General features: G+C 47.9%; 3 protein-coding genes across 5 annotated transcripts in view; all 3 read left to right on the top strand.

The window, feature by feature from the left end:
* Positions 1-38468: 38468 nt before the first annotated feature.
* On the top strand, positions 38469-73732 carry CSK (C-terminal Src kinase). Of its 3 annotated transcripts, none has more exons than XM_036734486.1 (13): positions 38469-39040; positions 59253-59329; positions 60209-60322; positions 60652-60764; positions 63152-63371; positions 69387-69480; positions 69706-69771; positions 70034-70133; positions 70248-70338; positions 70789-70862; positions 71930-72125; positions 72523-72609; positions 72706-73732. In XM_036734486.1, exons 2-13 carry the CDS (start codon positions 59315-59317, stop codon positions 72886-72888), a joined length of 1353 nt encoding a protein of 450 aa, XP_036590381.1. In that variant the 5' UTR covers positions 38469-39040; positions 59253-59314; the 3' UTR covers positions 72889-73732. The 3 variants fall into 3 exon arrangements, with proteins under 3 accessions (XP_036590381.1, XP_036590382.1, XP_036590383.1); XM_036734487.1 differs by lacking the exon at positions 38469-39040 and adding an exon at positions 49059-49078; XM_036734488.1 differs by lacking the exon at positions 38469-39040 and adding an exon at positions 55308-55326.
* Positions 73733-78337: 4605 nt separating this feature from the next.
* On the top strand, positions 78338-119831 carry LMAN1L (lectin, mannose binding 1 like). Its single transcript, XM_036736502.1, has 12 exons — positions 78338-78576; positions 88186-88340; positions 88666-88773; positions 88871-88929; positions 90307-90406; positions 91686-91809; positions 105526-105624; positions 106036-106233; positions 106836-107014; positions 110037-110104; positions 114818-114950; positions 119820-119831. The coding sequence occupies exons 1-12, from the start codon at positions 78408-78410 to the stop codon at positions 119829-119831; spliced, it is 1404 nt and encodes a 467-aa protein (XP_036592397.1). The 5' UTR covers positions 78338-78407.
* Positions 119832-124492: 4661 nt separating this feature from the next.
* The window catches only part of CPLX3 (complexin 3), a 6990-nt gene continuing 6866 nt past the window's right edge, over positions 124493-124616 (top strand). Inside the window, exon 1 of the mRNA XM_036734499.1 lies at positions 124493-124616. This exon is cut by the window's right edge and continues 40 nt beyond it. Within this exon, the coding sequence (XP_036590394.1) occupies positions 124493-124616 (124 nt within the window).

The following is a 124616-nucleotide window of genomic DNA, read 5'->3' on the forward strand; positions in this document are numbered from 1 at the left end:
ATTCATTCATTTATTCTTTCATCTACCCATCCATCCATTCATTGGTTGAACAGACTGAGGGTAATAAAAATCCAATGAACTGTTCTAGCCTCAGCTCTGTTGTGAATTCACTGCATGACCTTATGCAAGCCACTCTGGGCCTCAGTTTCTGCTTTTGTAAAAGTGAATAGGTCAGACTAAATGATCTGTAAGGTCCTCCCAACACTAACATTCTACATTCTATAGTTTTTCAATTAATAAGCATTTATTTTCTCTTCCTCCCATTTGCACCCTCTATTAAAAAGAAAAACAAAGGAGAGGATGAGAGAGGACAAGAGGGGACAGAAGAGGATGGAAGGGGAGGGGAGGGGAGGGAAGGGGAAAGGAGGGGAGGGAAGGGAAGGGAGGGGAGGGAAGGGTAGAGGAGAGAGAACTGAGGGAAGGGGAGAGGAGGAGAGGAGAGGGGAGGGAAGGAGAGGGGAGGGGAGGGGAGGGGAAGGGAGGGGAGAGAGAATTGAGGGAAGGGGAGAGGAGGGGAGGGAGGGGAGGGAAGGGAGGGAAGGGAGGGAAGGGACCAGGAAAAGAGGGAAGGGAACAAGCATTTATTATGCACCTACTATATACCAGGCACTTCATTAAGTACTTTACAAACATTATCTTATTTGATCTTCATGACAAGACTGGGAAGTGATATAATTATCCCCATTTTATAATCAAGGAAACTGAGGCAGGCAGCAACTAAGTCACTTGTTCAGGGTTATACAGCTAGTAAGTGTCTGAGGCTAGATTTGAATGCAGGTCTTCCTAACTCCAGGCACAGTGTTCTATCCATTTTATCACCAGCTGCCTCTAATGAAAAATGACTGAGGTGAGCTGGATGGAATAATCTAATTCACAGGCCCTGGGAAGTGCTCAGGTCTATGGGTACTTCCAGGATAAATGGAGAGCTGGGAGCTCGTTGAGGCCTGGGAAAGGGTCCATCGAATGAGTAATCAAGCTGAATAAGCGGAAAATGGGGGAATCCAGAAAAGGCAGGATCTGTTTGTGAATCCTGTAGGTGAAGCGCCCTATGTGTGCATGGGAAGGAGAGCTCAGCCCCAGGAGCATCCATGCTGATGGAGGAGACAAGGCAGGCTGCCTTCTCAAGGGGCTTCTGCTCTGCCCTGAGGGAGAAACACAGCTGGGGGAGCAGGGAGGGAAAGGCATGGCTCTCCTAGAAAGTTTTACCTGGAGAGACACAAATAGATACACCCTTAGGGAATCCTGGGTGTTTTGGGCTAGGGGGAGAAGGAAGACACAGGCTCCCACCCACAGGTAACTGCACTCTGATGCTGGAAGAGACATAGCCCTGTTCTAGAGAAATCAGGATCAGAAGAAACCCGAACAAAGCACGTTCCACGGGCAGAAGTGAAACACAGGGCTGGCTATTGCCAGGGCACTGTGCCCTCAGGAGCTCCCTGACTCCTCCTTGGCGAAAGCAGCCCAGGGATCACTCAGCCGCTCCAAGGGCACCTCCCTCCCCAGCTATCTCCTGGCCTGTTGTGTGTATTTTGTCTCGTCATATCTATTTGTACAGAAGACACCAGGTTTCTAGCCAGCCAGCTTCTCACGAATACCTGGCCAATCTTTAACCCAGACTAACAAGGCTCCTCCTCCTGAGGCCAAGAGCCAGAGGAGGGGTAGGGGTGGCTGTGGCGCTGTCCTTGGGACTTTGGTCTCCTCCCTGGCTCCTAAGAAGTGGTGGGACAGAAGGAAGCCTTGGAGGTGGGAAGTCAGGGGGCACGAGGGAAACCGTGCAATATAACTCAGCTGGTCTCTTTCTCAGTGCATCTTCTCCTCCCTAGCCCATTTCAGTCCCCTGGGCTGTGGATTCTCCACAACCAAATTTCTCGACAAACACATATACAAAGCTAAGCTTTCCCAGTGGTGTAGTGGTTAGAGCTCTTGGTCTGCAGTCAGGAAGACCTAAGTTCAAACCTGGCCTCAGATACTTGGTAGCTGCATGACCTTGGGCAAGTCACTTAACCTCTGTTTGCCTCAGCTTCCTCAACTGTAAAATGAGGATAACAGCACCTACCTCCCAGGGTTATTGTGAGGGTCAAATAACACATAATTTTGCTGTTGTTCAGTCATTTCAGTCATTAATGACTCTGGGGTGGTTTGCCATTTCCTTCTCCAGCTCATTTTACAGATGAGGAAACTGAGACAAACAGGGTGAAGTGACTGGGCCAGGGTCATATAGCTATTAAGTGTCTGAGGCCAGATTCAAATTCAGGTCTTCCTGACTCCAGGCCTGGCATTCTATCCACTGCACCAACTAGCTGCCCTAATCTTTCCCCGGGTACTCAGTACTTAACTTCTTTGTGGCCTCCCTGTGTGGACCCATTCAGAGTGTTACTCCCTGGGCAATATGCTGTGTCCCAGATACCCTCCTACCCCAATTACAGTAAACCCATCTCCCCCCGCCCCATCCTGTGCTCTCTAGATTAAAGGGCCATAGACACCTGCATTTTAAAAAGGGATCTTCGCTGATCAGTGTCCTTAGTAATCAGTGCCATAACCCAAGGGGCTGGAGCTTCATGGGAGAATTAGGGGCACCATGACAGACCACAGAATGGGAAATATGGTTGTGGGCATCAGGGTCTCCCTACTCCTCCCTCCTACACACATCACACTAAGCAGATGGTCACTTTTCTTCCAACAGCCCATCTCTGGGGCCCTCTCTGTCCAAGACAAGTTTTTCTGGTTTCTCAGGGATAATGTCATTCAATCTGTTCCTTAACCCCTTTCCCTTGCTCAGTTCCTTGACCCTCCCCTCCCACTCTATCCCCCAGGGATTATTTAGTGACAGTTAATACTAATTCCCTGATTAAAGATTGTGGAGGTGAAAGGTCAGGCAGGGTAGGATGTATCTGAGGATGGCTGGGGGTGGAGTGGGAACACATGAACAGGAAGGTAATGGTTTCTGAGGCCTAGTGTAGAAGAGAAGAAGGGAGTGCACATTTATTAAGTGCCTGCCATAATGCTTTACAAATATTATCTCATTTGACCCTCACAATGACCCTTCAAGGTAGGTGTTACTATCATCCCCTTTTTATTACCGAGGAAACTGAGGCAAGCAGAGGTTAAGTGATTTGCTCAGGGTCACACAGCTACGAAGTGTCTGAGGCTGGACTTGAACTCAGGTTTTCTTGACTCCAGGACCAGTGCTCTATGCACAGAGCCACCGAGCTGCTGCATATTGCCCAGGGAGTGACACTCTGAATGGGTCAACACAGGGAGGCCACCTAGCCACTCTTTCCTCGAATCCCTAATAGGAAAACCCTTCCAGGGTGGAGAGGTTATTCACTGAATAGTGGTGATAGTCATAAATGAGGATCCTTCTTTTTCCCATGGTCACAACAGAGCTCTGTGACTGTCCCTAATCGGTTTCTCCCTCTTTGAGACATATTTTTCTCATAAAGGACTTTTCTCTTTCTACTCACCTGCTCAAGAGCTTTCTTCAGTGGCTCCCCATTACTTACAGGATAAAGGCCAAATTCCTGAGCATGGCATTCAAGGCCCTCCACAATTGGCCCTAACCTATACCTCCAGCTGCATTTCTCATTCCTTCCCCATACCTCTACCTGACTGATGTCCTCATTGTGCCCTGCATGCAAAAGGCTCGTTTTATTTTTTAAATAAATGAAAATCTACCCCCTCTCTCTCCCACCCCTCCCCACTCAAGGTGTGTGTGTGTGTGTGTGTTGGGGGGGGGACCGTCTCACAAACATAATTAGTCAAACAAAGCAAATTCTTGCATTGGCCACATCACTTAAAAAAGTTTTAATCTGTTTAGTAGACTTTCACTCTTGTCTTCTCTCTGGAATGTATTGCATGGAACTCTCCCTGAGAACTTCGATGAGAAGGGGAGGAGTGTCTCCCCACCTACCCTGGACCTCTGCTGGCTCCTTGACTATGGTGGTTAGAGCAGATGCCAGGCTAGGTGGGTCTTAGTTGGTATGGTGGGTAGAGCAGATGCCAGGCTAGGTGGGTCTTAGTTGGTATGGTGGGTAGAGCAGATGCCAGGCTAGGGGGTCTTAGTTGGCTGCCCCTTCAGCTTCATGTCTGTTTCCCTAAGCATGGGAGACTAATACCGAGATTGACATTTCCCAGCTGAGAGGTAACCTTATGAGTTCCCCAAGTTAGGGAATTGGACTCCATGACCTCTTAAGTCCCTTCTATCTCCAAATCTACAATCATCCAAACTTCTGCTCAGTGCTCCTGGCTCTGCCCTCTGGGGCTGAACAAACCAAGTTCAAATCATCTTCTGAGTGCCAGCCCTTCTAACATTTGAAGTCAGCTATGGGCTCGGCTCTTGAAGCTTCTCTTTGCCTGGCTAAACATCCGTAGTTCCTTCAGCTGATCCATGGATGGCTCAGTTTTCCATCCCTCCCCATCCCAGCATGTACTTCCAACATGCTACAGCTTGTCCCTGTTCTTCCCAAAAGATGGCCCTCAGAACTGAGCACAGAGCTCATGATGAGGCCTGAGCACAAATGGGTGCCCTGTGTTTACACAGGTGATTTTTTTCATTTGATTTCAGCATCTGGCTTTCCATTCATCCCTATTCAATTAAATTTCATTTCATTAGGCACATTGTTCTGACCTGTTAAGATCTTGGATCCTGACTCTAAGTCACTCAGTTAACAAGGATTTATTAATCACTTCCTGTGTGTCAGGCACTGCGCTAAGAGTTGGGAGTACAAATAGAAGCAGAAAGAAAGATTGTACCTGCCTTCAAGGTGATTACATTCTAATGGGAAAAGACAGTACATCATAAAAATAATGAGTGGGGGGAAGGTAGCCCTCAAAGCAGGGGATGGTGGAGGAGTCTGATGAGAAATGAAGAGATGGCTGGCCAGGGTACCATCCTTCTTTGATGGTTCTGGGGGAGCCATCCAGTGAGAGGGAAGGGCCCAGGGGCAGAGGGGGCTTGGAAGAGGGCACTTCTGAAGTGTGAATTCCCAGCTAGCATGATCTTCTAGGACAAAGTTTTCTGGGGCATGATGGAGGAATCAGGACTTGAGGTTGGTGAGAAAATGAATTCTTTTCAATGTCTTTTAAACGTCTCCAGGTCTTACTGCACATAAATCACAGAAGCAGAGATGGAAGAGATCTCAAAGTCCAACTTTGAAGACTTAGTCCAACTCCTTTACTTTTACAGATGGGGGAACTGAGGCATAGATCATAGTGGTGGAGCTGCAAAAAACCTCAAAGGACTTTTAGTCTAACGCCATTACTTTTATAGATGGGGAACTGCAGGCCCAGAGAAGTTTAGTGACATAGACTATAGGTCAAGAGCTGCCCTCAGTTCCCTCATTTCAGAGGAAGACCCTGAGGGCCAGGGAGGTCCACTGTGAGGCAGATGGTAGAAGCTGTTATCTCCATTTATTTATTATCTCCATTTTGAAGGTAAGAAAACTGAGGCCCAGAGAGGGAAAATGACTTGGCCAAGGTCACCAGCATCCACATCAGAAGCCAAAATAGTCAGCGCTCTTTCTGCCATCAATTGCACTGTCTGCACCCCCTGTTTCATGAAGCAAGTTTGAGGAAAAGTGGTTTGTAAACTTGGAAGTTGCCCTAGAAATGTAAGCTATTATTAATTGTAAAATGAGGGAGCTGAACTGGATAATTCCTAAAATACCCTTCAGTGCTATGGTCCTGTAAGGGAAAGAAAAATTTGGTGGGGGCCACCTCAGAGGCTAGTGAGGAGGGAAGGAGGGACCTCAAGCCCAGAATTCCCAGGGATATCTGGGCTGTCAGACAGCCAGGAAAGTGACTTCAGACTCTCAGCCTGCCAAGGGCTATGAGCACAGGAACACAGGCACAAAAACCATGGTCCTAACCTGAGTAATGCATGAGTCTGACTGCATCTGTGTGAGAGGCAGTGTAGCAGAGAAAAAGCTGGGGGAAGATCTGGGTTCAAATTCTGCCTCTGACATACTATGTGACCCTGGGCAAGTCACCTGACCTTTCATGATCAGGGTAACTCTGTGATTTCTAAGTAAAAGAAAAGGATTATGGATTCCATTGATCTACAATGGAACAGAAAGATCCTCACCAGGAACCCCCTAGCCCAATGAAGGGACAGAGAGGTGGCACAACAGATAGTCAAGAAGATCTGAACTCAAATCTCTGACCTTAGATACTTACTATGTAACCCTGGCCAAGTCACTTAACCCTGTTTGCCTCAGTTTCCTCATCTGTAAAATAAGCTGGAGAAGGAAATGGCAAACCACTCCAGTATCTTTGCCAAGAAAACTCCAAATGGGGTCAAGAAGAGTTGGACACAACTGAAATGACCCAACAACAACAATTCAATGAATCCCAGGTCCCGACTGCCCTCTCCTCTAAAAAGTCTTGGGGGAAGAGGCTGGGCAAAAGATGAAAGTCTGTAGCAAGGTGCGAATATGTGTTGCCATGTGGATACGTGTGTGCAGATTGGGCGTATTCATCCATGTGGGGATGCCCATGTTTCCGTTATAATGGAAGACTCCCTAGACCTGGAATCTGGCTGAGCCTGGGTCTGATTCCTTCCTCTGCCTCTTGCTGATTGTGTAACCCTGGAACAATTCACTTAACCTTTCTGATCCACCTTAGTTTCTTCATCTGTAAAATGGGGGGGAAATTAAAGTCACCTTCCCTAAGTTGCTGGGTTGTAGTGGGGAAAACAGTCTGTAAACCTTCAAGCATTATATGAGTGTGAGATTATTAGGATAGAGGCTTGCCCTGTGATTTCATGGATATAGGGAACACCCAGGTGAGGAAGCTCCCTCCATCAATGCAGGCTGCCACCCTCTCTTACCTGTCTTAGAGCTGTCTGGACTCTAGAGCACTGGGAGGTTAAGTGATTAACTTCCCTGGGTCACACAGCCAATAGAAATGGGAGGCAAAACTTGAACCCAGGGCTCTTCTTGGCTCTCTATCTACTAGGCCAGGTACCTCTTTCAGCATCTTCACCATCATTATCATCATTGCATATCGACAAGTGACCTATAGTATGGACGTCAAGGTGGCACTTCCCGTGGCCTAAGCCTTGGTTTCCTTATCTGGAAAACAGGGACAATATTTAAACGGCTTCCTCATGGGGCTGGCACTAATCAGGCTGAAATGTTATTTTGCTAACCTTAAAGTGCTGTATAAATATTAGTTATGTTTATTGCTACTGTTACTGTTACTAGTCCAAGGGTATACATACTCTCAGAGTTCTCCCGGAGCAGCCTTCCAGGTTCCCCTCCCATACACACCCCGTGCCCTAGCAGCCCCCTTGGGAAGGCTTGGCCAGGCCAATGCCCTCATCTCGTGGTCCCCTCCCCTCATCCGCCTGGACCTCAAGCCTAGGAGCCCTGACCCCCTGCCCAGGCCATCTTTCCAGGCTCCAGACTGCATTCCATCGCCCACCCTCCACTAGCCCGGAAGGACTGCAAGGACGCCAGGGAGTTGGAGTGGGGGGAGGGGACAGTTGGGTGGGGGTTGGCGTGCCAGTGAACAATGAGGAGCTCCCCCCAACCCCTCCCCCGGTCCCCATCGCGTGAGAGCTGCCGGAAACCCATCCCTGGGCCAGAGCTGGGTGGCGCCCCAGCCGGCACCTCCACCTCCCCCACCCCCTCTGGGCCAAGGGTCAGGGGCGGCGGGCCTGAGGAGCCCCAGTCCCAGCTCCGATCTGCAGCAAGCCCCAGGGAGCCTGGACTGGTCAGCTCCGGTGCTTGAGGGGTGCGGAGAACAGGGTGTGAGGTGCGGGGTGCATGTGCTCCCCGCGGGGCTCGTGCTAGGCCAGGGACGTGAACTAGGGGCCGTGATGGGACAGGCCACCCTAGGTCAAAGGGCTGGAGAGGGTGTGGCAGCCCCAGGGGTCGCCACCCTTGCTCCCTGAGCTCCTCTAATCCCCTAGCCTTCCGCTCCTGCATGGGCAGCGATATCCTGACTTCAGCGGCCTTGGGCTCTGCCTTCCTATTTCCCAGTACGATGGGAGCCTCGGTTTCCTCATTCATTAAACCAGAAATAATACTACCACCTACTTCTCAGGTCATTATATTCCTCATTCCTCTGAATTCCCTCACAGCACCCAGGACTGGGCACACATGGCACTCCACCTCAAGTTGTGGTGTGTCAGAAGAAAGTCAGGACAGACAGATCCCACTACTCTGCTGAGGGGAGTGGGATCTGTCTGTCTTCCGACTTTTAAAGATCCAATGAGACAAGGCATGGAAAATGAGATCTAGCCATCCAGCCAGGACTCCTCACCTGAGTGCATGAATGCACTCATGCACACACACATACATGCACACACAGGGTGTCCCAAAAGACTTAGGGCAATTTTAAGCTTTAATAGATTATATTGGCATCATATAACCTTTCTCATCTTCCTGTGGACATCTTTCCCTCCCAAACTCTTGAATTTAAGTACTTTGTATTTATTCTTTTTGATATTTCCTCTGCAAAGCCTTATACTTATTTGTTTCCCTGGGTAGAATGTGGAAACTCCTTGAGAGTAGGGATTGTTTCATTCTTTGAATTTGTATTCCCAGCTTCTAGCCTGGTACCCGCACACAGCTGGTGCTTAATAAAGACTTGTTTGTTTACACACACGCACAGAAACTGTGTCCCAAAAGTCTTTGAGGATACCCTGAATTTAATATATGTGTGTATACATATGCACATTCGTGTATATATATGCATATTCATGTATATGTTTCATATATATATATATATATATATATAAAATCACATAAATACATAATAAAACTATTTTCCAGAGGTAACTTGGAATAGAAAGTATAGAGAGTCAGCTTGGAATCAGGTTCCAGTGCCCTATCTCTGACACATGCTAGTTGCGTGACCCTGGATGAATCCCTTAACTTAATGCCCCACAGCCTCTAGGACTTAGCAGCGGTTGAACTGAGTCTCCCTTCCTGGGGTGATGCTGTCATGACAGAAGAACCCATTAAGGTTACAGCTAAACCCAAAGGATTAAAGTCTGATAGGGGAATAACGCCAGGCTCCCCAGCAGGTCATGGAGAGATCTCTGGGCAGAAGAGCCTTCCTCCAGCCTCTCACATCACACTCCTTAGGGGGCATGGGGTAGGCATCTGGTCTGTCTTGCCTTCGAGACTTTGAGGCTCAGGACAAGAGGAAGCTGTCCCGGGGGGGGGGGTCTTGGAAACCTTAGCTCCCCTCCTGGTACACTCCCCTAGACTCTGTGTCCAGGCACTGGGGTACATGGCAGCATAGAGAGCCCATCAGAAGAGAAGATGACATAAGGGTCCCAGCTCTGGCTCCCTCACCCAGCAGATATAGGAAAAGAAGACAAATGGGCAATGGACATCTTCCTGGGTCTGGAGGCTGCTGGATGGGAGTGATGGAGACACAGGCAGCTTACCTGGGTGGTGGGGGGGAGGAACTCGGGACTCATCACCTGTTTCTGTCACTTCACGTAAAGAAGCTTTTATTAAGAGACTACTGTGTGTCAGACACTGTGCCAGGTGCTAGGAATTCACAGGCAAAAGTGAAAAACTCCCTGCCTTCTAGAAGCCTATATTCTCATCAGATTCCAGATTTGTACTACATCATAAGGGCTTTAAGCTGGATTTGTAGCTGTTTCCATAGAATAGTGTAAGTCACTAGGGTGGTCCAGGGAGGCTGTAGAAAAATCTTTCACAGGAGCAGAGATTCTCATCCCTCTGGGATAATGTTCAAACCTGCCTCACTTCTTCTCACTCTTCCACCTGGCTCAGATTGGGGGTGGGGGTCCTTGAGAGCAGAACCATGTCTTCTGCTTCCTCTGAGTCCCCTCACAGTGCCCAACACACGGCTGGGCACACAGGGTGTGGAACAACTGTCTCAGGGTGTGGATGTGCCAGAGGAAAGTTTTGGGACAGAAAGATCCCACCAAACTCAGCCCTGCCCATGCCTTCCCAAGAACCAAAGGCACACCCAAAGATGTTTCTTCCCTAGTCTGCCCTCAAACACCACACTCTAAAAAGAGGGTGAGGGGTCACTGACCGCCCTGAAGAGAAAGGTGAACCAACCAGCCTAAAGTCCCACAAAGCCTCCTAACTTGCCTGGGCTGGCCCGCCAAGACCCGGAGGGATCTGTCCAGGAGAGGGGAGGCCGGCTGGCAAAGGCAAGTGGGCGGAGTCCCTGCGTGGGAGCTGTCCCTCTCTGGATGCCTCTGAGCTGTGACTGATTCCTTGGCTTTATCACAGAGCCTCGCACGCACATACGCACCCAAACACCAGCAGAGACTAGGGTTCAGGGTGGAGCAGGTACAGGAGGGCTCCCCCACCCACTCTCCCACCCCCAACCTGGAAGGAAATTCTAATCTCTTCAGGGAGGGGGGACTTGGCCCTTCTCATGGCAACACTAACTCCAAGGCACGCAAGCTGGCTCCCAGCCCCAAGGGCAGACATGGGAGAAAACTTCCATAGAACCCAAGTCTTACAGTGGAAACATCTCAGTGTTAGAAGGTAGCATACACACACACACACACACACACACACACACACACAGCCATACACACCTGGTCGATTTCAAATCCATGCAAGTCAACAAGCTTTTAAGACAGCCAAGGCATGACCACAGATGTCTACGCAGCCCACACATCTGGCCAGGCCACATAACACACACGATAACATGTGCATATGTGCAAATCCACACCTGGCTGGTCTGCAAGCATATACTCTAATTAGCTAGCATATCCCTCCTAATGAGGACCTTCTCTTTGCCCCAGCATCGGCACTAGGAACTAAAGGAGGACATTTAGAATCTCCCCAGGATATGTGGGTGTCTCCCCCAACACCACCTCCAACATGTGACCTTTCCTGATCTCCCCTGGTACTCATGCCTCATCCCCCAAAATTATCACGAATTTCTATTTGTATATTTTGTTTCCTTCGATAGAATATAAACCTTGTAAGAGCATGGACTACTTTCTTTTTGTCCTTCTATCCACATCACTTAACACAGTACCTGGCAAATAGTAGGTGTTTAATATATGCTTGTTGATTACCATCATCATCATCATCGTCATTACTCAAATGGCAGGATAGCCTTTGAACCAATTCAAGTGTGACACACACTCACTGTACGACCCTGGGTAAGTCAAGTCATATCTCAGTTAACCCCATTAATTTTCCAAGATGATACATTGTATTAAAAGTGCAAAGCAGGCTCAGATTCACTGTAGCTCAGACTCATTCTGGGTCAGATTGTTCTGGCCCACTTGTCAAGACAAGCATCACAAATGCTCAGATTCCTTAAGGGTCTACCTAATATTGCGAATCTTTAATAAACTTTGTTTTTCCTTGGCTGAAAAAAAAGTACAAAGCAGGAGGAATTTCCTCTCCTGGAAGGGAGAAGAAATTCATGAGGAAATTCACCAGTTCCACCCATGAAATGACAAGTCCAGTCCCTACCCCTATGACTCATATACACATATTGATTTGTATAAGATTCCCTCAGATCATCCAAGTGGTCATTCCCTCCAGTGATGCAGATTGCAACCATCCGTGCAACCATCCGTGTGACATATCCATGATCTCCCATAGGAAGCTCACTGTCTGTGAGGGATCTGTCTTGATTTCACCAACATTCTAAGGATACCAGTGAAGTTCAACCATGGACTATCATTACTATTAAACTCATTGGTGAGTCCATCCCTCCATCTAGAACGATGGTTCTCATAATCTTTCAGTCTAGGGCTCCCTAGTCTTAAGAACTTATCCCCTAAAAAGCCCAGTTTCCCAGTAGGACAAGGCAGTCTGGAGCTGCAGTGGACCAGATACCAACTAGGGTTCTGTTCCCCATTGCCTGGTGTGTGTGTGATCTTGGATAAGTCCCCTCACTTCTCAGATGTCCTCATCTGTAAAATGAGGCTGGTAATACCTGCCCCCACATATCTCACAGGGTAGCTGTGAAGATCTTGCTTCAATACTGGATGGAAGAAGTTCTTAAGAAAGGAGAAAACACCACAAGTTCATGAGATATTATCATTGTTCTCTGGATAGACAGGTGTGTGGAGGGGGAAAGGAAGAGAGGGAGAGGCAGCTTGGAAATGAGCTGAGGGAGGAGGGTGCCTGCAGTGGAGGGGGAAGATGAAGGGAAAGAAACCAGGGCAACCTATAGAGTGGAAACAGTCAGTGGCCAAAGAAATCAGTGTGGCAGAGACCATGAAGACAGTCCTGGACTTTGGACAAGTCACTTTCTCTGACGTGTCTCATCGTCAGTTCCCTCCTTTTACAACATGTAATTTCATCAAATGGCTTGGAAGATTCACTTGATCCAATATTTCAATCAACCTCATCCTCCCCACTGACAGATTAAATCAATAAGCCTCTGTTAAGTCCCTAATATGTGTCAGGCACTGTGCTATGTGCTAGGGGGTCCTGCCTTTGAGGAGCTTACGTTCTTAAAGAAGAGACGACATGAACATGTATAAAAATATACAGAAAATATATACAATAAATACAAGGTGGGCTTGGTCACGAGAAGCTTCATGCTGAAGGTGGTGTTTGAGCTGAGTCTGGAAGGAAGTAGGGGATTCTGTGAGGCTGAGGGGAAGGCAGGGAAAGCATTCCAGGCATGGGAGAGAGCCTGTGTACAGAAGCAAAGAGATAGCAGATGGCGTGCCCCCAACGAAGGTCAAGAGAACAGATAATGAAACATACCTCCTTGAGCTCCACACAGAAGCTAGAGGAGGGAGGGGGATGGTGCTTAGAACAGGATGTGGTATATACATTGTCACAGTCACAATGGAATATTTTTGCTTGATTGTTTTTGTTTCTCATGAGAGAGGTTCAGTCTAAGGGGTTGGAGTAGTTGAAAATGACTATAACATAAAAGACAGAATAAATTTTTATAGACAGTTTTTCAGATAAAAGTCTCATATCTTAAATATATAGAGATTTTTGTCAAATTTATAAGAATATGAGTCATTCCCCAAGTTGATAAATGGTCAAAGGACATGAACAGGCAGTTTTTGGATGAAAAAAATCAAAGCTATATATAGTCACATGAAAATGCTCTAAATCATTATTTATTAGAGAAATGCAAATTAAAACAACTTTGATGTATCATCTCTCACCTATCAGATTGACAGAAGAGGAAAATGACAAATGTTGGAGGGGATGTAGAAAAATTGAGACACTAATACACAGTTGGTGGTACTGTGAACTGATCCAACCATTTTGAAGAGCAATCTGGAATTATGCCCAAAGAGTTATAAAACTGTGTATACCTTTTGACCCATCAATACCACTCTTTCCCAAGGTGATCAGGGAAAAAGGAAAAGAATTTATATGTTCTAAAATATTTGTAGTAACTCTCTTTGTGGTGGCAAAGAGTTGGAAATTGAGAGGATGCCCCTCAAATGGGGAATGGCTGAACAAGTTGTGGTATATGGTTGTGACTGAATGCTACTGTGCCATGAAAAATGATGAGTGAGTTGGTCTTAGAAAAACGTGGAAAGACTTGAACGAAATAAAGAGCGACACAAGCATAATCAAGAGAATGTTATACAGTAACAGCGATACTGTTCACAGAATAACTGACTGACTAAGCTATTCTGGGTAGTATAAATATTCAAATCAACTACTAAGGAACTGATAAACAGAAGGATGAGTGGTACAGCTGTACGTATATCTACATATCTGTGTCAAATGGTAGCCTTCTCTAGGGTGGGGTGAGGGAGGAGGGAGTTTAGAACTTAAAATGTAACAAAAATTCAATTTAAAAAATAAAAGACCGAATAATAATAGCCAATATTTATATAACACTTGAAGACTTGCAAAGCGTTTAACATATATAACCTCAGGTGAGCCTCACAAGCCTGTGAGTAGATGTTAGTACCTCCATTTTACTGATGAGAAAACTGAGGCTGAGATAGATTAAGTGACTTGTCGAGGATCACCCAGCTAGTAAGTTATTGAGGCAGGATTTGAACTCAGGTCTTCTTGACTCTAGGTCCTCTACTCAATCCACTATGCCACTGGCTATATCAACAAAATATACTTGAAGATGAAGTTATTTTAAAATGTGAATAAAGAAGAATCTCCTGTCCTTAAGGAGCTTGCATTCTAGTAGGGGAGGGAATATCAACCAAGCAATAAACATTTATTAAGCACCTACTATGCACCAGGCATTTTGCCCTAGCAATCTCCCAAGCATCCTTCAAGCCCCAAGTGAAATCATCTCCTCTGGGAAGCCTTCCCTGGCCGCATCCACCCACCCTGCTGCTCTTCTTCAGCAGAATTAGTGTTCTGGTACAGGATATCATGCTGTGTATTGTGTTCTAATTCTCCCCAGTGCCGTGGTCCTAGAGTCAGGAGACCTGGGCTCAGATCCAGTCTTTCCCCCTGCCAGCTGTATGTCTTTGGGGAGTTCACTTCTGTTTCTCATCTGGATGATGACGAGGTGCTCATACCCTTCTCACATCATACAGTTGTGAGGAAAACACTTTGTGAACCTCAGAATACTCTGAGGTAAATGTAACTTGTCATTATTAGTGTCTGCCCAACCAGACCATTAGCTCAGAGAGCAGACACTTCTCACTCTCCTGCTTAGATTCATTGATGAGCCTGGCACATAGAAAACCCCAGGAAAGGCTTCTTGGATAAATTAATGAGGACAGGTAGAAAGAGAGGGAAGAAAAAGGAAAGGAAGGAGGGGAGAGAGAAAGGCAGAGAGGAGCAGAGAGGGAGGAATGAAGGAAGGGAAGGAAGGAGGGAGGAGAGGGGGAAGAAGGGAGGGAAGAAAAGAGAGGGAAGGATAGAGGGAGGGAGGAGAGAAGAAGGAAAGGAGGTAGAGAGGAGAGAGGGAGGGAGGGAAAAAGGAAGGAAGGAAGGAAGGAAGGAAGGAAGGAAGGAAGGAAGGAAGGAAGGAAGGAAGGAAGGAAGAAAGGAAGGAAAGAAGGAAGGAAGGAAGGAAGGAAGGAAGGAAGGAAGGTTCATTTGCTGTCTTTGTTTTCAAATAATCAGAAATTTGGGCAACCCAAAAGGCAAAGGAGAGATGCATGGTGGGTTTAAAGTAGAATACAGCATATTGCCAATGATGACTTTCAAAGAAAAACCTTTGAAAATATTATCCAGGAAATATAGGACCAAAAGCATTTTGCAAACTTAACATGCATAGGAATGTTGATTATCATTATCAAGTGGTAAGAAGCATTGAGAGACAACGTGATACAATGGATAAAGAGCTGGACTTAGAAGTACAAGGACCTGGGTACAAATCCCACCTCTGACACAAACTGACTGTATGGTCCTAGGCAAGTCACTCTCAGTGTCTCCAACAACTCTCCAAGACTTTGAATCCCACAGCAGTCAGTCAATAAACATGTATTAAGCACCTACTATGTGCCAGGCACTGTGCTAAGTGCTGGAAAAGGGATGGTCTTCATTTGGTAGGTATTTCCCCATTGGGAGCTCCCTTCAACATGAAACAACAGGTCCCAACCAAATAAAAGCGGCATCAACACCACCCACTTGAGCCTCCTCGGAGTTCTGCATCCGTCAAGCTTCCTGCTAGAAAGAAGGTGCATCTTGCCTTCCCCTTGAAGGTGCCCCAGCCAGCCCAGAACACCCTGGGGAGAGGTGGGGATGGGGTGGGGCTCTGTGCTGGGGGCCTCACAAGAGAATGTTTTCCCCTCTCCTGATCTCAGAGGAGGCCTCTGCCTACCCCCTCCCCCTGCAGCCCCTGGAGGGTCACACCTGCTGAGATTGGTTAAGGAGCTGACTCCTTGGCACGAAGTTGAGACAGCTGAAAGCAGGTGTTCTCAGGATGCTAGGACCCTGACTATTAGAAGAAACTCAGGAGCCCTGAATATCTGGAGGTAGGACAGGTGGGGCCACCTGTGTGCTTTTCTGGGGCCCTCCAGGAAACCACCTTGAACCTAAGCTCCCATGCCTCAGCTTCCTGGGAAAGCACAGGTGAGATAAGAAGTGCTGGGTTTAAAGGCATAGCCAAGTAAGCAGACATCAACTCCTGGTGTGAGTGTAAGGGTGTCATGAAGAGCATCAGGCTGTCACAGAGCGGAAAAAGTCTCCACAAAAGCCTCTTCCCTTTGGCTTCTTCTCTTCCTGGAGCCTAACGGTCCCAGAGAAAGGGAGTATCCTTAGTCCCTGCTGGACCAGGGGAAGAGAGCTGATTACAGACTCAGAGAGTGTTAGAACCAGCAGGGACCATCCAGACCATCTGGTCCAGCCCCTCCTACCCATTTGACAGATAGGGAAACAAAGGCTTAGTGAAGGAAAGATACTTGGTGAGTTAATCACAGAGCTATCATTTGAATCAGCCATTTTCCCCATTCAGGAGTAAGGAGGGGAATTCTGGGAAAGCAGGCAGGTGAGGAGTAACTGGGTGTGGGAAGGGAGAGGATGACAGCAATCTCCACTGAAGGCTGGATAATGGCTTGTTGGGGATGTCCTGCTCAAATAGAGGGGCCAGTGGTGAGTTCTGGAAAGAGCCCAAGCTCTGAGTTGGGAGGCCTTGGAATGGATCCTGGCTCTGCCACTTAGATCCAAGGGCTTTGGCCAAGTCAATCCCTGGGCCTCTGCTTCCTTGTCTGTCAAATGAGGGGTTTGGACTCCCAGAAATCCAAGACACCTTCAGGATCTATGACCCTAGATTCAACACTGAAATTCTGTAAGAGAAGGGGTGGGAGGCATGGAACAGGGAGGAAGAGGCCACAGAGACAGACTTTACCCAGGGTGGTCCAACACTGTGCCCCTGGCCAGAGCACATCCCTGTGCTCGGGCAGCAGGACCTAGAACGTGTGGAGCATGTGTCTTGGAGAAGTAAAAAGGAAGGGTAAGAGGGGCTAGTACCAGAGGTCTGATCCCTGGTGCTCCATCCTTGCCTAGTGTAGTGGGATACAGCTGCTTCAGGGATATTCCTAAAGCACCCTTCTGATCGAGTCACTCCCCTGCTCAAAAACCTTCAGTGGGTCCCTAGTGCCTCCAAGACAAAAATACAAATTGCACTGTTTGATATTTAAGGCCTTTAACAATCTGGTTCCAACCTACTTCTTTCAGGCTTGTTACACATGAATCCCTTTTTATACACACTCCATGGTCCAGTCAAATGGGCTCACTTGTTGTTTTTCAGACATCACATTTCATCTCTATCATCCTTGACTTTTCCTGGTGCCCCCAGGCCCAGAATTCCCTCCCTCCCCAACTCTACCTCTTAAAATCAGAGTTTTCCTCAAGTGCTCAACTCCACCACGAGGCCTTTCCCAATTCCCCATACCCCCACCAGCCTTCCCTTGCAAGAAAGTAATAATATAGCAATAACCAGCATTTTAATATTGCCTTAAGTTTTGTAAAATATTTTACATATGTTATCTCATCTGAACCTCAAGGGGCTATTAGTAACTCTATTTTATAAATGAGGAATCTGAGAGAGACAGAGGGTAAATGCCTTGCCCAGAACAACACAGCTAGTAAGTATCTGAGGCAGGATTTGAACTTGGATCTTTCCTGACTCCACGTCTCATGTTCTATCCACATAGCTACTTGTCTCCTTAGGTTTGTAAATATAATCTATAATTATATAAAAGCATGTATAAATATAACAGATAAGTATATAGCAATATTTATAAATACGATTATATGTATATATGCCTATGTATGTGTACATGAATGCGTAAACATATATGTATTACACATGAGTGTACATGTTTACACACTGTACATGTTGCTTCCCTGGACACGCCTGGGAGCCCCATAGCTAGTGCTGAAGTAGGAGTTTAATCAATGCATGTTAATTGATTGACTGGTGGGGGGACAATGTCCAGTCTCCTACCTACCCTCCAAGTCACCCCTGAGGTTGTGACCTCCCCACACCTCAGTTGATGTTTCCACGAGATCCAGGCTGACAGATGTCATCACCCAGTGCCCAACCTTGCAGTAAAGCACTTCTCTGAGGAAACGGAATGGTCCTCAATGACACATTTGTAATTCATCCCTGCCCATTCTGCCAGCCTGGGGAAGAATGAGGAAGACCTCAAGTTATGGGATCATGTGGAGATAAACTCGGCATGTGCTGCCCTCTTGTGACCAACAACAAACTCACAGCTACTTTCAGCCACTTGGAGAGGTCAGAGCCTCACAGGGTTTAGAGATGAAAGGGAGCTTAGAGATAAGCTAGTCCAACCCTCTTATTTTAGCAATGTAAACTGAGGCCCAAGAAGATGAAGTAGTTGACCTAGAGACGATTCAATGAGTAGAATTCGGGAGTCAGGAAGACCGGAGTTCAAATTCTGCTTCAGATACTTACTATCTGTGTGATCCTGGGCAAGTCACGTAAGCGCCTACTAGGTGCCAGACATTGTACCAAACAATTAGCATACAAAGAAAGGCAAAAGCCAGCCCCGGCTCTCTAGGAACTTACAGTCTAATGGGGGAGACAGCATGCAAATAACTATGTACAGACAAAATATGAACAAGAGAAAGGAAAAACTGAAAAGACAGGAGACATTAGCATTAGGGGGCGCTGAAAAGGCTTCTTGTGCTTTGGGGGAATTTTAGGTGCGGCTTAAAGGAAGCCCAGAGGCTGTTTGAGGGATGGCGGACAGGGAAAACGTCCTTGGAGACCACAGGTGGAATGTCTTGCCCAGGGAACAGCTAGAGGCCATGGTTACTGGATCTAAGAGTAATGGAGGTGGTGGGAAAGACTGGAGAGGTAGGAGGGGGCTAGGTTATGGAAGGCTTTGAATGTCAAACAGAAGATTTCCTATTTGATCCCAGAAGTAACAGGTGTCACTGAAGTTTTTGAATGGGGCGGGTGACATAAAAAGATCTGCACTTGAGGAAGATTAATTTTGCAAGTGGACAACGGACTGAAGTGAGGAGAGATGTGAGGCAGGGTGACCAACAGCAATTGGCTCAGCCTCAGTTTCTTCATGTAGAAAGTGGGGATAACAACAGCACCTACTTTACAGAGTCGTCGTGAGGATCAAATAAGTTAACACACATAATTGTTGTTCAGTTGTTTTCGGTCATGTCTGACTCTTCTTGACCCCACCTGGTGTCTTGTTGGCGAAGATACTGGAGTGGATTGCCATTTTCTAATCCTGCTCATTTTACAGATAAGGAAACTGAGGCAAATAGGGTGAAGTGACTTTTCCAGGGTCACACAGCTAGGAAGGGTGTGAGGCCAGATTTGAACCTCAGGTCCTCCTGACCCTATGGCTGGTGCTCTATCCAGGACACCTAGCTGCCCAAACACATGTAAAGCACTACACAAACGTTTAAATGCTAGTTATCTCATCATCAACATTGTTGCCTTGAGCCACATGACTGAGCTCCTCTGACTCTATGTCCAGACTCTGTCTTGCTCTGAAGCAATGTCAATGAGATGAGGCCACCTCCTGTCCCTGTGGTCCTATAGATGAGCTCTCAGAGAAGTCCAGGTGATGGGGAAGAGGGAATGATGGAGATGAGAGGGACCCAGAGAGGTAGCTCTGGGCTGGGGTGAGAATAGTAACCCTAAAGAAAGAACTGGATTGTGTCAAATAACCTTCACAGCTCCTCTAGGGACCTTCTCTATAATTTTACTTTTTCTGTGACTCCGTTTCCCTATATGTCAGGGCCTGCCCTCTTCCAGCATAGCGTTCCAGGACCTTGGGTTCTCTGTGCTACAATGAAGCACCAGAAGAGGACCTTGATGGAGAAACTAGCTAGTTTGTATTAATAATCTAATGAGAAAACAGTGTATTAAAGCTATGACATTGTAATAATAACTTTAATAATACCTGATACAATAGCAACGCAGTCATAAAGCAGTATGGTATAGAGCCACCACGACCCAGCACATAGGCCTGTGAGGCCCAGAGACCTCTGCCCTTAGGGGGTGGGGCACTTTTGGGGGATAGGAGGGATAGGAAGAAAATAGGGCAACTTTGAGTTTTTTAGACCCTGACTTATTTCTTTTTGCCTCTTGACCATATGAGATCACCCTCAAACTCCAGACTTCTTTTCTAAAGAAAAAAAAACAAACCAAAACTAAGCTTTCTGCTGAGAGACCCAAGAGAACACATTCCCAGGATGGCTGCTGAAACATAGGCTCAGCCTTAAGCCTGGGTGTTCTCCATTGTTCTGAGATTGCCTCTCCAGGACCAAAAAAGTGACTAGACTAGATTAAACTGGACTAGAAAGTGATTGTCGCTTTTGTGAGTTGGTGTTTGCTTGTCCTTCTAATTACAGAGCAAAACCTCTGGGTGTAAGTGAGCAGCAAACTTCACAGAAGCGCTGCTGCACCGCCCCCAACCCTACCCCGCCCCCCTCCAAAGACACTCCAATTCTAGGCAAGCTGATAGTGCTCAAAACAGAGGAAGCATGATGTAATGGAAAGGGTTCTGGATTGGAAGTCAGAGGAACTGGGTGTGCCTTTGGCCAAGTCACTTCCCCTCCATGGTGTAAGGTTAATGGGGAATAAGATCTTCCACACCCATCTACAGGCCTCATGTGCAGCCCATTAAGGGAAGCTTGCTTGCTTGCTTATAGGAAGGCTTACACATCTTTTGCTAATTTCTAATTAGGCACTGAGTCAGGAGGGTTGTGATACCTTCTGGCTCTGAGCCTATTAGCTGAAAGAGTATATATCCTGAGAGGTGAGTTTTGCTTTGGGGACTCATTTACAAGAAAGATCTTGTGATTCCCTGGCATGTTCAGAGCTCCCCGACTGCTCAGAGGTAAAGGCTCTCCTGATCCATTGTTGAATGTAAAGTATATATAGCAGCATTGCTTTGATTCAGGAAGTAGAGCCCTGTCTGTTAGTCTTTATTTCTCTGCTCTATATTTTCTCTGTTGGTGTTTTATTTAATTAAAAAAGATTCTTGACCCCTGAAACAACTGTCTTTCCTAGTAAAGGAGATAAAAGAACCTGCACTAGGAGACATCCTGGGTATGCCAGTGTGGTTGCCGTTACACCTGGGCATGAGTTCCCTCATCTGTAAAAATGGAGGGATTGGGCTTGATCAGGGCTTCCTAACCTTTACTTGTGCCATGACCCCTTGGGCAGTTGGACAAAGTATATGGAACCTTTTTCAGAATTGTTTTTAAATAGATAAAAGAAAACGTATATGACTACAAAGTAAAACAATTATATTGAATGCAGCTATCAAAATATATACACAAAACAAAGCAAAAGCTCATGTTCACAGGCCCCAGGTTTAAAAACCCCTGGAGACGATTTCTATGGTCCCTTCCAGCTCTAGGTCTATGACTCTGTGGTTCTGGAGAGCACAACAGCTTTGTGGTTCTATAGGAGAAGAACTTGAAAACCCATTATTGAGCAACTAGGAGCTTTCTGATTGGCTGAAAGGAAACCAGAGATTATAGAACTGGACAATGAGTTCCTCCAGTTGCTTAAAATCTTGAAAACAACTCCAGGAAATGTTCTGAGAGCATTTTTTTCCTAGGGCAAATGAGTATGGGCCAGGCTGGACCTACAGAACTATAGCTACAGAGAGTATTTTGGGAATTACAGTCTAGGATAGGGATTAGGAAATTTTCTTTTCTATGCACTCCTAATTTAATTACTTTCTTGTATTTTCTCTGGATTTGTATAGGAAGGTCTCCAGCATGTTGGGTGGACCCTCAGTGGCAGATTTGTGGGATGAGAATCATATCTGATGGGAAGACAGAGGGGTTACAATTTGCATCATCAGAAGAATACCTACAGTGATGGAACCATAGTTCTGCTGCTGCAGTGGAGGTTAGCACAAAATAGTAAGCTTCATGAGGGCAGGGACAGACAAACAGACAGAAAGAGTATTTATTAAGGCTTACTATGTGCCAGACACTATGCTAAGTGCTGGAGATACAAATTCAAAGCAAGCAAGGCAATATCTATTCTCAAGATGCTTATATTCTAATGAGAGAACACAACCCACAAAGGGGGGCTAAAAGGGGGGGGGTGGGAGGATCACAGTGTAGAGATGCCTGGAAAAGAGAGGTGGACCCATGTACATCAACCTATTTTATAACAGCACTTTTTGTAAAAGCTAAGAACTGGAAACAGAGCAGAGCCCATTGATTGGGGAATGGCTAAACAAATTGTGGTACATGAATGTAATGGAATATTCCTGTGCTATAAGAAATGATGCATGTGATGAATACAGAGAAGCTTGGGAAGATCTCTATGAACTGATGCAGAATAAAGTAAGCACCGCCAAGAAATATACAGGATAACTGCAACAATGTAAATGGAAGGAACAACTCCTCGCCAAAAAGTCAAAAGTAAATGTACCAAAGTTACAAAGATCAAACAGGACTCAAATGAATAGATATGAAAGGACACCCCAACACACCCATCATGGAGGTGGAAGGTCCACAGGTATTACATGCTAAACAGGTTCTCAGACTTTTTCAATGTACTGACCAGCTATGCAATTTTTTTCCTCTTAAAAATAGTATTTGTTATATAGGATCTTTGTGACTAACAGGTAGTATCTTAGCAACTCTTTTTATTTCCTCTGTAATATCATGACCTGCCTGCTTGTAGGTGGGGAGCTGGTCTCAGTACACTATGAGGCACCAGACATTCATATGGGGACCACAACAGAGGAGAGGGAAAAAATCCTCCGAGGTGGTTCTAGTCTCTTTGTGTCATGAATGCTTTTTGGACACAGGTGTTACATTTTATAGGCAGGAAGTGAGAATGTCTGGTTGAAGTGTGGCCCCAACAAATTCAATGGTCATGTCCCCCAGACCTATGCTTCTTTCCTGGGGGCAAGCTAAAAGACAATCCCGTTGTCCTCGGAGAGCTTATACTCTGTCTAGGGAGACATTTCATTTAAGGTCCTGCTCAAGTCATGGAATAAAAAGGTTAGGTGGTCAGAATGGACCCTAACTAAAGGCAGTAAGGGTGGGGGTGGAACAGTACTGTCAGGGAGGCACAGGGATAGGGTATGGAGGTGTGGAGGGCTGTGTTCAAGCAGAATAATAAAATCCTGCTCTCCACTGAATAGAACAATTGCAGGGACTTTGGGGCAGCCCATTCAATAGTTTAAGATGCTGTGGGGGATGGAGGTGGAGAGTGGAGGAAGATAGTTTTGGATGAGCTATGAAGGCTGCTAGAGGAGAAAGATCAGAGACAGTCAGGAAGACAGGCAGTCTCCCTGGTCACTTCACTCTCATCACTCTAGGATCCCAAATGCTCATGTGTGTAAATGCATCCACGTGTGAAAGCATATCTCAGGAGAGGGGTTGTGTGTGTCAGCAAAGGAGTTCTGAATAGAGACTGGGAGCAGGGAGGTGTGAATCAGGGGCATTGGTGAACAAAGGGATGTGTGATCAACCAAGTGGGAGGGGGCCGGAGGATGAGAGCAGATACTGGGCACATGAGTGAGGTCACTTAAGCTAGAATTGCTTCTGTTTTGTCTGTATTTACCAAACCTGGCACATAGTAGGTGCTTCAGAAATGTTTAATTGAGCTTAATTGAAAGGTGTGAGTAAAAGGTGGGATTAGCAAAGGAATCAGTGTGTGGAGGGGTAGAAACCATGGTGGTGGGAAGCTGAGCTGGGAGGAAGTGGGAAGGCTTTACAAGGGGGCGGGGGAGGATATCGGGTGTCCTATCGACTCAAGCTTCTGATCTTGCGGCAGTTCACATCCTCCAGGGTGGTTTATGCACAGCATGTCCCCAAAGTCTTAGTGCAGTTTTAAGCTAGACTTCTGGGACACGTTGTATTAGACCTCCTGGACTCCACTCCTCCCAATTCTCCTCCCCTCCCACCCTTTCACTAAATCAGACCAGAGACAAGAAGGAAAACGTTGTATTTGCCTAGGGACAATGCTGAGAGGAGCGCCAGGGCCACATCTAAGCTTCTCCCTCACCAGGGGCATCTTTCCCCACCTTATCTCCCTATGGGGCCCACATAAAAAAAAAAAAAAACCAACCTGGTGATTGAGTGATGATGGCGCTCAGGGTTGACGTCAGGAGCATTGGGTCCAACTCTAGCCACAGGACAACTAAATAATGAATAGATTGCTGAGTGTGGAAGTCATAAAGACCTGGATTCACATCCTGTTTCAGATACTTATTACCTGTGAGACCCTAGCCAAGTCATTTCTCCTCTTTCTACCTCAGTTTCTCCATCTGTAAAGTGGGGATACTAACATCCACTGCCTCAGTTTCCCCCTCTGTAAAGTGGGGATACTAACGTCCACTGCCTCAGTTTCCCCTTCTGTAAAGTGGGGATACTAACGTCCACTGCCTCAGTTTCCCCCTCTGTAAAGTGGGGATACTAATGTCCACACACAAGTTTGCTATGAGGATCAAATGAGATAACATATAGTACTCTGCAAACTGTAAAGTGCCATATCAATGCTGGTTATTGTTATTTAAAAGGATATTGACAAACTGCAGAATCTAGGGAAGAGCAGTCGGCGCCGGGAAAGGGAAGTCATATGGGGAAACAACCGTGGCATTCCAGAAATGATTAAAGGAACCAAAAAGAGAACAAAGGATCAGGGCTGATGTGTGGAAGGATTGGATGGCATGGGGGTTGGGGGGGTGGGCCTGGCCCCAGAAGGCAGAGTAATGGGTGGTTTTACAGAGAAGGAAGTTTCTAGTTACCAGGAGAAAAAAACTTCTTAACAACTGAAACATTTGAAAAATAGGCTGGGCAGCTTTGGGTGGAGACTAGATGACCACGCAGTCAGGTATTATTTTTAAAAATATTTTACCGATATCTTGTTTTTCCATCATTTCCTGATCTATCTCTCCCTTCTCCTATCCAGTGAGCCACTCCTTATAATGAAGGGTGTGGGGGGGAGGGGGGAGGGAGGGGGGGGAGAGAGAAAGAGAGAGAGAGAGAGAGAGAGAGAGAGAGAGAGAGAGCAAGCAGCTTAGTAAAGTTAACCAATACTGATTCAATCAACAAATAGCCTCTACTCCGTGTCATGCCCTGTCCTAAGGGCTGGGGATACAAAGACAAAACTGCAACAGTGCCTGCCCTCAAGGAGCTCATATTCGATCACATCCACTGAGTTTGGTGGTATATGCTTACTCAACATTCTACTTGGGGAAGATAATACTTACAGACATTATTGTGTAATGTTATGTGACAAGTACATCAGAAAGTTGTAAAATAAAGCACAGTATAAGATCAGAAGAGTCAGTACTGACTAGGAGAATTAGAGGAGATGGCATTTGTATTTGTGTAGGACTTTAAAAGATAAGTAGTAATTCAACACTTCAATTCAGGCAAAGAGGGGGAAGAAGGTCACGGGGTACAGCCTGAGCAAAGGCACGGAGGTGGGAAAGCAGAATGTGAGGTAAAAACTAGTCCAGTTTGGCTAGTTTGTGGAGAGCATGGAGGTAGTAGGAGGTATGAGATAAAAGTGAAAACATAGGATGATATCATCTTATGGTGGGTTTTGAATTCTGGGAAAAAAAAAAACAATTCAAGCTGGCACTGATGATTTTTGAGAAGAGGATTCTGGGAGCTCTATGAGGGGTAGTTTGGAGGGAGCAGAGAATGAAGACAGAAACCCTGTTAGGAAGGAGGCTACACTAATAATCAGGGCAGGTGGTGAACTCTAGAATTAGGAGGCTGGCAGTGGGAATAGATAGATGGAATCCACTTTTAACTGACAGTCTAGGAGAAGTGAGGGAGAGGTAGAGATTCCAAAAGAACCTAAAGGTTTTGAATAAGAGACGGAACGAATGGTGGGGGCCCAGAGACAGTCCAGTGTCTGGAAGAGGAGGCTGGGGTGGGGGAGAAGTTTGAGACATAATTGGCCTCCAGTTGGAGAGGTGGGTCTGGAGCCAGGGGAACAGAGATTAGAGATGGGGATCAGGGACAGATGGCAGCCAAAGCCAGTGAAGATCCTGCATGGGGTGATGATGGGGGCAGCAGAAGCAAAAGGGAGAAGTATCTGTGTGAGATCAGAACCACAAAGGCTACACGGAGGTTATGGGTGTGAATGGAAAAAAGGCCACTGAATCTGTCATTTAGAAAGTCCTTGCTGATCTTGGAGAGGGCAGATTCAGTAGGTGGGAGCAGAAGCCACATTGCAAGGCTTCGAAGAGAGAGGGGGTGATGGGGAAGTGGAGACATTTGGTGGAGAAAGTTTTTCACAAAGTGAAGAGAGAGGAGAAAGTAACTGGGTGTGAGAGAGAAGACTTTTTTCAGGATTGGTAACATCTGAGGGTGTTTGTAGGCAGAGAGATGCATAAGCAGGGATGATGCACAGGGCAAGAGCCTAGAGGAGGCTCATGATGGCGGGGGGGGGGGGGGGGGGGGGGGGGGGTGGGGGGGGTGGGAGGGTGTTCTGTGGGGAATTACTGCTCAAGTTTGGGTTGGACTGGATTTAGAATCAGAGGGCCTGGGTTCAAAACCAGGTTCTGCCATCTATGTGGCCTGTGACCATAGACAGGATGTTTTAACTTTTCTGGGCCTCAGTTTCCTCATCTGTCAAACAAGGGAGTTGGACTTGATGAGCTCTGAGACCTCTCCGGGCTCTGAAACTAGGATTCAGTGACTTGGGATACTCCCTGATAGTCTGAGATTTAGTGGCTCATGACCCTCTAACAGTGGGGATTGGGGGAAGTGGGAGGTTAGCCAAGGGGCTCAGTCCTTTGCATTGAGTGAAGGACCTGCTCCTTTATGGCCCCTTATATCCAGCCCTTACATTTCTGGGTCAGAATATAGCGCTTCCTGTCTTCTCTATTCCCATCAGTCAGGGGTCCAGGCCCCGCCTATAGGTAAGCTGAGCTGTTCCTGTCCATGCACCTGTCCTAGGGTGGGGATGACCAGAAGGTATGCCACTGTTTGGGGTGCAGAGAGGTGCCAGCTTAGGGCACTGGTCTTGGCAGCAAGGACATCCCTTTCTTCACCCAGTCCATGGCTCACAAAGAGAAGGGATCATTGGCTGAGGATATAACCACGAAGGGCAAGTCAGCAGAGAACATGCATGTGGGCATTGGCTTTGGGAACCACATTTTCTCCAATCCTCCCAAGCCCTGCACGTTCCTTTCCACCGCCCCAGCTTCCTATCTCCACCCACACCCCACATAGTGTGCTAGCTCCACTTGGGGGAAAAACCAACCCACCACAACTGATTTCCTTCTGGGTGTTCTGTCTCACAAACAAGACAAAACCAAAGCAACGACCAATAAACAGACCCCCAAACCAACCTGTCTCCATCCCCAAACTCCAGCTGGGCCAATAGGAAGGTGGGAGGGCAGTACTAAAAGGGCCCCTAGGAGCGCAGAGGGGCCCTGACCGAAAGGAGAGGCTAGCCTGGAATCAGAACATCTGGGCCTTTCCAATCAATCAGCACCAGCTGGCATGATGGAAAGGATACTGGGCTTGGAGTGAGAAGACCTTAGCTAACTAAGTCCCTGCTCTGACATATACTAGCTATGGGACCCTGAGTAAAGCTCTTAACACAGGGGTGGGGAACCTGTGGCCTCGAGGCCACATGTGGTCCTCAAGTGCGGCCCTTTGATTGAATCCAAACTTCACAGAACAAATCCCCTTAATAAAAGTCTTTTTTCTGTAAAACTTGCACTCCTTCAAAAGGCCACACCTAAGGACCCAGAAGGCCACATGTGGCCTAGAGACTACAGGTTTCCAACCCCTGTCTTAACCTCTCTAGGGCTCAGTTTCTTCATCTGTAAAGTGGCACTAACAACTGACAATGCACTAAAGATTAACAAAGTGCTTTCTCCTTACGATTCTATGTGGTTGGCAGTGCCAAGCATCATTATGACCTCCATTTTTACACATGAGGCAACTGAGAGTGTTTTTATTTCCTGTCTCCCAAGATTTCTGGTTCCTTCTGTGTGCGTGCGTGTGTGTGTGTGTGTGTGTGTGTGTGTGTGTGTGTGTGTGTAGAAAGGCAGGTGGGTATTTTCTCATAAGTTTATCTCTTATAGTTCAAACCCTCACCAGAATGTGAAACCAAGGACTTCTAAAGTCATTTTGGAGCCATATTCTCAACCTTAAAAAGGCCATAAATGTGTGAATCCAGTTCTTTTCTGAAATCCTATATTGAGGGCTCACATTCTGGCTTGGGAGTAAACACATACGTGTGCGCACACACACACATACATGCAAATGTATGAAACAGGAAAGAATCAGATCTCATTTGTGTGGTTCAGATCGGTAACTGTCGTATCTCACAGAGGGGAGAGCTCAGCACAGTGGAAAGAGAACTGGCTAACGGTCAAGGAGATCTGGGAGGACTAGAATTTCCTAAGCCCTTAGTAGTGCTTGGTGCTACCTCATTTCATAGAAGAAACTGGGACTCACCCAAGGTCACACTGCCAGCTTGTAATGCCCAATTCTATGCTGTTGCTACTCCAGTCAATAAATATTAAGCACCAGACACTGACCTAAACACCCCTTAATGCCTCTTCTTCAAATCTCCTGAGAAAAAAAGCTCAGCATGCTCCCTCTCCCCAGGGACTTTGTGTTGCAAGAGGGGAACCTGGAGTAGACAATGACTCAAAAGAGAAATGTCAGGTCCCAAGGATGAGGAATAGGGAAGGTATCTGGGGACAAGCAAACTCTATTTCTTGATCTCAGGGGAAAACTTACCAAGAGTTGTGCCTACCAAGGATTTCAATATATCCAGCTTCCTGGACAGTCAAACTCTACGTCCACAAGGGAACAAGATGGAGGCTGCAGAGAGGAGAACTTGGGGGGAGGGGAAGAAACCGGTGCTCTCAGCATGGGCAGTAAAATATCTAGTTGCTCACTTTTCATCTCAATAATTTTATTTTATGCACTCACAAAAGTATCACAGAAGATATTTTCTATTAACTTTACTAAATTCATTCAAACCCATATATTATAGATATATTGCATCCCATAAATAAAATAAAATCGAAACAAAAAGAAAGGGTGACACAGGTTTACGTATGGCTTGCGATGTATTAATTATTCATCTATTTATCTTACATGGGTGTGGTTGTGTGGTTGTGTGTGTGTGTGTGTGTGTGTGTGTGCGTATTATATATTTATTAACTAAAAAAAAATTATCCAGTTGCTCACCTCTACTTAGGACACCAGGTGGTGCTGCATCCCCATCCCATATCTGTGAAGGTCAAACCTGGAGAGGCTTCAATCCAGGTAACTTATCAGCCCCAGCTCTGGCACTGGACCTTTTGATTCTGATTTGGGCAGTTCAGCAGACACTCTGCATTGGTACGGCCTTGTAGGATTCATTTGAATAATAATTTATTGAACACCTTCCAAGTCCTTCTTGCCTCACCCCACTTAAGCATTCATCTCATGGGTAAAGAACTACGGGAGCACCCATTATGTCCCTGAGGGTCAGCCCCACAACCCTTACCTTAGAGACCCTGGAAGCAGCCGCATTCATCCTGACTGTCCTCATGACCCTCCAAACAACTGTCCTCAAAAGGCATCTGTCCCTCAGGGATTTTTCCAAATGCCTCTTCTAGAGCCTGGTTCTGTTCTCAGCTTGGGCTTGAGAAGCATGTCACAGAATGACCACCTGCTGAGGAAATCAGGATGGCCTGGGACTGGTCCCCAAATGTCCTCTTTACCTCCAAGAAAGCCTCTAATTTTAATATCAGCCTTGAGCCATCCAGAATTTAGGTCCTTCACGTCTGCACTGGGGACATTCTGGTAAGTTTCTCTCCTGGTTTTCAAGGTCTCTTTTGTTTCTCTGGGCCTCAGTTTCCTCCTCTGTCAAATGAGGGGACTGGACTTGATGGCTTCTGAAACCTCTCCTGGCTCTAAATCTATGATCCAATGACTTGGGATACTCCCTGATCTTCTGAGATTTAGTAGCTTATGACCCTGTGACAGTGAGGATTAGGGCCTATCTGGAGGAGGTGGGACTTGGCCAATGGGTTTAGCTTTTTGAACTGAATAATCCAGGGAAATAGAAGACCTCTGAACTACAGCCTCGAACCTCAGTTATTACTACAAGAACAGAACTCTAGACGAACAACAGTATAGAATCAACAAAGCATTTGGTTGGAACAGAAAATGAAACAAAAAAAAGAGAAATGTTCTCAGCAATTATCCAAATTAATATAGACTTCCCTCTTCCCCAATATATTCTAGAGAGCCCCTCTCCTAGCCATAAAAAAAATAATTAAAATAATTTAAAAGTAATATGTATTATATATTATTAATAATTTAAAGTAATAAGGATGGTTTGAATTTGTAGACCACTGCAAGGTTCTCAGACTTTTTCCTGATGTGATGATCACCACCTAGCAGCCGTGACCCCAATACTTGCTGGCCTCTCCACACCAACAGGAGATCTCCACTGTTTCCGCCATACTTTGGCTGCCAGTGATATGTGCAGAATGTGCTTTTGCTTCAGCTGGATCCATCTAGAGCTGCTCAGAACCTGGGCTTAGGCCTCTTCCCCCAGCTCCTTCTTGCTCTCTGGTTTTTCTCTTCCTATGTGTCACCTGTGCCCATCCGTCACCCTCCTAGGAAATGAAGTCCTGATCAGACAAGCTGCAACAAGGATTTCTCCAGCGGGCATTATGGAGAGCCTATGATGAGCCAGGCCCTTGTGATGGGTACAAGGATACAGAGAGAAGCCCTCAAGGAGCTGACATTCTAGAAGGGGAAGAGGAATAATATGTTACAAGGATACACTGTCGAATAAATAGAAAATGATAGGGCTGGGGGAGGGTGCTAACAACTGGGAATATTAGGAAAGGTCTGGTAGGAGGAGGCACCTGACATGCTTTCTGGGAAGCTAGGGAGTCTATGAGGCAGAGCTGAGGAGGAACAGCATTCCAGGTGTAGGACATAGCATGTGCAAAGGCACATAGGTGGGAGCTGGAATATGGTTTGGGGAAAGAGCAAACAGGCCAGTCTGGCCAGAGCATAGAGTGTGTGAGGAGGAGCATTGTATAATCAGCCTAGAAAAAAGATAATTTGGTTCTCTGCCACCGAGCACAACAGGAAGTGTAGTCCTGTCATTGCCTTAACTCCCTTCCCCCATCACAACCCTGAAGGTCTGATGGTAAAGACAGATAACAGTAGTTAGGACTGGGCAGGTGATGATGGCAGAATGATCGAAATGCAGTGATGACAAATGAATAATGCTGGTGGTGGTGTTGGCAGAATAGGACAGGTGACTGTGACTGGTGAACAGTCCTAAATGAGACCACCTAGGCTTGGCCCTCCCTGGCCTCCACCTGTCCATCCACCTGTTGGGGGAATCTCCTGGGAATGGCCTAGATGGGCTCAAGGGGAATGAGGAGGAGGGGAGCTGAGGGAGGGAGGGGGGCAGATGAAGGAGGGAAGGGGGAGCTGGAGGGGACCTGAGGGGGGAGCTGAGGAGGGGAGGGCGAGGGGGGAGCCAGGGGAAAGCAGATGGGAGGAGACTAGAGAGGGAGGGGGAGATAAGGGAGGGAGGGGGGCAGATGAAGGAGGGAGGGGGAAGCTGAGGGAGGGAGGGGGAGACTAGAGAGGGAGGGAAGGAGCCTCAACCAGGGAACAATGCTATATAAGGGGAGAGCTGGGCCCAGTGTATTTCCTCCCATGTCTAGCTCAGCCTTGAGCACCTGCTCTGCAGGAAGTAGATGGGGACTCGGCTGCAAATCAATCTTTTATCTCAGCTTCCTGTTTTCTGTCCCTGGGGGCCCGACTTACAGTCAGAGTTCCAAACCACTTCACACCAACTTCTTTAAACTGTCATCTCTGGCCCCCTTGGCTGGGGGAGGAGGCCCTCCTGGTGGGGCACAGAGGGCTTGGGCCCGCCACAGCCAAGGTGGCGCCGGCTCCGGACCACAGCTCAATCCATCTGATCTTGCCTCCATTCTGCATTTAACTGGTATAACTAAATGCAGAAGTCCCCTGAGTCTCTCTTCCTTTTCCTCTCCTCCCACGGTTTTCCCATTCTTCCTCTTTTCTCAAGCCCTCTGGTCCCTCACCAACCATAATGTAAGAGCTGAAGGGACCTGGGGATCCTCCACCAATTCACACCCCTCACTGACCAGAGGAGCAAGTGGAAGCCCAGAGAGGGGGAAATAACTCGGCCAAGGTCAGGAGGCCAAGAAGGGCTCTTGACTCTTCCATTGGATGAGCTGGGCCTAGCCCAGTCAAGGGGAGGAAACCCAAAACAACAATAATCAGTCATGGGCCTCCACCTAGATCAGTTTAACCTGGGAGCTGGAATCCTGGGTAGGGAAGAAAAAAGTTACATCTTAATTTTCTAACTAAAAACAAATATTTCCTTCCAGGATGAATTTTTAAAATATACGTTACTCAGGGGAAGGGGATGAGAAGGAGGTGTGTGATAGAAGGGAGGGCAAATTGGAGGAAGGGGTAATCAGAATGCATGCCATCTTGGGGTGGTGGGAGGGGAGAGATGGGGAGAAAACTTGGAACTCAAAATCTTGTGGAAGTGAATGCTGAAAACTAAAAATAAATTAATAGGAAAAAATAATTTATATATTATTCAGAGAAGGGATCCATGGGCTTGAGACTGCCAAAAGTATCCATGAAGTTAAAAGGTTTAAGAGCTCCTGACCAAACTGCCTATTAAACCCGGATTCTAGGCCTGGTCTTCTACATATCTTTCCTGAAAACTGGCTGGAAATACTTTTCTCCCAGTAGCCCTCTCAGTGGGCACTGCTATTTACCGTGCACACGGAATCATCTCTCAAAGGCACAGGTCTGCCTGCTCAAAAGCCTTCCAAGGTCCCCATTGTTTCTAGGTAACCCTCTTGGCTCTCAGTAAACGTTCCTGTACCCCTCATCCAGACACAGGTTATCCAAATACATTCTAGAGTTTACCGAGCCTCTATGCATATCAAAACCAAGTAAAAAGGTTCATAAAGAAAAATTCTCCTGGCTTCTCACACTCCAGGCTAGAACTCCTGATGCTGGCATTGAAAGTTCTCCACAATCCTGCTGCCACCCGCCGGCCTACCCAGGTTTGTTCACAAAGCTCCTCTTCTGGAACTCTCCAGGCCAGTCCAACTGGCCTAACAGCTGTTCCCCAACTCTCTTCTCTGGGCCTTCAGCCAAGCTGTCTCACCAAGCCTCCCGGCTGGCCCAGTTCTCAGAAGCCAGAGCTTCCCTCAAGGCCCAGCTCAGGGGCACCTGTTCCCCAAAACTTTCCCAAACCACCCCTACCTCTGCCCCACCCTCTCACCCACTTCAGTTCTTTCCTTATCTGTGTACCAGTTGTATATCCCCTTTCCAAACCTAAGTCTGCTGAGAGCACCTAGGCATCCCAGGTCAGATGCCAAGCCTGGCACACAGCAGGCCCCTAATACAGAAATGGTGGTTGAATGTAAAGACCCTTTACCACATCAATAAGGAGTCTTCTTTGCCAAGATTCCATTAGCTTAGGACCATCACCACCCCCCCACCCACCACAGTACCTCCCAGTAGATGACCCAAGACTAGGCATTAAACGACCTGGGTAGCCCTGGATGTATTATGAATTTTCTGTGCAACCTCAGACAAATCTGGACCTCTCTGGACCTCAGATTCCTCAACTGTCAGGTGGGTTCTGTGAGGATCCAGTGGGAGCAATAAAAGCACCTGGTCTCTCCCTGCTCCAGTCCATCCTCTACTCAGCTGTCAGTGAGCAAGTCACCACCACCACCCCTCACTCAAGAAACTCCACTGGTTCCCTATCACCTCCAGGATTAAATATAAAATTCACCAGCTCCCTCTCCCCAACCCCTGCAATACCTTTTTAGTCTCTCTCTCTCTCTCTCTCTCTCTCTCTCTCTCTCTCTCTCTCTCTCTCACTCTCATATCCAGAGACACTGGCTTTTGTTAGTTTGGAACAAGACATTTCATCTCCGAACAATCTATGTCTCCTCACTTCATTCAGGTACCAGATAAAAATCCCACTTTCTACAGGACTTTCCCAACCCCTCCCCCTTTAATTCAGGGCCTTCCCTCTGTCCATAATCTCCAATTTGTCCTTGAGAGCAGGGACTGTCTTTTGCCTTTCTTTGTATCTTCAATTCTTAACACCGTGCCTGGTGATTAGTAGGGACTTAATAAATGTTTATTGACTGACTCTGGAAAGTACAAAAAAGACTTGTGTGAACTGAGGCAGAGTTAGGGTGAGCAACAACCATGAATGCCCTAAGAACTCTGAACGACAATGATGGACCAACCAAGCCTGCTACCCGCCTCTTGACCGGGGGGGGGGGGGGGGGGGGGGGGGGGGGGATGGATTCAGGCTGCAAATGGAGACATCTACTTTTTGGGCAAAGTGGGAATTTGTTTGGCTTGATTGTGCATATTTGTGACAAAAGTTTTGTCTTCGTTTTTCTGGGGGGGAGGAGTAAATTTTTGTTCATTAAAAAATTTTAATAAAAAAATAGAAAAATTATGAAGCACCACATACATGTAAAATCAGTCAACAAGCCTTCATTAAGGACCTCCCATGTGCTAGGCCCTGGGGATACAAATGTAAAGAATGAAATACCCCCTGCCCTCAAGACACTTCCATTATAATACATGGGGATAAAAATAGTTCACATTCATATAGAGAGCCAACATTTATAAGGTACTTCCCTTACAGTAACACTATGAGGAGGCAAGCAGCAGCATTACTTCCATTTTCCAGAAAGGGAAACTGAGGCACAGGAATGTAAAGTGACTCACCCAGGGTCACACAGTAGTCTAACTCTGCTCTGACTCCTCATTATTATTTTCTGGTAAATTAGTGCCAGTTCAGGTACCCAGTGGCCACTTTGTGGAAGAGGGACAGGAATAATGAGGCAGTAACCAGTATTTATTAGTTGCCTACTATGAGCCAGCACACTGCTGGGCCCTCCCTGGATTGGCCAAGACTAGTTTTATTTGGAGCCCAAGGGAGGGAAGAATTTAGCACTCTTGAAGGATATCTATCTATCACCTTCCATACCTATTCCTTCCACCCAGAACTCAAAGTTCTCTCTTCTCTCAATCTCTCTCTCTCTCTCTCTCTCTCTCTCTCTCTCTCTCTCTCTCTCTCTCTCTCTGTCCTTCCCTGCTCCCCCATTGTGTGTCTCTCTGTTTCTGTCTGTCCATCTGTCTGTCTGTCTCTCTCTGTTCCTTCCCCCTTCTCTGTCTCTCTCTGTCCCTCACTCCCTCTCTGTCTCTCTCTCCCACTCCCTCCATTCCTCTCCCCCTCCCCCTCCTCTCTCTCCACTCCATTTCTCTCCCCCTCCCCCTTCTCCACCCCATTTCTCTCCCCCTCCCTCTCTTCCTCCCTCCATTCCTCTCCCCCTCCCCCTCCTCTCTCTCCACCCTTTTCTCTCCCCTTTCCCCTTCCCCAATATCAACTGGTAGTCTAGCTCAGACTAGGTCTTCCCCCATCAACCTCAGTGCTAACTCAACAGTAAGGAATCCAAGAGACAGGTGGCTTTGGAGAACATTCTTTCCTCTTGTTACTCAGAATCCTTTCCCTAGGAAATGCAAGGGTTGCCTGGGGTCCAGTTTCCTGCCTCACCTCTAACTTAAAGAGCAAAATTTCGGTTCAACTGCCAGTGACCAGGCTACGTGACTCCGGGCAATTCATCTGGGAATTGCTCATCTCTAAAATGCAGGATTAAAAGATCTCTTAGACTTGTGGGCTGAATTTGGGAGGCTCAGATCCTGGCTCTGTTACTTACTACCTGAATAATTTGGGGAGTCACTTAATCTCTCTGAGCCTCAGTTTACCCAGCTGTAAATAAAGGAGGTGAGCATCTAAGGGCCCTTCCAGCTCTAGCTTTATGATCCTATTCTGGCTCTAACATTCTGGGATGTTGCTGGGTAAATCAAGAAGTGTCAGAAGACTCACTACCTGCCCTTGGGATTGTTGTTGGGGTTTTTTTAAGGCCTTTAAGGTTATTTAACTTCGTTTTTATTTATCATCTTCATATTTATTCTATATATACAGGTATAAACACACACTTGTTTTCCCCCCAATTAGGTACTTGAGAGAAGCGATGGTTTCATCCTTTGTCTTTCTATCCCCAGCACCTAACACAGTGCCAGACACATAGCGGGCTCTTAACAAAGACTTGTTCATTGACTGGTATAAAGCACTGCCCTCAGTGCCGGCAAAATAGAGATGAAAAATGATCCCAACAAATTTCAGGAGTTTGTAATCTATGAGGGGAAATGTGCCAGGTAAGCAGAGGAGAATAATACAAAGGCAGAATGTGAATGGGATAGGGCAGCTAGGTGGCCCAGTGGGTAGAGCACTGGCGTTGGGGTCAGGTGGACCCAAATTCAAATCCAGCCTCAGACACTTGACATTTATTAGCTGTGTGACCCTGGGCAAGTCACTTAACTCCAACTGCCTTCCCAGCTCGCCAAAAATGTGAATGGGACAAAGGCAAAATTCAGACCAAGTGCTTCAGAAAATCTGAAGCTTGAGATCACTTTTAGTTGAGGGGAAATACAGAAGGGCCTCCTGGCAGAGGTGGCCCCTGAGCTGGGCCTTGAAAAAAGAGACAGTGAGGTTCCAATCAGGAGGAACAGGCCAATCAGCCTGTACTAAATTTGGAAACAGCAGGCCCAAAATCAGAGCTAATCGTCAGGACAATAATGAGAAAATCAGTCTAGAAAGGTAGGTTGGAGGCAGATTGTGCAGGCTAAGGAGACTGTGGTGACAAGGAGCCAAAGACGGTTTTAGAGAAAGGGAGTAACTCCTCAGATCTATGCAAAAGGATGGTTGCTATGGCAATTATGTGAAAGGCAGGGTTGATTTCCATCTTGACTCTGGGAGCCTCTAAGTTGTCATTTAAAAAAAATTTTTTTTAGCCAATTGGGGTTAAGTGACTTGCCCCAGGTCACACAGCTAGTCCTCCTGACTCCAGGGCCAATACTCTATCCACTGGGCTACCTAGCTGCCCCAAGATGTCTTCTTAAGAGGAGGCAGGGAAGAGTCATCTAGGTCAGGGCTTCTTAAACTTTTTCCCCTCTCATTCCCTTCAGCGCTTCTTAAATTATGGGTGGAGACAATGATAGGGCTACTCTCCCCCAGCCCATGGGAGAGGAATGAGGACACCCCTGTCTCTCCATCAAATGTGGAGACCCTACAGCTTATTAAGGGCCAGGGAACCCAACCTTCCAAGAACCCTGAAGTTTATTTATACTATTTAAACTCCCCTAAATATACTGTACCATTCTGCCAACCTGACCAATGAAGGCTGTTCCTTAATTTCACTCTGTCCTTTCTAGGGATCCAAGGTATCTATTTTTTTGTCCTACCCCTGGCTTCCTTCAAGTCTCTACCCTCTGCAAGAAGCCTTTCCTAGGGCTCCTCGATCTCAGCACCTTCCCTGCCATGATTATGGCCAATTCACCCTGTCTATGCTGTTACACATGTATGAATCTCATCTCCCCCAAGTGAACCGCAGAATCTTAGGGTTTGGAGGTTTGGGAATCTTCTAGAGAAATTCACCCCTGAAACAGAATCCTTTCTAAGACCTACTGGATAGATGGTCAGCCAGTCTCTGCTTGAAGTCACCCCCCCAGTGAGGGGAAATCAACTGCCCTCTCCCCAAGTCTGCCCATTCTGCTTCTGGATTGCTCTAATTATTGGGGAGAAGTTTCTCTTCTAACAACTCCCCATTGCTCTTAGTTTGAATACAAAGTTAATCCGCCTTCCACCAGACCACCCACCACAGATGGTTTAGTTAGGCAGTTAAACCATTAGACTCAAGGAACTCACAGTTCCTTGAGAAAAGGAGCTGTCTTTTGCTTGTCTTTCCGCTGCCTGACTTAGCACCGTGCCTGGCACATAGCAGACACTTAATGAACGGTTATTGACTGACACACACACAAGGTTGCACAAGCAAGGACCCTAGCTATATATATATAATTTGAACTTTGGACCTTTATCCTTCGGCTTTTACAGTCCTGTCCTGGGATGGTCTCAAGCCATTCACTCTTAATAAACACAAAGCAAAGCTGGGGTCCCCCTACACCAATGAAAGCCCCTCTTTCCCCAGGGCCTTAGCTGACCCCTGGCCTGGAGTTCTCTTAGGGAGCCACCTGGATGGATGCCCACTCACCACTTTGCAGACGAAGGGCAGAGAGTGGGCCATTGTCCCGGGACTCTGACTCCGCTCCCACCTCGCCGGGGGCCGCCGGACCAGCGGTTCCAGTCTTCAGAGTCGCCATGCCTCCGGCCGCCCAGTGTCAGGCGTCCAACAGCCAATGGGTCCGCAGCCAGGCGGTGATGCCGGGCAGAGAGGGCCGCGTCAAGGGCCCGGGACGCCGGGACCTAGACACACCCCCACGTAATGCCCGTGGCGTCCGGTAGGTGGCACAGCCTCCCCGCTCGCGCCCGGTCGGCGAGCGGGTCAAGCCCATTTGGCGCAGGCGCGCTGTTGCAGGCGGATGGATCCGGGCTGCGCTTCCTCCAGCCAGGCCTGCGAGCTTCCTTCCAGCTGAGCCGGAGTGGGACTGGGGAGGGGGCGGCCACCGCAGCAGAGGACGCGCGCGCGCGCCGCCACCCTTCCCCCCCTCCCCCCGCCCCGCCCCGCCCCACCCCTCCCGCCGCGCTCCCGGGGTGGGGGCAGCAGCCGCCGCCGCCGCCGCCGCCGGCCCTCTAGTCCGGCCGGGCAGCCGTCGATTCCGTCCCTCCCTCCTGCACTCCCCCCTCCCTCCAGCCCGGGCCGCCGGTGCCCCGAGGGCTGGGATCGTGGGAGCCGCCGCGTTCCAAAATCTAACGTCGTGTGTCGGGGCTGCCCGGGCGGCGAGCGCTGCATTCCAAAATCGAACCTTGGCGGCGGCGGCGTTCGGAAGCGGAACTCTCCTGGGGCCGCGGCGGCTACATTGTTTCCTCCTCCTCCCTCCGGCTCTGTTCTTCCCTCCCTGACCCGGGCCGCGCGGTGGTCTCTGCTCCTCGGTCCAGCCGCTCGTCCACTCTCCTGCCCTCTTCCTGCTCCTTCCTTCCTTCTCCCCCCCCACCCCCCAGCGCTCCTTTGTACCCCTCCCACTGGGGACGCCCCCCCACCCCCCGCTTCCACCCAACCCCCGGCCGCATGGACTGTCCCGCAGCCCACTGATGTCGCCGGCGGCGAGGTGGATCGGACCGCAGCGCTCAGAGAGAGGTGAGTGCCTGGCCTTCGGGGGCTCTGGCCCCAGCGGCCGAGTCTGGGTGGAGATCGCCAGCCCCGGAACCGACTGGTCCTTGTCCCGCTCCCGCCCTCCCCGCGTCCGTTCCCCTCCCCCACCCGAGGACCGAAAGGTTTTGAATTCTCCCGGGAGTTGCTGTCACCGTCGTAGACCCGGGGAATAAGCCATCTTCTGAGTTGGGCCCCGGGCCCTTGGGGCAGGCGAGAGGAGCGCCAAGTTTGTGGGTCCTCACTGCCCCGGGGCCTACCGGAGGATTCGACTGGGGTTTCTGTGGGGACTGGCAAAAACCCCACTCCTGAGGAGACTCGGACAAACTCCTCCTTTCCAACCCTTTATCTCCTTCCACCCAAGAGCTTGGAGCCTCAGTCCCGGAATTGGAGGGGCAGGGATGGGGCGGGGACCCGGGGAAATGCCAGCTTTCCCTCATAGTGGGACTGTGCAGGATGGGCATGTGGCTGATGGAGGGAGGGAGGAGGAATTAAGCTGCCAGCATGGGGTGGGGTCAGACTGGACCAAAGGGGGGGTGGTGTGGAGAGAGAAGCCATTTCATCGTCTCTGGGGGTTTGCCAGCACTGCCCAAAGCTCTGTCTTCCCTTCCCCCTTCCATTCCCCCCATCCCCACCGTATACCCTGTAACCGTGTAACCTGCTGACTGAGCCTGAAGCCTGACAACAGGGGTGCTCACGCCGGCCTGGGGACAATGCTCCTTGTTCCACAGCCTGTAGCCCCTATCCCCGGCCCATGCCTTAGGACTCAGGCTCAGACACCCGAGTTTGGGCCGCCTGTACCCGGGACAGTACTTCAGAGGATCGGTTTCCTTGATTTGGCCCCCCACTGAAGATACTCTCTTTGACTGGGGCTGCTCCTTTTAACCTACCGTCCCCACTGTCTGCATCCTTGGGTAGCCAGGGAGAGCAGCCTTGGAAACAAAGCCCCCTGTACCACCTAGAGGGAGCTGGTCTTGCACATGTGAATTGTATCTCTCCCCTTCCCCGCCCCACTTCTGTCTGGACTCCTTCCATCAGCCTAGGCCTGTGTTAGACATCCAGGACTGCGGTCATCGAAAGGGACCTTAGAGAATATTTAGGCCAACCTCTTTATATTACTTTGGGGCAAACTGAGGCATGGAAAAGAAAAGGGGCTTGCCCAAAGTTAGGGTCATAGGATTTTGACCTGGAAAAGAGTTTAGAGGTAATCTAGTCCATCTTTCTCGTTATGCAGATGAGGAAACTGAGGCCCAGAAGTGACACAGTCACGCATTGAATTACTTCCTGATGCTGGGAGAGATGTAGCAACTAATAGAAACCAAAACTATTACTTGAGCAGGCAGTGGCCAAGACAGACTGAGCCGGGCCCAGAGAGGCTTAACATGTGCTCAGCTGGGCTGCAGATCTAGGCATAGGGAAAAAAGAGGTTTGGAGGAGGTACCCAGCTGTTAGGTTTATGGTTCAGAGTGGGGTACTGGCCCCAAGGCATTCCTGTGTCCCACACTTGCCTTCTCTTACTGGGGTCCTGAGCTCTGATGTCTCAGCTGCTTTGGGATCCCAGGCCTTGTCTTTCTTTTTATTTTTCAAAGTAACCGTCCTGTCAGGCAGGCTAAGATGTCCGTGTGGTGGGTGGGGAGTTATTAGAGCTTTTTTTGGCGGGGAGGTGGCGGGTGGTAACTGTTGAGGTAACCTTTGGGTCCTTGGCTTTCCTTAGAGCTTGCTCATAGGCCTGGTCGTGCTGAGTGAGTATTCTTCATGTTTAGGGATACCCAAGGTAACTAGAAGAACAGGAAGGGTGGTATGGCTCAGTAGGGGCTCTGATGTTCAGAAGCCCCACATTTCATCTTTCTTCTTCCACTTTGATTTGGGATGGGAAGGGGAGCCAGGAAACTTGGGGGGGAAATAGAGAGATCCTAACTTTCTAGTTGAATGTCATCTTCATGCCTGACTGATCACTAGGGTAGCTTCTATTCCCGGGGCACACTGCCAGCAAGGGAGACACACAACGGTTCCTTGTTCCCTCGCCATGACCACCTCGGAGTACCTGAATTCCAGGCTCTTAGAGCAGTAGCTGATAGGAGAGTCAGAGAAAAACTTGGAAATTTCCTTGGCAAAGAAACCCATCTCTAAGGAGAGTTGGGGTAGTGGGGGAGAAAGGGATATGGGGCACTTATCTCTTAAGAGCCTTTTGTCCCCATCCCTGGTACATGTCACAGGAGGAAGAAAAATTATTGGTTCTTCTTGAGGCATGGTTTAGAAGTGTCCGGACTCATATCCTTTGGCACAGAGCTGGGGCCAGCCTTTGCCTTTCTTGGAGGCTGGTGCCTTTGCTACCCACTAGCTGGTTCCAGCCACACTTTCTCCCTCAAAGAAGAGTTGGGGAGAGTCCTGTAGCCAAGCTCAAAGTTCCTTACTCCCAGTTTTGTGAGTCTATTCCATATGACTCCCCTCTCCCTCCTCATCTTTCAAGATAATGGCTGGAAGCCTCTCTAAAACTGTGGTCCTTCCCCTCCGTTCCTCAGTGGCCACCATCAGCTTTGTCACGACTTGGGGATGAGGTTCCCAAACTGAAGGGCCTGAAGTGGGAACATTTCCAGTTCCCTCATGGACCACTTCCTCATCTCCATCCCATTCCCATCCTCTGGGACCTATGCTTGAGCCCCTGAGATCAGTCTAGGACATACAACTTCCACTGCGGCTGCATTCTATAAATTTGCCCCATACCTCGTGCATCCCAGGCTATCTTCCTCTTTGTAGCTGAAGTTCCTAGTGAAACTCAGCCCTTCTGATCCTGCCAGTCTCTCTGTCCCCTAAAGTGGCCACACTGAAAGCTCGTGGAAAACTGGCTTAAAATATGGGTCCCGGCCTTGGGAGAGGGACAGAGAAGGCTCTATCCTTCTCCTTCCCCATACCAGCCCACCAAATAAGATGAGATATCTGAAATAAAAAGGAGGAGTTGATACCAGGGTGGAGCTCTGGTGGGCTGGAAGCAGCTAGAGCCTTTTACATCCGGTCAGCACCATCCCCAGGGGCTCCCGAGGGGATGCTTGCTTGGCTGGCCCCTTGGGAAATCCCCATCAGCTTCGTCAAGGCTCAGGAGGTCTCCATCTGGGTGTGAGTGCTGGGGATGAGGAGTGGGAGGGAGTACCCACCTCTCATTAGCCACCAAAAGGAGGCACAGGAAGATTCCCTCTAGCCAGAGGGACAAGATCAGGGGCCTTGAGGCTGAAACGGATCCCCAAGAGTGTTGTTAAGATGATAACCCAGGGGGACACGAACTGGACTCTTCACTGGACATTATTAGGATATTTCTTCAGAGTTGCTGGAGGGTAAAGACCTAAATCCTGCCCTCCATGGGCTGGTGAGAGGACACTCCTCTTCTACAACCACAGACTGAGCTCTTAACTCCAACTGGTTGCTTTGCCAGTTCGATGGGTCACAAGGGAAAGTGGTTTAGACACTGGATGGTTCTGGGCAGTCTCTCCTAACTATTGGAGACACATCCCCTGCTGATGGTAGGTCATTTCGTTTAGCTAGGACATAATGTGACTCCTCCAGAGATGGAGAGATCTTCATAGGTTACTCACCCTCATCGCAACCTGGTGAAGCAAGGAAGGATTAGAGGTGATTACCTCTCCCCCTTCCCATCTTTTATAGCTTGGTCCCAGAAAGATGAAGTCACTTGCTAGATGAAACAGCAAGCATCAGAGCTGGAGTGCCTTCTAACCCTCTTGACTTCTGACATGTGCCTTGTCTTCATGTTGGCTGGGAAATGGGAGGGGGTGGTCCTGGTCCTGACTTAACCCATCTGTCTTCCTGTCCTCCTTGGAGCAGGAGGGAGATTTTTCTCTCTGAGAAATGTTCAGGCTCTTTGTTCCCAGCTATCTCCTTCCTACCATCATGGAGCTTCTTGGGCTGAGCCCAGTCTTTTCCTAACTAGCAGAGATCCTGGGGGCTACATGGAACAAGATGAGAGTCAGAGGATGGGACTCAGACATCCTGACTGGAGCTTTGGTTCCCACCCTCCCTTGCTGTTTCTCTGTCTTTTTATGGGTAGGGGGTTGTGGTGGGAACTGTGGTTTTGAGATTTTCTGGGCTAAACCACACAGATCCCCAAGTCAGAGCAAAGAGTTGGAAGGAAGAACAAAAACCCATTTATTCTGGCCTCCAGGCAGGGCCTCTCTGCTTCAACCATCCCTAGTAGGTGACTGTCCCCCTGCTCCTTAAAAGTTACGCCACAGAGGGAGAGTGCATAACCACCCTTGGCCTGTGCTCCGTTATTTGTTGTGAGAGCCAGCCATAGAGATGGGCAAGGTAGACAGCCACTGGGGCAGAAAACATGGGCAGGGACTCAACGAAAGGAACTTTTAAATCTGATTTTATTACAAGCATGTTTTTCATGTCCGTGGTGTATAGAGTTGGTTGTTATCAGTTAAGCTACATGTGACAGCCTGGGGCCCTCTAGTAGACGGTAACCATGGAGATGAAATTGTCCAGCCTTGCCTAGAGCTTGGCTCTGCTCTTCGGCCCATCAGTCAGGTCTTCTTCAGGTCTACCCTGAACATGCCTTGCTGCATCGAGAGTCACTTTCTGTTCTGCCCCCTTTGGAGCTGGAGAGCAACAGCTAGCATCTCCTCCTTGCCAGGCCCCCAGGGAGTAGGGGCCAGTCCCCGAGGCACTGGGCTAAGGTGGCTACTGGGTGCTAGTCCCCAAAGAAATCTCAGGAGCTCTGAGAGCACTTGGGGTGCCCAAGGACTTGCTTTAGATGGAGGCAGCATGACCCAATGCAGAAGAGTTCTGGGCTTGGAGTCAGAAAGACCTGAGTTCAAATCTTACCTCTGGTATTTATTTGCTATGTGACCAGAGGCCTGGTGACTTCTATGGTGTCTTCTGGTTCTGTCTAAATCCAGGATGTTCTTTCTTCTTGATCCTCTAGAGAGAGGCAACTGATGGACTGGGTCAGTTTGGGGAGCTATGACTCTGGGGCTGTAGCCTTAAATCCTGGTTTCTAGAACTTTGACCAAAGCACATTCCCTCGGGATATTCTCTTGGGTCCCATCTTCTAGAATGCTCTAGACAAAGCTGGGGTGAGCTGCCCTACCTAGGTCAGGGTAAGGGGCATGTCCGAAGCTCTGACTAATTCAGCTTTTTTTTTTTTTTTGGACAGGGATAAGGGGTGAGTCGGTGGTTGGATAAGGTCAAAATCCAGTGTATCCCAGAACTATACGGGTCAAAGGGCATTGTGCCTTAACTAACTGTGTGACTCTGAACAAGTCAGTTTCCTGTCCCTGGGCCCCCGTTTCCCCATTTGTGAAGTGAGTGGGGGTGATTTCTGAGTTCCCTTTCAGCTCTACAGTCCTATGATTGTAATACCCCTCTTCCCAAGGGGGATCCTCCAGTTTCTTCCACCTCAACCTTCTTTCTGTGGGAATTTCCTAGCCCCCTTTGGGGTAGTATGTGAGCTAGCTGGCTCCCCCCACCCCATCCTCCACCCCACAGATCACTGCCTGCCTGCCTTGGGCTGCCCTCCGTGGGCTGGAAATAGAATCCGCTAAGTAACGATTAAAGTCAAATTCGAGCCTAAAAATAAAGTACTGGGGAAGGAAGAGTGAGAGCACATGTGAATGTGCCTGGGCCCAAGGGGAGAAGTGGAGCCTCCCGCTGAGGCCCCTCATCTCTGTGGGTAGGAGGAGGGAGGGAACCTCCAAGGGCTACCCAGACCACAGGCATCAGCAATTTGGAACAACCATCTTGCCAGTCTCGGTGCCTTCAGACTTCTTTCCCATTCATTGACCCATTGGCTTTTCCCAAGCAGCCCAATGTGGTAGACGAGGCAGGTGCTCTCCCCATTTCACAGGTGAGCAGATTGAGGCCTAGAGAAAGGAAGTAATAGCTTAATGGCGGAGCCAGAGTTTAAATCTAGTATGTTTTTTTTTTAAGTTCGCAAGCCCTAACTTAAGAACCCCAGCACTAGATTGAGAGCGTTCCTCAATGACAAGATCACCGATTCTAAAATCAAACGATTTGGTTTTGAGTCCCATATCTGATGCTCACTACCTGTCAGACCTGAGACGAGTCATTTAGCTGATTTCGGCTTCAGGTCCCTCCGCTGGAAGATTGCAAAGTTAGACTGTGTGGTCTCTGAGGTCCCTTTGGCTTCTAGAGCTGTGCTCTTATGGCTGAGGTGCTCTATGGGAGGTCTTGAGCCTGGAGTAGATGCCCCCTGCTAACTTACCTGTGCCACTTTGAACAAATCATTCCCCTCTTTCTGGGATTCCATTTTCCCATGTGTCAAATGAAGACATTGGACTTAGATAACATCCATCCGTCCTCCCCCCCCCCCTCCCCCGGCTCTCTAGGCATAACCCTGCTGGGCAGGATCAAAGGTAGAGGAGCCAATAGCCCTGCCCTGGAACCAGAGCAATCCCTTCCTGTAGGAAAGCAGGCTCTCTCCCCATGTCTGCCCAACTGTGGTAATGACCTCCCCTGGCTGAGTGTAGGGTCCCCGAGGATAAGCCCTGGCTGTCAGTGTTGGGGGTGGGGTGGGTAGGAAGCTGCTGCCAGGCTGCCCCAGCTCCCCTCATTGGGCGCTCTCTCCCCTGACCTCTTTCTCCCTCCCCTTCTGCAGTTTCCCTTCCTGGTTTTAAGGCACAAAGTCCTGGGGGTGGGGACAGAAGCTGATTTTTAGGCTCTTAGATACCCTGCTCCTGTTGGGGTGAGTGAACAAAGCTCCCTCCTCTTACCTCCCCACCAGTTCCAGCCCAGAAAACTGGGGGAAGGAAAGTGGCCCACAGCTTGCTCTTGCCAGCCCTCACCTAAGCCAAGGCCTCTGCTCAGATTCTGACCTTTTAGACCTCTCAGCCTCTGGGTGGGAGTAGAGGGAATCCTGCCTGCGTCCTCGCCCGTTCCACCCCTTGCCCTCCCCGTTTTAGAGGCAGTTCAGTGAATCCCCCGGGTTTCCCCTAGGTCCTGCTGACCAGCTGTGGTGCTGAGCTCTTCCATTGTTGTGTTCACTCCACATGTGGCCCAGTTAGGCCCTGGAGGGGGTGGAGATAGGTTTGGAGAGAAAAATAGAAGAAAAGACTAGATTTGGCTCTGGGGAATTCAGCCATAGTTGGGGATTCACACAGAAAATAATTAGAGAGCTTTCTGTGGAAATGCCTTCCTCTCCAAGAAGGGAGAGGGGCCTGTGAACTTCTAAGGATTCCTGAAGAGGTGGCCCTTGAGGTCTGCTTTTGAAGACTGAATAGACTTTATATAAATCAGAGAATCTCAGAGTTAGAAGAGACATCATCTAGTCTTACCACCTTCTTTACAGATTGTGAAACTGAGGCCAGGTAAAGTGACTTGCTCCCAGTCACAGTTATGCAGTGGTGAGTATAGGATTACAAGGACAGACTTTGTCAAGTATTTCTTAAGGCACACAGTGCTAAACACTGGGAAAGCAAAAACCAATCCCCACTCTCAAGGAATTCACAGTCTAATGGAGGAGACAACATACAAACAACTATACAAACAAGATCTAGGTGGGATAAATTGGGGATAATCTCAGAGGGTTAATTTAGGTTAACCTTAACTGAGAGTTAGGAGAACTGGGAAAGGCTTCTGGAGTGGGACTGGAAGGAAGGCAGGAGGTACAGATGAAGAAGGAGAGCATTCTGGGTATGGGGGACAGCCAAGGTGATGTTCCCAAGGGAAGTTAGAGTGTCCCTGGATCACACAGGGAAGAAAGGTGTAAGAAGACTGGAAAGGAGGGAGCCAGGTTGTGAAAGGCTTCAGAAGTCACCCAGGATTTTATATTTGATCCCAGAGATAACAAGGAACCACTGGAGTTTATTGAATGAGGAGGTCGCTTGATCAGAGTTGCACTATAAAAAGATCACTTTGATAGCTGAGTGGAGGATGGAATGGAGTAGGGAGAGACTTGAGGCCGCAGGCCCCCACCAGTAGGCTATTGCCACATTCCAGGCAGGAGGTAAGATAAGGGCTGCACCAGGGCAGTGGCAGTGTCAGAGGAGAGAGGCTGGTGTATAGGAGAGATACTATGGATGGATAGATATGGGGGGGGTTGAGAGTGAGGGGTCAAGGATGACACCTAGCCTGTGGGCCTTGGTGACTGGGACAGTGGTGGTAACCTCAACAGTAATTAGGCAGGTTAGGAAGAGGGGAAGATTTGGGGAGGAAATTTAATGAGTTTAGGATGTGTTGGATTTAAGATGTCTGTGGAACAGATATCCCGTTCCAAATGTCCAAATCCTGTGCTCTGCTCACTAGGCTAGCCATTCAGTCCAACCCAACAGCATCTAAGTACCTACTGTGTGCACAGCACTGTGTCAAAGACTAAACAAAAATCCCACTCCCAAGGAATTTTTTATTCTACTAGGGATCTCTACTGGGTTCTGCCCAGGAGCCTGAGCTAGCAAGAGGTGGATAAGCTTAAAATGTGTTGCACAGTATTTTTAACTTTGGAGGTCTTGGCTCAGGTTTATAATAACTTGCCTTCCCTGAGCTTAGGGGGAATGTAGGGAAAGAAAGTCAACAGTCTGTCCAATAAGCAAACCTTTATTAAGCGCTCATGTGTGTCAGGCACCGTACTGAGCTGGAAATTCAGAGAAGGGGAGAAAAACAAGTCTCTTCCTTTAAGAATCATACATTCCCAGTAGGGGAGACAACTAGTACTTATCTAGGCACGTCCAAGATGTGTGGAGAGTAGATGGAAGGCCTCTGGCAGAATGTAAGCTTTTAGCTGAGTCTTGAAGGAAGCCAGGGAAACTAGAGATGGGGGTGAGGAGGCAGAGCAAGCCACCTTAGTTAGAGCATGCTGGAGCCAGGGGCTTAACGTGAGCAAGAATAAATCAACTCTTGGTTCTCTCTCATGGGAGGCAATGTCCGGTCATGCCAAGAAGGTTTAACAGGCAGATCCAGGTTCACCTGGGCTCTGGCCTCTGTTCCCTTTGCACCCTGAATGCTAGGACTGGATGACATAATTCAGATAGCTCACAACTTGGCCAAGTGGTTTCCTCCGTGGGTCAGCAAGCAATTATGTGGTAGGTGCTGGAGATAACGACAAAAAAATCCTATCCTCGTGGAGTTTACATGATTTGTTAGGGGAGACGTGTATATGCGTTAATATGTACAAGATATAGAAAAGTGGTGGTGGGGGGCGGGTTGGAGCTGAGTTTTGAAGGAATCTAGGAATTATAGAAGAGAAAGTGCATTCTTGGCATGGGGTGGGGGGAGGGTTGGCATTCAAAGTCCTATAGGGTTGGAGCACAATGACCCAGTAGGTCCCTTTCGCAGGACAGGGGACTTCATACAACCCAGGCTTTCTGACTCCCAGGCCAGTACCCTTTCCACTAATCCCAAACCTGGGCTCCTGTAGAATGGAGGCCCATTCTGCTCCACGAGGTGGGGGGAGGGGGAGGACAGGAGAGCCGGTTAGAGTAGTAGACCTCTAAGGGGTGCCATACCGGTTCAGCCATTCCTAGATTCTAGGATTATTTTCCTGGGTTAGTCCGCAGGCTTGGGAAGGTTTATGGAAATGTAGGCAAATGGAAATGCAAACAAATTTAGGCCCAAACCTGGTCTCTAGGGGACTTGGAGCCTGGGATCACTGCTTCAGGTAAAGGTGGTGAGTGAGGAAGGGGGAGAGCAGTACCCGGGCTCCAACACCCCTATTTTCACCTTCCCCCGGGGTTCCAAAGCATAGCGCAGGGTACCCCACCTTGCACTGCGCTCCCTGGCCTGGGTCATGCCTCGCACCACGCTGCGTGTCAGCCTGGGCCATGCTGCCCTGCGCCAAGCGGCTCCACTACTCTCCCAGGCCCGGGCGGGGCACTTCTCCCCAAGGGCCTGGCTGGCTCGGTAATTAGGCGCTGAAGCAGTAGTTAAATACCTTTCTGGGCCGGGAGGGCCGAGCTGTGCGCGCTGCAGCAGAGCCCCGATGGGGGAAGGAGGAAGGAAGGAAGGGAGAGATGGAGGAAAGGCCTCAAACCCCATGTTCTGGGCGGGGAGAGACCGAAGCAAGTGAGTGCATACTATTAATTCCTAGGTACTGTTTTATTTTTAATGAATGCAAAGAAACACCCTTGTGTCTGGTTGAAAACGGTTTTTTCCCAGCTGCCAGGTTTTAAGGAAAAGCCTAGGGCGGCAGCTGGCTGGCCTGAGAAGCTAGCCAGGGATTTCCCACCAGGAGAAGATTTATATGGCCTCAGTTTGCCTAGCTGTAAAATAGAGGGGTGGGAGTGGCTAGCCCCAATCCTCTCATTAGTATAATTAGGGGATAGAGCCTGGCCTGAGGGTGAGGAGCCCCCTGACTTTTAGCCCCTATTCAGGAATTTATGAACTTGACCAAGTGACTTCAACTCCCAGGCTGGCCTCCTTGGCTTCTACTTCTAGCAAAGGGTTGGATCATAAAATTAGCCCTACCCCACCTCCCAGGTGCTGCTGTGAGGACTCAGTTAAAATATACCTGCTGTGTGATCCTGGCAAATCTCTGAACTCAGCTCCTCTTCTGTAAAATGGGAATGATTTTATTTGTAGCATTTGCCTCCTGGTGTGATGTCTATTAAGAACTTTGAACACTTAATCCTGTATTTATAAAAGGCAGGTGTTATTATTTATGGTGAAGTCACCTTCTGCTTTGTATCTTAGTTCCTCTTGGCCTCATCCCTCCCAATCAGCCCTTCACCCCAATTCAGCTACTCTGGGACCTTTCCCTTTGTATCCTCAGGGCCCAAGTGTCCAGACCTTAGTAGGTGCTTAATGTTTGCTGACCTTTTAAGGGCGTGCTTGTGGAGAACTCTGAGAACCGAATAAACAGACCCCCTGTAGACGGCAAATTGGTAGTACCACTGTAGGGGACAGATGTTGACCATTCCCTACCCCCTCACTCCCCAAGATCCCAATCCTACCTTAAGGTTATTAAGACTGGAATAAAGTTTCTAATTGGTGTCCCTTTTCAGCATATCCATCTATGTGATTTCTTTTTAAAAAGATCTCAATCGGAGAGGTCCTATTTCCCACTTGGTACCTGTAGGACCTCACTTGGGCAGGTCACTCTTTGGGGTGCTTTCCTCATCTAAGTCAGGTCCACCAGCATTAATAAGTCCCTGGGGGTCAGGCATGGGCAGGCCAAACAGCATCTTCCTAGAGAAGCCTCCAATTTCTCTACTAAACAGTGTTTACTGAATAATCTGGAGATCATCTCAGGGGGCTGTAAAATGAAGGGCTAGATGGAATGGCTTCCATCTCTCTTCTGGTGCCAAATCTCTGACCCCAGCTTTTATTTGCCTGGTCTCCAGTGGCCCTCGGCGGGAGAGCAGAGGGCAGAACAATTACCTTTTCTTTTTGGGTGAGAGTGAGAAAGGCACCCTGATCTGGGAGGCTCCTTTAACTACCTCGGAAAAAGTGGCTTGTATAAATAAATGCCTGGCCAGTCATCCCTGATTATTGTGATTATTTGATTGCCGTTGAACTAGCTGAACCGAACGGAGTGGTTGGCACGCCCTGCCCTGCGGCCTCCCTGCTACTGTTTCCAAGATGCAGCTCAGCTTTTCAGCACCTCCTGTGTGCTCACCTGGCCTGGCTAGCCCAGCCCAGCCCAGCCCAGGCCTGGGCCAGGTGTGCTGCCTTATTATCCTGGCTGCTTAAAGCCTTCCCTTCTCACTGTCTACGGCAGGGGTAGGGAAGCTTCAGCCTTCAGGCCACATGTGGCCCCCTGGGTCCTCAAGTGCAGCAAGGCTGCAATCAAAGGGCCACACTTGAGGACCTAGAGGGCCACATGTGGCCTTGAGCCTAAAGGTTCCTTCCCCACCCTTGGTCTACTGGATCAACTCCAGACTCTTGTTTCGTTTGTGGCACTTTCCACAGTCTGGGCTGACCCAGTGGCTCAAGCTATCTCTGTTCACTTCGGAGATCAAGCCAGCCATTGGCTCCTCCAAAGGCCCTTTTGTTGCTGGTTTTCCCTCTTCCAAGGATGCCCTCCCTCCCCCCATTTCTGCCTATCCTTCCCATCCTAGCTCCCACAAGGACCCTTCTCTGACCTCCCCAGCTCCACACTGATCTTTTTGGGGGTGCAGGGCAGTGCTGTGCCTCTTAGAACCCATCCTAGCATTGGGTCCTTGGTATACATAGTGCTCTGGGTGACACATCACAGCAGCATGATTTCAGGGCTCAGAGGGGCCTCAGACAAGGAGCTCTTCCCACTCTGGAGTCCTAGACCTCCTCGACGATGTCTGCTGAAGTCCATGGGCCTCTTCTCAGAATCACGGTTTTGAATGCATAAAACAAAATACATTGGATTACAAAGGAAACCAAATACTTCATTACAGTTACATTTTTATAATCATTATACTATATTGTTAGACAGTTTATATATTACTATAAAATATGATTTAAGAAAAGAAGTTCATACACTCCAGACTAAGAGCTCCTCCCTGAGAATGTAGAACTTTAGGACTGGCTTTTCAACGAAGAAAATATCTTAGAATGTAAAATATTAGATCTGGAGGAGATCATCAATGTCAGCAAGTTTAACCTCATTTTTCAGAAGAGGAAACTGAGGTTCAGGGGGCAGGGGGAGTGACTTAGACCTACCAGTCTTCTCTCTGACGTAGGATTGTCTTTTCTATATCTAAGCTCTGATACTTAAAAATTAGAAAATAATAATAACAGTGGCTTGTATTTACATGGCAATATAAGGTTTTCACAGTACTTTACAGATATTATCTCCTGTGATCTCACAACCCTGGGAGCTAGGTGCTGTTATTATCCTCATTTTACAGATAAGGAAACTGAGGTAGGGGTAAGTGACTTGGCTAGGGTCACGTTGATTTGAACTTCAGATTCAGTGCTGTATCCACTACACTTCTAGCTGTCCAGGCAAAGATGGTGTGTTCTTTCTTCTAGTCCAGCCGTACGTGTGGCTAGGCTTACCGTAAGTGTTCAGTGAGTACTTGGCAATGAGTTAATGAGCAGAAGACCATCCCTGCCCTCAGGAAGCTGACATTTTCATTGGGGAGTCACGTTGACGGGTAGAAAATCAGCCAGAGCTGCTTTCGTGCCCAGTGGAATGGTGGCGATGCCCACTGTAAAGGGGCGGGGCAGGATTCACGGTGAAAGAACACAGTTTAAACCTCCCCTCCTGTTGCCAAACTGGCTGTAAGAGGCAGCCTTTCAATGGGCCCATTGAGGACAGGGCTATACCCACATACAGGCGTTGGCCCATATGAGGACTCCCAGGTGAAGCTGGATTACCCCCCCACTCCCTCTGCCTCCCCTAGCTTCATGCTGAGGTGCTCCATAACTATTTCTGGGACCCCATTGGGATCTAATTCCTACCAGTTCCTGCTTTGAGGTGCCTCTGCATGAATTTACGAAGTGCCCACCCCACCCCCTTCTGTTCGCTTCCCTTTTCAGCTGGTATTTTTAGACTCGTGTAAACAGCCGCCCAGTGGCTCCCACGCCCCACCAGACAGGGCTGAGCTTGGGGGGTGAGGGAGTAGGGGGTAGGGAGCTGTGCTAGAGACCTCATGTCCCCCCTTCCCTTCAACGTCTGCCTGGGTTTCTGGGGCCTCTGGCTGGCCCCTCTTCCTTGGGTGCTCTGGGTATCTGGGACCACACCCCTCCAATCCCCTGTACCCACTCCTTGCTTTCAGCCATCCCATCTTCTTCTCCTAGGAGCCCAGACCTTCTAAGAAAGGGCTGCTTGATGCCGTAGCCACTGACCTCAGAGCAGACAGCACAATGCCCGGCTTGTTCCCCTGGACCTCAACACACATAGAGGCCCCTTCTCTGAGTCAGGGGCTGCCCCAATCCCCAACCCCAACCCCCACCTTCCCTTCAGGGAGCAGCCCCCAGGGCCTGCTGGGAATTGTAGTTTGGGGGCCCACCCCATCCCACATCCCCTCCCATTGGTCCCTAGGGGGTGTGACAGCTGCTTCCAGGAGTTAAATATAGCAGTTCAACCACAGAAGGGTACATTCAGAATGGAGGCTCTGGAGGAGGAGGAGGAGAAAAAGGTATTGCTGGGAGCTCTGCCCATATGGCTTCTCTTCCAGTCCTGGTCTGGTGGAGCTCACTGTTACTTCTCCCTCTCTGACTCTGGATCTAAGACTGCAGGCCTGCTCAAGCAGGAGGAGGGGCAGCCTGGGGACACTTCGATCGAATGAGTGGGGCCCCATCCCTGGAGGCCAGGCCACGAGACTGAGACTGTCGTGAGAGATAGTGGTAGTGTGATCATCGCTTCCTTTCCTGTAGCCCTTGACAATTCTCAGTCATCTCTGTAGGACATGCTCTATGTGCCAGGCTTTATACTAAGCCATGAGGCCACAAAGAGAAGCAGAAACAGTGCCTGCCCTCCAGGGACTCCCATTCTAATGGGGTGGGGGGGAACAACATGAAAAGAACTAGCAACACACAGGCTGTCCACACTGTGGGAGGAAGGGGAGCTCTGAGGAGAAGGTATAGCAGTTGCTATTCAATCCTGTCCTACTCTTTGTGACCCATTTGGGGTTTTCTTGGCAGAGATACTAGAGGGGTTGGCCGTTTCCTTCTCCAGCTCATTTTACAAATGGAGAAACTGCGGCAAAGAGGGTTAAGTGACTTGCCCAGGGTCACACAGCTAATAAATGTCTGAGGCCATATTTGAACTCAGGAAGATGGGCCACCTAGCTGCCAACTAAACTCCCATCTTCTACAGAAGCTCTCCCTACCCTCTCTTAATTGTTGTGCCTGCCCTCTGTTAATTGTTTCCTATTTATCCTGTATCTCACTTGCTTTTTTTTTGTTGTTTATATGTTGTCTCTCCCATTAGATTGTAAGCTTCTTGAGGGCAAGAATTGTCTTTTGCTTTTCTTTGTGCCCCCTGCACTTAGCACTGGTGCCTGGTTTAATAAATGCTGATTGATTGATAGCAGCTGGGGGTTGGGAGGGAGCAGGGCGGGGTGCAGGTCTGGACTTGGAAAGGCCTCCTGAAGGTAGGATTTTAGCTGAGCATTGAAGAAAGCCTGGAGAGCCAGAGATGAGGAGGAAGAGCGTACCAGGGGTAGGCGACAATCATCGGAAGGCTGGCGAGGGGAAATGGAAGAATGGCCAGTGTAGCTGATGTAGAGGGTGTGGAAGGGGTCAGGCTTTGAAGCACTTTACTTCCACACAGAGATCATTTTATGTTTGATCCTAGAGTAGTGGGGGACCACGAGGGCAGGGGATGACATGACCAGAGCTCCTGATTTGGCAGCTAAGCAGTGGAGGGTAGATTGATGGTGGGTTGCCATTTAGATAGTTGAGATGGGGAGGCCACAGTCCAGGAGAGGAGAGGTGATTAACCCCATAGGGTAGGGAGTGCAAATGTCCTTTCCATTTTACAGATGAAACAGTATCCCGGAGAGGCCCAAAGACACACCTCCCAAGGCCCTTAGCTGATGTAGGGCAGAGCCAGAGACTTGAACCCTAGGCTGTCCCCAGCAGCAGATCCGGTGTTCTTTTCACTACTGTTCTCCGTCTTTCCAGCCAGCCTGGGAGCCCCCTGAGGGCAGGGAGATGTCCTGGAATTCTTTGTTTCTTTCCAGGATTTTCCTTCCTTTGGTTTGCTGGTGATTGAGACTTGATTATTGAGGGGACTCACCTTCACAGAGCCAGACTCATTCCTGGAGCCGGATCCCTAGGGGCCGGAGGCAGGGGGAGAGGGAGGAAGCTACAGCTGCTGCAGTCAAGAGGGCGTGTTTGCCAACAGACGGCTCTGCAGGCTGGGACTTTGGAGCAGTTCTGGCACCTCTGGAGGCAGGCAGGCAGCTCTTTTCCTTTGCCTGGGAGTGGAGGGGATTCTGGGCCCCCTCCCCTTCTGTACACTGAGTACTCACTGCAGACCTGAGTAGTAGGTGACTGGTCCATCCCCATTTTGCAGGTGGGAAAGTTTAGTAGAGAGACCTGCTGTGGGGGTGGGGGGTCACAGAGCTGAGATTTGAACACGGGGACTCCTGCTTTTTTCCACAGTGCCCTCCCTCCCTCTCCTGATGGTGTGGAGTCAACAGAGGACTGATGTGAGGCCCATTCCTCCCAGAAGCCACTGACAGACTCCGTGACCTTGAATGAACCATTTAAAGTCTTTGGGCCTCAGTTTGCCCATCTGTTGAGTCCTTTCTTTGAACTGGTCATGATCCTTTTTTGGAGTTTTCTTGGTAAAAATACTGGAGTGGTTCATCATTTCCTTCTCCAGCTCATTTTACAGATAAGGAAACTGAGGATTGAGTGACTTGACCAGCATCACACACCTAGTAAGTGTCAGGAGTCATATTTGAACTTGGGTCTTCTCGACTCCAGGCTTGGCACTCTATCCGCTGCACCACTTAGCTACCCTCACCAGGTGGGTTGTCAACCCCATTGATTTGGTGAAAATTGTATCGGGCGCCTTCGGCATGCAGGGCGCAGCTAGGCACACAGATGTGAGATACCATCTCTGCCCTGGAAGAGCCTGCCGCCCACTGTCTAGTTGAGAGAGCAGACGTATGTCAACTGCACATGTTAAGGATGGGGTGAGGTGCGATTAGATAACAGGTCATGTGGAAAAAGATCTGGGGTTTTTAGTGGGCCGCAAGTTGGATATGACTCAACACTGTGACTGTACGATCCAGTGTGAAGAGGCTGATTAAAATCCCCGCTGCCTGTGTAGAGGCCTAGTGTCTGCAGAATGAAGGAGCTTGGTTTCCTGTACCGAACCCCAAGCAGACCCTGAACAGCCCATGTTGTCAGTTGATGGCACCATATTTTAGGGACCCCTAGAGGAGAGGTTGGGGAGGGGGCTGGAGACTTCGCCATGAGAGGATCAGCTGAAGGAATGAATAGTGCTACCCTTGGAGGAGAGAAGACTGGGGGTAGAGGGGCGGTATAGAAATAGCTAAATAGTGGAAGGTCTGTTACTGGGGGAAGGATTAGATCCAGGAGAGGGGACGATGGTCCCAGGGTAGAGCCAGGGGCTAGGGGAGAGGGGGCAAAGAGTCCAGACTCCTGACGATTAGAGTCATCCCGGAACACAATGGGCTGCCTCCTGAGGTACTGAGTTTGAGTCCTTTGGCTAGAGAAGGACCTTAATATGATGGAGAGGATCCGGAGAATGGAGACCAGTTTGGTTAACAGGTCTAATACAGCGCAATTGAAGGAACTGGGGATATTTTGGCCGAAGAGCCCAGTGTGTACAGAATGAGGGTTCGAGTATTTTAAAGGCCTGTCCTTTGGAAGAGGGATTAGACTTGTTCTTGTGAATAGCAAAGAGGCAGATACAGGCCTTGGGTTGCTGTTCAGTGTTTCGTTCATGACCCCATCTGGAGTTTCTTGGCAAAGATACTGGAGTGGTTCCCATTTCCTTCTCCAGATCATTTTACATATGAGGAAACTGAGATAACAAGGTTAAGTGCCTCACCCAGGGTCACACAGCTGGTAAGTGTGTGAGGCCAGATTTGAACTCAGGAAGATGAATGTTCATGACTTCAGGCCCAGCACTCTGTGCACTGTGGCACCACCTAGCTGCCTCAGAGGGCCCAGGAAATAATTCCTAACAATTTGAGCAGTCCAGAAGTAGTCATGGAGTGGTAGTGAGCTCCCTGACATGGAGGTCTTCGAGAAGAGTCTGGCTGGCTGTTTATCAGGAATATCATATGGGGGATTCTTGTTTGGGTTTGACTAGTGGGGGCCCGGTGACATACGTGTGTGTGTGTGTGTGTGTGTGTGTGTGTGTGTATCTCAATGGTCATGCAGTCAAGAGACCAGCTCCCCTTGAGACCCAAAGCTAACCAGTCTCTTCACTCTCTGGATGGCCTTGGACATAGGAGATGTACCAGAATACATCTAGTGCAACTTGGAGAAACTGAGGCACAGCAAAGTAATTTTGCCTAAGGTTATCCGAACAGTGAGAACAGACTTCACACCTGGTTCTGTGCTCTCCACTACGTCAGTAGACAAGCATTCCACCAGTGAGGTAGAGGTTAATAAGAGTAATGGTGTTCTTGAGGGAGGCTGGGAGGAGTAACTGAGTCAGCTTAGAGCCAGGAAGACCTGGGTTCAAGCCCTACCTCTGACCTGCACAGTTTGGGGGCAGGTCTGTGAAGCCTTTAGTGTTCTAGGTGGCTAAGACTATTAAATGGCAGAGAGGGTGGTGAGCATCGTTGGGAGGAGTGTCCTCACCTAGGAACCCCAGTGCCTGGGAGATCACAAGCCCATCCTTACTAGTATTCTTGGCCTGATCCTGTGGAAGCCCAGCTTGGACAGATGAGCGGTACCTTGGTCTTCCTGAGTACACAGGGCTGCAGGCTTTCCTCCTCCCCATCTGCTTGGGGCAGCCCATGGGATTCTTTCACCTGCCAGCACAGGGAGGCTTCAGGGACTTTCCCTGGCCAGCCCTGAGTGAGACTGAGCCACACAAGGGTTTGACCAAGGACTTCCCCCTTTCCATTGCTGGGTAGCAGGCATCCATCCTGGGAGTCCCTCTCAGCTGCAGGATCCTAACCTTGGCGGTTCCTTCCCCTCCTCCCTCTCCTCTTTGGTGGAGTGGTGGGCTTTCCTTCCTAGAACCTTCTTTTGGAATAAAGTACCACCTTTAAGCAAAACAAATGGACACATTCGCTTGACTGGTATCAGTCTGTCTCATTCTGAACCCATAGTCCACCTCTTCAAGAGGAGATGGGAAGTACATTCCTCCTACAGCCCACAGCATTTGTTAAGTCCCTACTGTGTGCCAGGTGTTGTACTAGTCACAGCTGGTATTGGTCAGTTTTTCGAAGTCTTTCTGAATTGTTTTAACCACTGTTTCTTTTGAAGATAGTGGATTTCCCCAGAGAGTCTAGTCAGCTCAGGGAGTGGGGGGCAGTCTGGCAGAGCTGCTCTGCCACCACCTCTTTCTCTTTGCCCGACTCTTGTTAGCTCACCCTTACCCAGAATGGAAGCTTGTTTTCCCTCAGCCCCCAGAGCCAGTCACTTGCTGAGTCCTAATGATTCTTCCTTTGTCCCTTCAAGGTCATCAGACCATAGATTTAAAACTAGAAGATACCTTCGAGGCCACCTAGCCTAACCCCCTCATTTATAGATGAGGAAACAGCCCCAGAGAATTCAAGTGACCTGCCCATTTTGCAGAAGAGACAAACTGAGGCTTGTGTGTCAGCCATATCTGACTCTTCATGACCCCTTTTGGGGTTTTCTTGGCAGAGATACTAGAGTGGTTTGCCATTTCCTTCTCTGGTTCATTTTATAGATGAGGAACTGAGGCAGACATGGTTAAGTGATCTGCTCAGAGTCGCACAGCTAGTAAATGTCTGAGGCCAGATTTGGACTTGGGTCTTTCTGACTCCAGGCCTGGTGCTCCATCCCCTGCACCACTTTTCTGCTGAAATGAGTTGTTAGTATGTGTTCATGCTCAAAGCCAAATCAGCAAGCATCAGATGCCACCCTCATCTAGGGCAGTAAGGGTCAAGGAGTGGTAGGAATTCAGAAAACATGAAGGACAAGGTCCCTTTTGGTAGAGGTGAAGGGTGTCCATTGGGCAATGTCTGGTGAAATGGGGGAGGGGGGAGGGCACTACTCTTGGCAGCCACAGCCCACCTGGGCACAGGATGCTAGAATGGATAAGCATGGCCTTTGGGGGGGGGGTGGTCCTTGGGCTGAGAATGCCCAGGTTAGGCAGACTTTGCCCTAGCTGGATATGTTTTAATGGGGCCTAGAAGCAAACCTCCTTGGGCTGGGGAGACAGGTTGATGTACCCATCAGTGTTACTGTCCCAGTGGCTGCCCCAGTGTCTCTGCTATCTCCAGGGTCTTGTTCTCTCCTTTCCCACACCCTTTAACCTCTCAGGCCTCTGGAGCTTAAGCTGGTTTCCCTCGCCCCTCATCAGACTTGCTCTCAGGAGAGACTCTGAGATCAACCAAGGAGCCTTCACTGAAACTCACTGTCCCAGGGCCATGTGCATTCTAAGCCTAAACTCCCCTTCCCCTCACCCCAAGTAATGAAGGACCCGCCCTCTGGACAAAAGTTCTCAATCATCCTATTAGAGGAGAAATTTGGAGGACCCTGGATCCCAGCATCCCTCCTGACAGACAGGTGGCTACCTGCTTTGTTTCTGGGTAAAGCCTCCTCTCCTTGGGAGGAGAGGAGGAGGAGGGTGATGCCTCGGGCCCAGCTCCTCACACCGCCCCCTCTTCCTTGGCCTCCTTTCTAGCTCTAATGGTACCAAGTGACGGATCCTTCTTGTGAGAGTCGGACGTCAGAACTCCAGAGAAGATGTCAGCAATCCAGGTATGGATGAGATAGGGACCGGGGAAGGGAAAGCACGGAGGGCGTGGAGGAGTCAGTGAGTGCTCTCCTGGTGGTGGGTACTCGGTGCCTTAGGGAGGCAGCATTTAGTGGTATTGGCAGCCCTGAATCTAGAGTCAGGAGCCCAACTTTGTATACAGGCTCTGCTTCTCTTCACTGTGGGATCTGGAGCAAGTTCCCACCTGTCTCCCTGGGCCTGAGTCTCTACTCATCTGTACAATGGGTCACTTGGGCTAGGTTATCCCTGGGGTCCCTATAGCTAATGCTCCTTGATATCTGGAGATCTTCCAGGCTGAATGAACACTGCACTCTGCCTGTAGGCCGGGGTTGCAGTAGAAGGTGGGCCATCAGATACCATTTGGTCCGGGCCTTCAGCGCTGAGATTCTGGGGTTCTTCTTTCCTTTTGGAACCTTCCCAAAAAGGAGACAGCAGGGACGGGATAGATCTCTCCAATCCTGGCCCCCTTCTTGCCTGTCCCTTAACTCTGGCTTCTTAATTTCATTGGGAGAAATTCCAGTTAGAGCCGGGAAGCCCTCTGGACGTGGGAACTGGCACTTGAGGGTGGGATTTCAGGACCAAAAGGGACCCCAGAAGTCATCTGGTCCTCTTCCTGCTTAATTTCCAGAGAAGTAAATTGAAGCCCAACAAGGTTAAGCCATATACCCAAGGTCACACCGCATGTTAGGGACAGAGCCAGGACTAGAATCCAGGTTTAATGACTGGGTCTCGGGCTCTTCCTCCTCTAGCCTGAAGAAGTGATAGCATGTGATACTTGGGGCTGGGCTGGGGGGTGGGGCTGGGACCGCTCTAGGTCCCTTCTGGGGATGGGTGCCTGACCCCGTTGTCCTTCTGTCTGACAGGCCGTCTGGCCATCCGGTACAGAATGTATTGCCAAGTACAACTTCCACGGCACAGCCGAGCAAGACCTGCCCTTCAGCAAAGGGGATGTGCTCACCATAGTTGCCGTCACCAAGGTAACAGTTGCCCAGCAACAGTGGACTCTGTCTTTCCCTCCTTTCTCCCTCCCTCTTTTCTCCTGGTCCTTTCTCTTTCCCAATGCTTGATCCCCAGCATGACAGGGGTCCTTCCCTAGGGGAGAGCTGGGGCTTCTGGGTCCTACCCAGTGCTCTATACCTCAGTCCATCCCCATAGGGGCTCTTGGGGTCACGTCTTGTCACATAGGCCCCCTCCCATCCCCACCTTGTAACCTCTTGTGAGGGGCCGGCCTCTCAGTCACCATCAGGATGGGGGAGCACTGGCAGCTGGTTCCCCACTCACACATGCACATCCTTTCCCTCCCCAGGACCCCAACTGGTACAAAGCCAAAAACAAGGTTGGCCGGGAAGGCATCATCCCAGCCAACTACGTGCAGAAACGGGAAGGGGTGAAAGCAGGCACCAAGCTGAGCCTCATGCCGTGAGTATCCAGGCCGGGCATGGTCAGGAAGGGAGGAGTCAGTGCTCTGCCCTGGTCCTCCTCACACTCCCCTTTCTCATCAGCCCCCCATTGTCCATTCCCAGTCTGGCCTCTATGTCCAGATACCTCCTAGGGTATCCCGTGCCCCAGGCAAGGCATCAGACGGTGATTAAGCACCTGCTGGGTACAGGGCACTGTGCTGGGTGCCGGGGATGGTTTGAAGCTTAGTGCCACCATGGTCTGTTCATGCCTTAGTAGAGGGAAAGAGCATGGGCAGATGACTGTGATGCACAATATTGTAAAACAAAGGCCCCAAGGGGGCAAGTCGTTATTTATGTGTGTGTTTGGGGAGGGGCAGAGGGTTCGAGGAAGCCTCCAGGAGAGGGGGGCCTTTTAGAAATGGACAAGCTACGTGGACATTCCAGCAATTGAAGAGAGGGTGTAGAACATGGTAAGCAAAGGGGTGGAAGGAAGTGGGACAGCAGAGGAGGTTCAGGAGGCAGAGGGCTTGGGGGCCAACAAAGCACATATTGGGGAGAGTGGAGGGCATGGCACTATGTCTAATGCAGCACCTTCTTGGGTGGGTCTGGCTCTGGGGTTGGGCACTTACCAGGGAAGCAGGAGAAGGAAGAGACAGGGCCCCTGCCATAGGAAGCTCCAAATGATTGTTACCATGAGCAATATTAATGATTCTTAGTGACAATAACAGAGGGACAGCTCAGCTTCTATGATAGTGCATAGAGAGCTGGCCTCAGGAACCACCCATGCCAACTAGTGGCCCTGGGCAAGTCACTTAAACCCTTAGTGCCTCAGGCAACAAATGGCGAAGAAGGTGGTGGTGACCTGCTTTGTAAAGGGCCCTTCCTCACTTGGGAGTTCCCTTCTATAATGAAACCACAGGTCCTGTCCCTCAGTAACAACAACGGTAGTAATAACGTATTCCCAGAATGCTTTGCAGTTTACACAGACTTTTCCTCATGATTCACTAGTGAGCTTGTCGGTGCAGGTTTGTCTTGATTTTACAGCTGAGGATGCAGGTTCAGAGAGGGCATGTCATTTGTCCAAGGTCACGCAGCTAGAGTATGGAGACTGGTTGGGAATGCAGAGGCCCAGACCCTGGGTGCATTTTGACAAATGATAGTGGCAGGTGTAGATGTTGCCTGCTCATAGACTGTATGTGGACCCTTCAGCCTCCTAGTGTCCCTCGTTCCCGGCCAGGCTCTCCTCTTCCTCCAACAGGCCCTTCCCAATTCCCACAGTTATCAGTTCTCCTCCATTCCATCCCCAGACTACTTGTATGAACTTTGTATTTGTTTAACTCATGAACAATGGTGGCTTCCCTCAATAGAATGGAATCTCTTTGAGGGCAGGGACTCCTGTCTTTGTGACACCAGTGCCTAGCATAGAACTTCCTTAATAAGTGATTCTTAGTATTAAGTCATGTAGAATCCCATGACTGGACCTGGTGCTTAGTGTCTAGGGAGTCTAGAAGTCAGGAAAGGGGGGATCAGTGTGGGCTGTAGAGGTTGGGGGATAGCCCCCCAGCCCTGATACAGAAGGTGAGACATGAAGGTTGTGCAGGATTTGGAGAGGCAGAGAGGAAGGGGAGTGTGCTGTTGGAGGAGTGATGTGACCACAGATCTGGAGATAGGAACAAGCCTAGTGTGTGCTCGGGGAGGGAGAAGGATCCCTGGCCCGGCCAGTGCCAGAACAAACTTGTAGGTGAGGAAATGCCACCAACTAGCACAAATTACCACCTTCTCTACAATGAATAATCTTCAAGAGATGCCTAGTATATGAAGAGGTTAATTTGCACAGTGTCAGAGCTGTGTAGGACTTGAACCCAGATCTTCCCGCCTGCGGGGCTTGCTCTCTGTCCATGGTAACCCCCGGCCTCTCCTTAGATCACACTTTGGCATCAGACTGGGAGTGGTGTCAAATCAAACTCAGGATTTTGAACTCTGTCCTTTAGATAATAGGGAGCTATTGGTTATTAAGCAGGGGAATGATACACATGAGAAAAATCAAAGCAGCTCACAAATTTTAGGCAGCTCTCCAAAGCCCCGCTCCTCACATCAATGCTGTAAGATTAGGTATCCTAGCAGAGGTCAGGAGATCTGCTGCCCCTCACAAAAGCTGTGTCTTAGGGAAGACAGTTTTCTCTTTTCCATGTTGGATTTTGGCATGGGGGGCTGGCTAAGATCGGGCCCTCTTCCCTGCCTTGCCTTCACTGGGGCCCAAACATGGTAGAAGGGAGATGGGCCAAGTGAGGTCTGACACCCCACCCCTGCCTGCCCAGGCACTCTTCCAGGGGCCCTGCCTCAGAGTTAACCCAAGCCAAGGTTAGACCTCCAGCCCTGACACCCTGGGTGTTCCCCCTCCCCCAGGTGGTTTCATGGGAAGATCACTCGGGAGCAGGCAGAGAGGCTGCTCTACCCCCCAGAGACAGGCCTGTTCCTGGTCCGAGAGAGCACCAACTACCCGGGGGACTACACGCTATGCGTGAGCTGCGAGGGCAAGGTGGAACACTACCGGATTATCTATTCTGCCAGCAAGCTCAGCATCGATGAGGAGGTCTACTTTGAGAATCTCATGCAGCTGGTGGAGGTGAGTACTGGCGTGGAGTGAGGGCTGTGTCCATGGCCATGCTTGGCTTCGGGATGGCATCTGGCACGGCCACATGAGTGATGGGGAGTTAATGCTTTTCCAGCCTGGTTCTCTTTGGAAGGCCAGAAGTGGCACTTAGATCTAGGCCAGGGATTCTTGCCCTTCTTGATGACATGGCCCTCTGGGGCAACCTGGCAAGGACCCCTTCTCACATTTGTGGTGTAAAATGCATAAAATAAAATAAAATACAAAAGAAACCAATTACATGAAAATAGAGTTATCAGGGGTTTTTAAGTCCATAGAGCCTTGAAATCTCTTGGTGGAGCTCTTGGTTAACATCCCAGATTTAGGGCTGGGCCCCCCACCCTTGTTGACTGTGAGTACGACCACCCGAATAGCTCCTGAATGCCTCAGCCTTAGCTGCCAGAGCATAGGAGCTGTGCTTTTAACAGCCGTCGATACAGGAAGATGCAGGATCATTTAATATGGAAAATGCATAATTCAGGAACACTCAGATTTGTATTTCATGAAGCACAACAGCATCTGTGCACATTTGAAAGTAATAGGTCTGTGTATGACACATTGAGTCCGCAGAAAGTGTTTGCTCCTTTAAGGAGGCCCACAGGGAATCTCGGACCCCAGACCCCTTGTGATAACTCCATCACAAAAGACCCCTCCTCCAAAAGACTGTGGTCCGAAGGTTGGGAACCTGCTGCCCTTCTGGGGATCAAAAAAGGCAATGGATTTGGAATCAGAGGACCCAGGTTCAAATCCTCCCTCAGGCACTTCTGGCTGTATGACCCTGGGCAAGTCACTTCACCTGTGCTTGCTTCAGTTTCCTCATTTGTAAAATGAGGAATTTGGTGATCTCTAAGCTTCATCCCAGCTCCAGCAATGTCACAGTCTGCCTCTCCTTTATCAGCCCTCAGATAAAACAGTTCTGATTAGAAGCAGCTGGTCATGTGGTGGATAGAGCAGCAAGCTTAGAGTCAGGAAAATCTGAGTTCAAATTCTGCCCCAGACACTTCATGGCTTATGTGACTCCACCTCTGCCTCAGTTTCCTGATCTTTAGGATAGGGATAATAACCCCACTTGTTCCCCAGGATTGTTGTGAGGATCAAGTGAGAGAATGTGCTTTTTGTTGATCGTATTATTACCACTCATAGTAATCCTCCTGCTGCAGGCCAGCCCTTCAGAATTCTTTGCAAAGCAGTGGTCATTGAATTTCCTCTGAGGCTAAAATGTCCCAGATTCTTCCTGTTCCTTCGTGTTCGTTCCCCCTCGCTGTCCTGGCTTCCCTCTGGGTGCTGTTTCTCAGTGGACTCTACAAATTTAACACCTATACAGGAGGCAGTCCTGGAGATGTGCTCTGCCTGGGGCAGGGGACAGGGGGATGGTCACCCCTTCCCCCCTTGTGTGAACTGTTTTTCTTAATTCATCTTATGATCAAATTCAGGTTTGGGGCCATCTGGTTGTCCTGTTTGACACATGCAGGTAGAAAGAGAGCCATTGGAACACCTTTTTAAATGCACAAGAGAGCAGAAGGAAGCACAAACAGGACAGTTTTGAAAGTAATAGGTGAAATTTATTACAGACTTTTTTTTAAAGCACAGTTTCATATCCAATCCTCATTTTCTGTTTTGCTGTGTATATGGAAACTCTTTTGGGGTGTTTATGTTCAGAATAAAAAATAAAATTTTAACAAAGGCAGATCCTAAGGCCTGACCCACCTGCTTTCCTCTCCCCAAAACTCCCCCCTCCGCCACAAGCCTGCACATACACATGGCTCAGCTGCTAATTGACCAACCCAGATTGTTCTGGGTTGGGTCTGTGGGTGAACCAAGCCTGCCCCTCCCCCTGGCCACAAGCCTCTCCACCCAGGACACACCTTTTATGTGGGAAACCCTATGAGTGTGCAGACTGCCGGAGGACAGAGAAGGCTGTGGCTCTTTGGCAGCTGAACTGTCAGCTGCCACCTTTTACATGGGGAGAGAGGTTCAAGAGAGGAAACTGCTCACCCCAAGGTCCCACCATGGTCACATGGTTCAGTGGCTGACTTCCAGGCTGGGCCAGTGTCTTCCTCTTCAGCGTACAGTTACACATGTGACATCATCAGACAGTTGTGCATGCACACAGATACATGTGAAAACATGATCCCTTCCCAAAAAATCAAATGACGTGTACCTTGCCCCAGACACTTGGGTGTAGTATGGCGCATCCCCTCCACTACAAATCCCCCTGTGAACACTAAATTTGGAATCAGAGGACTTGGTTTCAAATCAGTGACTCAGGCACTTCCCATTAGATTGTGTGCTCCTGAGGACAGGAACTGTCCTTTGCCTCTTTTTGTAGTGCCAGCACTTAACACAGTGCCTGGCACACAGTATGTGTTAATAAATGTTAATTGATTGATTTACTCTCTCTGGACCTCAGTTTCCCCATCTGTAAATTGGGAATAACTGTACTTCCTACTTCACAGAGTTGTTGTGGGGTTCAGCAAGGACGTTTAAGCCAAAATAAAGCCCCGTGTATATTAATAACCTTGTAACAACTATGCAAAAGGTCCAGAATGGACCCTGGAGTGGGAAGCACCTTCCTCAGCATCCCTTGTCCATAGAAAACCTCTTTTCCCCATTTGTCCATCCCTGCCCTGAAGCCGTCCTGGGCTGCTATAAACCAATCAGTTTGGGATCTTCACTGCCTCTTCTCCCTTCCCCTCCCCCCCATACCTCATCCCCCACCCCCAAGCCTGTGGCTGCCTCTGCCTGATAGGGACTGGAGTGTTTCCGGCAGAGGCAGGAAGCCCTACTCCCCAGCTCGCCCCCACAGAATAACTTATTCCATTACCCGCAGTGGGGGAGGGAACCCATGGGGATGAGCTGAGGTAGCTTAGCTCCAGCTACCCAGCTCAACCCCTCCGTGGCTGCTGTGCCCCCCGCCAGGGGCACCATCCCCTGGCAAGAAGGAGGGGGTCCCCTAGACATTCCAGGACCTTCAGCCCCTCTTTGACAGTGAGGGAAATGATGATACAGGGTAAGGAACCCTGAGAACCAAGACCAGCCTTCCTCCAGTATTTATCTCCTAAATTTCCTCCCCCTTTACTTCTTTATCCTATCCCTCTCGACCCCCTAGAAAGTTCAGACCAGCTTGAGTTTAAGTGTTCACAAAGGGTGTGAGGCCTAAACCAGCCTGGTCCCAGCCTGCCCTCTAGTGGCCAACAGTAGAAGTGCACCTCAAGCCAGCTGGATGGGGGGCAGGGAGCTTTCACCTCCAACTCCCAATTTACACAAGGATTATTAAGCTCCTGCTGTATGTAAAGCACTGTGCTAAGCCTTGGGAGAAAGACGATGATCGAATTAGGCACAGTCCCTTCCTTCCTGCTGCTCACAGACTACTCTCTATCTTTCCCCACCGCCTTTCTCTGTCTCCTCTCTCTCTATCTCGGTCTGTTACACACACACACACACACACACACACACACACACACACACACACACTCTCTCTCTCTCTCTCTCTCTCTCTCTCTCTCTCTCTCTCTCTTTCTCTCTCTTTCTCTCTCCCTCCCTGTAGTGTGCGACAGTACCTCAGAAGTACAAACCAGTTGTTTTTGTGGTCTGACCTGGGACAAAGTTATTACCGGGGCGGGGAGGGAGGGCAATGGGGAAGATCTTAACTGATAGTAACTGATATATAGGGTTTGCAAGGTCCTTTCCATATATCATCTCCACCCTTTGAGATAAACGCTTACAGGAATCATCCCCGTTTGACAGATGAGGAAGCTGAGACTTCACAGAGTTAAGTGACTCACTTAACTGTGGTCACCACTAGTCCGTTTCAGGGATAGGATTTGAACCCAGATCCAGCGTTCTCAACTGTACCAAGCTGCTGGAAGGAGGCCAGTCTAGACACAGAGAACAGTGACCAACACTAGCAATGATTACCATCATCGACTCTTCTTTGATGGGGTTCCTATAGAGGTGGTCCTGGGACAGTCGCTGGCCTGATGGGCCAGTGAATACAATAGCTGCTTTTTGTAGTTGGATAAAAATACTAGGAAGAAGGTGCCTCCTCTAGGCTTCCTGGGAGTGTGTTTGATGCGGCTCAACTGGCAGATGAGACATCCACCCTGGATTTGGATCTCCTCAACGTGCTCCCTGTATTTTTAAAAGCTTTTCATGACTTGTAGCTTAGAGATTCTGGGCGTTTGGTAGGGCAATGTCTATTAAACCCTAATTTGTCGGTTTCTTCCCAGTTAGGGTTATGTTAATTGTGCACCACAGTTTGGTCTGTGACAGTGCCAGGTCCAACCCGGTTTATTGGTCAGATTCCCCGGGATATAGCAAGGGCTGTATTTGTAGGACAGGGACTTTTGGTGGTCTAATTGTACCGTCCAGTCATGTCTCGCTGGAGTCAGAGCTGTATTTTTTAGGGTTGTTGTGAGGATGGAATGGGTTAATGTACATAAAGCTCTTTCTAAATACTAACTAGTGTTATTTTCATCATCACTATCATTGTTAGACAGTTTCTTCCATTTCTATGCATCATCACCAGCCTCTATAGCCGGCAGAGTGCTTTCAGACTCCCTACAGAGTATATTGATTTAGAAAACTATAAGTCAAGATTATCTCTGTTTTATCGTATTTTTATTTATTTTCCCAAGGACATTTTGAGTTTGGCTCTGAGTCTGAGTTTGACACTGCTGGCCTGGGGCTCAGACCTTCCTGACTCCAGGCTCCAGATCCTTACAGACGACCACAACCTGCTCCCACATTGCTTTCATAAATCCACCGACAAATTCGCAGGACGCTTAACGGCCGTTTGCTTGCTGCTTATGAGTTGATAATGTTGTTGCTTCTGTAGTTGTTTAAGCTTGGCAGTGCCATGGTGACAGAATGCTGGGCTTGGTGTTGGGAAGATCTGAGTTCAAATTTCGCTGTGTGATCGTACCTCATATTCCTCACCTGTAAAATAGGGATGATAATTGCACCTACCTCCCAGGGTTGTTGTGAGGATAAGATCATTTTTCATATGACTAGAGATAACTTTGCTTCCTTTGTCTAAAAACTGTCTTTTCATACCCTTTGACCATTTATCAATTGGGGAATGACTTGTATTCTTATAAACTTCACTCAGTTCTCTATGTATTTAAGAAATGAGGCCTTTATTAAAGACATTTGCCATAAAAATGTTTTTTCTAGCTTTCTACTTCCCTTTTCATGTTGGCTGCATTGATTTTGTCTATGCAGAAACTTTTTAATTTAATCAAAATTCTCCATTCTACATCAGACAAGATCATTTTTGTAAAGCACTGTATAAATGCTAGCTGTAATTAGATTGTTCATGGTATAGTGGAAGGAACACTGGCTCTGGGCTTCAAGGACCTGGGTTTAAATCCCACCTCAGATACTCCTTAGCCTAGGCAAGTCATCGCTTTACTTATATGTAAAACAAGGGACTGGACAAGAAGGCTTCTGGGTGTCCTTCCAGCTCTGAATCAGTGATTTGTGTTGAACAAAGAACTTTTTCTTATTCCCTCTGAGCCCTGCAATATAAGGGCCGTTATCTTCCTCATTTTACAGATGGAAACACTGAGACTCCAAAACAGTGTAGCGACTTGCTAGCTAGTATAGCATTGGGACTTGGGTTTGAATCCTGGCCCGGATGCTTTGTAAATGTTCGATCCTTGGAGAGTCACTTAACTTGTGTGAGCCTCAGTTCCTTATCAGTAAAAGTGAAGGCACTTAGACTAGATGGTCCTATGGTCTATTCCAGCTTTAATGGTATAATCCTGCGGGTAACATGAAGGAAGGTCAGAAGCCAGACGGTATCAGCCTATGGAGAGCCTTGAGTGCCAAGCTAAAGCATTAGAGCTTTATTTGATAGTTGGTGGGGAGTTTGAAGAGGTCAGGTGGGAGCTGGGCAGGGAGAGTGTGGGCCTGGGATGCCAAGGGGTCCCTGCTGGGCTCAGAACTCAGAGCCCCTGTACCATGTTCCCCCACCCCTTCTCTCCTCAGCACTACACCACCGACGCCGATGGGCTCTGCACCCGCCTCATCAAACCAAAGGTCATGGAAGGGACCGTCGCAGCCCAAGACGAGTTCTCCCGAAGTGAGTGCCCACTCCCCCAAGCCCCGTCCTTTCTTCTCCATCCCCTGGCTTCTCACACTCGGCTCCCTCCCCCATTCCCCGGGCCCCCCACGGCTCCCGCCTCTGTGCCCTAGGGTAGCACTTTCTCATTGCTCCTAGCTCTTGCCAGGTTTACTGGGTCCTTCCCCCTGCCCCTCCAGTCCACTGTTCTGCTGTCCCTAACATTCAGCTTCCTCCCTCGGACAGGTGGCTGGGCCCTCAACATGAAAGACCTCAAGCTGCTTCAAACCATTGGGAAGGGCGAGTTTGGGGGTGAGTGGTGGTGCCAAGCTGGAGTCCAGAGGGGTTAGGGCAGCCCAGGGCAAGTTTGGGGGTGAGGGGTAGTATCAGGCTGGGATCCAGAGAGGTTAGGGAAGGAGAGCAGCCCAGGACAGGTGTGGGGATAAGTGATGGGGATCCAGGCTTGGGGATCCAGAGAGGGTAGACAGGGAGACCAGGCAGGGGGACCCCAGGGGTCTCAACCCTCGAGGGGGTTATTTGTGCACATGTTGAAATCCTACCTGTCATCCCCCAGATGTGATGCTTGGGGACTACCGGGGGAACAAAGTTGCCGTTAAGTGCATTAAGAATGACGCCACCGCTCAGGCCTTCCTGGCAGAAGCCTCGGTCATGACGTGAGTGGAGAAGGGGGGCCGAGGCTGGAGAGGGCGCTCAGGAGGATGGGGCGGGCAGGGTGGAAGACCCAGGAGCCAGTGTCTGAGCAGCCCTGATGGTTTCCTTCATCCCAGGCAACTCCGGCATAGCAACTTGGTGCAGCTCCTTGGGGTGATTGTGGAGGAGAAGGGAGGCCTTTACATTGTCACAGAATACATGGCCAAGGTAAGCAGCCCTGTCCTCTGCCTCCCCTCCTCCACACTGTACCCTCTTTACTTGCCTCATCTCAATACTCTGTTTCCATCATTCCTCCTTCCCAACAGTCTTTTTTGGGGGGGGAGGCGGGGGGGACACTTTCCAGCCCTTACCCCCTTCCCAAAGAACTTGAGAATTCTCCAGACACCATTGATTGGAATCAGTGACCCAGGGAGATGTTGGAGAGAAAGAGGAGGCTGACAGTCTCTTAGAAAGAGGCATCATGGTACGATGTCCTGAGTCATAGGATCTGGGTTCAGATCCTGCTCTTTGACTTTGTGATCTTGGGCAAGACACCCCTTCTGGGCCTCAGGAGGAGGCTGAGGACTCTATAAAATGAGTGGGTCAGCCTCCAAGAGCTCTGAGGGCCATTCTGGCTCTTCATTGATGATCCTTCGTGGATTTTTCTCCCTGTCCCAGGGCAGCCTGGTGGATTATCTTCGATCAAGGGGAAGGTCGGTGCTGGGTGGAGATTGCCTCCTCAAATTCTCCCTGTGAGTACCACCAGCACTAAGGAGGAGAGGGGCTGGGAAAGGGTGGGACTTTCATCTCCAGGGATTGGCATTTCTTGAGGAAAGTGGAGGGAGGCCATAAATCTCCCTGTTGGTGGAACCCAGTGCTGGGCACCATAGAGGGAGGCTCAGGAAAGGAGTCATAGCCTCTCCTCTACAGGAGGAACGCAGTCCTCCCCGGAAGGGAGCTTCCTGTCTGAGTGAGATACAGGGTCTGTTGCAAAGGGGATGGATTTTGAGTCAAAAAGACTCAAGATTGTTGGGGGGAGGAGGAAAACAATCCAAGTTAAGTGACTTGCCCAGGGTTACACAGCTAGTAAGTATCTAAAGCTGGATTTAGATTCGGCTCCTTCCTGACCCCAGGGCCAGCGCTCTATCCACTGCATGACCTAGCTGCCCCTTAAAAAGACCCAAGTTTGACTCCTACCTCAGACATTTCCTAGCTGTGTGATGACCCTAGGCAATCCAGTTAGCCTCACTCTGACTCATTTTCCTCATTTGAAAAAGGGAGACAATGATAGGCCCCACCTTGGATAGTGTGGATAGGATCCATCTCCCAGGGCTGTGGTGAAGACCTGATGTGATAAGAAAACCTTTTCCATAAAGCCCTGTATAATGTTAACTGTTATTATTATTAATTATTAAGTGCCTCCTTATCCTGCATGCTAGGTGTGTGGGATAGAAAGGCAGAAATGAAATAGTCCCTGCCCTCGAGGGGCTTCTGTTCCATTGGGGTGGGGTGGGGTTTACAGCATGTCCACAAATAACTAAATACATTTTGATGAGTAGGGCTGAGCTCAGGTAGCAGATAGCTTCTGGGCCAAGCCTGAGATTCCAAGACATGTTGAGAAAGATTTAGGGAGCTTCCCAGGCATGGGAGACAGTCTGTTCAAAGGTGAGGAGGTGGGAAATGAGATTCAGAAGACTTGTCTGTCACGCAACCTTTGATGGGAGTGAGATTGGTCAGGAGGTTAGATGCTGAGACAGGAAGCTGGCCTGAGCAGTGCAGGCCCAATTCAGCCCTTGACCTCCTGACCCTTCCCTTCCAGAGATGTCTGTGAGGCCATGGAATACCTGGAGGCCAACAACTTTGTACACCGGGACTTGGCTGCCCGAAACGTGTTGGTGTCTGAAGACAACATCGCCAAGGTCAGCGATTTTGGCCTGACCAAAGAGGCCTCCTGCACCCAGGACACTGGGAAACTGCCCGTCAAGTGGACCGCCCCCGAGGCCCTGAGAGAAAAGGTAGGAGGCCGTCCCCACCTGTCTCAGCCTGCTGCCCCTTTGGAATGGAGTGGAGTGAGAGGAGGACCCCATTTGGAAGCCAGAGACCTAAACTGAAATCCTGAAGGCTGCTTGCTAACTATGGCCTTCAGCAAAGCAGTTCTCTCCCAGACCTCTAGTCTGGAGTTGGACTCAGGTTGTGAACCCCTGCACTGAATGGTCTCTAAGACCTCTTACAACTCCAAACACTCTATCCTTTGACCCTCCAAGGCCACATTGGGCTGAGTGCCTGGACCCCAAGGTCCTTGTGACTTCCTCTCTTTTTTCCTCCCCAAGGTCCCCATATGGGTGGGTCACGGTAGTTAGGTGGGCCCTGAGCCTTACTTTCAGATTCTGCTCCTTCCTCCCCCTCGAGCAGAAATTCTCCACCAAGTCTGACGTGTGGAGTTTCGGGATACTCCTCTGGGAAATCTACTCCTTCGGCCGAGTGCCTTATCCGAGAATCGTAAGTTGTCAGACGGGGCTGAGGGTTGTTGGGGGCTCGGGAGGAGGGAGGTCAGGATCTCCCAAAGACTCCAGCATCGGATGGTCTCCCCCCCAGCCTCTGAAGGACGTGGTCCCGAGAGTAGAGAAGGGCTACAAAATGGACGCACCAGATGGCTGCCCAGCCGCCGTCTACGAAGTCATGAAGAATTGCTGGCACCTGGACGCCACCAACCGGCCCACCTTCCTGCAGCTTAGGGAACAGCTAGAGCATATCAAAGCCCACGAGCTGCACCTGTGAATGCCAGGGTGGGTGGGGCACCCCATGGGCGCCCTCGCCACCCTCTTAAAATCACCTCCCTTACCCTCAACACAAAGACTGAGGTGCTGTTGAGAACTGGACCAGCTCGGACTGAAGCCCCCTCCTGGGAAAGACTGTGCACATCTTTCTGGCCGATGCCAGGATGGTCCGGGATGGGGGGGCGTGACTCAATCCCAGGGGGTCCTGTCCTGGCTCCCTTCCCTTCCCATTTCCTGCTCTGCCCTCCCAGTCTCCCCCACTAGCCTCTCGCCGCCTCTTCTCCATCGCAGGAGGCCCATCTTGGCCTGTCCCTCTCTCACAGGTCAGCCAAGCAGGGACCAAAGGGGTCGGGGGGACTGCACTGAAATGGGACTGCACTGAAGGGGCAGACTCCATCCCTCGTCTCCCCCTGTCCTCCTGACTCCTGCCTGCTTCTCTTTCTCATTTTCTTCTTTCTTCTTTTTTTATGATTTTTTTTCTGGTTTTCTTTTTTTTTATTATTATTTTCAAGTTGAGGAGAAAAAAAAAATACCCAACACTGGGCATTTTACAAGAAGTACGAATCTCATTCTTAATGTATTAAGAGCAGTGGGGGAAGGGAATGGAAAGAAAAGAAACGCCCCCTCCCCCCAAGTTCTCTCTCCCGTGGCCCCAGTCAGAAGCAGCCCATGCCCCTCCCCCGCCCATCTCCCAGCCTCGGGCCTGGTGTTTGCGCTTGACCCTGTCTCAGTGTTGCATGCCGATCCCAGAGGCCTTTGCGTTTCTGTCCGGTGCTTTAATCTCATGTATTGCTGCCCACCCTGTGAGATGAAACTGTAATAAACCATTCCATGAGGACACCCAACACCCCCAGCCTCAGTGAGTCCTCTCTCGGGGGCCTGCCTGCCCACCTCCCTCCACACCCCCAACCCGAGGGGGGCCCCTCCCGAACCTGACTGAGGCTTGAGAGGATCCCCCCCACACACCACTCCCCCTGCCATCTTGTCCATCCCCCTGTCTCTACGAGCAGGACTGTGCTTGTCCCGTTGTATTGGGGGAGGGTGGGGGGGGGGGCCTCTTGGGGAGATGTCAGCTGCCTTTTGTTACCTGCATGAGTGTCTTGTGTCCGTCACCATCAGCGAGCTCTAACCTCCCTCCCGCTTCAGTGGGAAGCCTGCCTCTCACCCTATGGGAGCTGGGCCCGTGATGATGGAGAAGTCGCAGATGGGTGCCCAAATTCTCGTGCTATTGGCTCTATAGCTTGGGGAGTGGTGGGTGTCTTCTGCTGTCTACTTCCCTTGGGCCTGTCCCCAACCCTCACCCCTACTCTGACCCTTCCAGCTCCCGAGGTCAGAATTGAGAGCTGAGCCAGATGTGGGGGATAATTATTACAGATGGGAAGAGGTGTCAGCAGTCTGACTTGGGCATTAAGGAAGGAGGTCCTGGGGTATGCAAACTCCCTTTTATTTTGAGGCTGGAAAGTATAGAAAGGGGACAAAGGAGAGAAGGACTGCTGTCTTGTGGGCTGTGTTGGGGAGTGGGATTGTGTTCCCTGGTAGGTGGCTGGAGGCAGGGGGCAGGAAGCCTGAGCCCTAAAAGAGACACACGGCCCACAGGCTGGAGGGTGGGGCAGGGAGGCTTCTGGACAAGGCCCCCTGAGAATGACATCTGTATGTGTCCAGCCCCAGGCAGGAGGAGACCTGGGCCCAGGCCTTGGGGAATTCATAGTCTGGGGGCTCATGGAACATGGTGGTGATGGTTTAAATGTGGACATGAGTGATAGGAACACTTGAGTGTGTCCCACAGTGGGGAGACATTGCTATTGGAGTAACTAGCCGGGGAAGGCTTCCTGGAGGAGGTGACCTGAACTGGGTCCTAAAGACTGATGAGATTTGCAAAAGTGGAGGACAGTGGTGCTATGGATAGGGAGGGGCCTAGGTGTTACTAATCCTTCCATGTTCTTCACATCACTCTGAAGGATCCAGGCTGCAAAGGCAAGCATAGACCCCCCGACCAGTGTAGTTTCCTAAGACCAGCTCCCCTTGGGAGCCAGCCCAGGACACCCCCACTCCCTTGGCCCCACAGCTTTTCTGTACCCTTACTGGAGGCCCAGAGGCCCTCCACACATACCTTGGATTTGGGGATCAGCCACACCTAATCCCCAGTTATCTCCCTTTTCCTTTTTAGGGCCAAATCCTAGCACCGCCTCCCTTTTCCCAGCCACCACATAGGCTTTCTAGGGTTCATTCCCAAGGGGGAGAAGGTCTGCTCAATTCTGTGATGCCCAGAGAATGGTGATGTTTGTGTTTGTCCAAGAGCATTATTTGGGACATGACCCACATGGGCACTCTGGGCCCTGGCTCACTTGTCCAATTCCCCCACCAATTCAGTGGCCTCCTCGGGGTGCTGAGTTCAATAAGTAACCTTTCTCCTCCAGAGGGGAATGTCTTAATAAGAGACTTGATTATAATTGTACCAAACACACATTCAACCTGTCCCACTTTTACCCCCAGAGTTCATAAAAGAAACTTCAATTGGGAGTTGCCCAATTGGACATCTGAGTCAGCTTAGCATTTAAATAGGAATCCCCAGCCCAGCCCTCAAGATGTTTCCAGCAAATGGTCATCCAGCTTCTGGGTGGGAAGGAGAGCTCACTGCTTCCAGAGACAGCTCACATCCTTTCCCTTCTCCCTATTGCGTGGCATTCCCTCCCACAGCCTATTATAGGAGCCTCCCACCTGATCAGCCTGCCTTTATTTTTTCCCCTTTGTAACCATGGTAAGGATGTAAGGATTAGGAATTCCCAGGTGAGCACATTCCCTCCACCAATGCAGATCAGCACTTTCTCTGCAATAATTGCCTACAGTACCCAGAGGTTAAGTGGCTTGCCCAGGTTCACATGTCATGAATACGTATCAAAGGTAAGACTTTGAATCCAAGTCTTCCCTGTTATGCATGGTAGCCAGAACAATTTTTCTAACACCTACCTCTAACCAAGCCAGTTTTATACTCCCAAACCTTCCGTGGCTCACTTTGGCCGGTTAAATAAAATCCAAGCTCAGCCTGGTATCCAAGGCCTCTCATGGTCTGGGTGCCCACCTGTCTTAGCACCTATTATACCTCTGTAACAAGAATTGTTAACTTGGAGTTTGTGGATTTCAGGGGGTCTGTAAACTTGGGAAAAAATAACATCTTTATTTTCACCAATCTTCGGTTTCCTCTGTGATCCTACGTATTTTATTTTATGCCTTTAAAAACATTCTGAAGAGATCTGTAGGCTTCCCGAGCCTGCTGCTACCCAAGGACCATGACATAAAATAGGTCATTGTGAAGAGTAGTGACTTAGCAACCCGTCACTACTCGCTCAACACCCACTGCCCTGCCGATCCTGGTCATAACAGCTGGCATTTGTATGGCACTTGGAAGAAGCCGCCAAAGGTAGCGTTTCTTTAGCTCCTGCCATGTGCCAAGGGGGCCTTCTCCAGTTGTCCTGCTTCCTATCTGGCCACTGCACCCAGATGGCTCTGGAGGGGAAAGTGAGGCAGTGACTTTGCTCAGGCCTCCCTCACTTCAATCCAATTCACTCGAATGTCAGGGCATCACTTCCCTGATGTCACAGTGCTCTTCCAAAACGAAGGAAGAATCCCAACCACAGCTGTGTGCCAAGCAAGCACTGTGCTGATTGCTTTACGAGTATCTCATTTGATCCTTAGGACAACGCTGGGAGGTGGATGCTATTATCATCCCTGTTTACAGTTGAGGAAACTGAGTCAGACAAGTTAAGTGACTTGTCCCAGGTTGTTGACACTGCTAGTTAAGTGACTGGGGCTGGATTTGAACCGAGGTCTTCCTGCCTTCAGGCCCAACACTATCCCTTATGTTATCCAGATGCTTTATTACTACTACTACTACTACTACCACCACTACTACTACAATTATTACTTCTATAAGCAACATGGGGTAGCTAGACAGCTCAGTGGATAAAGTGCCAGCCCTGGAGTCGGGAGGACCTGAGTTCAAGTTTGGCCTCAGATACTTGCTAGCTGTGTGACCCCGGCCAAGTCGCTTAACCCTGTTTGCCTCAGTTTCCTCATCTGTAAAATGAGCTGGAGAAGGAAACGGCTAAACCACTCCAGTATCTTTGCCAAGAAAACTCCAAATGGGATCACGAAGAGTCAGATATAATTGAGAAATGACCAAACAGCAACAAATTAGAAATAACAAGGCTTTGAGCCTCACAACAGCCTGTGAGGTAACTCCTATTACTATCCTCATTTTACAGAGAAGATACTAAGGCTCATGGAGGATGCCTGACTTGCCCAGGGCCACAGAGCTATTAAGTATTTTGGGCAAGATTTGAATTCAGGTCTTCCCTCCAATGATGCAGATTTAAACCCGTTTTCATGGCTGGTCATCCTTTTTGGTGTGTTCATGTCCAACATTCGTTACAGGATTTACATCCAGCATGTTGGGGACTTCCCACGATTGTTTTGGAATCCCAAGGAGACAGTGGAACACAGGAGCTATTGATTATCTGTCCATTGCCCTCTGGGTGAGACTCCTTTTCTATTCTTCCAAGCCAGCGTCATGGCAGGAAAGTATCAGCATTAAAAGGTAGTCATCTTCATTCTGGGAGAAGCTTGGGGAACTTGGCAGCCCCACCAAAGGCAGTCTAGCCTCCTAGCCTCCTTTTCAATTTTGGGTCTAATTCATTCATTGGCCAAGGTGTACAGGAAGGAAGTGTTAACCTTTTGTGGATTAGGAAAACCAAGACTCAATCCTCCCGCACTTATGATCACCCAGCAAGGACCATTTACAGTCAGGACTGGAGCCTAGGTGGGCCTGGAGTCAGGAAGACCTGAGTTCAAATGTGGCCTCGGACACTGGGCAAATCGCTTAACCTCAGTTTCCCCAGCTGTAAAATGGGGATCAGGGCTGTTGTGAGGAACAAATAGATAATATTTGTAAAGTGCTTAGCACAGTGCTTAGCACATAGGTGCTATATCAATGCTGCTGTTATTAGGTCTTCTGGTTCAAGGTCACACTGCCTTGCTGCCTCATTTAATAGCTAACTTTCTATGTGTTTTTCTGTTCTCCCTACAAGCCCATGAGCGTCCTGAGTTCTTGGAGGGGCTCAGTAAGGCCTTGATTAATTGGATAGTGTGACAAGGGAGGTAGGAATGTGTTGGTAGCATAGAAAGGAGACCAGCCTGGCCCAGGGTCTTCATATCCAGGGAGAAGCAGGGAGAGGAGGCTGGCAAGGTAGGCCTTGGAAGCCAAGAGAGCACACAATTGATCCCACCCACCATGGACGAAAAGCTGGTGTGAGGAGTGGCCCTGCCCTTGGGCAGTGCCAAACATTCTCCAGTCCCTTGGGCTGCCCTTCCCCGGCCTCCTCCCCTGCAGCTCTTCTTCCTCCCCAGGCCTGGCCAAGCTCCAGGACCCCCTCCCTCCCTTTCTTCCACGTGGATCCTGGATGCAATCTTCCAGCCTGTTGGAGACACTTCAGGGCAAGAGCAGGTGCCATCAGTCTGTGGCCCATGGAGTCTGGCCCTTCTCTCCTCTGCGTCTTCTGCCTCCTGCTGCCCTCCTACAGCCAGGCCAGGGCTGCACCTCCTTGGCACCGAAAGTTTGAGTACAAGTTCAGTTTCAAAGGGCCCAGACTGGCGATCTTCGGGCAAGAAATACCCTTCTGGAGCCACCACGGAGGTTAGGGGATGGTGTGGAAGGGGTCAGCAGGGAGGGGGGGTCCAGGCCTGGACCTCAAAGAGGGTGGGAAAAGACCCTGAGGGCTTTCCCCCTCCCCCACTTGGCACCAGCCCCTCCCTCATGCCTAAGCACAGGGGCAGCTGAGGATGTGGGTGCCTTTCTGCCTCTGAATGGCTCTAGTTCTGTGAGTTAGGGAAAGATTGAGCCGTCTGTTCCCAGGCAGGGGCCACCCCAACATGCTACTTTTCACCTGGCAATGCCAGCCAGTGCCAAGGGACCAGAAACTAAGTGTCTATCTGGACTTTGGTGTCCAAGGCCCAGACCTTACCCCTTTGGACTCCTGCAAAAGCCAGTAAATAAGGACATGGGGAAGAGGCTAGAGGTCATCCTTGGGGTCTTGGTCGTACCACTGACTCACAATGGACTTGGGGGCCCCCCTGCAGGCCTACCTGACCACATCCTGTTCTCATTCTCTCCTTCAACCTGTTCCCCCTGCCTCTACCTTTTCAACTTCGTGTTTCCTAATGTCACTCATAGTTTCATAGGCTGTTAAGCAACTTAGCAGTTTGAAGCTCTTTTTTAGGTAGAGAAGCTGATGCCCAGATAGTTTTAAGAGATTTGTCCAAGGCTTCATAGTTATGCAGGATAGTGCTTTAAACCTGTTTCTTGACTCAAGGTCCCAGGCTTTTCCCACTACTGTCTCACCTTTGATCCCTCCTTTCTGTCTCTTTCCCTTCTGCCACCCCTCTATGTCAGTCTCTTCTGCTCTGTTACCTGGGAGGAGTGTGGTTTGATGACTAGGTGATCACAGAATCATGGCCTGGAAGAGGCTTCTGGGGACATTATGTCGCAGGCCCTTCCTGTTAGAGGGTGTTCTATAGGGCTTCCTTGTCTCCACACTCAGCTGCTTTGTGATCAGGGGCCCTGGCCATCTCTCAGTGACTGCCTCCCTACCCCCTTCTCTAACCTCTAGGCCCTTCCCCAGTGTTGTTCGTGGGGGGCCCAGCTCCCCAAAGTCCCCAAAGGACTCTGGAGGGGCCCAAACTCCTGCTTTCCTGCCAATCCTGGCTCCCCCACAAGCAAGGAGGACTCTGAGTCTTGCAGCTCAGGTCAGTCTTTCTGGCCCTGGGGTCTGGGACCCAGCAGCTTTATCCTGTAGCAATGCTAGAGCCATTTCACTTCAGTTTGTCTCCAGCCACCATCTCCACTCTCAGCCACCCTGTCTTCCTCCTCCCTAGTACACAGGTCAGGGAGAAGTGTCTGCCAACCCTCTTCCCCCAGGATGCTGTCTCCCAACCTTCTCCCCAGTTCTTGCTCCCCAGGCTGGGTCAAGATCCAAGAGCTCCTCCCTGGTGGGAGGTGTGGGTGACTAAGTTTTACTTTCAGCAGTGTTTGTAATATAAGAGAGAAAGGTGTATGGAGCAGATGAGGCTGACTTCAAAGGGAGGCAACTCTTAACGGGGGAATTTCAGGCACTGGGGAGTGAGAATATATATTTTGGGGTAGGACCTTCTCAAAGGCCCTGAAATCATACTACAGAGGTAACCTTGTCCTCCACCAGATGTGCATAGAACCTCCTCTGGGTGGTTAGTGCCTTCCTGCTCCCACTGAGTTCTCTCCTGTGGGGAGAGAGAACTGGAAGGGACCTGAGAGGTCATTCATTGAACCCAACCCTCTCATTTCATAAATGAAGAAACTGAGGCCCAGAGAGGTTGTGACCCTGCCTCTTAAGCTCCCTTCCCCCTCCTCCAGCCATTGTGAGAGTCTTGGGCTTTTTGTGCCCCTCCAGTGTAGGGGATGCTCAGGTGGGGCCAGATTTCCACACCCATCCCTACCTTGGATTGACTCTGACCTCCCAGGAGGGGGTTGTTCCCAGATTGTGGGGAGGGGCTGGGGCAGCCTCATGACCTACCCATGGGACAAGGGAGGCTCCAGGAAGCCTGAAGGGGCATCATGGATTGAACTGGAAGTCAAGCAGCCAGGGTTCTAGCTATGTGCCCATGCCACTCTTAACTGTTTCCTCTCTCTTGGCCTCCGAAAAGGAAGAGATGAGCTCAGAGGATCTCAAGATTCCTCCCAGCTCCACTCAGCTCTAGAGTGGTGATTGGCTCAGAGCCTTCCCCATGCCACATTCTTTCCCTCTTTCTCAGCAGCTTTTCCCAAGGGCAAACATGGGGATTAAGAAGATCTCCAGGAAGAGCCAGCAGGGACTAGGGGAATGGGGAGAGATGAATGACAGAGCTGGGACTTGTGCCAGCTTCCAGGTTGGCACATGGTTGGGGGCAGGGGGATCAGCAGAAGGGAGGGCTGTGGTTGGGCTGGCAGCTGACAATCTCTTCTTTCCCAATTAAGTTTGGCCCTCTTTAGAATTGTGAATGGATCAAGTTTGAGCTTGGTGACCCCAGCCCCTGATCTTTACCAACCTGCTCTTCTTTAGCAGCAAACAGTAAAATAAATAAATGAAAAAAACCAGGTATAAAAGTCATGTATAGGTATAAGTAACTAGGATCTACTGTAAATGTTACTCCTCATAAGGCTATTTGTATTTCAGCAAGGATTAAAGCTTTAAAAGAAGAAAATTCAATTAATAAGTTAGCATTTATTAAGCACCTACTGTGTGCCAGGCACAGTGCTAGGCAAAGATGAAAACAAATAGTTTCTGCCCTCAAAAACTATTTTTTTTCTTGAATCCCTTTTAACCAATAATTATTAAGCTGCCTACTATGTGCAAAGCCCTGGGTTAGGTACAGTACCACAATCAGGAGTTTTATGCTGAGGAAAGTGACAGGGTGGGGGAGGGGAAGTAGCATGGAGGACACTGTTAATTGGGGGGAAGGGAGTTGTACACCCAGGACTGTTCATATTTTTAGCAGTAAGGAGGCTAGAGTTTATACTATAGGGAAGAGCTTACCCCAATCCATTATCTGATATTTTCCTATTTTAACTAACTTCTCGCTAATTGGGCACTAAGCTCTATTGTCCCTCTGCTGCTGAAAGTCTACAGGTGTTATCAGCTTCTCTTAAATTCTATACCCTCTAAATTTGGCTCCCTGGCACAAAACCAGTCTCCCTTACCCTAGTTACAGCCCTGGCTAAGTGCTTGGGGTACAAAGCCAGATGAGAGACAGCCCAGGGTTGGAGAACCTTTCACTCTCAGGGATGGGGGGTGGGGGTGGGTGACAAGGGCAGAAATCATTCTGATACCAAGGATAGGGATAGGGCCCATACCTGTGATTTCATGACCATAGAGAATTCTCAGGCGAAGAAATTCCCTCTATCAACACAGGTTGGGACCTTTTCTGCACCTGCCTAGGACACTGAGGTTAAGTGACTTGCCAAGATGTGTCAGAACAGGGACTGGAACCTGCGTCTTCCCCAGCTTTTAAGGTCAGCCTTCTGTCCACCAACCCAGTAGTTCTCAAATGTTCAGTCTCAGGATCCCTTTACATTCTTAAAATTTTTCCTTATGTGGTTTGTATCTACCAATATTTACTATATTAGAAATTAGAATGGATACAGTTTTAAAACATTTAAGAAGAAACCCCTTATATGTTCATATAAATAACATATTTTTGTTATTAATGTTAGTAAGAAGAACGGCATTGTTTTACATATTTTTTTGTCAGTCTCTTTATGTCTGGCTTAATGGAAGATCACTCCTATCTGTTTCTGTAGACAATTTGTTGTAATATGTTATTTTGATTAAAGTATGTGAAGAAATCTAGCCTCACACAGATATGCAGTTGGAAAATAGAGGCAAATAACATCTTAGTATTATTATGAAAATCCTTTTAATCTTGGGAAGCCCATGAAAGGACCCCACTTTGAGAACTGCTGCCCCAAACCATTATGATCCCAAGGAGGGTGAGAGGAAAGAGCCAAGCAAAGTCACAAAAAGGAAGCCCAGGGGAGGGGGATCGCCTTTGCAGAGGGTCTGTCACCAGAGTTGGGCTTCAGAGGAAGGAGGAGACAGGAAGTACACCTCAGATCTGGTGGGTGGGGCAGGGGCTTCTGCAAAGGAACAGAGATGAGACACAACTGAATAAGAAGAGGAGGCAGATACTTGGCTCTGAGGTCAAGTATTTGAAGGGGACCCACGTGAGATGAAGCTCCACCATACGTTGGAGCCAAATTGTGAAGGGCCCTGAATACTATAGTCAGGAGTTTATACTTTATCTGGCGGGCATGGTTTTTCAATAGCAGAGTGATGTGAATTAACAGCTCAGACAGGGCAGGAGTATACTGAAAGCACACTGGCAGTCAAGGCTTATTTTCCAACCCTGGTCCTGTCCCTAAATTGGCATTGGATCTCTAGGCAAATCCCTTCCCCTCTAGGAACCTCAGTTTCTTTCTTTGTAAAATGAGGGAGCTCTCATCTCCTTCTGCTATGACAGGTGATGCGTTGATCTCTGTCTCCCAGAGACCACAAAGCTCATCATGCACCTCCGTCTGACTTAGTTTCTCCCTCTGCCATGAAAGCCTCACTCCCCACTCTTTAGGTAAAAGAAGACAATGTGGTCCAGAAGTCCTAAGGAGCTTATTCCAAAAAAGTGAAATCCTGCCATCCTGCTTCCCAGCCCAGCATGCTCATTCCCCCAACGTCTCTCCAACATGTCCTGAATGCACGTCCTTGATCCCTCATTCCTCTGAGTTTTATATTCTTCCCTGCTCTGTCATCCTCCCCAGCCCTCACCCACTTCCTCCCAGCCATCAGATACCCAATCCTACTGATTCTATCTCTGCCACCTCTCCCCTCCCCATCCCCTCTTCTCCTCTCACACTGTCACCTCCCCAGATCAGACACTCATCTCCACTCACCAGGATTGTTACAGTAGCCCCCTAATTGGTGTCCCTGGTTCCAGTTGGTCCCTCCAATCTATTTGCAAAATGTATATTCCTAAAGCGCAGTTCTGATCATACTTCCCTGCTCAAGAAGCTTCAGTTGCTTCCTGTTCCCTCTAGGATAAAATATAAATCTCCATTTGACATTTAAAGCCTTTCACAATCTGACTCCAACCTCTATTTTCAGGCTAGGCTTGCATTACTCCTGCTTTCACACTACATTCCAGCCAAGCTGGTCTATATCCTATATATTACGTTCAGTCTCCTACCTCTGGGCCTTTGTCCTGTATGCCTGGAATGCTCTCCCTCTTTACCTCTGCCTCCTTAGTTTCCTTCAAAGCACAGTTCAGCTGTCACCTCCTACAAGGAGACCTTTCTCTGATGCTCCCAATTGTTAGCAATCTTGTCCTCCAACTCCCTTCCCCCGCAAAATAAGTCCTTTTGTATTCACTGTATATAATTTGTATCACTCATATTCTCTCCTCCCAATAGAATGTAAACTCCCGGAGGATAGAACTTGTTTAATTGTTGCTGCTACATTCCCAGCGTCTACCACAGTGACAGTAACTGATGAAGAAGAATACCTCAATAAATTCCTGTCTTACTCTTAGCCTTGAATCTTTGCTCAAGCTGTTTCCTCAGAACTAGACTGTCTCTCCTCCTCCCCCTTCCTGAAAATCCACCCATCCTACAAGGCCATCTCTTCCAGTAAGTCCCCCCTTGCCTGTCCCCTGCCCCCAACCAATGGTGTTCCCTTCCTCCTTTGACCTGCTGAGCCTTATGTGACCTTATGTGACTCTGGACAAAGCCATTTGCCCTTTCTCAGCCTCAGATTTTCTCAGCCTCCGAGGTCCCTCCCAGCCCTGATCTGCCCTCATTATTTCATGTGTAAGTCTTGTCTCTCTAATTACGCTGTGACTTCCCCAAGAGCTGGAATTGTGTCTTTTGGGGGGGCTTCAATTTCCCAGACATCTGCTAGAGCACTCTCTGCCAAGAGCAGAGGATTTAATCCTTCCTTGCCTTGCCTTAATGGTAATTTCATCCTTCAAAAGGCGCCAGAACCAACAAGGGGAAATTCTATCCTGGATCTGATTGTTACCAACACAGAGAAATTGGTGTCTGGGGTGGAAATAGATGGAAATCTTAAGGAGAAAATGACTACTTCATCTTAGAAATTATGACGGGGGAGAAAAGATGGACCCTAGATATTGGAAGAGATTTGAAAGGGTCCAGAGAAAGGCAAGGTTGACTTCCTTTCTACAGGAGGGGTGAGGTCTTAAAGATGAGATTCTGAAGACACATACAGAAACCATCCTTCTGGGGAGGGAAAAGGGAAGTTGCCTGCAGAGAACATTGATGCAGAGAGCTCACTAACCAGTTTATGTTTTTTAAAGGCATGTACACAAAATAAAAGCATGGCCAGATAACTCCTGATGAATACAGAGGTGTGATGGGATGATGTAAGGATAATCCCAGGAAAACTAGTGATGTGAATAAGCAGAGACTGGCAAGGAAACCAATGAATAATAACTAAACAGGAGCTTTTCATGCTCTGTTGGGGAAAGGAGGAAAAACAAACAGAAGAGACCCACTGCTTGGGGAATAAGGGATGGCAGTGACTGATGATGGAGAAATGGTAAAGCTGCCCAATTTGATTTGTCTTGCCTGTTTTCTTAGCCAGGGAGAATGACCCTTGGACAGGAGAGCACAGAATAAAAATGACTGATCAGGCCTTGATACCCAAGATAAGTGAGGAGCTAGTAAGGAAGCATTTAGCTGCCCTTGAAGTCACCTGGTCCAAGTGAACTATGTCCCACCCGGGGTACTGAATGAATGGGCAGTTGTAATAAATGACTGAGCAACCGCTAATGATCTCTGCAAGATCATGGAGGATGGGAAGGCAACTGTTGGCACAATTTTCGAAAAGGGGAAGAAGATGTAATCTGCAAACTGGAGCTTGGCAGGCAGCTTGACTTTAATTCTTAGCAAAATCCCAGAACGTGTTATTAGAGAGATGGATGGTGCACATCTCGGGAAGGAAGCAGTGAATACAAAGCATAGCACCATTTTGTCCAAAGCAGCTCATTCCAGACTCCCCTTGTTTCTTTTTTTTGATATGGTTGCTAAACTGGTAGATCTGGGTAATGCTTGTTAGTAAAACATTTGCCAAAATCTCTTGTGTTCTTCTTGAAGAAAAGATGGAGATTTATGGCCTAAGTGACAGTATAATTAGACAGATTTGGAACTGGTTGAATGGTTGGACTCAAAGAACAGTCATTAATGTTCAATGTCAACTTGGAAGGAGGTCTCCAGTGGAGTGACCTACGAACCTGTGCTTAATCTTATGCAGTTTAACATTTTAATCAATCATATCAATGACAAAAATTTTATTAAGCACCTACTGTGTGTAACTATGGCAGCTAAGTGGCACAGTGGATAGAGTGCCAGGCCTGGAGTCAGGAAGACCTGAGTTCAAATCTGGCCTTAGACACTGACTAGCTGTGTGACTCCAGGCTTAACCCTGTTTGCCTCAGTTTCCTCATGTGTAAAATGAGCTGAAGAAGGAAATGGCCAACCACTTCCAGTATCTTTGCCAAGAGAAAACCAAATGGGGCCACAAAGAGTCAGACAGGACTGAAAACAACTGAACAGTGACAAACTATGTGCAAGGCTCTGTGCTAGTCACAAAGTGGGTACAAAGCAGTCCCTACCCTAAGGAACTTATATTCTGCCAAGAGGATAAAACTCGTACAGAGAAGAGTAAATCTAAAGTAATTTCAATAGTAAGAGAGAGCAATAATAACTTAGGCGGGGTAACAGGATGAGGAAGGGCCTTGAATAGGAGGTGTTACCTGAGCTGGGCTTTAGAGAAAGTTGGGATTCTCCAGGGCAGATATGAGAAGGACCTGCATTCCAGACATGGGCAATTGCCGGAGCAGTCACAGAGGCAAGAGATGAAATGTTGTATGCTAATAGTTTGACTGGAATATAAAGGGTAAGAAGGAAACATACCCAACTGTAAGGCGAGTAGGGAGGAGATAGCGAATGACTTTGAATGGCAGGCTAATGATTTTCTATTTCATCCTTGAGAGAGTAGGGAGCTACTAAAGAGTCTTGTGGAGGAAAGACCCAGTGAGATCTCTGTTTTACAAATAGCAATTTGATGACTGTGTGGAGGAGAGATTAGAGGGAGGTGACTTGGATAAAGACATAGATGCCATGAATTTCTAATTTGTAGATTACCCAAAGCTCAGAGGAGTAATTAACACACTGGGTGATAGAACCAGGATTCAGAAAGATCTTGATAGGCTATAACACTGAGCCACATATAATAAATATAAATTTTTATCCTTAGGTTCAAAAAATCAATAGCACAAGTGAAAGCTAGGGAAGGAGTTGATGGACACCAGTTAATAAAAAAGAGGGAGAGGGAAAGAGAGAAAGAGAGAGAAAATACCTGGCAGTTTTAGTGGATTGCAAGCCGGTTTGAGTCAACAACACAATATGGAGGTCAAGAAAGTGAATGTAATCTTAAGCTTCATTAAGAGAGATAAAACATCTAGGAATAAGGAGGAGCTAATACTACAATGTTTTGGCTTCATCAGATCACATCTGGAGAATTATGTTCAGTTTGGAGATATCATATTTTAGGTGGAACATTAAGGAGCTGGAGCATGTCCAGAAGAGGGCAATTAAGAATGAGTTCATGCCCTGTGGGGATCAGCTAAAGGAAATGGGGATAGTTAGGCTGGAGCAGAAAAGACTCAACGGGAACTTGATAGTTGGCTTTGAGAACCTGAGGTGCTAACCCAAAGGTAGAGGGATTTGACTCATTTTGCTTGTTCCTAAAAGGCAATACTAGGGGGAAAGAGAGGGAATTGTGCAGAGGTTTGTGTAAACTTGATGGAAGGCAAAACTTCCTCACCTTTAGAGTTATCCATAAGTGTCTTGGACTGTCTCAGAAAATAGGGACTGCCTTCATTGTAGGTTGTCGGACAAAGCCTAGAGCACCATTTGGCACAGGTATTACTCCTTGAAGGCAGAAACTTCCATTTTTGTCTTTGTACCTCCAGCCCCTAGCACTGTACCTGGCACATAGTAGGGATTTAATTAGTAACAACAATAACTAGGATTTCTATAATGTAAAACACTTTACATATGGTAATTAATTTACATATGCCGATACATTTACATATAGTTGCATATGCTAATGTTTTGATCCTCAAACAACCCTAAAAGGCTTTTTGATTGACTTTGGGCATTCACCTCCCTGGGCCTCGGTTTCTTTATCAGTAAAATGAAGGGATTGGATTCATTTGTCCTCAAGGGCCCCTCTCACTCTAGGTAGACGATCATGATTGAGTGTTGTAAAGTGTTGCTTGTTTAGGTGTGAGTTGGGCTGGATGCCTCTCACTCCCTTCCAATTCTGAAACTCTGTGGTTCTCTTCTTTTCCCCACAGCATTTGGCACAAGGCTGGGCACACTAGAAGCCCTCAACTAATAATGAATGAAATGAGTGAATAAATAAATGAATGAATGAAGAATATGAATTACTAAGTGAAAGAATGAGTGAATATATGAATTAATCAGTGAATAAATGAATTAGTGAAGTGATTGAATGGCTCATGTAATGAATTACCAAATGAATGAATGAATGAATGAATGAATGATGTGCCTTTGTTAGGCAGTGTGCAGAGATCCCAGGAGGCAGCTGTCCTGAGGAAGATGGATGGCCCAGGTCTCTGAGTAATCCCTGAATACCTACAGATGCCATTCCTGGGCTAGAGGAGGTGAGACTGGCCCCATCCATGAGGAACAAGAGTGGAGTCATGTGGACCCAGGCTGCCATCCCCTTTCCCAACTGGGAGGTGGAGGTGGCCTTCCATGTATCTGGGCTGGGCCGCCTGGGAGCTGAAGGGATGGTAAGCAGCCAACTCCCTGTCTTGTCCCAATATTCCAGAGGGGCCTCTCTTGTCTGAAGAGCTCTGGTTTTCCCTAGGTTGGTAGGGGCAGCTGCATCTTCCTTTAGAAGTAGCTGCATTATAGAAAAGAGGACCAGGAATGGGGGAGGGCTGAGACTGGCCAGGTAGGGAGGGATCCCCAGGGTGGCGGCACTCAGGAATCCTGAACTCTAACTATATCCCTCCACATAGCTGATTGGAACAGGACAGGCCACCTTGGCCCGAGGCTAGCTACTAGAGGCTGCCAGATGCCAGGGATGGCTGACTGGGCTATTGGTACCCATAGGCAGTATGGTATACCCGGGACAGAGGCTGGACTGGGCCAGCCCTAGGTGGGCCAGCTTTCTGGGATGGCATCGGGATCCTCTTTGACTCTTTTGACAATGATAATCAGGTGAGTTGTGCTACATACTCTCACCCAGTCCATCCAAAGCCCCCCAGGAGCATTGGAGGACTCAGGCCAATCACCTCACTGGTTCCTCCTGCAGAAGAACAACCCTGTCATCCAGGTTTTGGCAAATGATGGGCAAACTCCATATGACTACCTCAGGTAAGGGTCTGCCTTCTCATCGCACCCCAGCCCCTGAGAATGAACAGGATGAAGCTCACTAGTTGAGCCCCAATGCTTCCTTGTCAAGTACCAATATTCTGAGTTCAAATCCTACCTCTGACCCTTGCTGCCTGTGTGACCTTGGGCAAGTCACTAAACCTTTCCGTGCCTCAGTTTCCTCATCTATAAAATGAGGGTGTTGGACTAGATGACCTGAGGTCCTTCCCAGTTTCGAGACTGTGATCTGTAATGATAAGTTGCTTACTGAATTATTGTGGAAGGGAGAGAGGGAGGGAGAAAGGGAAAAAGGAAGGAAGGAAGGAAAGAAGGAAGGGAGGGAGGGAAAGAAGAAATCTAAGTTTTCAATTCAATAAATATTTCTTAAACTCCTGCTCCATATAGAATGGTGGTAGCTAGGTGGCTTAGTGGGTAGAGTGCTGGGCTTGGAATCATAAAGACCTGAGTTCAAATGTGACTTCAGACACTTCTTAGCTGTGTGACCTTGGGTGAGTCGCTTAACCCTGTTCACCTTAATCCACTGGAGAAGGAAATGGCAAACCACTCCAGTATCTTTGCCAAGAAAACCTCATGGACAGTATTGATGTGCTATGATACATGGGGTCATGAAGAGTCAGACACAACTGAATGAACAACGATATAGAACAGGGTGTTGGTGCTGGAGAGATAGAAAGAGAAATAAGACATGGCTCCTGTCCTCCTGAAGTTCAGTCTAGTGGGGGAATCAAACATCCTTTGATGCCCTGGTGGATCTTCTATTTTATCAGTGAGAGTCTTCCCTCCACTTATACAGATAGCAACCCCTCGATGCCTTCTCATCCTGGAGATTACTGTAATTATTACTGTCCATGTCTAAATCCTTTCCATAAATCCTGCCCCCGGTTCCCCACCCCTGATCTAAGAAAATATAAATGCAGCCTAAACTCCATATGGGTGGGGACCGTGTCTTAGTTATAATATATGTCCATGTACACAGATAAATGGGACACAAGTTAGAATTGGATTGAGTGCATAGTAGAGACCAGAGAATCCTAGAGGATTTAAGAAGGTTCACTTCAATCTAGGAAGGCTTCATGGAGGTGACACCTTCAAGGTAGACCTTGGAGAAAGGGAAGGATTTCAAATAGGTCAAGGTGTTCTAGGCATATGGGAGACTGTGCAGATGGACAGAGAGGGTAAGAGGAAATCAGGGAACATTAAGTTTGGTTGGAACATAGGTAGAGAGGAGTCAGATTATATGGGCCTTGAATGCTAGGCTAAATAGTTTGACATTTAATTGACAAGCAATTGAGAGCAACATAACAGGTTTAAGGAAAGGAATAACATGATCAGACCTGTGCATGAGTAAATGTCTTCCAGGGATGGAGGGGGCCAGGTGCTGGGTTCATGTCTTCAGGATTTCCGGAACCGGCCATATCCATTCCGAGCTAGAATCACCTACTGGGAGGAGAAGCTTCGGGTGAGTAACCCTGGAGAAAGGCCTACCTGGGGTCATTTTGCCACTTCTATCAGTATGTGGGCCTCCACTCTCCTGCACCAACTAAAATCTATAGTACTCCTTAGTTGGAGGAGGGAGGCATGTGTGAACATGGCTGACAGAGAACAAAAGTGTGCTTTACCAGCTAATGCCTCTGGCAAACTCTGAGCAGTAAAGTTCACACTTTCTTAGTGCTCTGAGTATGAGCTTCTCCTCGGTCCTCCTTGGGGTACAGAGATGACAGTACCAGGGTCCTCAAAGGCTCTGTCTCAGAGTGAAAGCTCTGGAAGATCCAGCCAGTCCAGAAGATGGCCCAGTGATCACCTGCATGTTGGGTCATTTGAGGATCAGCTAAGCTAAATTCAGAGCAACTCATCTCCTATTTTATAAGATCTCAGATGTCAAGCTAGAAGGATCACCTAGTCCAGCCCCCTCATTTTACAGATAAGAAATTGGAGGCCCAGAGAGGCTGAGTGATTTGCCCAAACTCACACAGGTGTGAATGGCAGAGCCAGGCCTCAGTTTTTTCAGTCATAGCCAGTCTTTAAGACCATCTACTGAATTAGTTATAGCAGGGAGGGTAATCTGTGTCCATGGAGGGAGGTCCCACACCAACCAGACTACAGATCCTTGAAGCATTTAATAGCTGACAAACCTTAAAGACATGTAAATGTAAGTTATGATTATTTATACACATTATTCACTTGATTCCTCAGAACAGCTCTTTCATTAGAGTATGTACTACAAGATGAAAAAACAAATTAAGGCATTTTCCCAAGGTCACGAATCAGTGATAGAGACAGGACAGACACGCCTGACTTCAAGCCCAGCATTGTATTACTTCTTTATATCCAGGCACAATACGTTTCATTAGTATGTGCACCCAAGGAATTTTTTCCCCAGAACATTTATTGAATACTCAGTCATACGAGACATTTTTATTTATTGAATAAAGTAAAGAAACAAAAAACAGCTAAACTCAATTTTGTTATCAACAACTAAACTTTACTTTTAAAATACAAAGCTTTAAAAATGAGACACAAAATGCCAATATTTTTGTGTGCCTAAACACACCTAAGCATACCTTGTGTTCATGCTTACACTTCTGAACATTGACCACAGGCATGCCAGCCAAGTCATATATGTGCATGTGGACCTCAGTGAGGTTTCCCATCTGCCACCAAGTCAGTAAGGTACCAAGTCCTAGGAAAGACACAGAAGAAGGTTCCCCCTCAATCTCTTGCTTATCTACCCCTCACAGGTATCTGTGAACAATGGCCTCACCACTCAAGGAGCAATAGATGAGATCTGCACTGAAGTGGGACCCCTTCTTCTGCCCCCTGGAGGCTTCTTCGGGGTCTCAGCAGCCACTGGCATCCTAGCAGGTAAGGACCCACAGCTGAGTCTGGGGGGCTGGCAGGGAGAGGTAGCCCCCACTGGGGCCTTGGTTGAGAGGGAGGGGTAGAGGGAAACCATGGAGGAGTATATTATTGTTTTCCCTGTAAGGGTGACTCTTTACCGAGTCAATTGCCTTATATGAGCTCAAAGAGTAAAAAGACAGGTGAGCAATTATGTCAGGCCCACTTGCCTCCTAGGGCCTTGACTGGAATATTTATTTGGTTGTCTTATTGCTGTTGTTTGTTTGTTTTTGGAGGGGGGATGGCAGGGCATTTGGGGTTAAGTGACTTGACCAAGGTTGCCCAGCTAGTAAATGTGTCAAATATCTGAGGCTGGATTTGAACTCAGGTCCTCCTGACTCCAGGGTCGGTACTCTACTCACTGTGCCACCTAGCTGCCCCTGGAGTATTTATTCAGAGCATAATCTCTAACTCTGAGCCCAGGCTTTCTTCTGTCTTGAACATGCAAGGAATTACCAGCTTGTGTTTTCCCAACAGCAACTACACTCTTAGTGCCTGCCCTGGTTCTATCTTATCTTGGTTAAAAGTTCAAAGATTATCATACAATATTTCATGAATTTATCAAATTTGTCTCAGTTCTCATTCTCATTAAATTCTCCTTATTAACTTTGCATTACCTGGAGGAATATACATTTGCATGAAAGATTATAGTACATTGACTGAATAGAATTGGAAACAAAAAAAAAAAGATAAAACCAAACTCCTCGATCCTCAGTCACCCTGGTGAAGGGCAGAAACCTTGCCCATTCCTCTGCCCATTTGAGGCAGGAGCTGTCTTGTCATCTCTCAGGGGCCACCACCGCTCATCATCTGCCCTCCTTCCCTCCACCAGCACCATGTGTACCTGGAGTTGCCTCTCAGAATGATGTCTTTAACCATCCCTGTCCTTTTCTCTTGTTTGGCCTCTCCTGGAATCCCTGAAGCTCCAAAAGCTGCCAGTTCTGACCCGCTGATGCTCAGGGAAAGTGGGAAGGCTCCCATTTAACAGATGGAGTAGTCTTCCTTTTATACCCAACAACAGACCCCGTACTCGTATTGGGTTTGGGGAGGTCCCTGACATAGTTTAAAAAAAGTCTTTTTCTCTATTTTTAAGCGCAACAGGATATTACTCAACTTTACACAATGCCCAGCCTCCTGTGGTTTTTTCTCTGGTGCTTTGAGAGATGAGGAAGTTACAGAACCTAGGTTATTTCAAAACATGGGCTCCATTTCTTCAAAGTTTCAAGGATCCTGATTTCATCAAGGTGGATGCCTAGAAGCAGATAGATAGCTCAGTGAATAGAGTGCTGGACCTGGAGTCGGGAAGACCTGAGTACAAATGTGGCTTCAGATACTTACTAACTGTGTGACCCTAGATAAGTAACTTAACCTCTGACTGCCTCAGTTCCCTTAGTTGTAAAATGAGGATAATTATAGTACCCCCTTCCTAGGGTTGTTGTGGAGATCAAATGAGAAATTTGTAAAATGCTTAGCATAGTACCTGGCATATAATGGTTGTTTCCTCTTCATTGGTTGCAGATTGCAACCCTTCCATACCTTAGTAGCCAGTATTCATGAGTTTCCATATGAAAAAAGCCAAAACATCATCTTGTTGAAGAAATCTCTACACTTAACTGGTCTGGCCCTCAGGAAACAAATACAGAGGTCATTTCCAGGCCGGAACTTGAAGCCTTTCCAGTGTGAGGATCCAACAAGGCTTACATTCTGCTTATATAGTCTTCAAGGGCCCCGAGTTGCCTCTGTGCTATGATGAGACATTGGGAGAAGACTGTCATAGAGAGTTATTGCAATGATTAAGATTATGCCACAGATGACCCTGGTGGAAACTCAGCATTGTCTCATCCCACAAGTCTTTGCTGTACCATTGTGAAGGAGACTGGAAGAGAAGATAGACTCCCTCTCCTTGGCTGGGCTCAGGACAAGACTCACATACATAGATAGTCAGTGAGTAATTAATAGCAGGACATAGTCAAGACTAAATGAGACCTATAGATACTAAGAATTAGAGTAAGTCAGAGCAGGGAGACATCATTATCCTTGGCATAGTCAAGGATGACTCCTTAAAGGAAATAGGTTGGGAGTAGGGAGTTTGAAGGATGGGGGAGGGGGTGGGGCAAGCCAGGCGGTATGCTGAATAGACTGCTGGACTCAGAGTCAGGAAGACCTGAATTCAACTACTGCCTTGGACATAAGCTAATTATGTGACCTTGGCAAGTCACTTAACCTCTCTTGGCCTCAGTTTTCTCTTCTGGAAAAGGAGGGTGATAATGGTACCCACCTCTCAGGGTTGTTGTGAGGATTAGATGAGATAATATGTAAAACACTTTGCAAACCTTAAAGTGGTATAGAAATGCTAGATATTTTTTATTAAGGATGAGTAAGATTTAGATCATTGGAGCAACAGGGGAGGGCATTCCAGGAATAGAGAATGTTATGAGCAAAGGCAAGGAGGTAGAAAGGTGCATGGTAAGTTTGGAAGAATGAAGAATCTGATATAGCTAGAGCAGAAGGGAGGCAGGAGAGATAAGACTGGATATATCCAGATTGCGGAGGGCTTTGCATGCCAAGCAAATAAATTTGTACTTTTTCTTCTAGGAAAATGGGGAGACATTGTAGGTTCGAAAAAATGAAATTATAAACAATATGATCGTGAATAATTGCTATGAGAAGGAATAGAAAGTGCCATGTATAAAAATCAGCATGGCTGCACAGGGAGTTCTCAGATTGTATCAGTAAGGCAAGATTCATGACCTTAAAGATGACCATGAACATGCCTGTATAGTTCAGAATTGCAAAGTATAAGAGATTCTCTAGGTAGAAGGAAGGGGAAGTATAACATTTATTTAGACACCAGAAGATCAAATCCCCAAACCAGAAATTCCGATTGGACATAGCAACAATTGTATTCCAAAACCAGTAAGTCCACCTCAATGTAACAACAAGGAAATTAAAGCACAGTATTACAGCAAAGAACTAAATCATCCTGTAACGTTCCCCCCTGCTGGGGCCTTCCCATAAACACTCATGCATCCCAATTGTCTGCTTGGCTGTGCTCTCTCCCCCCTCAGTTCTCTGGTCTCTGAAGCTATCTGGTCTCCACACTCCTCTCTGCACTCTCTCTGTAGCTCTCTCTTGTCTCTCTGCAGCTCTCTGAGTTCTGTAGCCCACTAGTCTGCAGATTCTCAGCTCTGTCCTCTTGGAGTTCTTACTTCTTCTCCTTGGGCTGAATTCTGAATTCTTAATGGCTACCTCCTGGGTAGATAAACTCTTCTTAGGGCCCAAGGGCCTCATACCCAATTAGAGAAAGGGTGCAGGCCTGGGGCTTAGCATTTAGTAAGTAAAGGGTGTAGGCCTGTCTCTAATCAAACTTCCCTTAACTGGTCCCACCTGAGGCCTATTGAATGGGTGGGGCCAGTGATCTTTAATCACTAATTGGCATCACACAGATGAGCTAAGGTTTTTAAAAGGATGTAGACAAAAGTGGAAACTGTGACATATAACTGAGGAAGAGTACAAAAGAATGCTATCTATTTAAAAAAATAATGTTGGAAAGGGCCAAGTGCAACACGAGCTAAGGTTTGTGGATAGTGTTAAGGACAAAATAAAAAGGATTTTAAAAATCTGTATGTGAAGCAATGCAAAGAACCTGGAAAGAACAGGCCCTACTGCTTAGAGATAGATGATGTAATGTTAGCAAACAATAGAGAGAAGGCAGAACTACTCAACTCCTAAAATGTCTCCATCAAGAAAAATGTTCTTCGTACTGGAAAGATTAGATCAAACAGGGTTAAGAAGAAGTTAGAGTCCAAAGCAAGTGTGAAGATAGTAAGAAAACGTAAAACTGCTCTGAGTTCAAGGAGACTAAATGATAAATCAGAATATGGAACAAACTTGTAGATGGGATCATTGGCCTGCAGTCTGTCTTTTCCAAAGAATCATGGAAAATTGGAGAAATATTACCATAAGATATATTTTATTGGTCCCATTTTAGAAAAGGGCAAGGGGAAGTGGATCCTACAAATTTAGACAAGTGAGTTTGAAATTAATAACTGGCAAAATTCTAAAAGTAGATTTTTTTATCAGTTGGCTTGTGGATACTTAGGTAAAATGATGATCATAGGACTTAGAGCTGGAAAACATTTACGGGTCACCTCACCCCAGCCCTATCCTTCACAAATGAAAAACAAAGGCTTAGAGGGGAAAGTGATTTGACCAAGGTCATGCAGGAAGCCATTATTCTGACCCACGTCCTTGATTCCAAATCAGGCTCAGTCTGCTCCAACAATCAGCATGGATAAGTAGGTTATGCCAAACTATCCTCATTTTCTTTAGAAGAAAAAAACAACACAACAATTAGGACATTGTAGATAAAATATATGAATTTCAGCAAAATTTCTTGGAAGAAAGTCTCTATAGGGATAGTGAACTCTCAGAAAGTTAGAACTGGAAGGAACTTTAAAGATACTCTAATCCACCCCTCCCCTACACTCACCCCCCCACCCCATCACTTTAGAGGATCATGGGCCCATAAGCCTAGTACTGTCTCAGGATATTTAGAAGTCATCTATCCTTTACAGATAAGAAGAGAAGTGGCTTTCCAAAGTCACATATGACATGTTTGTACACAACATAGAGGTATGTTAGGTTGGATAATACTATAGTCAGGTAACTTTATAGCTGATTCAACAACTATACTTGAAGAGTGTTGACATGGAGAATGGTCTCCAATGGAGTACCACCAGACTCTCTCCTCAACTCTCTCCTCTTCAGTGTTTTTATCAAATTCATGAACTCTCTTGGCCCCATCACCACCAGGTATAGTGGCATATAGACGTCGAAGAGCGGGGGTAGCACCTATTTATGAGGAGTTGTAGCCATCAAAATACTGGGGCGTTCAAATTATCCATTACCATCAGTACCGAAGGCTGCATGCTAAGCTCTGCTGTAAGCACCTCTCAATCAAACCATCAACAGACATTAGTAAGCACCTACTGTTTCAGGCACTGGAGACACAAAGACAGAAAAGGTTCTCAAGAAGTTTGCGTTCTCGGCTGTATTTGCACTTTGATTTGGTTTCTGGTTTCACACACACTGACTTCCTAACACAGCTAGATTCCCGATTCCCATTATGTTTGCCTTCCTCCTTGGCACTGGTTACTGACTCATGCTGTTCAGATTCTCCCTTCCTGAGCTCAAATTGGGACCCTCTGGCTCCCATTTCTACTTGCTATTCTTCAAGATCATGGCCCCTCAGAAGGCCCAGGTCTAGATCAACAAAACTCCATCATCATCAGAAGCACATGGTATAACAGATAAGATACTGGATCTGGAGTCAGAAAGACATGGGTTCAAGTCCCACTACAGACATTTAATTGCTTTGTGACCTTGGACAAGTCACTTAAGCTCTCTGGGTCTCAGTTTCCTCACCTGTAAAAGGAGGAGTTGGACCGGTTCCCTCTAAAGTCCCTTCCAGCTCCAGTCTATAACCCTATGATTATACTGGTATGTTTTTCCAAGCTGTTAATGACACAGAGCTGAGTGAGATGGTGAATACAAGGGACAAATAGAACCCGGATCTGAAAGAATCTCAGCAGACTAGAATGAGAGGTTAAATCTATCAGGGCAAGCTTTAATAGGCACAAATATAAATGAGACTCTGCTTTTGCCTGAATCTTTCAATGGGTCTAAGACCTTCATGGGGTGGATATTCCCTCCTCTGAAACACATCACAGCCCCTCCTGACTTTCCTTTCATGTGTGATCCTTGCCCATGACTTTCTATAAATCCCCTGTGGAGGAGATAGCATGCTAGAGGCTTTAATAGCTCAGGAAGACAAACACAGCATTCAAACAGCCCTTCTGTTATCTCTTATCTTTATCGCATGACCAGCCCACCTTTGCTTCCAGTCATACACATCCTTGACGCTGGATCTGAGGCCATTTCTTATGCCCAGGTCAGCCCTGGTAACACTGTAGCCTATTCACACCCACCATATGCCTCTCCATTGCCCTTAGGATCACCCATGGTTTTGAGTGTTCAACCGTTATGCTGTTTCAAGAACAAATGAAAAATCATTTATTGAATACTTACTATGTGCCAAGATCTTGTGATAAACACTAGGAATATAAAAACAAACACAAAGAAAGAACCTGCCTTCAATGCGTTTGCATTCTAATAAGGCAAGATAACTCAGATAGATGAACGGGAGCCAGGGAGGTGGGTCATGGTTTAGAAAGTTACAGTATTGAATTGATTATGGTACCAGAACTGAAAACAGGTAAGGTAGGGTTCAGGGGCAGGGGAAACTGGTAGGCAAGAAGATGGCCAGAGTGTAAAGGGAAGCATGGCTGAAGCCTGCTTAGATGTAGTGGGCCATATGAGGCACTCAGTATGCATGAAGTAACAGAACCATAACATGACTGGGTAAACATTTTAAAACATGGGGTTTAGAGCAGTGTAGCATGAGATTGCTGCCTGCTTTTACAAAGAATATACACATCATTCCCTTCCTCCTGTTCAATTCCTGGCTATCTGATACATATTGGTGGAGTAACTCGGTGGGCGGCCCACCCAGTTGCATGTCATAATCTGGGTACTAGGTATTCTTCATCCACTTGGTTATTCTTGTATGGATTGTTAGACCAATTTCTTCTGGGTGACCATGCATCTCACTGGAGAGGTCCAATAGTGTTCCAGGACTTGATGTAATATATACAATGTCATCCATACACAGTAGCATCTAGAGGGCCCCTTCATTCTTTATCTATTTCCTCATTTGTAAAATAAGGAAATTGGGATAAATAATTTATTATGACCCTTCTGGCTCTAATGCTATATTTCTATGAAATTAAAAACAAACAAACACCTGTGTAAATATAAATGAAGGAGACATGACTAGAGGACTCCCATGAAGGGTCCATGTGAAAAAGATGGGGATGTTTTAGTGGTATCAATGATGTGACTTATCAACTGAAAAAAATTTATCTGAGTTTAGTCTTCTCTAACAGAGGACTGGCATCCCCAAATGGGGGTTTTGAGTGGGAAATCGGAAGGCAGTAATAATACTGGTACCTTCTGTCCTTATTGGACCAGAACTATGACTTGGGTGGGACAAATGGAGCTTTTCCCTAGGGCACCAAATTTAGAAGGTGTATTCCTTCAGCAAGACAGAAACAGTAGAGCTGAGCACCAAGTCATTGAGTGTGATAAGTTAAAATAGGAAGCTACAAAATGGCACACCGAAGTGAGTTCCTTTCCAAGAGAAGCCTCGTAGGTAGTTGTCTTGCTTCCCCCTCCCCTCATCTGAAGATGAGCTTCATATCTCTTGACTTAAGCACTAAAATTCTTAGTTACACCTATGGGGCCCATAAAGAAATCAATCCTTCAGCACCCATCTTAGAAATTAAGAACCCCCTAGGTCTCCACCAAACACTCAGAAAGGTCACCCATAGTTGCTACATGTGAAGATGGAACCTGCTCTCTCCAGTGTCTGCCATTACAGTTTGAGAAAACAGCAAACAATACCTCCTTCTCTCCAGCTGTACCCCACTATGTGGAGACTGCTGTATGGAGTCACATGGAGGCCCCTGCTCTAGCACATAATGATAATAATAACTCACACACAGTATTTTAAGATTTGTATTTTACATTCATTATTGCATTTAATTCTAACAACAACCTTGGGAGGTAGTTACCATTATTAGCCCCGTTTTACAGATGCAGAAACAGGCAAACAGAGGTTAAGTGACTTGTTCACAGCCACAAAGATAGGAAGTATGTGAGGCAGGATTCAGTTTTGGGTCTTCCTGACTTCAAGTCCAGTGTTCTATCCACCTCAGAGGTAGAGGTTCACATCTATCCCTGCTTTCTTCATCCCTGGACCAGGCTGGTGAGGTTCTAACCTCAGACGCTCTTAGGGACTGCATTTGAAAGGCTCCTTAGCCTAGGACCTTCTGCACGTGTGGAGGAAGTATTCACTCTGTCCTGCTTCTTCAAATTCTACTAGAAAATGATGAGTGAGTCCTCCACCTTTATCGGGAAGTCAACCCCAGGCTTCTCCTCCCCAGGACACCATGTTGGGCTCGGGCTCTTTGACAACAGGCCCAATCAGAAGCCAAAGGCCAGCTCTGCATGCCTGCTGGGTGTACCTTATCTCTCTCCATTTGGGGATGAGGAAAGTGAAAGGTAGTAATAGTGCTGGTACCTTCTGTCCTCATCCAGAACTGTAACCTGGATGGCGCACAAGGAGCTTCAGTCAGACCCCTAGTGACCTGATCACTGGGCACTTACCAGCCCAGACAGGTGGGCCCCAATCTCTGGCCCCTGCTGGTGGCAGATAGGGAGCAGGCTGTTGTTTGGATAGAGACCAAGCTTATGCTGACCCCAGAAGATGTGGGGGAAGGGGCCCCAGTCAACTAGTGTTTCCTTGTCCTGTGACTAGCAAACTCCTGCCTCTTCCTGCCCTAATCCTTATAATTCAGAGACACCATCTACCAAGGGGAAAGCCTCCTTATGTTGCCAACACTTCCCACTTTGTCATTCCTATCCAGCTCAGCCCTTTCCCACTCCATTCTCCCCTTATATTGTGCCCTTTGGATTCCTGTTCTATTATTAACAAACTCTTGTTCGTCCTAAATCTCTTCTTTTCATATGCCATCCTCACCCCAAAATCATCTTCCTGAGGCCCATGCCTGTCCACATCACTCTCCTACTCAGAAATTTTCAGTGATTCCCCATTGCTACTAGAGTAAAATAAAGCCCTCTGCAATCTAGCTTGCAGACATTTCCTGTTATTCCCCTTCATATATCCCAAATTCCAGCCAAGCTGAGTTCACAGCTATCTCCTTTTCAGAGGTTGTGCCCCATGCCTGGAGTTCACTCTGTCCTCACCTCTACTTCTTAGAAGACTCAGCTTCCTTCCAAGTTCATCTCCGGCACAACTTCATTCAAGAAGCCTTTCCTCATCCTCTCTTCTCTCCCTCCTCCAACTAGCTTGGCCCTACTTATCTGTGAACATGCTCTGTCCTCTCAATGGATTGGAAGCTCCTTGAGGACAGGGATGGTCCCATGTTCATCTCTGTATCCCCAGCCCCTAATATCGTGCAACACACACTAGCCACTTAATATACAGAGTAGAATTTTAATAAGACACATCTTTACTTCTAACAACTCACGTTTTTACAATGTCTTTGTATTTATAAAGCCCTTTCTTCCGAATCACCCTGTGAGGCAGGTAGTACAGATGACATTAATTAGGGAGTCAACTAGCATTTTTTTTAAAGCACCTACTGTGTGTGAACCAATGCTAAGATGAGAAGAGTAAAGATCCTGAGAAGGTCATCAGCTTAGCCAAGGTCACAGTTAAGTGTCAGAACCAGGATTCAAAACTAAGCCTTTCGGTTCAATGGAAGGAGTATTGGATTTAAAAGAAGAGGACCAGATTTGTATCTCACCTCTGCTCCTTGCTAGCTGTGCAGTGATCACGAGTAAATTCTTTCATCTCTTGGGGCCTCAGTTTCTCCCTCTGTAAAATGAGGTGGTTGGACTAGTTGGCTTCTAAGGGTACTTCCTGCTCTAGAGCTTTGATCTTCTGATTCTTGAATCCAAGGTCAGTGTGTTTCCCTGCTGCCTCTAACTGAGCATGCCTAGACTCAGTCCCAGGGCAAGTGCAAAGATGAGCTAGCCTTGACTCATCGTCAGTTTCCACGACTGTTTCCACATCACCGGGCCAGAGTCCCAGTTATCTCAGCAAGACGGATGCATGAATGATAATTCCTCAAAGCTTTGTGTGCTCCAGTAAATTGAGATGTCTGGCCTGTTGGCCTGAGTGTTCTGTCCACTCTTGTAAATCTACCCCAGTGCATTTAAAGCAGCTTATTAACTTCATTGATGTGGGCATTCTTTGATCTGCAGCTGAAAGACCAGCTAGTCCCATATTCTCATTTGATGAATGAGTAAACTGAGACCTAGAGGAGGTGAGTGACTTACCCAAGGTTGCACAGCCAGGAAGTGTCAGAGGCAGGATTTGAACCCAGATCCTCAGACTCCATAAACAAGATTCTTTCCGCTGCCCCATGTGGCTTCTCCCTCTATCTGTTTGACTCTCAAACCATCTTTACCTTTTTGTCCTTTGTGATTCTTATCCAGGTTCTCCAACAGAGCCTTCACGGAAATTCTTCCCAATGTGCTGGTAGCCTTCCTCTAGGTCCTTTCTACATTTTCATGGATAACACTGCAACACTTGAGCTGTCCATCTGTTATCCCTCCCTTCAATTATGTGACTGGCTCACCTTTGGTGATCACATGTGTCTTACGTGGCATCCCTTATAACATGTCTTACGTGTAAATCATCTTTTGAATTATGTCGAAGGCTATTTATGCCAAACTTGTATGTTTCCTTATTCTCTGGGTCAACCCAGAGAATCAACCAATCAACAAGTACTAAGTACCTACTATGTGCCGGGCACTGGGTTGGGGGCTGGGAATATGAAGAAAAAGGAATGAAACAATCCCTTGTCCCAAGGAGCTTACATGCTTTGGGAGGACATAACTCACAAATCACACTCTTCAGAGGTTGTAGTACCCAAGACTCACAATCCTACAGCATTGCTAGAAGAACATTTGTGTTTAAAAAAACTGGAGATTTTTTTTACACTAGGGAGCTGCTGGGTTCTTTAAATGTACCACTTAAATTCGCAGGTGCCTGAAAGGTACAGAAAGGCCATTCAAAGCCATATTTTTTTATTACAAAAAGAAAATTATTTGACTCAGTACAGCAAAATGTAGCCTTCAAGACTATCCTCCAAAAAGCATTCACTTCTATAGATACTCTGATCATTTGAGATTCCTTGATAAATGCAACCACCAGAGCCATGGTAGACAAAACTGAGCCTGGACAGCAGTCCGATGGGCGGTGGTAGGGGTGGCGGGGCAGAGAATGGTCCTATCACAGATACAGTGGCAAGGACAGGAGACAGCTAGTCCCCAAAGAGTCCCCTATTGTTAGAGGGGATAACATCCTCCAATATTCCAGAGGACCATGAGGCAAGGCACTTGAATGCTAGTCCCTGAGGGAAAAGTGTGGGATTGAGCCCTCCCAGGAAGGATTTGTGATGTTTCCTCCACCCCCCTCCCCATCTTGGTACCCTTGGCCAAAGCCCCATTCACTCCATGCTAGTTACAGCTCTGACAGCTATAGAGATAAGACACCTAGCATTTTCATAGACCGAGTACAGGGTACAAATGGAAAGCAGATTCCCAATAGATGCTAAGGTTCTCCAAATGCTCCTGATTTGAGAATTCAGTTCCATTCAATTCAACAAGCATTTATTAAGTGCCTATCATATGCCAGTTAAGAGGCAGCAAGGCATAGTGGATAAAAAGCTAGCCTCAGAGTCAGAAAGACCTGGGTTCAGGTCCTGACTCTGACTTACACTGGCTAAGTGACCTTGGATAAGTAGCATAACTTCTCAGTGTCTCAGTTGGCTAAGACTGCAAATTCCAAACCAAGAGCCTATCTGCTCTGGTAAAAGGAATTCCTCCCAGGGCATTCTCTTCACTGATGACATCACAGAACAAGTCAAAACATAATTCTCCAGTGCTAGGCCCAGCTGAAAAGAAAAATAGCTCTTACCCTCAAGGAACTTTCATTCTACTGGAAGATCCAATATAGACATAGATAAGGAAACAGGAGTTATATACAAATGAAATAAGATATAATGGGGCAGGGCAGGGAACAGTGTGCTAATAAGTGGAGGTCAGATAAGGTCTTGTGCAGAAAGTTGAACATGAACCAATTCTTGAATGGAGTTCAGTATTCCAAAAGGTGGAAGCGAGCCCAGAGAACACTTCAGCCTTTGGGACAGTCTAGGCAAAGGCACAGAGGTGGGGGATGGAACAGAGAAGAGGAAATAGGCCAGTTGGGCTGGAATGTGGAGTGATGTGCATGAGCCTGGAGAGGCAGGCTGGAGTCCCATTGTGATGGGTTTTAACACCAAAGGAAGGAGTGTGTATTTGATCCTGGGAGCCACTGAAGCTTTTGAACAGAGAAGTAACAGGGTCAGACTTGTTCTTTAAGAATATCCCTTCAGCAGCTAAGCAGAGTGTGGATTGGGGAGAGGAGAGTTTAAAGGCAAGGAAACCAATTAGAAGGCTCTGGCTGTAATCCAAGGGAGAGTGAATGAGGGGCAACATTGGGGTGGTGGCTCTGTTAAGAGAGAAGGGAACAGATGTGAGGGAGAAGGAGATGCAATGGACAAGACTTGGTAACTAATGGGTTATAGGTGGTGAGGGAGAGGGAAGAGTCCACATTGACTCCAAGATGTTAAACCCATTGATTAGAAGGATGGTTTTGTCCACCGTAAAAGTAGGAAAGTTAGGAAGCCGGTGAATTTAGGGAGAAAGAGAATGAGTTCCATTTTGGATATGTCAAGTTTGAGATGCCTATGAAACAGGCTGGAGCTGCCCAGAAAACAGTTTTTGATGTGAGATTGGAGCTCAGGATAGAAATAAAGGCTGGATCCTAGTTTGGGAGTCATCTATATGAGATACTTGATCTCAAGGGGGTTGAGGAGAAAGTATAGAGAGAAAAGAGAAAAGAGCCCAGGACAGAGTCTTGGGATATACCCATGCATAGGGACATGGATGATTCAACAAAAGAGACCGTGAAGGGTTAGTCAGACAGGTAGCAAGAAAGCCAAGGCTTTCATGTCAGGGAGAAAAGAATATTAAGGAGGAAGGAGTAGTTGAAGATTGCTGTCAGATATGGCAGAGAAGTCAAGAAGGGTGAAGACTGAGGAAATTCCATTGGATTTAGCAGTTAAGAGGTCATTCGTTAAATTTTGGCAATCTTACCTTGGAAACAATAGTTTTAGTTGAGTGGTTGGGTTGGAAGCCAGACTACAAAGGACTGAGAAGCAAGTGAGTGAGGAAGTGGAAACAATGAATGTAGACAGTTTTTTTCTAGGAGTTAGTCTATAAAAGGGAGGAGAGCTAGAAGATGATAGCTTGAGAGGATGGCAGGGTCAAATGAAGGATTTTGAAGAATGGGAGAGATCTGGGGATGTTTGTAGGAAACTGGGAAGGAGCCAGTGGAAAAAGAGAGATTGAATGTTAGGAGGGGACTGATCAAGGGGACAAGCTCCTGGAAGATCCAGGAGGGAATAGGATCAAGGATACAAGTAGGGGGATGACATTGTCAAGAAGGGCTGACCCATGATAGATAGATAACATTTATTAAATGCTTTCTAGGTACTAGCCACTGTGCTAAGTGCTGGGTATACAAACACAAGACAGTCACTACCCTCAAGGAGCTCACATTTTAATGGGGAAAGATAGGAGGGGAGAAAACCTGAATAGGGGCAAGGTGGTTGGTGAGTCTTTGAAGTTCACAGAGTGAGTTCAACCATGAATGACTCAGACACAAAGGGAACAAAGGAGGAGAGAATGGGAAGTGTATGATGTTTAAGGGATCTAAGATGTTGAACTGGGGTGAAAAGAGAGCTCCTAACAGGTGACAATTTTCTCTGCAAAGTATGAGGCAGAGCCTTCTGCCAAGAGGTGGGACTTTAGAGATTGGGGCACACAGTACCACCCATGGCGAGACTATGAGGAGATCCTGTGAGGGGGAGTGTCAGTGGAAGTGGGGTCTTAGTCCCTGACCTTCAGTGTCCCCCCTCCTTCTAGATGACCATGATGTCCTGTCTTTCTTGACCTTCAGCCTGAGCAAGCCAGCTCCAGAGGTGAAGTATGAATTGGGTCCCCTCCTTACTTGTTGTTGGAGTGGTAGGGGAAATGAGGTTTCTTAAATCTAGCCCAACCTGAACAGTTAGGCTTTCCTTCTGGCCTCTGGTCCCCAGCTAGTTTCACCTGAAGGTTCTGATGGCCCATGATAGAGGAATTAAAATATGAACTAGGGAATATACCTTTATGCTGAGTAGAGAAAGTAGGCTGAGGGAATGATTCATGTAGGGGTAGCCCTCCCAGCAGTCTAGTGTGAACTCAGGGAGACTTGGCACAAGACATGAGTGTTTATGTGCTCAGTTCTCCTCCCACTCCTGGGAAAGGGCCTGAAGGGCAGCCTCCTAGGCGCCTCTGGGCATGGCCCTCTGCAGAGTTCCTCCTCTGTTCCTTCTCCTTTCTCCTTGTTCCTTCCAGCATGGCCAAGGCTGCTGCTATTGCCTTATTCCCCCCCAGGTGACACCAGCCTCTTCTCAATGGGCTCTGTCCTGCCTCTCCATCCTGCCACCACCCAATTCTCTCCCCAGGCTCTCCCCTATGTCATTCTTGAAGCTGAACAACACAGGTTCAAGCATCAGCTGCAGGATTTGCAGAAGGAGCTGAGACACCAAAAGGAAACTTCTCCAAAGCCAGACTTGGCCACCCCCTCCTGGGGTAGGAGTCACATGACCCACCCACCCCACCCCAGACCAGAGAAAACATGGTAGTGTGATGGAGAGATTGCTGGATCTGGAGTCAGAGGGCTTGGGTCCAAATCCCAGCTCTGCCACTTACTACCTGTGTGACCTTGGGCAAGTCACCTACCTCTATAAGCCTCAGTTTCCTCAACTGTCAAATGAGGCAGGTGGACTAGTTGATTCTAAGATCCCTTCCAGCTCTAAATCTGTGATCCTATCATTTCTATTTGTTCCAGTTTAGAAATGTCAAAGTCTCTCTTCTGCTATTCTTCTTTATCTCACAATGCCCTGCTCATGTATCTACTCCTGGTCTCGTTAACTTGAGCTAAGACAAAGCCATCCACTTGATCATGAGCCAGAGAAGGGATTGAGGGATTGGGAGCATTGCCTAGGAGAGGCAGCCATGACCTCCAGTGCGAGACCAGGGAATTTGACTTCCTCTGACTTGGAACTATGAGCAAGTCAGTCCATTCCCAGAAGTCCAAGCAGCCAGGGACTCAGGCCACATGATTTCCTTTGCCCGCCCCCCCCCCCCTCCTAGAAGTCCCTCCCTGAGTTCCCAACTCAATCCCCTCCCAGGGGAAGGGTACGTTGATCTAGAGCTGACCCTCAAGAGAAACAGCCGGGTCCTGGAGCAGCTACAGGACCTCTCAGGGAAGATGACTCAGACTGTGGGACAGTGGAAGAGTCAAATGCAGTCCTTGGGGCACCTGGACAAGGCGAAGCAGGAGGCTGATGGTGCCCAGGCAAGAGGCTGGGTGAGTGACTGCCTCTAGGGGATACCCCAACTTCCCTATGGGAGCAATGAGGGGAGGATTCAAGAGAGTCTTTATCCCTCTTTGTAGCCAGGGGGCGACCTCTAAGAAGATCTGAGAGTGGTCGAGTCGGTCAGGTCCCACCACTATATTCCTGTGACTACACAGAGCAGGGTTGAGAATGAGGGAGTTAGTGCAGTAGAGAATCATCAGAGACAAAAAAGAAGAGAAAGGAAAAGATTAATTTATAGGACTCTGTAATAATAATGATGATGGTGTTAATGATAGTAATGCTCTAGGGAATGGAGAAATGACTAATACTTCACATTTATAGTTCATTTTACAGTTTACAAAATGCTTCCTTCCTTCTTGCCAGTCTTGTGAGTTGGGTCATGTACAAATTGTTACCTTATTTTATAGATGAGGAAACTGATGAGGTGATGTGATGTGGAGTGGGGGAGCACTGAATAGGAGTCTGAAGACTCGGGTTCGAATCCCTACTCTGCTATTGCTACCATGTGATTTTGGGCAAATCACTAAATCTGGATTTTGGTTTCCTCGTCTGAAATGAGGGGATGATGTTAACTAAGGTGGCTTCCACTTCTAAATCATATGATGGTTCCTAGAGATTTGGAGAGGTTAAGCGGCATCCCCCAAGTCACATAGACCTTGACCTGGAATCCACCTCTCTGGACTCCTGGTTCAGCGATCTTCCTTTTCACTATCCCATGGTGAGTAGGAGGAGGGTATGACCATTAGGTGAGAAGGGCTGCTAGGTGGTGCTGTTCGTGCAGGAAGACCTGATATCAAATCCAGCCTCAGACACTTACTGCCTATGTGACCCTGGGCCAGCCTCTGTTTGCCTCAGTGACCTCAGCTGTAAAACGGGGATAATAATAGCACCTACTTCCCAGGATTGTTGTGAGGATCAAATGAGAAATACGAATAGTGCTTTGCCAACCTTAAAGTGCTGTATAAATGCCAGTTATTAAAAGCAGGAAGAGATAGACTCTTGCAGAGCCATGAAAATAAATGCATTTGTGAATGGATTTAGCCAGGGCTAGGAGAGGCCACTGGTGCTTATGAGGGCCTAAAAATGCCCATTACTTGGGCTCAGGCTTACCATCTGACGACAGGCCTAGAATTGGAGCTAATTCACATGCCACTTTGCACGTGATTGGCATATCACCTGATTAATGCCCAGATACCCAGAAATCCTCGAAGGCCCAGCTTCTTTCATCTGCCAGTGTCAAGCCCCCAGCAAATCCTTGGCTGTCAAGACCAGTGTACCAAACCTGGGAAAAGGAATGGACAGGCAGGCTCTGCTCAGGTGTGCCCAGCTGGGTTTGATCTTCAAGAGTAGAGTAGGGATTGTGAGTTTTGCTCAGCTCTGATGGCAGATGACTTTAAGCTTCATAATCCCTTGAGCTAAAGCTGCTTATGCCCGGGGTGATTGGCGGAAGAAAGAGATCAGAAAGGGAGGAGGCGAGGTTTGGGGTGGGGCAGGAGTGGGAAGAGACTATAAAAGTCTTTCTCCTGGTGGGGGAAGGGGAGTTAATTGGAGAATCCTGTGGGCAATCCTGGTGTGGAACATTTTATACCATTTTATATAATTTTTAATTTCAACTAGGCCCAGAGCCTGAATTAATGAGTAACTGGATAAAGATCCAGGACCTGGGCTTCTTTGTTCTCTCTAAAAGTTTGCTCAGGAAATACCCTTACCTCTGTCAACAAGACCAGATTAGACTGACCTAAGGACATTCTTACCCCTGATAGTCATTAAAGGATGAGACCCTAACCCCAAGAGAGATTACCTCGCTTAATATTCTACAGATATATACTATGTTATGGAATGTAATGAGACACAGAGAGCTGGGCTATAGTTTCAACTGACTTCTGTCAACATCCTTTACAAATCCTATTCCATTAAAGAAAATCCTCTTCTTGTATCATGGTTAAACATACATAGGGGTCATAAACATGAGGTAATACAGGCTTGCTAGGTCTGCTAAAATAACGTATATAAGTTTTCTCATTCCTTTGTTCAGACAGCCACAGCTTATGCTCTGACTCCTTGTACGTACAAGTAAGCTAGCTTAGCTATGCTTTAAGGGAAAATAATAAACAACATGGATTTTTCTATCACCTAGCTCTGTGGTTTCCTTTGACCAAATTTTCAGGTTTAACACGGGATGAGGGTTGTTGTCTGCTGCAGGTCTGCTCTCCAGGCCCCCTACTACTGAGGCATAAAGAGGGGCAGTCTGGTATCCGAGGTCACAGAGTGAGGAAAGAACCTTAGAAGAGCTCACTGATGCCCAGTTCGGGGCCCTCTCCCTGGGTGTGATGGGGCGGACCATTGGCCTGGAAGTTCCAGGCTGTCTGAATTAAGACAAGACATAGGGCCATATAGCCATGGCAGGGAAGATGGCTATCATCCTGGGGAGTGAGCTGTCCGAACAATGAACCCACCAGCCTCCTACCAGCAAGGGCCCTAGGGTAACAGCTGTGTAAAGAGGCAGAGAAATGAAATGATACAGTCCCCATTCTCAAGGAGCTCCTGGAATGATAGGGGAGGAGCAACGGGCCCTCCTTATACCCCTTACATATGTTCTCATTTGAGCCCCTCAACAATCCTGTAAAATGAGAATTATTCCCATTTCACAGATGAGGAAACTGAAGAACTCAGAGATGAAATGGTTTGCTTGTGGTCACACACCTAACAAATAGCAGAGTTAGGACTCAAACCCCGCACCCCCCCACCCAGGTCTCCTGACCCCAGACATAAGGGTCTTTCCGTCACACTGAATTTTAACGTGTTAAGGAAGCTTTGAAGTGACTGGACAAACAGAAGAGGTTAGTTGGGGAAGACTTCCTGGAAATGAGCTTGGAGCAGAGGCTTTGAAACAGTGGTTTGGGACTCTGGGGTTTAGTCGGCTACGACTGGCCAGGATGTGGCCCCAGGGAAACAGTCACTCCCTCACCCCCAGACCTTTTCACTAAATGCCCCACCCTGGGACTCTTGTAGAATTCTGCTGCTGCAAGGACCCTCCTCCAAGGACAGCAGGCTTTGCTTCAGAACATGCAGGAGATGAGGTAAGCACAGCACAACCCCCACTCGGGAAGGGAGTGGGTCCAACCCTCTGCAGAGAGAGATGAAGCTGCTGACTACACAGCATGCTCTGGGGGGTTCTGGCATGGGCCCCCTGATCAAAATACTCACTGCCAGTTGACATTCCAACAGGAGAGCCTCATTCCTTTGGGTTAAAGGGCACATTCCCTTGGGAAGGGTCACACATGAAAGTTATCAGTTATTAATACCACAGTGTAAATGAGATTATCAGAGCCTTTCTCTGCTGAGGGTCACTGGGAATTTTGATGCAGCCTAAAAAGGAAGGGGTAATTTTAGAACTCGGGGCACTGCCTGGAGAGAACAGGTCAGGTGGGGGATTGGGAAGAGGAGAGGAGAGAAATGAGGCCCTATATCAGGTCCCTGGGACTCCTTCATCTTTCTTCTGCCTCTGCCTGAGCATCCCATCTAAATTAGAGAGCACAGCGACAATGGCCACTGGCAAGAATGAGAGGATTGAAAGCCATGAGGGGCAGACTCTGGAAGTCATAACTTTGTCCACTGAGACCTTAGGAGCTGAAGGGAAAGTTCTTTCCCACTGATGTTTTAGCAGGTTGCATTTGGATATCTGGCTTGGGGTAGGGCTTCAGCTGAGAAGGGGGCACTTGAGCCATCATGGGGAGCAGGGGGCCCAGATGCGGGGGGGGGGGGGGTGACACATAACCTGGCAAGGTTGGAACGGAGGGTTGGACCCAGACTGATACAGCCTGATCCTACCAAGTCGGCCGTGTGCATAAGCAAAGTTAGCAGCTATGAAGGTGGCGCCATATAGGATGCCCCAAAAGTCTTGGTGCAATTTCAAGCTATTAAAGCTAATGGCCATTTAAGCTATTAAAGCTTATTTATTAAGCTATTTAAGCTTAAAGTAAAGCTTAAAATTTCACTAGGACTTTGGGGCACCCCTTATAAGGGAGTAATGGGAAAGGTACTACCTCCAGATTTGTCCTTTACCCACTTGTGACCTTACCTGAAACTGCCACTCTCAGAGTCCTTCCTTTGGACCAGGCCATCCTGTCTCAAGAAGAACCCAGGGAAAATACAACTATGAGGAAGAATAGTGGACTCTTAACAATACAGAACTGATCCAAATATGATTTACTTCCCTTCTGGATCTGGCTTGTATAAAATGTGAGTTCAACCCATAATTGGTGAAAACACAAGAAGGGAATGGGCAGGCTTTGGCAGATGGGTTTCTATAGTAGATCACACATACACAGCCATGAAACTGGCAGCTATGGAGAACGTGAGATCCTGCTTTGTCTATGGTCTTCCTTAAACAAGGGGAAGCCTCTATCACACACAGCACATTAACATGAAACAAGCTTCTATAGTAGCTGGGATTGAGGAAATATGTCTTTGACAATCCACGCTCCAAATCACTGACATCAAGTGAGGCATAGAATGAGAGGATGTGGTCACTAAAGGCATCTGCCAGTGTCATGGAAAATATCATTGATGGCTAGGTTATTCAAATGGTCTTCTCCACTGGTAATGTTGCTACTATTCTGCTGAGCCCCAGAATACTGCTCAGAGAAATACATAGGAAAGGAAGGAAGGAAGGAAGGAAGGAAGCAAGGATCAATTTAGCCATCCATTCACACTTAAAAAACAAAGTGGATGAAAAGCTCACAGTAACTACAGTCAAACATGCTGCTATACTTGCAAACATGCAGCCTATACTTGTACCAATTGGGGAGCATTACACAGTGCTGTTTTGCAGCATTACAAAGAATCTTCCTCACAGGCCTGTGAGATCTGGCTGCAAATGCACTGTGAGCCCGACAGTCACTGTCATTTCAGAGAAGGGAACCAAGCTCAGAAAAAAAAAATGAAGTGGTTTCACAGGGTTAGACTGGATGTTAGAGGTGGAAATGACGCCCTCCCTTCCCTTCCCTCCCTGCCCCCTACCCAGGAGGGGAAGAAGATGGGCACACAGTGACAAGGCCAGTCAGTTGCAGAGGTAGCTTTTCAATGGTCTGACTCCTCCCTCCCAGCCCCATGCACCCATTGTCCTCTGCTGGAAGATCAATGATCCTCCAGGCACCTCTGATCTAGGATTAGTATATCTGCTGAGGTAATTGTCTCCTTGGGAATAGCAGAGGGGTGTGGGAGAAGGTGGAGGGAAGGCTCCAGAGTTGACAGACTTGCCTGGCGAGGACAAACTTGATCAGGGAGCACAAACAGAAGTCCTGAGTGGGCTGGGGATGGGCAATAGAAGGGCTCTCAGTGTCCTGAGACAGGGCTTTCAGTGACACACTTCTCCTGCCTTCCAGCCTCCTGCCAGGCCGCCCCCATTCTACATTAGACACAACTCTGCTGTTGGGAAAGGATCAGTCTCTCCCTTGTTCCCAATTTGAGGAGGGGTCTCTTCTCCCCCTCATTCTTCATGTGGCAGCAGTACAAAAGGCCAGGAGAATATGTGCCAAGCAGAGACTCCCAGATGATATATGTGCCCAATCATGTGTACTTCCTCCACCCCATCTCCCCTCCCCAAGCTGCCTCTGGCCCTGGCCTGATTCCAGGCAATCCTCCTGCTCCCCACCTTTCCCCAGAAGCCTCACTGGGCTAGGTTTCTGGCAGCTTGGACCCCTGAGGGGCACGATGGGATTTATAACTACACACGGCACTCTCCCATCCCAAGACACAGAACGAACTATCTCCCTGTGGACAGATGAGTGGATACTCTCCCCTCCCCACGGATCTAGACAGAGGAACCCAACAAGAGTACAGGCTTGGCACCGAGGCCCAGAACATAGGGATTCCCTAACCCAGGCTCTGATGCCTTGGGGTCTCCAGGGGAAATGTCAGCCTAACGCTGCTATCCTTTCCCTCCTCCTTGCCTATGTGTGGCAGGCAAGGGGAGAGGGGGGCAGTGTGTGGGTAGGCAGTACGTGCCAGATGGCACAGGGGAAGCCTGGTAAAGGGAGAGGGAGGAGGGCAAAGAGGAGTGAACAGTCTTCAGGTTTGGGGGAAGGGCACACTGGCTCAGGTAGGGTGAGGTAGGTACTGAACAGAGGGCAGGGTGGGAGGCATTTAGGGTTTTAACAAAGATTGAAAAAGAAGAAAATCAGTTTCAGTAAAAACTAACCAACATTTCAGTCAAATTCAGTATGATTTGTAGTATTTCACACCCATAGTCTCTCGCCTTCTCACATCTCTAATCTGGGTCTAAGCTCAATCATTATGACTTTACAGCATTCCATTTTCTTGGGGTGATTCTTCAATAGACTAGAAATCCTTTCCCTAACTCACATTTGAAAACATAGCCCATATAACTCACATTTGAGGGCATAGCCCATATAATGTACGGGTGTAGCCATGAGCATGGTACTGAGAAGGGATGCTAGTTGTTGAGTCGTTTCAGCCATGTCTGATTCTTTGTGACCCCATTTGAGGTTTTCTTGGCAAAGATATAGGAGTGGTTTGCTATTTCCTTCTGCAGCTCATTTTACAGATGAGGAAACTGAGGCAAGCAGGGTTAAGTGACTTGCCCAGGGCCATACAGCTATTGAGTGTCTGAGGCCAGATTTGAACTCAGGAAGATAACTCTTCCTGACTCTGGGTCCGGAGTTTTGCACACCATGGCGCCACCTAGCTGCCCCCAGGGATACTAGAGGTGCCTGTTAAGGACCAGCTGAACTGAACTCAAAAAGGTCCATCACCAACTTGACCTGAAGAGGATGAATTTTTTTGATCACTGATTCTCTCAGGTAATAGAGGAGTTGCAGTATGTTTTGGGGATGGGGAAACTCAAGTGGATGAAAGACTAGTCTTTGCAGGTCCAATGAGATAAATGGAAAAGGCACAAGATTTGGAATCAGGGGACTTGGGATCCATTCCCGGCTCTCCTGCTTAATATCTTGTGACCTTGAGCCAATCTCTTCATCTCCCTGGGCCTCACTTTCCTAATCTGTAAAACAAGAGGGTTGGACTGATGACCTCTTAAGGCCCCTCCCAGGTGTACATTTATGATCCCATGATCTTAAGTACAGTAATGGAATGAGCACTAGGCCTGGAGTCAGGAGATTTGGCTTTGACCCTGGCTCCACTAACTAGCTATATGACTGTTGGCACATAGGTGGTGCTACAGTGGATACAGTACCAGCCTGAAATCAGGAAGACTCATCTACCTGAGTTCAAATCCCACCTCAGACATATATTAGCTGTGTGACCCTGAGCAAGTCACTTAACCCTGTTTGCCTCAGTTTCCTCATCTGTAAAACAAGGTGGAGAGGGAAATAACAAACCACTCCAGTATCTTTGCCAAGAAAACCTCAGATGGCGGTCATGAAGAGTCAGACTTGACTGAAAAATGATTCGACAACAACAACGACTGCTAGCCAGTTATCTGCCTTCTCTGGGCTTCATGCTCCTCCTCTATAAAATGAGGAAGTTGGACTAGATGATCCCCTTCCAACTCAGACCATCTGGGATTCTAGGGTTGGAGACCAGGAGCAAATCTGGAGGCTAAGGCTGAGAACCTGGGGCATAAGGACTAAGCCTCCTCCTCCCCTTCACTGAAGTTTTGGGGTCATTGTGAAACCTCTCTATCCATCCCATTCCCATTCTCGATGGAGGCTCTGTTGGGAGGGTGGTGGCCTGGGAGACAAGGGTTAGGAGGAAGCAAGGACAACCACAGAGTCTGCCTCCCTTTCTTTCTGGTTCCCTCTGGCATATAGGGCTGCTGCTGCCCGCATCGCCTCCAAGGCTAAGGCTTTCTACCTGCCTGTGGGCACAGAGCATCACTTCCAGGAGCTACATCAGACCTTGGCCCTGCTGCAAAAAGATGTAGAAAGTTTGCTCCACCTGCCGGTGAGGCCATAGGGTGGGGTGGGGGTGGGGAACAGGGGCTGGGATGGAATTTAGGTTGCCCTCTCCCCCTTCTCTAATTCTCTCCATCAGACTTTGCCCACTCAGATTCTCTGAGAGTGTTAGTTTATGCATAAATACAACCTTCTCTAACCTCTTTCCTGTCTGGGGAGTCATCTTTCTACCTGCTTTTCTATGCGCATGTGTGCATACATTTGTTTCTGTGTGTATCTCTGTCTATCTGTATCCATTGTGTTCGTGTGCATCTGTATCCCTTTCTGACTTCATCTATCGGCCCTGTGTGTTTCTTTCTCCTCAGTCTTAACCTATTTCTGAATGTATGCCCAGTGTTTTTCCTCCCTTTCACCCTCAATCTCTGTTAACCTTTTCTCTGTAGGGTCTGGGGAAATATTTCCACCTCTTTGGATACACTCTCTGCCTCACATGGCATCTATTTTCTCATCTCTGGAGATTCTTCTGGTTGGCTATCTCTCCCTCTCCCCTTTTCTTCTTCTCTCCTCTGTCACCATATCTCTGTCTCCCTCTCTCTTAATCTCCTCTACCTCTGTCTAGCTATCATCCTCTCTTCATGTCTCTCTCTCTCTGTCTCTGTGTCTCTGTGTCTGTCTGTCTCTATCTCTCTCTGTTTGTCTCTCTGTCTCTCTGTCTCTCTCTGTCTCCCTCTCTTTCTATCTATCTCCCCCCCCCCACCCATCTCTTCACCTTTCCATTTCTTTTTGTCCCTGTCTGGCTGTCTCCCTCTCTACTTTCCCCTCTGTCTTCCCTTTTCTCTCTCCTTCTCTTTCATATTCCCAGGTCCCCAGGCAATTCCTAGCCTTCCTAGCCACTTGGCTGAAGCCCTGCTTTTCCCATGGACACTAGGGACTGGCAGGAGGCTTTCTGCCACTCATTATCACTTGGTAGAGGCCAGGTTTTTGGAAATTGAATTTGCCTCAGATTTGGGGTTAGGACTTCCCAAGCTATGGGGGCACAGATCTCCTTCCAACAGGAACACTTTCTCACCCTTGGGCTCTGAGTGAGGAGCTGAGAATAAATTCTCAAATTCTCTCCCTGCAGAAGCATGCAGCCAAGGCCTGTTCCCATGCTGGGCCAGGGAGGGGCCAGTGTTTATCCCGAGGCATCTTTCTGCTCTTTCTCCTGATCCAAACTGGCTGTGCCTTTTACTGTCTGCTTTTCAGGTGGGTAACAATGAACCCTCTTTCTAGGCAGCAGACTCTCCAAGAAGCCAAAACTCACTGAATCTTTGAAAAATCCTTTCGAAGTCAGGCAAAGGGTTAGTATTTATTATACAGATAGGGATACTGAGGCCCAGTCAGTAACTTGTCTAAGCTCACATACAACTTAGTTAACAGAGCTCAGTTCTCCTAACTCTCGATGTATTTTCCAACAGTCAACAGGCATTGATTAAGTGCATGCTATGTGCCAGGCCTTGGCTCACAGTCTAATGGAGGAGACAACATATAAACATCTATGCACAAACAAGCTATACCCAGGATACATTGGGGCATAGTCAGAGGGAAGGCACTAGCTTTCAGGGGATCAAGATAAGCTTCTAGTACAAGATGGACTTAAAGGAAGCCAGGGAAGCCAAGAGGCCCAGAAGAGGAAGGAAAGTATGCCAGGCACAAGAACAAAGATAAACAGAGTAAAGATGGCCCAGAATCTAGAGACAGAGTGCAAACCACAGCAAGAAGGCCGATGTCACTGGATTTCAGAATATGTGGGTACAATAAGGTTAAGAAGACTGGAAAGGTGGGAGGCAACCATGTTGTGAAGGGGAGGGAGCAAGCATTTATTAAGCACCTACCATGTGCCAGACACTATATTAAGCATTTTGCAAATATCTCATTTGTTTGCTAAACAGTATTTTGTATTTGATCCTAGAGATAATAGGGAGGTACTGAAGTTTATTGACTGGGGAAGGGGGAGGGGCGGTATGTGACACTATGGTTAGACCACAGGGGGAACTGAGAGCAGAAGCTATACCCTTTTTTTGACCTCAACATGATTTCCCAATTGGGGGTGCTCATCACTTACCAAGCCATAGGTTCATAGGATCATGTCGTTCAATCGTGTCCAACTCTCCATGATCCCATGGACCATAGCATGCTCAATACTCTTGGCAAAAATACAGGAGTGGTTTGCCATTTCCTTCTCCAGTGGATTAAAGCAAACAGAGGTTAAATGACTTACCCAGTAAGTTTCTAAGGGCAGATTTAAACTCATATCTTCCTGACTCTAGGCTCAGTGCTCTGTCCACTGAGCCACCTAGATGTCTCCTTGTAGAATCATAGATTCTCAGAACTTAAAGGGACCTTAGAGATCCTCTCATCCAACTCTCAGTTGAAGCAGACATCTCCTCCTAAATCTCCTCAGATAAGCAGTCTTCACACCTTGTTGCAACAATCCAGCTAGCAGCTGCCGTTGGGGTGAAAGACCAACACAAGCCCATCAACAAGGACGCTGCCAGCACAGGTTCTTTTGATCTGCTTTACTAAGGAAAGCAACATTAAGGGGTTAACAACCTTATTTCAATCCAACATACAAATATCATTCACTTAGTTCAGTGGGGAAAGCCAGCACCCCGAACTTCAGAGCAAATACAAATTACAAACATACATTATAAATAGACCAAACACAATTCATAGTTACCAAGAAACCATCAACATCTGGGTGAGCCAGGAGGCTCTTACAGTGGCTACCCAGAGTCCTACACCAACACTCCTCCAGGAATGAGAGCCTCAAGCAAATAGCTCCATTCTCTCTTTTTATATGAGCTTTGGACATCATCAAATGTCACCTGAGCGACTAGAACTTAGGCACCTACTATTGGCTCTGGTCTTAGCAACACCCTTTAGGGCCCTGAGGGCTTCACACCCACATAGGCTTAGCACCTAGTAGATAGGGGTTTGGGCCTGGGGTTTAACACCTAGTTAGACTCAATCAAAGACACTTAATTAATTTATCATTCTAAAACAGTAAGAAAAATCCCACCTTAGTTACCAATGCATACCTTCACTTGAACACCTCCAGTAACAAGGCACTCACTACCCACCCAGGTAGCCCATTCTGGTTTAGGATACTCTAAGGTCCTGATTAGATCAAACAAGAAATTTCCATGAGGTGGTCACATTATTCAAATTAGCACAGCCACATTTCCCTTGAGCAGGGACCAATGCCCATGATTTTCCATAATTTTAACTTCAAATAGTGAGAATTCACTATTCAGTGAGAATTCAATGTGAGAATTCAAATGCATTCAACCACTTCAAGGGATTCATTATTCACATTAATTGAGACCTCACTACAACTCTCACCATGAGAGAGTATTTCCTTATAACCCAGTTCTTTATCTGTTCCACTGGTTCAAGCTGGTTCAGCCTCTCAAGAAGTTCCTAAGTCTTCTGGTCTCCAAACTTAACATCTCCAGTTCCTTAAACTAGTGCTGGTGTGGTATGGTCTTCAGTCCTCCTACCATCCTGATTGCCATCCTCTGAACCTAACTTCTCACACGTTGATTCTGAATGGGTTTCCTCCCAACTTGGGGAAAGGATGAGTTTGTAAGAGATGAAAATATAGAAAGGCACAGGGATGCAAAAAAAAAATCAATCAATTTCTGAGGCATTTTAAACTATTGATTCTAATTAGAAAATTAAAGAGCACGGACAGATTCCTAGCATATGCTGATCTATATTCATTATATGAGGTCAGGGTGGGAGTATGGCAGCATCTCCAAACTCACCCCTGCTCTCAGCTGAGATCAGTGAAATTCAGCTCAGGTCAACAAATATTTTCTGAGTGTCTCTGCCCAGCCCTGTCTTTGTGCTTGAGAGAGGCAGGAAGAGGAAGAAGACACAGATCTTGCTTTTATGGAGTTCCAAGGCTTAAAGGTTTGAGGTGTGATCCGAAGAGTATTAGACTTGGGATCAGATCACCCAGGCTCCAGTACCAGGCTGCTGTGTGACTTTGGTCAAGTGATTCACCTTTCTGGACCTCAGCTTCCTTGTCTATACAGTAGGAATAATAATAATTGTGCTGCCCACTTCATACTACTGTTGTGAGGGAAGTGCTTTGTCAACTGTAAAGCCTTATGGAAATGTGAGCTTCTAATCATGGAGCAGGTGAGGCTTGAACTAGCCTTGGAGGATGGGTAGGATTTGAAAGGTTAGAGAAAAGGCAGAGGCCATTCCAGGGCATTCCATAATCAAAGGCATAGACATAGAAATAAAGCATTGTATGTTCCAAGCAGAGTGAGGCCCCTCTCTGCTCCCCCCACAGCTGGATGGTAGGATGCATGTTGGGGTGAGAAATTAGGTTGAGGGGCAGCTAGGTGGCACAGTGAATAGAGCACCGGCCCTGGAATCAGGAGAGCCTGAGTTCAAATCCGGACTCTTACTTGACACTTACTAGCTTGTGACCTTGGGCGAGTCACTTAACCCCAATTGCCTTGCCTTCCCCCCTCCAAAAAAAAAATAAAAATATAGAAAAATAAGGTTGAATGTATTAGCTTGAACCAGCTTGGGCAACAGCCTTGAATATCATTCTGCAGGGGCAGGGGGAGAGGGGGAAGGGGAAGAAGAAAAGGGGAAGGTGGAAGGGGTTGAGGGGGTGTTGGATTGGCATGTTAGACAATAGGAAGTAGCTGTGGGTTCCCACACAGGAGAGTAGTATGTGATTGAAATTGTTCATTGGGGTAGAGGAGCCTATGGGGGGTGTAGGGTGGATCAAGGCTTCATACTTCTAGAATGGGATAGAAGCTTAGAGGCCATCAAGTCCATTATGGTTTGGAGGAGATAGAGGCTGCAGCCAACCAGAGTGACTTCTCATTTTGTGTTCCCTCCTTGTTCACAGGTGCGAGACTGACAGGAGCCTCAGGGAATGCTTTTCCAAGAGTTCCCTCCTCCTGGCCCTTGGCTCAAAACATCTGTTCAGGAGAGTACCAAGAAAGGACTCCCTGACCCCAAGAACATGTCCCTAAACTCCCCCCTCAGCCAAACAGGCAAAAAAGTCCCTAATTTGGCTAGGTATGCTCTAACCTTCCCCTTCAATATGTTCTCTCTCCTTTCTGTTTTCTTCCTGGGCATGTTTCCTTGGAAGACTAATTCAGGATGAACCCTCTGCTACATTAAAAGCATCTGGTGGGTTTTTTTTCTTCCTTTGCCTTTCTTCCATCCACCACCCTTCCTTCCTGTAGCATCTTCCTTGCTGAGGACTGATTATCATTGAAGGCTGTCACCATCTTTCAGTAGCTGCCTTGCCAAATGGGACCCTGAGGTTGTCAGCAATAGGAGAGATGGGCAGAAAGGGGTGGGGGAGTATGACTTTCCAGAAAACTAGTCTATTCCATGCATTTGACTCTTAGACCCTTGGAAAGAGGGAAAGATAGAGGCATTGACAACTCTACTTAAGGTTGGGACCCGGGAAATCCCCCCAAGCCATGGCCCTCCCAAATGAACAGGAATGACCAACTGAGGAAGGGGCAGACAAGAGAGCCACAGTCCATAGAATCTTCTCCAGTATAATAACAATAAACAAGGGAGCTGGTCTGTGCACTGTGGCTGAAAATTCGCAAAACACTTTCACATCCCTTACCTTATTTGATCGTTGAAGAAACTCTGGTATCTGGGGCAGAGATTTTTATCCCATTCTGCAGACGAGGAAACTGAAGTCCGAGGAATATATTAATATGATCTTATCACACAAAATCCTTGCTTTGAAGCTGGAAATGATGCTGGGGTCATCTAATCCAACCTCCTCATTTCACAGGTTAAGTAACTGTGATCCAGGGCTGAAATGACTTGCCCGAGGTGGCACACATGGTGGCAGAGCTGGGATCTGAACGGAGGCTCTCTCCAAATCCAGATCCAGCACTCTTTCCACTACAATTCATCACTTCATCTAAAGGAAGCAATATGCACAAGGTCACATGCAAGGTCTCAAGGTCACACAACCTTTCCCACTGTCTCGGTGCCTTACCAACCTTTTCCATCTCATCTGACCTCCGCAGTACACTTGTGACACAGAAATGAGGAGGGATCACAACATCCATTTTATCGGGGATATTTGAGAAGTGACTCGTCCACAGTCAAGGTTATCCAGCTGATGCACAGACTAAACATAGACAGCCTGGACTAGAGCCCATAGGTCCTGACTCCTGGGGTGTTTCTCTTAGGAATGTATTGTCTCCTTATCAATCCACCTTCTATTATCAGTCCGTTGCTATTGTCTGAGAGACATTCCTCTTTGGGTTTTATGGGTTTTTTGTGTATTGATACATTTTGTTTTCACATGACTGATACTTCCCAAGAAACATCTGAATAACCCTTCCTATAATGTGTGACTTCTTAAAAACAGTTGATCAGTGGTTAACAGAAGAGAGGATTGTGTCCTTGTGTAGTATCAACATTGACCATTACATTTGACTTTTTTTTGGAGGGGGGAAGGCAGGGCAATCAGGGTTAAGTGACTTTCCCAAGGTCACACAGCTAGTAAGTGTGTCAAGTGTCTGAGTCTGGATTTGAACTCAGGTCCTCCTGACTCCAGGGCCAGTGCTCTACTCACTGAACCACCTAGCTGCCCTGAACATCACATTAGACAAGAGTTTTGAGTGCCTTGCTTGGCTAACTTTATTTAAATTCTTCATGTAGCCATTGGAGGTACATTTCCTTGTGAACCCTCTGCCTGGGGCTGGGATGGACCTTGACAGCTAATGAAGTTGAATTCCCTGTTTTCTTATATAACTATGCCCCAGATATCCCAAAGCAGCTAGGTGGTACAGTGGATAGAGCAGCAGGCCTGGAGTCAGGAAGACCTGAGTTCAAATCCAGCCTCAGACCCTTACCAGATGTGTGACCTTGGGCAAGTCGTTTCACCCTGTTTGCCTCAGTTTCCTCATCTGTAAAATGAGCTGAAGAAGGGAATGGCAAAGCACTTCCATATCTTTGCCAAGAAAACCCCAATTTGGGTCATGAGGAGTCAGACATGATTGAAAGAAACAACATCCCAAACAAACATCTGGTAGAGGGAGAGAACTTTTGAAATAAAAGCTTTTGAATAAAATGCAGCATAATATAGTAATAATAGTACCACATTTGACGTCAGAGGACCAGGGTTTAAATCTGGCTCTGCTATTTACTTGCTGACTTTGGGCAAGTCATTTAACTTCTCTGGGTTCTTAATTTCCTTATCTGTAAAATGAGGGAGTGGGTGGGGAGTTGTATGCCTAAGGTCTTTTGTAAACCTATAATCACATGAAAAAAGCAACCACTTTTCTCTGTGACTTGTTCTAGTGTTTGGAACCTGGCAGGAAGGTCTTTTTCTCTATTTATCTATAATCCCTTATGGTCCAATCCCTATTTCCTGCTATGCCATCATCTGTATAGCCAGATGTTGATAGGGTTCTAGAGGGTTGGAGGGGCAGCATTGGGATAATAGTGGGGAAGCTGAGTCCTCAACAATAATAACCCTTTGTGGAACAGCTGGCAGAGAAGTAGACTGGTGGGAGCCATCCTCATGACTGGAAGGGAGGACAATTGGATTTTCTGGTTCCTTCCTGTTATTGTCCCCGCCTCATACTCCCTTTGCTGCCCTGTAAGGTTCCTGCCTGTCACAACCCTCTTCTAAGGGGCTAGGGAGAAAGGGAGAAAAGAGGGTCAGAGTTAATAAAATCTGGGCTGGACTGAGCCGGGTTTTGTACTCTATGGTCCCTAACCTGAGCTGTGAACTCTGGCTTTGGTAGGAAATCTAAACTCTGGCTCTCTCTTGGACTCTGGGCTGGGCCCTGTGAGCTCAGTCCTTTTCCCCCACTAACCACATCCCTAAATGAATGATATCGGGACTGGGCTGGGTGAAGCACTGAGATACGTTCTGGATTGGACTGTGGGCTGGACTCTGGGCATTTGATTTAACACAATTTTATTAAGCATCTACTATATGCAGAGCACTGTTCTAGTCAGAGGGAGGAAGATTTTAAAGTTTATATAAGATGCAGTTTGTGTCCTCATTCATGAAGCTTCCAGTCATATGGCACACATACAAATATAATTCAGTATAGTATATGACAAGTAAGTGAGAGCTGCAGACAAAATTCCCTCAATGTCAGGGGAGGGGTGGGAAGCATATTGATCAATCCAGGCAATCAAGGAAACTTTATGGAGGAAATGTCTCTTTTAAAAAACCGTATAGACTTATTTTTTCAATTTTTTTCAATATTCTTTTCTATTTCAATATTCTTTTTTTATAAGATTTTGAGTTCCAAATTTTTCTCCCTCCCTCCCCTTTCACCTTCCCAAGACAGCAAATAATTTGATATAGGTTATACATGTGCACTCATGTAAAACACTGTGGAAATGTCATTTGAATTGAGCTTTAAAGGCTTATGGCCTTTGGGCTCTGGGCTGGTTGAAGTTATGGGTCATGTTCTAGGCTGGGGTCTCTAGGTTGGACTTTACTCTCATCTGTGAGCTCTGTGTTTTGGGTTCTGGCCTTTAGGCTGGACTCTGGAATGAGCACTGGATTGTGACCTCTGGGCTGGGCTGTAAGCTCTGTGCTGACTTAGATTTTAGTCTCTGGGGTGAACTTTGGACTAGGCAAATCTCACCTTGATATCTCAGCTCCACTTGCCTTCCTCTGATATCCCCCATATTTCCCAGTGGCCAATCACAGGAATTAAGGATGTGAAGAACATTAGTTTAACCATCCCACTCAACATGAGAGGAAATTTGAGTCCCCCAAAGGGGAAATGGGGTAGCTAGGTGGTGCAGTGGATAAAATGCTGGGACTTCTGAGTTCTAATCTGACCTCAGACGATGTGTGACCCTGAACAAGTCGCTTAACCCCATTTCCTCAGTTTCCTCATCTGTAAAACAAGCTGGAGAAGGAAATGGCAAACCACTCTAGCATCTTTGCCCCAAGAAAACCCCAGATGGAGTCACAAAGAGTAGGACACGACTGAAAATTGACTAACTGAACAACAGCCACAAAGGTGAAATGATTTGCCCGAGGTTACCACAGGTAGCTGACCCAGCCTTCTGGAGTTCTAGGGTTCTTTCCACAGGTCAGAGACTCCCCTTCCACACAACTCTAGCCCATGCGATACCCCACAGGCAGCCCTTAATCCACTGTCATTTAACTCCCTTGATGAAGCTTGGGAAGGGGCGGGGGGAGTGTCGGGGGAGCAGAACATGTGGTCTGGTCGCGTCAGTCCAGTGAACGCCTCCTCATCCTTCTTTAAAGAACTGGAGAAAGCTGAGAGATAGGTTTGAGGACTGAAGGGAGGGGCTGAATCAGACACTGCTGGCCAAACTCAGTGGCAGCCTGTGCCCAACTCCAGCTTTTGGGGTCGGGTCTAGCCGGGGGTGGGAGCTGTCCACAGGAAACGCAGTGCTGAAACTCTCTAGAGCCTGATAAGCAAGAACAAGAGAAAGTCGCTCTAAGGGCTGGAGGGTTGAACGGATCTCCCCTTTCTCCGGAGTCCTTTCTCCTTAAAGATCCCCTGCCGTCACCCCCTCCTGGTTAGGGGAGATATGGCGTTCATGGTGAAAACCATGGTGGGAGGCCAGCTGAAGAACCTCGCTGGGGGCCTGGGGGGCGGCGAGGAGAAGGGTGAAGGGGACAAATCGGCGGCTGAAGCCCAAGGCATGACTCGGG

The sequence above is a fragment of the Trichosurus vulpecula genome, chromosome 8 (assembly GCF_011100635.1).
Source record: "Trichosurus vulpecula isolate mTriVul1 chromosome 8, mTriVul1.pri, whole genome shotgun sequence".
Lineage (NCBI taxonomy): Eukaryota > Metazoa > Chordata > Mammalia > Diprotodontia > Phalangeridae > Trichosurus > Trichosurus vulpecula.

What these genes read in the sequence shown, in the direction of transcription:
- CSK (XM_036734486.1), top strand. An exon ending in ATCTCATGCAGCTGGTGGAG is followed by an intron (nt 63,372 to 69,386) that starts GTGAGTACTGGC and finishes TTCTCTCCTCAG; the next exon opens with CACTACACCACCGACGCCGA. An exon ending in CCAAGACGAGTTCTCCCGAA is followed by an intron (nt 69,481 to 69,705) that starts GTGAGTGCCCAC and finishes TCCCTCGGACAG; the next exon opens with GTGGCTGGGCCCTCAACATG.
- LMAN1L (XM_036736502.1), top strand. Translation starts at nt 78,408, where the DNA reads ATGGAGTCTGGCCCTTCTCTCCTCTGCGTCTTCTGCCTCCTGCTGCCC. An exon ending in CTTCTGGAGCCACCACGGAG is followed by an intron (nt 78,577 to 88,185) that starts GTTAGGGGATGG and finishes GAATACCTACAG; the next exon opens with ATGCCATTCCTGGGCTAGAG. An exon ending in AGCCACTGGCATCCTAGCAG is followed by an intron (nt 91,810 to 105,525) that starts GTAAGGACCCAC and finishes CCCTCCTTCTAG; the next exon opens with ATGACCATGATGTCCTGTCT.